General features: G+C 54.0%; 1 protein-coding gene across 10 annotated transcripts; it reads left to right on the forward strand.

Annotated features, from left to right (window-relative positions):
• Positions 1 to 47,882: 47,882 nt before the first annotated feature.
• On the forward strand, positions 47,883 to 120,425 carry LRP8 (LDL receptor related protein 8). Of its 10 annotated transcripts, XM_045857589.1 has the most exons (21): positions 47,883 to 48,116; positions 48,939 to 49,058; positions 82,056 to 82,178; positions 89,866 to 89,994; positions 93,117 to 93,497; positions 94,609 to 94,731; positions 95,501 to 95,623; positions 97,531 to 97,569; positions 98,800 to 98,919; positions 98,991 to 99,116; positions 102,349 to 102,523; positions 104,575 to 104,802; positions 105,699 to 105,817; positions 106,064 to 106,203; positions 107,606 to 107,747; positions 108,719 to 108,871; positions 109,770 to 109,994; positions 111,811 to 111,879; positions 115,322 to 115,494; positions 116,507 to 116,683; positions 118,942 to 120,425. In XM_045857589.1, the coding sequence occupies exons 1-21, from the start codon at positions 48,005 to 48,007 to the stop codon at positions 118,978 to 118,980; spliced, it is 3,036 nt and encodes a 1,011-aa protein (XP_045713545.1). In that variant the 5' UTR covers positions 47,883 to 48,004; the 3' UTR covers positions 118,981 to 120,425. The 10 variants fall into 10 exon arrangements, with proteins under 10 accessions (XP_045713545.1, XP_045713578.1, XP_045713552.1 ...); XM_045857622.1 differs by lacking the exon at positions 116,507 to 116,683 and having other exon boundaries at positions 47,884 to 48,116; XM_045857596.1 differs by lacking the exon at positions 97,531 to 97,569 and having other exon boundaries at positions 47,884 to 48,116.
• The last annotated feature ends 1,471 nt before the right edge of the window (positions 120,426 to 121,896 follow it).

Raw genomic sequence — 121,896 nt, forward strand, 5'->3', positions numbered from 1 at the left:
GTAATTTTGAATGTTTGAATCTTGGATATCTTTTTACAAATTTATCTTTAAGTGTTTCATATTTTTCTTGTCTGAATTTTTTATTTATTGATTTGAGAGAGAGAGAGATCTGTTGTTCCACTCATTTATGCGCTTGCTGATTCTTGCCTGTGCGCTGACAGGAGATGGAACCCGCCATCTTGGCGTGTCGGGGTGACGCTCGGACCAGCAAAGCTGCCTGGCTCGGGCTTGTAGTTTGGATGCTATGGTATTGATATTATGTTTTAAATTTCAATTTCCAACTGTTTATAGTATATAGAAATATAACTGATTCTTGTATATTGACCTTGTATACTGAAACTTGCTAAACTCCTTTATTTCTAGTAAGTTTTTTGTAAGAGGTGTAAGACTGTCTGCATAAATGATGTGGTCATCTGTGATAAAGAACTCCTCCTTTTTTTTTCCTTTCCAATCTGTAAGCATTCTATTTTTTTTCTTCCTTTATTGCACTGGCTAGAGCCTCCAGCATACAAGATGAGTAGAAGTAGTAGCGAGGACATCCTTACCTTGTGCCTGATCTTAGAAAGTGTTGGACTTTCCTTAGAAGCATTTTAGTATATTAGCTACGGATTCTTTTGTAGATTCCTTATATCAGATTGAGAAAGTTCCCTTCTATCCTTAGTTTTCTTTGAGCAATTTTTATCATGAATAGAGACTACATTTTGTCAAAACTTTTTTCTTTCATTAAGATGATCATCTGTTATTTTTTTAGTCTGTTAATATGGTAAATTACACCGGTTGGTTCTTAAATATTAACATAACTCTACATTCCTAGGATAAGCTCTACTTAGTCATGACATGTTATCCTTTTTCCTTGCTGCTGAATTCCGTCTGGGAGGATTTTGTTAAGAATTTTACATCCACATCCGGTAAGGAGCACCAGTGATTTCCTATCTGGTGTGAGCTCTGGGCATTGTGTCCCCTGCTCCTTTGGGGCGTCTCTTTCCCCAGCCTCACTACTCTCCTCACCACACTGCCCGATGAGTTCTCAGCCGAGGACGAGGAAGCAGGTCTCCAGAGCCTTCCCTCTGGACGGCCGCCTCTTCTCTGGCACTGCGCCTACAAACTCCAGCTCAGTGGATTTTCACTCTGTCACCTCAGCTCAGGGAACAGGCTCCACCTGGGACCACTCCCTGCCCAGCAGCCTGAAAACTCCCTCCAGGCGGGAGACTGGGGCGATGCAAGGCTCCTTCCTCAGGGGTGTCTCCCCTCCCAGGGTCGCAGTTCCCTGCTGCCTTGTGTTCAGCGTCTGAAACCCACCGTTTCATATATTTTGTCCAGTGTTTTAGTTGTTTCAGCTGGGAGGGGGAATCTGGCCCCTGCTACTCCATCTCGGATGGAAGCAAAGTTCCAGTTTGTTTGTTCTTGATGTGAGAGATTGAGTCAGTTTTTAGGTAGTCGGGATCTTCTGTTTTTCTCACTCAACATGTTAGCCAAAGTGTTTTCGTAGGACTGTACATTTTCCACAGATGTCCTGGTGAGGGATTCAAAAGATCCAGTCAAGGGCGCTGGCCTTGCCCTTCAGTCTGGACAGCCCCCATCCCAGGCAAGTTAAACAGGTGCAGCCCTCCCCACGTCGAGAGCTCTGCCTCCCCTGCTCAGACCTCGCCCACCGCATCCACTCACTTCCGCAAAGAGAGACGTTCTGTGCCACCGGCTTCGACGAGTTGGTGATTGAGGGCTGCAAAAGAAGTGAGTTTCAATTTAAACTTTTTTTTTTCTTGAATGGAGCAGGTGTCTGGAAGTCACAGTTACAGGAATGAAAGGATCACATTATTCACAAGTTTTCTGTAATTAAACTCAACCACTTTCTGAATGGAGCCATGTGTCCAAAATAATAACTATAGCTCCCACTTGGGGAGCTTTTGCTGTCTGTGTGCCAGGCACCCTCTTGGGCACCAGACTCAGTCTGGGTTTGCTCCAGATACCACTAAACCCCAGGAAGGCCTCTCCTGAGACCTCGGTCTGTTGTTAGCTGAACCCCTGCTCCACCCAAGCTTCCTCTTCTCTGGTGCTGGCAGAGATCTGGGGGAGGAGAAAAACGGAGCTTGTTACAAGAGGATTGAGCAGATAAAGTTAGCAACAACATAATACTCATTACGACCACTTATTAAGACTCAGTGCTAAGTGCTTGGTCCTCACAAAAACCCTGTGAGGGACAGACTGGGACATCACAGCTCAGAGAGGTAAATTAACTTGCTCAAGGTCACACAGTGAGTTAGTGGTGTTACTAGGAATCTAACCTGGACACTAACTCCAGAAACATTTCCTTTAACCACCAGGATTTCTCTAGCTAATAGAAGCCCCCTCCCCCCAATTCCCACCCACCCCTTCTCTCCTCGGGAAGCACAGTGGAGCTTGGGTGGGTGGGACAGTTTGGGAAGTACTGAGCCCCGAAGGAAACCACAGCCCTGGCAACTGCTCACGGAGGGGCCTGTGCACGTGTAAAGCGAAGGGCCCACAGCAGCCATGCTTCCTCCCGGGAAGCAGCAGAGTAGGCTCCCTGCCAGCTCAGGTCTCTCCGGCCCACATGCCTATCCCCTGTCCCCAAGTCCCAGCGCCCTTTCCCTGCCTCCAGCTCAGAAAGAACCAGAAAACTCTTTGGCGAAGTCCATCACTGTCCTGCCCAGCAGCACTCCCAGCTGGTGAGCTGCAGTGTTCTTCTCTGGAATGCTCCGGGTGTTAGTGATCCACCCTCACTGGCCAGGAAAGCAAGTCTGGGGTGGGGGGAGGGTGATCGGTCTAAAGACAGTGAAGGAAACAGGACTTGAAGTGAGGTCTGCGGAGGATTCCGTCATACTCCGCTGAAATGTGACCCACTGGTGGTGAACCCTGTGTCCCTTATCTCATTTGTGAATCCATAAGTACTTATTGAGCGAGCGGCGAGCAGAAGGCGCTCGTCTCTCCCAGGGGGCGAGTGGAGCATCAGACAGATAACGGATATTACGCTCTTAATCCAAGGCAGCCCTGACCACGCGAATTGATTCTGAAAGCTCCCTCTAAACCCTCCTGCGGATTAATTAGGGCAGGTACTCGGCAGGGTCCTCGGTTAAGGACGACAGAAATGGACGTAAACAACTCGAGCAGAAAAGGCTTGTTGCCAGGATATTGGTTCGAGCCAAGGGCGGCCAGGCCACCGAGGGCCCCGCCACAGCCATGCCACCTGGCATCCTGGTACCGCCCTGGGGGCGGGGGGGGGGCCGGGAAGACCCGCCCCCACCTGCAGGACTCCGACGTCACCCCCTTCGGAAAGAACAGCCACAGCGAACCTTCACTGAGCACGTGCCAAATGCCTCACCTGCACTAACTAATTTTCTAGGTGGGGAAACTGAGGCACGGAAAGGCAAAACAAGGTGCCCGAGACGAACAGTCAGTAAATGTGAGAGTCAGGGTTCCCTGTGGCCGGCTTGTTCGGACCCACATTCCTCATCTCCTTGGCGCCATGGTCTCCGGCGGTCCTTCCAGCTTCATGTCCCGCCGCCGTCAGGTCCCAGGGTGGTTCCCAGGAAGTCCACGTGTCAGCTCTCAGGGAGAGGAGACCAACTGTTCTGCCTCAGTTTCCAAAGTGGGAGGCATGGCCCTGCATCTCGGCTCTCTTGAGATTCCAGCACATGTGGAAGGGGATTTGGATGCTGGGTAACCCTCAAATGTTAAAGGCCCTACAGGCCGGAGATGATTCTTAATGAGGGCTGTCTGCCATGTGTAGCCCTCGAAATCCTAGACCCCAAGATGGGAATCTAGATACACAGATTTTGGAACCCTTAGCAAACAGGTTTGGTCCTGGGTCCCAAGGTAAAATGGGTAGCTCATGGCATGGTCTGGTGGTCCTCCATGGGGACAGTGGGGCTGGGGTCCCCCTGATGCCCATGGACCAAAGTCCCACTTTCCCCAGGGTGGTGTCAGCCTCCCTCACCCATCTCCCTGAGAGACGGCGGTAGCTCCTGGAGTCACATCTCAGGGAAAGGAAGGCTGCTGTCTTTGTTTGGCATTTCTCAACGTCAGCAGCAGAGAAGCAAAATCAGCCCAAAGGACTGTTTAATTGCAATATAGAAAAATCATGATTTTTCAAGGGAAAAAGGAGAGCTCTCCACCCCTCTGGTTTCCAGCGCAATACCGTATCTGCTGATTCAGTCCCATTCAAGCCCAAACGAGCACATTTATCATCACAAAAAGTGCCATTTAAGCGAACGCTCTCCGCAGGCCTGCATTTCACCTCAAACGTGTTCGCAAGCCCAGTTAATCCTGGTGCAAGCTGTGAACCCCAGCAGGGCAGGCGTGGAGGGGAGATGCTGAGGTGGCACCCTGGAAAATGCCACCTCGCTCCTCTCGCTTCTCTGGTCCCCGCCCCCGGGGGCAGAAGGACAGTCACAGGAGCCCTGGACTGAGTCAAAAGTCCTGGTGCGTATACCAGCTCAGACCTGGGCACGTCCCCTCCCCTCTCTGGGGCTGTTTCCTCTCTGGGGCTGTTTCCTCTCCGTAAAATCAGAAGCCAGGCCAGATCAGGGGTGGCAAGTCTGTGAAATTTGCACCCCCATTCTCCCCTCCCTTGCCCACGCAGACTTCTCTAATTACTCAAGGCTTTCTTTGCTGCGCTCAGGTTCGGTCTCAGAATCCCTCTCAACACAGCACTTTAGGCAACTGGAGAGGAAGTGTGTCACCACCCCTGGGCTAGAACAGTCTCCTGCGTCCCTTCAGGTCATGCACTTGAACTTCAAGAGCCTCAGCAACAACCCACAGACTCTCGCTATGTGCTCTTTGTGGGTCAGAAGCATGCTGAGTGCTCGGCCCATGTGAATACCCACGGAATCCACTCAACGACCTGTTGCCGACAGCCCCACTTTATGGAGGAGGCAGAGGCACTGGGTGTGCAGAGGAGCTGGAATTCCGACCCAGGTCATCAGATCCCAGACCCACAGTGCAGAACCCCTCACTGTGATGTAGGTCGGTCAACAAAGGATCTACCTTTGGATAGAGGCAGGGACCCCACCTGGGTCCCCTTTATGTCCCCAGCACTCTGCACTCAATCAATGTTTGTTGACTAAGCAAATGAATGAGTGAATGAATGAATGAATGAAGTGAAAACTAGGAAAATACTAGAAACAACACAATAATAATTATGATAATGATGGCTGCCATTTCTTAAGTTCCTACTGTGAGCCTGATGTGACCCCAACGCCCCACTTGAGAGAAGACCAACCAATATTGTTGAAAGGGAGGATAGTAACAGCTGTTCCATCTAATGCCCCCATACCTCTCTGGGGTGAGAAGCACACGGCCGGTTTCATTGAAAGAACAGACCGAGTTTCCTCCCTCAGCAATGAGAAGAGCAAGGCTCTGCGCCCATGTCTGACTTAAATACCGCCCTTCGGACTTGACCTAAGTGCAAGGGGAGGACCTGAGGAGGGAGCAGCTAGGAGGGGTGTGCCCTGGTTAACCTGCCCAGGGAAGCCCCTCACGCTGCTGGAAAAGAGAAGGGTAAGAGGCCAGCCTGGGGCAGCCTCTGGGTCTCTTCCACCCGTGTCCAGTGCCTTCTCTGCCTGGCTGCTCAGGGACCAGAGGGCCAGCCTCTGGGCGGCACTAGGAGTGTATCGATGCCCTCGATGTCCCCTCCCTCCGCTCCTGCTTCATCACCAAGAGCCGCCAGAGAAGGAAACGGCTTGATCAAGCTCAGGCAGAGGCTTGTAAATCTCTTTGACCGTGGCCACAGACAGAAATCTGTTTATACACACTCTGAAACAACAGTCCCACAAAACGGTGCTTACCCTTTCAAACTGCAAAATATTGTGATAGCTTCCTATTCCACTCTATCAAAGGGAAATGCCAGTGGTGATGCGCCAAGCTGATTCCACGGCCCGTGAGCGGGTTGTGTGGTTTGAAACATATCACTTCTACGTCATGCGTTAATGGTAGCTGATTTACCTGAGTGCTCACTGCCAGCGGTGCAGCCGGGGGCTCAGTGGGCTTGCGCAGCAGCCCAATTAGGTGGGTCAGGACTCTCCCTGCTTTTCAGATGAAGGGACTGAGACTCAGAGAGTATGAGTAACTCAGCCGTGCGTTCCCGATGTACTGGTCTACGACTGCAGAACAAGCAACCCCAGAATCTCAGAGGAACAAAACAATAAGCCCATATTTGTTACTCGCAGTTTGTGGGTTGCCCGGAGTGGCTGCGCTCCACAGGTCTCTTCCTCGTGCTGGGACAGTGGGCAGCCGGGACCTGCTCTTTTCCTCTCAGTGGCAGGGGCCTGTGAGCCCCTCCCAGAGCACATTGCAAGCCCTTGCTCGCATCACATCTGCCAGCCCCCGAGTCATGGGTAAGCCCTGCTGCGCTTTTGGTTAAAACTTTGGGCTCATCAGAAGAGGAGCGAGACAGACCGGGGCGTATCGGCACAGTGGCAATGCGCACCCTATACGGGCTGCATTCGTGTCCGCTATGGAGTCAGACGCAGCACTTGAAAACCGTCCATTTACATACTTGATGGCGAGACTTTTACTCCTTGATTCTGTGCTTCCAGGGATTCATTACTGTAAGAAGAAAAGAAGGGGGGGGGGTGGAAGGGAGGAAGGAAGGAAGAAAGGAAGAAGGGAGGAAGGGAGGAAGGAAGGAAGAAAAGAAGGAAAGGAAAGAACCCAGAGGGTGGGCATGTGGACAAATAGCCTCACATATCTGACCTGAAATTTCTTCGCTTTTAAAATGATGACACAGATGAACATGCTTTAACATGCTGCTGAGTGACAAAATTAGGTTACAGCAAAGCATATAGAATAGTACTGTCTCATTTTTGCAGTTTTGTATTCATATTTAATATATATGCATGTGTGTGTGTGTATTTAGGTGCACAAAGAGATGTCTGCAAAAGTTTCACCTAAATCTTACCAGTGGCTACCTCACAGTGGTGGGATTTGGAGTAATTTTTTTGTTTGTTTTTTTCTGTGTATTTCTCTGTTCTGCATATGTGTTTTATCAGGAGAACCTATGCAGATCATCAGAGAAAGCAACAAAGGCAACCATATTTTGCAAAACAAACCCTGAATCACCAGTGCCCTGTGCTATAGGTGGCCCCCACCCCTGGCTGGCCCTCTGCTGGAGCCCAGGCCTGCTTATCTCCCACACAGGGTGCATGCCCACGCACACGCCCTCCACACTCTGGTCTTGTCCTTGTTTCTCCTGCTCACCACTCGGAACACTTGGGACCTCTCATCTTCCACGTTCCATTTCTCTTCCTTGCTCCCATGACCTCAACCACAGGGAGCTAATCTTCACGAACACTCTGTGAGTTTGGAATTCTTTCATTCAGTTTTCCATATATTCAATCATCTATTCATTCATTTACCAAACATTCACTGGTGCCCACTCTGTACCCAGCCCTGTGCTGGATGCCAGGGACCAAGAAATAAAGCAGATGCCAGCCGTCAAAGTACCCCTAGTCTAGCATGTGGCAGGTAGCAGCTGACAGTGACAGATAAAGTGCTAACAGGAGTGCAGAGGGAAACTTTTATTTTCCTGGTCTAACCCTCAAGTTTACAAAGAGAGAAAAGGGATTGCCTCCATTGTTCGGAGAAGCCCGACAGAGGCTGCAGTGTCAGGCCTGTGGGCCCCTACAGGCCCCTGTTAGTATCAGGAGTGATAAATCCATGGCCTGCGTGAGTAGCATCACTCCACCCAGCCTGTGACCCTGCGGACCACTACTGGTCAAAGAGGCGCCTTTCCCCTTGAACTTGGGCGTGTCTGCTCTCCATTCCAGGTAGTCTCACCAGGAAAGTGGCATTGGCATGTGTGTTGTCAAGTCCAGTCCAAGATGGGGAAGTGGAGACTAGGGCCCAGAGGTGCTGGAAGTCATTTAACAAGTTCATCTCCTGACTGCTTGCTCTTCTTAGTGACAGAGGAAGCCGACCCGGGGCAGGGGGGTGCTGTCAGAGTCTGCTGGGTGCCGCTCCACCCTGCCCCCCCGCACTGCTAACAGGCGAGCTCCCCACTTTCTACAGCCTTGGCCCCGTGGCAGGCAAGGAGGAGAAGTGATCCTCGGCTGAAAACTCCAGCAGGCGAAGTGGCGGGGTGGCTTTTTGGTGGGCCTGTATATTGCCAAGTGGATTAGGGAAGATAAATAAACCAGAAAACGCCAGGCCCACACACGGTAATGCGCAAGCCTGGACGTATTTCATTTCTAATCATGCTGGAGCAGAGCAAGAATTACGGACAAATGCATAAACCTAAGCAACCGTGCCTGATAACTTACACTCCTCACTGACATTTTTAATGCGCCGTGGCTGCCTCTCTCCAACCTGGGAAACACTAAATCTGGCCACTTGAAGAACCACTTCATGCTACCATATGTCAAGAGTCTTTCTCAAGACTCGGCTTGGTTACCGCAGATGCTCCCACACACAATGGGAGCCCAGGGCACCCACCCTGCAGCCCTGCTGTGGGGACTAGACCAGAGAGCAAGTCTGGCAGAGGCGTACGTGACGTGGCCCACACCTTACACACCAAGCACACAGACCCGTGGCACAGCGTGCCCCTTCTCTCCAGAGCCCCGCCCCATGTTACGCATCACAGCGAGTTGGGAGCATAGGCTTCGGGGTCACATGGACCTGGATTCAAGTCCTAACCTCAACACCTATGAATGGTACGACCTTAGAGGAGACGCTTCATCTCTGTCAGACTCGATGCCCTCGTTTGTAAATGGGGTAATGAGACCTACTTTCATGGGGCTGTTCCGGGGGGTCCGTGTGGGTAATCGTTGTCTGACCCTTAGCACAGTTCATGGTGCCCAGTTAATTCTTCAAGCACCACAGTTATTAACACGGTTATTGTCCAGACACAGAATGATGGGCTCGCCCCGCCCCCTGGGTCCTGGCTGAGATGCCCTCCAGGCCAGGCTCACAGAGCCCTCGTCTGGACACGGGATGACTCTGTACATATTGGATGCGTGGGTGGATGGATGGATGGGTGGATGGATGAACAGGCTCTATTTCTGGCACAGAGAACATCAAATGGGTTTGAGAAAGCCCAAGTTTGGCTTCCCTGGTGTCAGTTTCAAAGGTGACATTTTCTGCTTCCCTTGGTAACCCATCACTCATCCACTGTTAGAGAATCTCCCCGAACTCTCCCCAGCCCTATCCAGATCTCAGTAGGACTACATAGATTCCACCCTCCCCACCCCCATCTTCTGCCTCATCAAGTCCCAAATCCTCAGCACTTAACTGAGACCACTGCGGTCAGTCCGTCCACCCACGCCCTGAGCTGGGGGTCTGTGGAGAGTGGGAATGGCTCTGGGAGTTCCAGGAGCCCTGCTCTTGGCTCAGCAGTTAGCATCTCGGGGCACATGCCCCCCTGGCAAGTGTGACTGAGATGGTCCCTTTCAAAGTCTGCAGAACTGTTCAAGGTCTTTGGTCTCTGCTTATCTGGGCCCGTGGGCACCATTCTTCCCCAGCTTTAATCAAAAGTGCAGAGTGCCCTGCTTGGCAGCCTACCACGTCAGCTCAGCGGGATGGCCAAGGCGGTGCGGGGCGGGGCATTCCTTTTACCTCCTGCTGTTAGTTGATGCGTTGTAAATTGCTTTTTATGAACTGAGGCAGGGGGCAGTCCAGGGGGAGCCACTGCCTCCTGACAAGTTACATCCGTAAGGTGCAGTCTTCATCCTGCGCTGGCAGGACTGGGGCCGCCTGGCACGGAGCGCTGGCAGCAGCTGTGGGCTGCGGTACCGCAGCCCAGGCCACGTGCCTCAGCTGGCGGGCTCCACGGGGGGCAGAGACACAGGTGGAGGTGGGCGAGGCACCCTGAGGGACCAGCGCCAGCTGCCCACTGCGTTTGCAGAGCTTTGGCTTCCTCTACTTTAAAATGAGCGCAGTGGCCACTCCCACTTCACTCCATTATTCTGAGGATAGAACAAACAGCAGTCGTTAGAATCGTAACAATTCTTGCGATTGCACAGCTTACTACAGTTAACAAAGGCCCTTTCCTTGCCAGGAATATGATTCAGTAAATATTCCCCCCTCGTTTGTGAACTGCTGCCTGAAATTTGACCATGAGACTCAAGTGCCTTTATTCTAAATCTTTGTTGCTCCCCTCCTGTCCCTTCCCAGAATGGAATGTCCTGGAGTAGAAGCAGCAGCTGCCTGCCCCCAGATCTGGCACTCTCCTCTACACCCTGCTGGCCTCCTATCTTTGAGTGAGCAGGTTGAGGGAGGAGCAGGACCCTGCTGGGGCAGGGCAGGCTGGGGCTTCCCTGTGTAAGTCTGTTGTGTGGGGGAGGGAGATGGACCAGGACAAGGAGCCTAGGATGCCACAGAGGAAGTACCCTCTACCCTGGAAAGGAGGAAGGGAAGGAAAATGTCACCCATAGTGCTGGCTGTTCCCAGATGTGTGCTGGGTGTTTTACATGGCACTATGTGATACTCCCAACAACCACTGCCAGGTAGATACGTACTAATACCACTGTTTTACAGGGCACACGTCCCAGCCACAAGGCTAGCAGGTGGCCAGGCCAGGTATTCAGATCTGCTCTGTTTGAGGAGGGGGTGGGCAGGTGAGAGGACAGAAGACAATTAGGTGAGTCTTGTCTACATGGACGGACAGACAGGTGAGCAGGGGACGGAAGGGTGGGGGATGGTGAAGGGACGGAACCTGGAGGGTGTGGGTTAAGGCACAAGTTAACAGCGGAAGACTGAGTCAGGCTTCATCCTTCCAGCTCCGTGTTCTCTGGGACTTCTCCAGTCGGGGCTCCCCGGGCCTCTGGTCAGGGGCAGGGGGGCCTTTACCTGGGCACAGTGTCCAGGAAGCTGGGTAGGCCTCCAGGGAGGAGTGAGGGCGAGAACAAGAGCAGTAGAGGAGATCAACTTCCTCCCCCTCTTCCTGCCCGGTCCCGAGAGGTGTGAGGGCACAGGCTGAGGGACCATCTGGCAGAAAAGCCAGAAAGCCACAGAGGGAAGTCCCAGCTGGGTGGAAGTTGTTTTAGAGAGGCTCTGAGCTTCTAGAACAGTCGCACCATTGCTCCTGCTGAAACAGAGGAAGCCCCCCCTCCCCGCCCCCGGGGGCAGGGGAAGGGTCCCCTGGGAGTCGTGCAGTGCCCGGCACAGAACTGTTTCCACCCCGGGTGCCAACAGCACCTCCTCACCAAAGGCTCAGCCTCCTGCATTACTCACCAGGCCCTGGGCACGCCCCCAGAGCCACACGACCCAGGTCCACTCCTCCCCGGTTCCTTTCACCCTGCGAGCCTTGCACACCAAGTGCTTCTCTCTTTGTGTGGCTCTGTTTCATTTTTAAATAGACTGGTTTCCTTCCTCACCTCCTACGCCATCGGCAGGGACAGCTTTTCCTCCAGGTCACCCGGGCCAGAAGCCTTGGGATCATCCTGGGAGAGTCTCTGTCTCTCCCACTCACATTCGGTCTGTCAGGTCTGTGGGCTCCCCCTTCAGGTCCCAGTGTCTTCCACACCCCACCCTGGCCTGAGCCCCCACCTATAGGCTCGGAGACTCACAGCGGCTGCCCATTGGTCTCCCTGCTTCTCCCCTGCAGTCCCTCCTCAGCTCAGTGTTGAGAATGAGCCTGATCAAGTCCAGGTCAGAGTACAGCCCCCCTGGGCTCAGAACCCTGCACCGCTCCCCAGCTCCCCGCTCCCCTGACCAGGTCCCATCCAGTCCCTGGTTCCACCACTCGTTCTCACCTCACTGCCTCCTGTCTGTTTCTGTTGCCCGCCCCCCCCCCCCCCCCCGGCTGAATATCCCCACCTCAGGGTCTTTGCCCTGCTGTTCCCTCTGCCTGGAACCCCCACCGCCCTTTTCAGTCCTGCAGCCTGTCTCCCCTAGCGCAGCAGACCCAGTCTCCTCCACTTCCTCTTCTTCTTCCCCAAACGCCCTTAGTACTTCTCACAGCTGCATTAATTCCCTATTTATTGTATGTATTGTTCATTGTTCTTTCGGTTAGGCAGGACAGAGGTCGCGATTTTTGTCTGTCTCATTCATCCATGCATCTCAAAGCTAGAACAGTGCTTGGTACATTGCAGGCCCTCAAATACTTGTTGAGTGAGCAAAATAAAAGTCCTTAGGAATGCTCTCACTGGATAAGTGGTCTACTGTGCCATAAAAAAATTGGAGAACAGAAAAGAAAGATGAAAATTTTAAATGCTCATGGTTTTGCCACTTAAACACAGCTCATCATTGATGTTTTGGGACAGTATCTTCTGGTCTCTTTTGTTAAAATGTGTATAGCAAGAACCACGAATTGTTTGTCCCACGCCATTTCCAGATATCATCCTATTCTTTTTCACAAGTCATGTGGTAGATAGTGTACTGGTTTTTCATATGAAGAAACAGAAGCCCAGAGAGATGAGGAACTTGCCCAAGTTTAAACAATCATCTTCACGGCTGTGTTAACTGGATGTGCCGTTTTTCTCTCCTGCTCCTTTGACTTCACTATGTCACGACCGCATCCCCAGTCACTAGAACTATCTGCACACGTGATTTGTGATGGCTACAGGATATTCTGCCCAGAGGCTATGTTTAGAATTGCAGATAGTTCTAATTTTTATTATTATAAATAATAAATGAATACTCTTAAACATAAAGCTTTTCCCACATTTTTTAACATTATTATTTCCTTCATCTAGACTTCAAGGAAAACCCAGGGGGTAAAGTGGTACAAACTTTGAAAGAGTCTCCTGAAGACCGTTACCAAACGCCGTGTCGACGCCTGCGATGGAACGGCTCCGAGTGTGCGAGTGTGTGTGGGGGGGGGCTCATCTCGGGTGTTCTCCTGGGGTGTCTGTGTCCGACGTGCGGGCCAGCGCAGCTCACATTTCCCCGGGGTGAGGCGCTCGTTCATTATTGAAGCCCCCGCCCTCGGCGTGGCCGTGGCCGAGGGCTTTGGCCGCCACGTTAATATTGCAGGCAGGACACCTGAGGCCCTAAATATTTGATCAGAGTGTGTGCCAGGCTGTCAGCGAGCCATATTCAGAGCAAACGAGACCTTCCTCCCCTTCCGCAGTACCCAGAGTGGCGTGAGGCCTGGCCACCGTCAGATGACGTGGGCGGTTGTCTGTGGAGAGCAAATACCCGTGGGGAAGACAGGCTGAAACACAGCGGCACGCACTATACAGCCTCTTCGGCACACACTCATTCTGTCTCCCATCTGACTGCCTGCTGCAGCATCCCGCCATCTGGGGGTGGGGAGGGAAAGGCAGGGCTTAGGACACCCAGCCCGATGCCCAGTGCACAGTAGGGCCCCGTGCATGTTTGTCTGTGAGTGGATGACTTGTACTTGAAAACTGAGAATGTTCATTCAGTTCATTTGCTCACCACTTATTAAGCACCTACTGAGTGCTAGGCTCCAAGCTATGCACTTTGCAATAATTATTTTAATTGCACGTAGAACAGGGCTAGCATGTAGTATTTTTAAAGGGTTAGCTATTGTAATCATAATAAATAAATGCTATTATTATTTATTATCTCCATTCTTTGTGGCAGGTATGATCATTATTTCCATTTTACAGATGAGAAGACAGAGGCTGGGAGGCTCAGCTAAGGAGTCAGGAGGCTGACTACAGACCTCGATCATTCATCCAGACCTACACCTGGACATGGATGCCAGGGCCCTGGCCCAGGCTCAGGGGCTGCCTGGGACTCCATGGTCATCTATCCAGGCTCTTCCAGCCCTGGCTCAAGCCCCAGGTCTCTAACACCTGCTCCTTGCCGAGCCCCAGCTACAGGGAGAGAGGAACAGGCACACTCCTGGGGCCAGCGGATCTGCCTCACCTGACAGGCATGGCCCTGAGGAGAGCAGACCCTGGTTTCCACAGTGGAAGCCCCACCTCAAGCTGGTGTAGAGCCTCTCACTCATTACGGAGCTTATAAGGCCCTGGAGAAGCACAGGAATGAGCTGTGGGGTGGCTGGGGGTGACAGTCAGTGCAGAGGATGGTGATGAGGGGGCCCGAGGCAGACCCTAGGGACACGTTTGGCCATGTGACACTGATACAGAGCTGGCACCTTGAGATGAGGCCATCTGGAGCAGCCAGGTCCCGGTCCCCAGTGCAGAGTGAAGATCCGCCCGCACCAGCCCAGGGGTGGGGCCGGGCCTCCCCGATCTGTCTAAGAGTCACCCCTTCTGGCCGTGGGCAGAGTTCTGACAGACGTGTCCTGCCCCCCAAGCTCTCCCAGCTCTGTGACAGCATGTCCTCTCACCTCCCAAGGATATTACTTAGTACTTCTAGGAATGCATCCTTGGAAAATATTCAGAGGTGTGTCTATCTAGTCACGATGGTGCTCATCATGGTGCTGATGGCAATGACGCTGCATCCATACAATGGGCCCCTCCCACCCACAACTACTGACACTCTCCCCCCTCCTTTACTCATTCATCCATCAGACGTGCTAAGAGCTGGGGACTCCCTGCCACTCCTCTACCTTCAACCCTCCAACGACTTCCCTTCGCACTTAGAACAAAAATCAAACTCCTTGCCTGGCTTACGAGGCCCCGAAAAGTCCACCTGGCCCCTCTGTCTGGCGTCTTTCTGTTTCTCCATTAACGCCTGCTGTTCCTTTGTCTCAAACTCCCTTCCTCACATCTTCCCGCCATCTTTCCCTCTCAGCTCAGCCTCCCCTTCTGGGCAGGCCTGGCAGCTGAGGTGGCCTGTCCCCCTGAGTAACTCTACCTCATCTCCCTGTTCTAGTTACTCATTAAGTTATCTTACTAAGTAATTTACTTGTTTATTGTCCACCCCATGGGAACAGGAGCTTTCCTTGGTCACTGCCGTACCCAGAGTGTGCACCCTCACGCCCGGCATTGCTGAAGGAGGAGGAGAGACCCATCAGGTTCTCTGTGCCGTCTCTGAGCCGGTTTGGGGGTCCAGCTCAGAGTGCCTAGTCAGCAGACTGGTGGAGGGGGAAGGACACGCATGTACCCAGTTGCACTGTGCCCCTGGCCCGTGGGGTCTCTTTATCTCTTCATCTGTTGAGAGGAATAGGACCCGAGTGACTTCACCCATTTTGCTGACGAGCCTCAGAAGAGACTGACTCCCTGGTTCAGAGGGCCCCCCACCCCACCCTTCTGCACTGTCCCCCACCCCCTTCCTCCACAACCAAGTGCTGGCTCCCCGACGTCGGAGGAGCCTGCCTGCCCTGCTTGTCATTCCGCCCCAGCTTCCTTCACTCTCGCGCTTCCCACCGCGCCAGCAGTTGGTTTGTGATAACGTCCAAATAAATTATTTAAGTGACTTTCCAAGAGGCGGAGATGAACCTGCAGGCTGATAACCAACCTAGTGGGGGCTGGAGGGGAGGTCCAGGCCCGCCCCTCCGGTGCCCGCTGAGCGCGTTGGCTACGGTTTCCTGCGGGCCCCCTGCAGGTGGGTGGGCGTTCACTACACCGGGCAGTGCGGGCTGTGAGGACAGTGAGGGCAGTGCTGGGAGGAGCACACCACCCTCCTCACTCTCCGGCTCACAGAACTGCAGGCACACACGGGGCAGGGAAAACAGGGCGAGGTCACAGGCTAAGAGAACCAGAGGGAATGTCCCCCACCCCAACCAGAAGCCCCCCTCGGAGGGGAAAAGGCTCCTGATAGCAGCAGGGCCGGCTCCTGAGGAGTTGGGGGGAGGGGGTCCTGTGGAGTGAAGTGGAGTGGAATGCAGAGGGGTGGGGTGGGGGATCCCCATGGGACAAGGTGGAGGGAGGGGCGGGGTGGGGGTTGGGGGGAGCCTCTGTGGAGAGTGGAGGACTTCCTACAGGGATGTGGTTGTTGCCTGAAGAAACACCTCTGAACTGGGGGCAGACTGGGACCCAGGTGTGTCTGTGGAATGCCACCAGTCCTTCCCTGTGACCAGGCAGGAGTGAGGTCCAGCCACAGTTCGTGGTCTTTGCAATCTTAGGAAGTCGTGTGCCCTTGCTGGGCCTCAGCTTCCCGGCCTCAGAGGGCATCGCGGTCCTTGCCCCGCCCATTTGCAGGGCAGGGCACTATAATGACAGCTCATTCTTACCCAGTGCTTCCTGGGGGCTCTGCTGCCCTGAAACCACGCCCGGATCCTCATTTAGTCCCCAGGACAGCTCTGTGAGGGAGGTACTATTAGCCCACTTTACAGACAGGACACAGATGTACCAGGGGTTAAATAACTTGCCCAAAGACACAACCAGATGTGGCTAACAGTGGCTAAGGCTGGCTTCAGAGTCGACGCTCTTAATCTTCACAGCTGTGTGATGGGAGAGGGGGACGATTTGCTTTCAGGTTCTTGGGGTGTCAAAGCCGGCCCTGGCTACACCCTAAGGCCCAGGCACTGGAAAGACTTGCCGAGGCCCCAGAGCCTGGTGGTGAACGCTGCTCCCTCAACGTGGGCCAGAAGGAGGCTGAGCCTGAGGACTCCGGCTGCTGGGCTGGGAGGGGGTGGGACTACCAGAGGAGGAGGCCTGGGAGGAGGGTGCACATGCGGACAACAGGCTGCCCGCAGGCAGCATCTGCCCTGCCTCCATCTCCAGTCCAGGCACCGATCTGCGTCACTGTCACTGGGGCCGCCTCCTGCCCTCTGCCAGAGCCCTCCCCTGTAAAGAGCAGCTGCTGGCTGGGAGGGATGCTGGCAGCTGATGCCACGTGAGAGGTCAAGGTGTCAGGGCCACCGGGCTCCTGGTTGGAAGGGGGAAAAGAAAGAAGCAACACTCCCACAAAACCTCTGCTGGGCAGGGCCCCAGAAAGCACTGCCTCAGTTCATCTTTGCAACCGTCTGTAGTGTGCACTTGTTAGGACAGCCCACCTGGCAGAACAGAAACTGAGGGCTGGAGAGCGTGGGAAGGACACGGACAACTGAAAGCAAAGGGGACAGCTGAGCGTGGAGGGTGTGCCGGCTTTGGGCTCAACGCTGCCGGAGATGCAAGTTGTGTCCAGGCTGCCGTTCAGAGCCAGCACGCACTGAGCGCCTGTACTGTGCCCAGCAACATGCTGGGGCCATTAGCTCCACTTTCCAGAGAAGTGTGCCGGCCCCGGGGTCACACCTCTGGCTGTGTCAGCGCTAACTTGAAGCTCTGCCCCTGGAAGTTTTAGTCAATTGGGGGAAACAGATTCATACCAGACCCACGGCAGCTCTGATGGAGAAATACACTGATTCCCTTAGGAGACAGAGAAGGGAGGGGAAATGCCAACTAAAGGTATCTCATGATGAAGGAGAAGAAAGTGTCTGACCAGGACTCCTGTGGCTGTGGGAAGTGGCTTGCCCTCTCTGAGTCTTGGCTTCGCCCTGCATAAAGAACTGCCTCCTGGAGTCATCGTAGATGGCAGCTGTGGGCCCAGAGCTTTTCATTTAACCCTTCTAACCTAGGAGGTGGGAGCCGCTGATCCCCTTGTTTCACAGAAGGGCAAACCAGTGCCTGATCCTGAAAAGGATGTAAAAGCCCAGACACTGTGACCCACTACGGGGTAACTTAGATGGGCCACTGTAGGCTCCAGGGGTGGCTGAAGCTCTGTTGGACCAGGGGCGTTGGGCCTCCCCCGGCTCTTCAGGGTCACCAGGCTGGCTGTTGTGTGACCCATGGAATCTGTGGATGGCGCCAGGCTCTATGAAAACAGCCAAGGGAGGTCTTGGGCCACCCCCTTATTCCCAGATGAGGGGAGATCTTGAAAGAGAGGTGGGCTTTCTGTGGAGGGGTCAGCTGCGGGAGGGGCAGGGAGGGGCACTGTCCTGCAGCCTGTAGGGGACTGGAGTCCCTCCAGAATGGCACCCAAGTCCTCATGACGGGGGAACTCGAGAGTTAACAAATTTTACCTTTGCTACTAGTGCATGTAGAAAGCTGTTGTTCCAGAACTAGAATGAATGACTGGACCCACCCTGACTCCAGGAGGCCCACAAGCAATTCGACCTTTGTGCCCCGGAGGACGGCAAGCAGGCAGATGGTATCTGAGCCACGTGCTCCAGGGGGAGGACGTCCAGAGGCAGACGAAGAACCGCTGGGATGCTAGGGAAATCGCTGGACTTTTATCTGGCTAACATTTTTTCTTGAATTCCAAACCCCTTACCTACCCGTTCCTTCTCCTTATAGGAAAGGTCAGTGAGGGATGAGATGTCAAGATAATATTTTAGTGTACGTAACCTGCTGTCTACTCAGACCACCAGCCATGCGAATAAAGTGCCTGTAAAGGTTCGATCCCTGTCTCTGCTTACAGGTTTTGGTAGTGACGGGCAGCAGTAACGTGGACTTGTCCAGTTTCCCTCAGAGGCATGCAGGCTCCTGAACCACGCAAACTGAGTGTTTGCAGGGAGAACTGGGAACCCTCGGTACTGTTAGCACATTCCACAGGGTCAATCAGATCAGCTCCCAAGAGGCCCAGGAACGGGAAGACAGAGTGAGGAGGGAAAGCGGATGAGGAAAGGCCTCCACTCTGAACCCCCCTGGTCTTCCCCTCCACCCCACTCCAATGTTTCACATCTCCTTGCTGTTCATATGGGGAAACCGCGACCCAGCGGGGGAAAGGGTCTTGTCCAGAGTCACATAGTGTCAGGGATAAGTCCTGACCCAGTCCTGCCTTTCTTCCAATGTTTCCCCAGCTCCTTTGGTGACAGTCTCATCCCCACCCCATGTAGGACTGGTACGTAACTGGCAGGACCCAGTGCAAAGTGGAAATGTACCCCCTCTCTCATTGAAACATTATTAAGAATTCCAAGATGGTGACTGCAGAGCACCAAACCCCGCTGACTGCGGGGCCCTGAGTGAGTGTGCAGACTCCGGGAAGCTGGCCAGCCCAACCCCACACCCGGCTCAGTGCCACTCGGTGCTGTCACTCCTCTTCCCCTTCACCTGGTGACATCCCCACCCTGTCATCCCTAGGTCCCAGCCCCCAGCTGCCCGGGGAAGGAGGGAAACCTTCCTGGGTGGTGGGGGTCAGGGGCTCTCCCAGACGCAGCGCCCCACTCCAGGCTCGCCCACGCTCGCTCAGGACCCACGACCAGGCCTGAGAGTGGGATGGCCCCACCAAATAAGGGACATAAACATTAGAAAGAAAGAGACAAAAGACAAAAGTGTTATTATTTGAAAAACCCAAAGAAAATAGAGTGATTATTACAAATATTTGGTAAGATAACTGGGTACAAAATTAAAATATAAAAATTAATAACTTTCTTATACATGAACAATGAGTTATAAAAGATAACTAAAGAAAAATTCCATCTAAAATATTTTTTTAAAGATTTTATTTATTTACTTTTAGAGAGGGAAGGGAGAGAGAGAGAGAGAGAGAAACATCAATGTGCGGTTGCTGGGGGTTATGGCCTGCAACCCAGGAATGTACCCTGGCTGGGAATCGAACCTGGGACACTTTGGTTCCCAGCCCGTGCTCCATCCACTGAGCTACGCCAGCCAGGGCTTCCATCTAAAATATTTTAAAAGCAAAATATAAAAGATAAAATATCTAGCAACATTTTGAATAATAAAAATGCAAGATATATGAAAAAAATTAAATATAACTGAACACCTTAAAAAAAACCACAAAGGAGCTGAATAGAAAATCCAGAGCTGGACCTCACTTTTATGGTCATCTGAACTGAATGGCATCTCAACCCTGGCACCGGAACAACTCCCTGCAGAAGACGGTTCTGGTTCTAACGGAGGTGTTGGGACAATGAGATGTCCAAGCGAGAAAACGTTGAACTCCGTCCTTATCTCACTCTCAACACAAGCATTTATTTGATACGGAACATAGAGCCAAGTGGAGATGCCCAAGTTGTAAAGCTTCTAGAAGAAAACGGGAGAATATTTTGGGGACTTTAGAGGTAAGCAAAGATTTCTTGGGCAGAACATAAAATAGCCATCAAAAATTGATGTTAGACTTGGAAACTAAACGTTTCTGCCATCAAAAGGTGCAGGAAAAGTCACGGATTGTTGGGAACCACCTGCAAAATGTGCCTCGGCGTCCGGAGCGCGTGAAGGACCCCTGCCACTCAACAACAAAAAGCCAACGACTCGACTCTCAAGATGAGCAGAAGATTTTAAACAGACACCTCTCAAAGGAGATGCAAGTGGCCAAAAATCAAATGAAGTGTCCCACGCTATACGTTTTTGTGGAAAACCACAAGATACAATTACACACCCATCCAAATAGTTAACATCTTTAAAAATTGACGGCACCCATTATTAGCAAGGTTGTGGACCAACTGGAATTCTTACATATTGTTGGTGGGAATGTAAAGTGGTACAACTACCTCTGGAAAACAGTGTCCGATAGCTTCTTATAATACTAACCACACACCTGACTTTCGACCAAGCAAACCCCACCCAGGAAAGGTGGGAAATATATGTATGCAAAGATCTGCATTAGAATCTTCATAGCAGTTCTATTCATGTTAGACCCAATGGGACGCAGCCCGGAATCCACTGACAGGAGACTGGCTAAACAAACTGGAATGTTCGCGTCATGGAATATTGTGCAGCAATAAAAGGGAACAAACTGTTGATACACACACCTTGGATGAACTTCAAAAACATTAAGCTGAGTAAAAGAAGACTGGCACAAACAGGTACATACTGTCTGATCCCATTTCTACAGAATTTTAGAGCTAGCAAAACAAATCTATGGTGGAAAAGCTTAAAGTTTTTGCCTCTGGGATGGTGGGGGTGGCGACTCCCTGGGAAGGAGCATGAGAGAGTCTTCTGGGATGATGGAAATTTCTGTCTTGGTTTGAGTGGTGGTTACACATGTACACAATGGTAACATTTACTGAACTGAACACTTGAAATCTGTGTATTTTACTACAAGTAAATAACAGCAACAACAAAAAGAATAGCTGTGAAGATGATAAAAAGAATAAAGAATTAGACACAAAAACATATGAGATTATAATTTGAAAAAGGTGTCGTTTGCCCTGGCTGGTGTGGCTCAGTGGGTTGAGTGCCGGCCTGGGGACCAAAGGGTCACTAGTTCGATTCCCAGTCAGGGCACATGCCTGGGTTGCAGGCCAGGTCCCCAGTTGGGGGTGCGCAAGAGGCAACCACACATTGATGTTTCTCTCCCTCTCTTCCTCCTTTCCTTCCCCTCTCTCTAAAAATAAATTAAAGAACAAAAAAAGAATTATCAGACGCTCTTTTAAAAAATAGAAAAGAAAAAAAGGTGTTGTTCAAATGAGTTGAGTTACTTGGAAAAAAAGTAGGTTGGAACCACATGTCATTGCTTACACCAACATTAACTTTGGATTAATTTTACCTTTAATCAAAAATATAAAGGTAAATAAAAAACATGAAAGCACTGATGCAAACAGGGATAATTTTTTGTGAGTCTTACTCTGGGAAGGGAAAGACTTTCTCAAAATGATTCACACCCAGAAAGTATTTCTCAATATAATTCACGCCTGTTCACATGGATGAAAATATGAATATAACCACTAAAATTGAACATGTCTGATTGAAAAAATCACAAATAAAATCTTAAAAAGTGAAGAAACTATCTCATAGACATGAGAGACCACATGTTAATTTTTAATGAAGATTGATACCCCAAAATAAAAATGGACACAGGACAGGGCAGATGGCTCACAGAAAGTACACACAAGTGGTTTCTAAACATTTGAAACAGTGTCCATGCTCAGTCACAGTAAGAGAAATGCCAATATAAAGACACCGAGTTGCCATTTCCCCCATCAGATGGCGCAGACCAAAATTTTTGAGAATATCCTGTGTTGGTGAGAGTGCAGGGTACAAGTTCTCTCATGCATTGTTGATGGGCATATACATTGTTACAGTCCTTGGGAAGACAGCCCGGAGGTACCTACCCAGTAGAAAACGGCCCCTGCCCTGTGACCCAGGAGTGAATTCAGCAGATGCACTTCCACACGTCCAGAAAGATGAATGACGGAGATACACAGGCAGCCTTGTTTGCAGTGGCAAATAATGGCCATCAAGAGGAGGCTGGTCAAATAAATGACCGCGCCTGGACACAATAAAATTCTGTGCAACTGCCTGAAGTGCACCGAACGGACTGATGTGGCCCCTCACATGTGGACTCCGGAGCCAGTGTGCCTGGGTCCTGCCCCTAGCTCCTGCCGCTTACCGTCTGTGTGACCTTGGGCCAGCTGCCTAACCTAACCTCTCCAAGCCTCAGTTTTCCTATTTCTAAAGTGGGATTGGTGGTAGTAGTAATAAAGCCCCTACCTTTAAAAATGCTGAGGAGTATGTAAGTTTTAAAAAAATTCGTCTTAAGACATTTAGGCCAGTGCCTGGCACGTGGTAAGTCCTACATATGTATAGACTATAATTATTACTGACCTGAAGCAGTCTCCAAAATATATTAAGGACAAAAACATGCAATTCCAGTTGCATGAAACCTGGGGTGCAGGAGAACCTTACCTATTTACACTTGCACATACCTAAAATATCTCTAGAAGGAGGCCCAGAGCGATCGCATCTGAGGAGTGATCGGGAGTGGGAAACAGTTCTCACTGAGTAACTTATACTTTTAAATGGTTTTTACAAAGTATATATATATTGTCTATTTTACTGTATGATAATTTTAAAACTAAAAATTAAAAAAGAAGTCCTTTTGGAGGATAGGAGGCCAGTGAGGAGGTGATTTTGTCTGGGGAGAAAAGAAATTCTTAGAGCCTGAGGGAAGGAACAAGAGCGGTTGCTCATTCCTGCACCCGACGCAGCTGCTGAGTCCCTGTGGGGCGACCAGCCCTGCTGGTTTGCCGGCCGTGGCCCCAGGCACAGCACAGGAGACACCCACCCCAGGAAGCCCCTCAATCCTGGGCAAACTGAACCAGCTGGCCACTTTAGTTGATTGGGCTGCCAGGCCTCGGCTGGCCTGGGCCAGGATGGCTGGGCCTCTCTCCCTGGCACCTCCCACCCTCCTGCTAGCTGGCCCAGGGTGTGCTCACACAGCAGTGACGGGGTCTGAGAGCGAGCAGAAGCAGGCATGACATCTCCAGGCCGAGGCCCAGAACTGGCCCAGCCCATCGTCACTTCTATCTACCACATTCCATTGATCAAAGCAAGTCCTACCGCCAGGCCAGGTTAATGGGGTAGGAGACAGCCTCCCCTCCTGATGGGTGGAGGTGTAGGATCATACTGTAGGGGCATGGATAGGAGGGCCAAGGGTGGAGACTGGGGCCAGTTCTGTAATTAATCTGTCACGGAAGGGAAGTCCTGACTCGGGTGTAGCAATAAGCCCAGCTGATGTGTAAATGCCTACTGTTTTAAACCAACTGCTGGGTTTTGGAGTTTGTTACACAGCAAAATCAACGGATGCACCCTCTGCAGCCCATGGGGTGTGTCTTAGGGGCGGCAGGAAGTTCCGTGTGGCTGGAGTACGGTGGGGCTATCAGGAGGTAGGGGAGAGAGAGGAACGGCCAGGTCTAATGTTTCCTCACCTCCTGAACTGGCAGGATGAGGACAACAGGAGAGGGGCCGTTATTCCTTTTTACTGGTGAGAAAGACTGGGCCCAGAGAGGGCGGGCCCGTGCCCAAGGCCACACAGCCGATCAGCGTGGGCAGGGATTAGAACCAGGATTTTCCAGGAAAGCCAAGGGAGGAAGGGGGGCTTGAAGGTACGTTTGCAATCTCCCTACTCAAGACCCAGAGGCTGTCAGGTACTCAAAAAGAACAGGGAGGGTTGGCCTGACGGGGAAGGGGCACTGAAATTACGAAAACTCCCCTTGGCACCTACACTCATGGACTGAGCTTATTTATTCTTTCCATTTGAATGATTGTGTTTTTCCTTCAAAAATTCCCTGGAGCTCCCTGCATATCATTAGTAGCAAATGGATCTGCAGGTGTTAATTAGGCTGGGAAATTATAGACAGCCAGAAGCCTTGACCAGGATCCCCTGCCTCCTGGGGAGGCGCCCCAGGCCAGGAAATCAGGCCAGTTCCTGGAAAGGATCTCCCCGCTCACGTCCTGGCCAAACAGGCCCTTTAAATCCACTGAGCTGTCACCAACTTGTGTGTCTTTGGACTAGCTGCTCCCCTCTCTGGGCCTCTCCTTGTGGCTTGCACCATGAGGGGGTGGGCCAGGTGAGGAACAGTGTGGTGTGAGCAAACTGGCGGTAACCCTGGGCTGTGCAGAGGACAGTACAGCCCCCTACGTGGCTGTGAGGAGCCCGCTGGGCCTGTGGAGCAAGGAGGAGCGGGCAGGGGCTCTGTCCTCTCTTGGAAAGGGTAGGCGACAGGTGTTCTGGTTTGAAGCCTGCTCACTGTGCCTGTTGACAGTGGCCTGCACTGATTCCCTTCAGCTTCTTAGCCTCCTGGAAGGAGGGTTTGCTCCCCCAGTGTCAGATGGGGAAGTGACTGCCCTGCGTGATGCAGGAGGTGTGAGCAGGTGTGGTGCTCGGCAGTCTGACTTCGGCCTTCAGCCTTCTCCCACAGTCACTGGAGGTCTGCAGCAGTCCTCCCAGCCCCATCTGCCCGGGGTCGGACTGGTGTTCTCCGTGCGTCCCTCCCCTGGCCCTCTGGCTTCTGGTTGGTTCAGCCAGTGGGAAGCAGCGCTTGGAGGGCGAGAGGAGAGAGAGGCTGGGGGTTTGTGACCTGGCTCCCCTCTGTGAGGTCAGGTTGCATTCCCCCAGGGAAGGCCACAACTCCTGCCAGGTGGCCCTCTCCCAGCACCTCTGCCCTCAGGGGACTCCCTCAGGGGCTGCCTGGCTAGCCCTTCAGCTGCAACTGCTCCGGCTGTTGCTAGTCTCAGGGTGTTTCACCGTCCCTTAACCTGTCATTAGACACAACTCTGAGAGGGACCCTGGCACAGACACCCACCCACAGGCTACTCCCACCCCCAAAGAGCTCTGTGCTGTCGCCCACAATGTCTCCTCCCCTCTCCTTGTCCCCCGACACTCTCTCCTGTGAACGCAGTGGACCGGGCTGCAGGAAAGCCGGCCACTCAAACTGGTCCCCGGCAAAGCGGTGTTTCCCATCCATCGGCGCCTGCAAATGGGTCTCTACTTTTTAAAATTTTAGAACAGTTTTGGATTTATAGAAATATTATGAAAGTAATTCAGACATCAACTCACTTCTCAAACTTTATTTTAAAAGGACAGTTTTCATTATCCCTGCATATGAGAAACCAGCACGATGTGCCTCGGATAGACTTTAATCTTAAAAGTGAACAGTGAAAACAACACAATGTTATTGAATTTTAAAAATTGAAATAAGAAATTACCAGCCCACTAGAATTACTAATAAATCTGACTGATTTATTAAAATATGTTCTGTGCAGAATTGGCTGGTGTGTGTGTGTGTGTGCATGCGTGTGTGTTCGCAGGCAGAAGAGGGCTCGGGACGGGGAGCCCTTCCCACGGCGGGGTCACTGCCGCACCCGGTGGCTTTCCGCCGCCTCCCAAGCTCTGAGACCCAGCTGAGAGTTCTCTAGCCACAGCACAGCCGGTGTCTGTGGAGCACCCGCCTCTGGGGGGCGCCGTTCTGGTCACTTAATCTGTTAGCTCCTCAGAGCTCCGGGGCAACCCTAGGAGGTAGTAGGTACTGTTATCATCTCATTTTTTTGATGGAGAAACTGAGGCAGGGGAGGAAGCTGACCAAAGGCCGCAGCTCAGAGTCGCGCAGAAGCAGTCGGGTCCCACGCCTGCACTTGTAACCACTGTATTCTGCTGCAGAGAAAACAGGACTCTCTGTGGAAGGGAATTCAGGGGAGAACTAACTTTGTGCCTGAAGTTCTTTAATTACACAGAAAAGGTGAAAGGACTAGAAAAAGAACACCCTATCTCCTCCAAGATTCAACAGTTGTTAACCTTCTCACTCTACGTGTATGTATTCTTATTTTGAACTGATATAAACAAAGCCTTCCTCCATGTGTCCTTGGCTATAATACCAGGTCTGATGCACTTGTTATTTTTCCAAATACATTTAAAAATAAATACATTACTGTAAAAGTAAGGAGACGCTTGTCTGTGTATCTCCTAAAATCACCGTGTGCACCCTCACTGGTATGACTGCTACATACTGGGGAAATCAGGCCCTGAAGTGAGAGGTCTCCATGGATCTCTGTGGTTCTTTCCAGCAAGGATGCCACCTAGACCCACCAGCACCCTCTGGTGGCAGGGCTGGGGGCTGTGCGGAAAAGATACTATGGGCTCTGGGTAGGGATGGCAGAGGCATCCTGGGGTCAGTCACCCAGACTGAGGAGGCCATGGTGCGGGGACGACATGGCTTTGTACTCGTTGTTCCCTGTGCTGCCCTGTAACTGGAGGCACCCTCCCTCCCTTTAATTGGCTATCTGCTCAGACGTCCCTCAGAGAGGTCTTGCTGACCACCCAACTACAGAGCCCCCCAGACCACTTCACCTGCTCCATTTTTCATCAGAGCATTTCCAACCGTGACATTATTTTCTGCACTTGTTTTTGACTACCTAAGGGCGGGGGCACATCTCTATTCAGGGCCACAGCCACGTGGTGCCTAGCACAGAGCCGGGCACTACTAGCACACGCTGGGTAAAGCACTGTTGGGCGAGCCCTGGGTGGATGGCTCCGCGTCCGGAACGTCGACCCGCAGACCACAAGGCTGCAGGTTGGGGTGGACGCACACGGCAGGCAGCCGACGCTTCTCACGTTGACGGTTTTCTCTCTCGCTCCCTTCCTCTCTCTCTCAAATCAAAGAACATACCCTCGGGGGAGGATTTTAATGAATTAAAATGATTTATGACTTTAAAGATTGTTGAATATGCAGATGAATGAATGAATCAGTGGTGTGGGGCTCGGATTCAGACTCCAGGCCTGCTGCCACCTGGGCCCTCGCTAGGGGCCACCCAGTCTCTGTTTGCACGCACTCTGTGACGGGGATCTCAGCTCCTGCGTTCTGGAAAGGGGTCACGTTTGGGGAGTTTCTTTCTATGCTTTTCCATAAATATGATATTTTATGTCCCTCCTGAAACTTATGATTATTTCAAACGGTAATGTAACTCCCTGAGGAAATGAGAGGGGGTTTGTGCCCGATACAGGGTGCCTGCCAGGGACTCAGCAAGAGTAAGGACCCTTGCTTTCTCTGAACCCCCCTTATACATATTTCTGAGCAAGAGCCCAGTTGCCCATCAGGCTCTGGGCCCCGGGGATCTTCACCCCTCACCCCCCTCCGGTTTGCTCCTCTGCCCATACGTTGCTGTTGGGGAGGAGCTGGGAGCATCCTCATCTTGTCCGGGAAGACTCGTGGACAGAGTCCTGAGCTGGATGAGGGAGGGGAAAGTGTTCCAGCTGAGATGCCCCGGTGCTGGGTTCTCTGCCATGGACCCACTGTGCCACCGTGGGCCTTGCCTTCCACACCTGTGAAATGGGGCTGGTGAACTTGTTCTGAGCCCAAGGATGAGAAACTGTACTAGGTCAGATTTCCAAACCCCATGGGCCTCTGCAAATAGCAACTGAACCGCCCGGTCTCCAGAGGCCTGCGGCACAAGTCAGCAGCACAGAAACACCTCCAGGCCCAGTTCGCCTAAGCACAGGCAGAATTACGGAGGAGAAACAATGCGAGGGGCCCTGCAGCATCCTCATTCAGAGCTGTCAGCATGATGCATTAGACAAAGCAAGTTCATAAATTAGTCAGAGCGGGCTGTGGCAACTTGGCCTCAAACCGTGCTCCTTGGCCACTTTGGCTGGGGGCTGGCAGGGCTGCTCCTCGGAAGGCCCAGCCCACTGTCCACCACGCCCACCTCCTCTCCCCGCAGGCCGCAGGAGTCTGGGCACCAGGCCTTTGCTTAGGTCATGCTCCTACCTGATGTGCTTCCAACAATTGGCTCAGCCCCACATTTCCTGATCCAGAAGAACTGGGTCTGGTGGGAGTTGAGGGACCTCTGGGGATGAGGCGCCTGGACCAGTAGCCTGAGTTCAAGACCAGTCTTTGGGAAAGGACTGCCCCGTGCCTGGAATCCAAAAGGTGAAGAGTGAATGAACTCACAGGCTCCATCAAGAAACCCCCTATTGGGACTCTCACTCCCTCCATAGTAACCACCCATCCTTCAAGGTCAGCGTCAGGACACTTCATCCAGGAAGCCCTCCTGGAATGGCCCAGATTCAGCCCCTGACTCTCAGGCACATGTGTTCTCCCAAGGTGGGAAGGTCCTGGGCTGGGCACGGCAAGATCTTTCCTGGCCACCCTGTGTAAAATCCCAGCATCCTCCCTGCCTTAGCACCTCCAGTCCCAGTCCCTGCTTTATTCTTAAGCACAGTCCTTATTGCCATCTGATGTACTTTAAATTTGTTCACGTGCTTATTTACTGGCTCTCCCACTGATGTAAGCTCCATGAGGGGAGCGCATGTCCTTTTCATTTGCTTTTATATCTCTGTGCTTAGGAAGTGCCTGTGCACAGTAGCCTCAAATATTAATTAAACAAAGAATGAACAAAAGAAAGGGTACACAGCATATGCAGAAGCTCAGAGGTGTGAATGGGCGTGGGAGAAGATGCTGCTGAACGTAGGACTCCTACAGGGAGAGCCTTGAGGAGTAAGGGTGGGGAAGGACTAGCAGTAAGGCCCAAACTGAGAAGGGTCTTGAATGTGACTGAGGGTTAGAGGGCGGTGGGGGCCATGGGAGGCAGCGTGTGAGATGGTCGAGCAGTAAGGTCTCATCTAGGTTTTAAAAGGCCCTTCTGGCTAGGTGGGAGGACTGCAGAGGGGAAGAGTGGGAGCAGAGAGAACAGTGAGGAGGCTGTGCGATTAGGCAGGCAAGGGAGGTGGGGCACCTGGCCCAGAGTGGGCAGTGCGGTGTTGCGGGGCCGAGACTGGTGGTGGAATCAGGAGGGTGAGCAGGAGTCTTGGGCTGGGCTGGGGACTGACCAGCTCTGGGGAGTGGGTGGGGTGAACAGCCTCTTAGACGGGCTCCTCCTGGCCAGCCCCTGGTCCTGGTCTGCCTGACAAGCCTTGCCCCAAAGGGTACCCCACGAGGTACAGGGAGCTGGAGGTTCTGGCTGCCGCTGGCTCTCAGGACTCCGGGGATGCCTGGAGTCTTCTGTTAATGTCAGGAAACCCAAGTCAGTGCTGCCCTCCTAGAGTCTGCCACGTTGAGTGTGGGACAGACAAATGGACTCAGCTGCCACCAAGTGCCAGCCTCCTGGAGTATTTGGGTGTGCAGCCCACTGGCAGAAGGGAACTGTCACTGACTGAGCACCTACTATGTGCCAGGCATGGGATGGATTTTTCATATGCGTTTCATCTTTACAAACAGCAAGGCAGGTATCATTATTGCCCCCAATTTATAGACAGGGAAACGGAGACTCAGAGGGGCTAAGTAATTTGTTGGGGTCACACAGTGGCAGAGCTCCTCATAGCCGCTCCACCATGCTGCCTTCTGAAAGGAAGCCAGGCAACAAGCACCCAAAAAGGCATTTATGATCATCCCAGTAGCTCAGCCAGGGGCTGCCTGGGGAGGGAGGAGCAGCCTGTCCCAGGAAGTGCAGCTGAGGCCAGGTGAAGATTGTCAGCACGTCTTCGGAGGTTGAGGGACGCAGGAAGTGAGCTGTGTTTTGGGTTCCCTGACAGCAGGGCATTTCACGGTGTGGGAAGGCCGGAGCTGAGGAGCAGCTTTGTCCTGCCCTGGACCCCCAAAGACCCCCTTCCCAGGAGCAGAGTCCCCATCCTCAGGCTGAGCCTGATACTCTGCAGAGCCAAGAGCCTGCCTCGTTTGCTCTCTCTTTATCTCAGTCCTAGAACCGCCAACCCTGCAACGCAGGCCCAGAGGGTAACTGGGACTGGCCCAGGTCACATCAGTGACATCGGAGGATTGGAACACAGTGTGCAGTGGCGTCCAAGGGCTTTGACTGTTGTCTATGCAGCTGGGCTTAGCCCTGCCCTGGCCACCATGGCTGCCTGGCTGCTGGACACCCACCTGCCAGTCCAAGTCTCTCGGGGAACCAGGACGCTGGAATCCCTAGGACTCCTGGCACCGTCCCTGCACACCCCTGCACAGCATGCCAGCCAGAAGTTGCGTGGGGCCGTAGCATCTTATCCTTGATGTGACTGGAGAGCGGCCTGTCCTTCCCCACTGCCTGGTGTTCTGTTATCAAAGCACATCCCTTTGAGTCTCTTTGGTGACGCTCAGGAGGCTGACCCCGCTGGAGAGCTAATGACCGAAGTCCACTGGTTCGGCATGTTTTGGACCTGGTGAAGGGGGAGTAGACTCCAGAGTCTTGGGTCTGAATCCTGGCCATGCCCCCAGTTTTGTGGCCTGGGGCAGCGTCCCTCATAGCTCTGGGCCTTGGTTCCCAGGGGGTTCGGTACTCTTTGGCCGGGGCACAGCCTGGGCAGTGGTTTGTTTTTAAATCAAATAGTGGCTAACATTGAAAAGATAAAAGAGCATGACATTTCACATAAAAATCCATATTTTTCAGCTTTTCTTGAAAAATCAGAAGATCTGGCCTCTCTGGGTCCCTACCCCTGCCAGGGAAAATCTACTGGATTGAATCACGTTCTCCAGTCCCTACAGGCAGTGTGGCCCTTTGAAGCTGCTGGGTGTTCTGTCCCTGAGCCCCCAAGCTGGGAGCAGCCAGCCTCTTGCCCCAGGGTCCCCAGAACCCCTGGCCCAGGTCTGGTCGCTGGGTGAGTGCTGCCTGGGCTGATGAATGAATGAGTGAATGAACAAATGAATGAATGAACATAGCAAAAATGATAATAATAATGCCCCCTCACTGCCACCCACTTTCCCTGAAGAGCACAAGGAAGTCCTGGCATTTTGTAAAGTCCGAAGTTCTGAGAATAATAATAACAACAAATCTGTATATAGCACTTACCAAGTGCCCCGCCCCATTCAAAAAGATTTTCTTCTATTATTTCATTTCTTCCTCACAGTGGCTGTGTGAGGTGAGATCTTCTCCGTCCTGGGAGGAAAAGATAATGAGGAACAGTAGGCCACTTACAGGGCTGGGGGGAAGGTTAACTTAAGAAAGCAGGGAAGGGCCTGGAAAAGAGCCTCAGTAAGCCCTAGCCATCCACATACACATCAGGCACTTTCACCAGCTGTGAGCTAACGTGGAGAACAAGTGAGCCCACCAAGCTGGAAGAGGTTGCGTCTTGCCCAAGGTCACAGGGCAAGTGACTTGGAGATGATCTATGAGCAGAGAGGGTTCTAGAGATGGGGAACAGGTGACTTCCCGCAGTGGGCAGCAGCTGCAGAGTGGGTTCTGAGGAGGGGACTGAGCTCAGGAAAGTGTCTCTGGGCAGGGGCGATGGGAGACCAGGAAAGCAGAGGACGGGGCCACAGCAGTGTAATTCTGGTCCTGGTTTGAGCTTCGGCGCTTTGGGCTTCTCTGCCCTTCCCGCCCAGGTTGGCCGCTGGTGCCTGGAGGCTGCTACCCTGCAGCCAGCACTCAGTGCCCTCCCTCCATCCCTACCAACCCACCCAGCAGACCCTCTCAGGCCAGCTCTCCGCCTGACAGATGGGGCAGCCACAGCCCAGAGGAGGGACAGCAGGGAGGCTGGAGGTGCCTGGGTTTCAGATGAGACCCCTTACTTACACTTGTCCTGGTCCTGCCAGCTCCAATTCCCCGTTTTCTCATCTTTTACGACCCATCCAGAGTGTTTGCCCTGCTCCAGGCACTGGGCTGAGAACCTTGCAGCCACCCCATTTACTCAGCTCCACTTCTTTCCCAAGATCACGCAGGGGGAGATGGCCTGGGAGTCAGAATCCAGTCTCAGGTCTGGGTGAGCCCGAAGCCTGCATTCTTGAAATGAAGAAAATAACGTGGACCCTTTCTGGGATAATAAAAACAAAATAGTAGTTAAAGCTTCCGGATCTGTTGAGTGCTGTGCCAGGTGCTGTTCTGAGTACGTCACCTTACTGAGTTGTTCAACCTGCACACCAACACTAGCAGCAGGCGTCGGTACCGCCGGTATCATCCCCTGTCATAGACCAGGAAACGGAGGCACCGAGAGGTTAGGTGACAGGCCCCAGGTCACACACTAGTGAGTGGTGGATTGGAATCTGGGTTTTTGGCTCTCGAGTTCTTGCCAGAAGGACTCACTGCCCTGTGAACACAGAGCGTTGTGCGTGCCGGCCACATGCTGGACCCTAAGCCCACGTGGGCTCTTCTCCATCCTCACTGTGTCTGTGGCAGAGCCAGCCGTGAGGGTGCAGTTCCCAGGGATTCCTGTTCCAAACTGCCACCTCCCCATCACCCAGCCCCACCCCGGGTCTGGTCGGGGGCAAAGGGCAGAACCACCAGGGTAGAGAATTAGCAGGTGGAGAACAACTCAGGGGCTACACCACCCATCTCGCTCAAAATCTGAGGCAGGGCTGGCCAGCTGATACCGAGAGCTGATATGGGGAAGGAGCAGGTGTTTTCCTCCTGTTCTGTGTCCCCGCTCGAAGCTGTATCCCCACTCAGGGCTCCCTTCCTCTCAGGTCCCTGAGCCCCGGCCTGGGACCTCACAGCAGCCCCGTGGGGGCCATGGCCACGGTCCTTGCCTTCTGCCTTCCTATATCTGGTTCCTCTAAGTCTCCATAAATAGGACGCTTTTACAACATCATTCCAACATGCTTTTCCCAACTTCTGGGCCTTTGCTGGGACTATTCCCTCTGCCTGAAGTCTCTCCCGCACCCCCCTGGAAAAGCTCTCTTTTCCCCGAGAGTACAATTTGTCCCACCTTCCTCCATTGCTGCCTCAGCCCCTGCCACACCCCCTTCACACATTATTGGGATGGTGTGTGTGTCTGTCTCAACCCTGGCCTGTGCCCCTAAGAGTTTTACCCAAACTCACAACCCCCTCCAAACACACAGCAGCCGACGCAGAAGTGAGCCACTGGGCGAAAACGTGCCCCTGCTCCCTTCCTGTGGTGGCTGTGAGGCTGGGAGCTCCTGGCCCGGCTGGGATGCCTGACCTCATTGTCCTTCAGTGCTCCTCCAAAGGCTGTCAATAAAATCGTTTGATTCCCCCCGACGTACATACCACTACTCTCTCCTGCACAAGGGCACTTGCACACACATATGACCCCCTAACCAAGACACCCATGTGCATGCTTATGCTCAGTCAAGTGTGCAACATCTGTGAATTTACATACTCACACACACCCCATACATCCCAGCACACAGAGGCACAGCTGCCCGCACAGAATCTCATATGTGCAGACACAGTCAGCCTTCTATGCTCCTGCCCACACACAAACATGCAATCGTGCAGAAACATGCCACACCCCCAGCAGTGGGACACACACAAGTGCTCGTCAATCCCCGGAGTAGGCTGGCTGCTTGGACCTGAGACAGGGAGGGCGTCTCCTAGTCTTCCCCCACCTCCCATGGGAGCTCATGCCTGGAGGGGCAGATGAATGATGAGTCTATGGCTCCTGGTGGAGGGCTCTGGGCAGCGGGGGCGCTGGGCTGATTGCTGGCTCCCGACTCCCTCTTGCCACTTGTGCTTTCAGACTCCCTTGGGCCCAGCAAGCCCCTGCCGGTCCAGTGGGACCCTGGGCTCCTGAAATCCCTCACCCAGAGGAGCTGGGTGTCTCAGGCTATTCTGGGCACAGTTGGACAACAGCTGGTGTGGGCATGAAGGCTTTACGAGATTAGGGCAGGGAAAGCTGAAGACTAAGAAACCTCCATGCCTGGCGGATTGCCTTTAAGGATTCAGCGAGACCACCAGGAGCAGCACGACTCAGGTTTGGAGGAAGGATGAAACTGCTCCTGGGCCCGGGGTTCCCCCCACCTCTCCCCAGGACCCCGAGGAGCACTTGTCCTGGGACTGCTGGAGTGAAAAATCCCACCCTTGTCTGGACCTCAGCCTCCCTGGCTACTGACTCAAGTGGAGATTTTCAAATTTGGGGGGGTGCACTCGGGCAGAATGCTGCCAGCCGTGGGGCTCTGGGCTGCCCCCCAACCTTCAGCAGAAGCACTCAGTGTGAGTCCAGGCTCCCCAGCCTTATTTCTTCTGCATGTCTCACCCGACTTGCAGAAGTGACAAAGGCTGTTAGCTGGGGTCTTTGGAAGGTGTGGACAGAAGTGACGTAAACTGTCCCCAGGGCCAGCTTTAAAATCCCCAGCATGACACTCTGCTCTTTTCTTTGCCTCCCACAGTGACAATGTCCTGAAGTCACACTACAGAGTGGCACTGTGAGATGGAAGGAACGTGAATCCCTGAGTTGTCATGTAGAAGAGAGATGCTCAGGAGAGCCACTGACCTATTTTGTGTTTATGGGAGCGAGAAATAAACTTTTATCACACTACCCAACTGGGATTTCAGGGTTTATTTGTTACCTCAGCAGCGCCCGGGCTGGCACAGCTAATATAGCCCCTTTGATGGATTGCATATCATGAGGTTTCACATAGATTTTTATTGAAGAAAGAACGCTATGACTGAAAGCCCACATCCCAGATGCCCTCTCTCGAGATCTCCCAGCCCTGCAGTGCTGAGGCGCCCCGATCAGACAGCAGTGGGAGCCAGGAGTCTTGAGCTTGGTCTTATGTCCTGGCTGCGTGACCTTGGGCAGTCTTCACACGTTCTTGAGTCTCAGTGTCCTCGCCTATAAAGAAGAGGCAGCGATGCTTCACCTACATCAAAGAGCTGCGAACTGTAAAGGGGGGAGACTGTGCTTCAGAAATACACTGTCATTACATCGTTGTGCACTTCCTACCCATGGCACCTACCCCAGGCAAGTACAGATGAGAAGCTTCAAGTGGGGTGCCTGAAAGGCATGAAATACCATTCATTCATTCATTCATTCATTCATTCACCAAGCAAATACCTATTGTCACTGCTCTGTTGCACAAGGTCCAGCTCCAGGGTGTACATACTGATGGGGGCCCATCCTCCCCGGTGACGGGTCCTGAGCCACAAAGATAGTCAACGAAGTCAAACCTGCTCTTCTCAGCCATCGTACCCTCTGTCCTGCAGGAGAAGGGGTAGTGTCTTCCCCAATAACAATGATGGCCCACTCTCACTGAGTGCTTACTATGTTCCAGGCCCTTTATGTTTTAATAAATCTTCAGTGAGGTAGGTTATTTTATATATATCCTTTACTCAGAAAATATATTTATATATCTCCTTTATTCATAGTGGGAAACTGAGGCACAGAGGGACTGAGCCACTTGTCCAAGGTTGCACATGAAGGGCACCTGGCAAGGCTGGGATTTGAACCCAGGAAGTCCTACACCATCTCCTGCACATGCAGCCGCAGAGTTATTGGGATCTGTGGTGTATGTGAAGGTGTGTGGGTGGGGGGCAAGGGGTGCAGGATGGGGGAGGGGAGGCTGACAGGAGAGTGGGCTTCCAAGATTAAGCAGAATAGTGAAATTCTGCTAGAAGGCCGCTTTGTGTCTTTCTGTCTCTTGGAGTGTGTCTCCCCAGTTTCCTTCTTAACCTCATTTGATATGACTTTCATCTTTGCCTTGCTTTAATTCTTTAGTGCCTCCTTACTACCCTCAGGATACAGCCCAAGATCCTAGGCTTGGCATTCAAGTCCCTCAGGAGGCGCCCTTCTTGGTCTTGCTTCCTGCTGCTGTGCTGCCGCGTGCTGTGCTCTGCTTAGACGGAACTGACCGAGAGCTCTCTCTGAGCCCAGCTGGCTCCTTCCCTCCCTACGGCTCTCTACGTGCTGTTCTCTCTGACTGAGGCACTCTCCCTTCTTTTCCCACCCAGCTCCAGGCAGCCTTCCCTGGTCCTCGGCTGGGCTGTGTTCTCTCCCCTGCAGTGCCACAGCCTGGTCTGCGTCACTGTTCTGCCCTTCTGGGTTGTCATGGTCTCTGTCTGCACCTGACCCTTGACAACTCCTCAAGAGTGGGGCACAGATCAGGTCCCTAACTTTACCAACACAAAGCCTGGCATAGAGGGGACATCAGTGAACCTGTATGGGTCTGGATTATAGGCAAGGTTTCAGGGACCCCAAGAGGATGGCGCCATACAGAATGACAGGTAGAGAAGAGGGCAGGGTGGGACCTAGGGCAGGGTGGGGTGTGAAGGCTAGGAAATAAGGAGGTCAGAATGGCCAGGTGTTCATCTGCGGCCCCAAGAACAGATACCCAGGCTAGTGCAGAAGAATGGCAGGGCCAAACTGCAAACGTCCTATTTGACCACAGCCAGGCCACAGCCCTGGCATTAAAAATGAGATATCATGCCTGGCTGGCATGTCTCAGTGGACTGAGTGCTGGCCTGTGAACCAAAGGGTCACCTGTTTGATTCCCAGTCAGGGTACATGCCTGGGTTGTGGACCAGGTCCCCAGTGCGGGGCACATGAGAGGCAACCACATATTGATGTTCCTTTTCCTCTCTTTCATCCTCCCTTCTCACCTCTCTAAAAATAAATAAACAAATCTTTTTTAAAAAGTTAAATTCTGAAGATATTTTTTTAAAATAACATATATTATGTAATAATAAATTACATTCAAAACATATGTATTTTATAAGAAATAAAAAGACAAGTAATATAATTTATTATTCAAATCAGGAGCTTTCTGAGAAAGAAAGGGGTTGCAATGAATAATTGTGTTGAGACAACAGGTAAAAATCAGAAGTGTCCCAGGAGCCCTGGAAGTCTGGCCAGCCATCCAGGATATGAAGCATAACAACAGGCACCTTTGAACCCAACTTAAACTTGAGAGTGTGACTAACGCTGTGGGCTTCTTCCTCATCTCACTCCCCACCTTCCCTACAACAGCACCCACTGTTTCAGATTTTGTGTGAATCATTTCCTCAGTAAGAAAAAACGCAAACTTGTATCACATGTGTATGAAAACCTAAACACTATTACTTATTTTGCTTGTTTTTGATACTTATAAAGGTTGGATTATATTGTATGTAGCCTCCTGCAGCGCGTTTTTCTCACTCAGGATTATATTTCTAAGATTCATTCTCACAGTTGGCTGCAGCTGTATTGATTCATTTCCACTGCTATATAGGATTTCATTATATGGAGAGAGCTTAATTTATTAATTCATTTTTCTACTAAGGACATTAGCTTCATTTCCGGATTTTTGCTATTATAAATGGCATTACCATAAACATACTTGTATAGGTCTCCTGGTGCTTTTATGCAAGAGTTTCTCTAGCATTTATACTTGGTAATGAAATCATAAGTTTCAGAGTGACTAACAATTTCCACTGCTTTAGGAGCATAGAAGTATTCCTGTTGCTTGTCATCCTCATCAATACTTGTCACTGTCAGATTCCCTTTCTGTGAAGAATTTCATTGTGGTGTTAATGCACATTTTCTAGGTTACTGTGAGGTTGAGCCTCTTCTCTTTAGGTTTATTTTCCATTCACATTTCCTCTGCTATGGAATACTTGTTTATATCCTTTGCTATTTTAATAGAGTTTTTTGTCTTCTTCTTGATTTGTAAGAGTTCTTTACATATTCTGGGTAGTAATGCTTTCTTCATTATGTGGGCTGTAATAGAATTTCCCAATTTGTGGCTAATCTTTTCAACAATCGGGGGAAAAAAAGAACTTACAGGAAGCAGAGACTATGCACGGTGATAAACACTTGAACAAAAACAATGAGAAAACATTATTAACATCCTTAAAGAAATGAGAAAAGATTATATCCATGAAAAAAGGACAAAATACTATAAAAAAGGAAAAGTCAGCAAACAAACACGGAGTTCTTGGGAATATGATGAGAGAAAAAAGAAAACTGTAGAGGGTTGAAGAAATTTTCCAGAATAGAGAACAAAAAGAGATGGAACAAAAAAAATAGAAGACCAATCCAGGAGAGTCAGTGTTGAAATTATTAAGGAGATCCAGAAAGGGAAAAACAGGGGGGAAATGGAGCTGAGGACAAATGGAGGCAAAGTGGTGGTGTTCTAGAAAATTCTCTCCAAACTGAAGATGAGTGTCAGAGTCAGAGGAGCCGGTGCCTGCCCATCACAATGAAGGAAAATAGGTTTACTCTAAGACACACTCAGGACACAGGAGCCCCAAACCTTCCAGAGAGAAAGGACAGCATGCCTAGAGAAGACTGGGAAACAGAACGGCACTGGACATCTCAACAGAAACTAGAAAATAATGGAGCAAGCCTTCAAAATTCAGAAAAAAATATTTCCAACTTAGAATTCTATACCTAGTAAAAATACCAATTAAATATGAAGCACTTTTAGAAATGCAAGGTCCCCCAAAATTTACCTCACATATCTACTTTTAGAAAGTTATGGTGGATGTGCCCCCAAACAAGGTAGTAAGTATAGAAAGGAAAACATGGGATCTAGGAAGCAAAATATTCAACAAAGAAGAAAAGTGCAGAGAAGCTTGCAGATAATGGTAAAGGGAGATCCCACAATGAGAGCTGGACAGCTGGCCTTACCGTCAACCAGACCAGGATGGAGCAGTCAGAAACCAGCAGGGAATTCTAGACAAGGGAACCAATAGAATACTTAATATGAGTGTTTATATTAAGAGAAGATATACTCAAATGAAAGTTTGAAAACAAGGGATAAATATAAAGAAACCTAAGCAAAATATATAACAAAAAATCAATTCCAGGAAAAGCATAAAGTCATGCACAAACAATATTAATCACAGCATACTGTGAATAGCATTTGTTTTGCTCTGATCACATGAAAATCCTTTCAAGAATTCTGGTCAAGATGGAGGCATAGATAGACACACTTTGCTCCTTGCACAACCACAAGAAGAATTACAACTAACCTCAAAACAAAAAACACCCCAGAACTGCCAGAAGATCGAACTGTATGGAAGTCTGACAACCAAAGATTTAAAGAAGCCACATTCATCCAGATGGGTAGGAGGGGTGGAGCCAGGGAGCCAGGCAGAGAGGACGTGGTGCAGCACAGAGAGGAGGTGGTGGCAGCAGAACAGGAAGTTCCGCATTCACATGTGGTGGATAAAAATCGGGAGGGATACCTTAGGAGCAAGTGGTCCCAGCCCCAGGCCGGACTGCTCAGCTCAGGGTTCCAGTGCCAGGAAGATAAAGTCTCATAACTTCTGGCTGAAAAAACCAGTGGGGCTTGGGGCAGTGGAAGAAACTGCCAGTTTCTTAGGAGAGTCCATTTAAAGGGCCCTCACAGTCCTACAACATACACAAACCCACCCCCTCTAGGAACCACCACCAAGGCAGCAGCTAGGAGGGCACCCATTGCATACAGGAAGTGGGTGAAGTGACTGGAAATGGTGCAAGTGCCAGGCAAACCTCCAAAGGCCAGACAGTGGCATTGTCCCCTCTCTGACCCCTCCCCACCACAGCACCACAAAGAGGTAAAGCAGCTTGCCCCATCCTGGTGAACACCTAAGGCTCTGTCCCTTACAACTTAACTGGTACAATAAAACAGGGAGTCAAAACAGCGCTACCTAATATACAGAAACAAACACAGGGAGGCTACCAAGTGGGGGAGACAAAGAAATATGGCCCAAATGAAAGAACAGAACAAAACCCCAGGAAAAGAACTAAGCAAAACAGAGATAGCCAACTTATCAGAGACAGAGTTTAAACACTGGTGATAAGAGAAATCACTGAGAATGGAAAAAACATAAAGGAAGAAATGAAGTCTACACTAAGTGAAGTAAAGAAAAATCCACATGGAACCAACAGTGAAGGGAAGGAAGCCAGGATTCAAATAAACAATTTGGAACATAAGGAAGAAATAAACATTCAACCAGAACACAATGAAGAAATAAGAATTCAAAAACTGAGGAGAATATAAGAAGATTCTGGGACATCTCCAAAACTACCAACATCCAATTATAGGGGTACCAGAAGAAGAGGGAGAGCAAGAATTGAAAATTCATTTGAAAAAATAATGAAAGAAAGCTTCCCTAATTTGGTGAATGGAATAGACATACAAATCCAGGAAGCACAGAGAGTCCCAAACAAGTTGGACCCAAAGAGAAACACACCAAGGCACGTCATCATCAAATTACCCAAGATTAAAGATAAACAGAGAATCTTAAAAGCAGCAAGAGAAAAGCAGAGAGTTACCTACAAAGGAGTTCTCATAAGACTCAGCTGATTTCTCAAAAGCAACTTTGCAGGCAAGAAAGGACTGGCAAGAAGTATTCAAAGTGATGAGAAGCAGGGACCTACATCCAAGATTACTCTATCCAGCAAAGCTATCATTTAGAATGGAAGGGCAGATAAAGTGCTTCCCAGACAAGGTAAAGCTAAATGAGTTTATCATCACCAACCCATTATTACATGAAATGCTAAAGGGACTTATTTAAGAAAAAGAAGAAGATAAAAACTATGAACATTAAAATACAACAAACTCACAACTATCAATAACTGCATCTAAAAAACAAAAACAAATGAAGCAAATAACTAGAACAGGAACAGAATCATAGACATGGAGATCATTTGGAGGGTTATTGCTGGGAGGGGGAAGGGGGTAAATGGGGCAAAAGATACAGGGATTAAGAAAAGTAATTGGTAGGTACAAAATAGACAGGAATGTGTTAAGAACAGTATAGGAAATGAAGAAGCCAAGAACTTACATGCACGCACAACCCATGGACATGAACTAAGGTGGGGGGATTGCTGGAGGGCAGAGGGGTACAGGACGGGGGAAGGGCAAATGTAGAAAAATTGGGACAACTGTAATAGCATTATCAATAAAGTATACTTTTAAAAAGTCCTTTCAAGATATGACACCAAAGTACAGACAACAAAAGAAAAAAAGATAAATTGGTCTACATCAAAAATAAAAACTGCATATCAAAGAACACAATCAACAGAGTGAATGGCTACCCACAGAATGGGAAAGAATATTTTCAAATCATATATATGATAAAAGGTTAATACCCAGAATATATAAAGAATTCCTACAACTCAATAACAACAAAAATCCAAAACAACTCAATTAAAAAATGGGCAAAGGACTTAAACAAATATTTCTCCGAAGAAGATATACAATGGCCAAGAAGCACATGAAATGATGCTCAACATCACTAATCAAGGAGATGCAAATCAAAACTACAATGAGATACAACCTCATACCCATTAGAATAGCTTCAATCAAAAATGTAACAGAACAGAAAATAACAAGTGTTAGCAAGGATGTGGAGAATATGGAACCCTTGTGCCCTGTTAGTGGTGATGTAAAATGGTGCAATTACTATGGAAAATAGTATGGCCCTTTCTCAAAAAATTAAAAATAGAATTATCATGTGACCTAACAATTGCACTTCACCTAGCAATTGCACCTAACAATTGGATATATACCCAAAAGAACTGAGAGTAGGGACTGGAAGAGATTGTTCTACATTCGTATTCATAGCAACATTATTCACAACAGCCAAGAGATGGAAGCAACCCCAGTGCCCACTGATGGGTGAGGGGTAAACAGCATGTGGATGTACATTTGGTGGAAAAACATTCACCCTTAAGGAGGAAGGAATTCTGCCATGTGCTACCATGTGGGTGAACATTGAAGACATTATGTTAAGTGAGTGAGCCAGTTACAATAGGGTAAATACTATATAATTCCACTTACATTTACCTGAACTAGTCAAATTCAGAGGCAGAAAGTAGAATGTGGCTGCCAGGGCGTGGGGAGAGAGGAGAATGGGAGTTACTGCTTAATGGGTATGATTTCAGCTTTGTAAGACGAAAGGAGTTCGGTGGATGGATAGTGGTGAAGGGAGTACAACAGTGTGATGTACTTAATGCCACCGATCCACACACTTAAAAATGATTAAGATGGTAATTTTTATGTTATGTGTATTTCACCACCATTAAAAATAAAAAAGACATTTTAAAATCACAAAATCGCAACCATATTGGAAAGATGGGCAACAGTTAACACACAGAAAGTTGAGTTTGTGGGTATCTACGCGTGTGCATTTGGGGGTGCTGGGGTGTGTGAGAGAGCTCAAAAGATAGCGCCTGAACACAGAAGAGCAAGAGCTGGGAGTGTGTTGTTTAACCACAAGGAGGGGAACCCTGAAAGAATCAGCTGAAAGGGTTGTTAAGTGTTTGCCTCTGAGGAGAAGGGAATGGAGGTGGGGAATGAAGGACTCAAGTTTTCCACAACCAGCCTTGCAGAACTATTTGATTTTTTAAACTACGCAAAGTAAAGCTTTGATAAGAAAATGTAAAATAAAAGCAAAACCAAAACAAAAGCAAACGGAAAATTGCTGAGCCTCCCCTTGAAGGCCCTGGGATGCGGGCGGTGGGCACCCCAGGCCTGGTGGCCTCCATGTCACCTGGAGGGACTTGTCACCGTGGGCAGGGGGGTCAGGGCTCCTGCCTCCATCCTTTCCCCCAGATTAAACAGGAGACACAGAGCTGGAGACCCTGAGAGAAGCGAAACACATTTGGATGGACAGAGGAACATTGTTTATTTGAATAAGCACACATTTATTTTAATGTGTATTGGAAGAATATAATTAGCATATCAAACATGATTTCATGGAGATTATTGCTTAGGATAAAGCTAAGTTTATTAAGTAAAAGGGTTTAAAGGAAAATATTAGGATGATGGTAGAGGAGGTAAGTAGAAATGGGGATAAGAAAATAGTATGTCAGTTTCAAGGGTAGATACTGACTTAGTCCAGTCCCTCATATTAGGGACAGGGACCCAAGCCAGGAGGGGGAAAGACACCTGCCCAGTGTCCTGTAGTGAGGCAGTGAAGGGGGCAGATGTGACCCAGCTCTGCTGAGAGCACATGGCCGGCGGGTAGGAATCCAAGGCCGGTTTTGTCCTGCTCTGCCTCTGGTCGGCTCTGAAACCCTGAAACGCGTTCACCCTCTCAGTTCCTGGGGGTCTCCCTCTGCATGATGAGGGTGCTCTGTGGCCAATAGCAATAATGTTCATGATCATTACAGACAATCCTTATGGAGTGCTTACTGTGTAGCAGAAAAAACAATCCTGACACACTAAGTAAACACTCACATAGGGTGTGCTACGCACAGGCAGCGCTCCTGAGCACTTCATATGCAGTAATGCATCTCATTCTCACTGACCCTCTGAGACAGGACGGCAGCTGGGCGCTGAGGCAACCATGGTGGTTTCTGCCTCCTGGCTGTCATACCCCTGTACAGTCCCTCTCCACATGGAACAGGGCAGACCTATGTAACCAGTAGGGCATTGCAGAAATGATGGAGTGTGACTCCTAGTTGTAAAAGACATGGTCACTTCCACCTCTCTCCCTGCCCCATCAGTCACTGTGGGGGAAGCTGGCTGCCATGTCGTGGGGACACTCAGGAAGTCTTATGGAGCTGAAAAACCGAGTTGTCCTCCTGCCAACAGCCAACACGCCAGCCATGTGAGCAAGCCAACCCTGGCCTCCAGCCCCAGTTAAACCTTCAGAAGTTTACAGCCCAGTCGGTGTTGTGACCCAGCTAAGTTGCTCCCAAATTCCTGACCCACAGACACTGTGAGAGATGATAAATATACACTGTTGTTTTAAAGAGTGAAGTTATTAAATAACGTTGTCACCCATGTTTTATAGATGAGGAAATTGAGGCCCAGAGCGTTCAAATGACTTGTCTCAAGTCATACAGTTACAAGTAACTAAAATCCCAGCAGTTTTGGTCTGTATAAAGTTTATGTAATGAATTAGAATTCTTCTCTCACAGCAAAGAAGACGAGGAGGAGAGAGTGGGAGGGTGAGACATACAGAGAGACAGTGACAAAGAGAAATTGGCAGCTGGTTCAGAGTACAGCATGAAGGACTTGGGCTAGACTTCTGCAAAGTGAAAGTAGTGAATGGTGGGAGAGCTCCACTGCCCTTGAAGCTTAGCCGTGATTGGCTCAGGACCTCAGTCTCTGACCCTGCCTGGGCATGTGACATACCCTTGGGTACCTGGGGGTGGGGTTCTGCTGCCTCTGAGCAGCCCGTCCTCTGGGGTTCTTATCACACTGTGTTGTCACAGTGTGTCCTCAGACCAGCGATCTGAAGGGCTGTGACGGGGTCTTGTTAATCTGTGCTGCTTGCCTAGTGCAAGGTCGGAAGGGGTAGGCTGGGGGAGGTGTATGCGGAAGCCCCTGGGGCCCTGGCCCTGGCCCTGGCCCTGGCCTTGGCAAGAATTCATATGGTCACACTTCCCTTTAACAAGTCATCACTGGGGACAAGACAAGAATCAGGATGACCCGGTTTCTGGCTTGAGGGGCACCCCATTGGATGGGGGGGTTCTGTGGCCACACCTCGGTGTGGTTAAAGAGATTGGGATACAGTGTTGTGGGAGCCCAGGGGAAGGGGCATGACCTCTCAGGAGGCTGCAAGTCTTCCCAGAGGCGGACACCTTTGAACTGAGGCCCGAAGGATGACTAGAAGTCAGCCAGTGCAAGAGTGTTCTAGGCAGAGGGCAGTCTGGCAGAGGCCTGAAGCTTCCATCCTCTGGGGACAGGACAAGGGAGCAGGGTGTGCATGGGGTGGGCTATGGGGCCTCTGGTGGCTCTGGGGCAGGATGTGGAGGCTTACTTAGGTGGGGCAGGTGTCATGCTGACAGCAGGTAGAATGTCACCTGTTCCTGTTTCATGGGGAATTCATTGTACTTGGGTTGGGTGAGGGTTTCCTTTGGAAACCCAGGAATGGGCAAGGCCCGTATGCTGGTGTTAGCCCAGGAGGGAGAGAGAGGACAGGTGCGGACAAGATGTCCCCTGCGGAAGCAGAAGCTGAACACGGACCTCAGTGTCCGTTTGGTGTCTGGTGTGCGCCACGGGCTGGGCTTCTTCGTTTGCCCCTCACTGGAATTAAACAACTTATGTGCCCTTAGAAATTCCCATTTCTGCCATGTAGGTTTGAATGCTGGCTTTGCCATTTACTGGCCGTGTGACCTCCCCACTCCTCAGTGAGCTATTTGTGAAACGCGGAGAACATCACCCCTGCCTCATGGGGCTGTGGTAGGGACTGAGCGGGATGACGCACGTAAAGCCCTTAGGTAGTGCCTGACCACCAGCAAGCGTACAGTGAGTATTCACTATTGTTTTTCAAGTATTTAAACATCGTTGATCTAATACGTGTTGTATGTCCAGCCTTGTATTTGTCCTCTGAATCTAAAGATGATAAGACATAATCATCCTGGGGGCACAGAAACCTTCAGTAAAAGTGGGAACACACCTTGGTAAAATGTGGCCTGTGCCAGAGACCCAGAAATTCGGGAGAGCTGGTTCCTGACCTCAGCTCAAGACTGACTAAGGAGAGAAAAATGTGGCCCAGATTGGGTGGGGGCTGAGCGGAGCCCAGAGAACCTCTGCCCAGGGGACAAGGAGTTGCCCATTCTGGCAACTGGACGTATGTGTGACAAGACCCCTTTAGGCGGGAGGTCAAGGAATGCCTGGGCTCGATCTATGTTCTTTGAGTGTTGAGAAGTCATCAGGGTGTTTTTGAACGGGGCTTTATGTTTGAATAATAGCAATATAACAGTTACTGTGCACCTACTGTATACAGCATGCTGTTCATACATAATCTCATGTAACAATATAATGTTCACAAAACCCTGTGAGGTGAATATTGTCGCCATTCCCACTTTACAGGGGGAGAACCTGAGCTGCTGCAGTTAAGCGAGTTGCCCAAGGTGACAGAGCGAGGAAGGGGAGGAACAGACTCACGCCCAGGCCGTCTAACACGGAGCCCGTGCTCTCAGTCTCTCTGTCTTGCGGCCTCTGAACTTCAGTCGACATAATTCTCTTAAAACTAGAATGAACTTTGCAGATACCCCAACTCCCCCATTTCGCAGATGGGAAATTGAGGTTCAGAGATGGGCGCTAACTTTCCTAAGACCACTGAGTGAAAAGGGAGGGGCTGAGCTGGGGAGGTCAATCTGGTCTGCAGGAGGGCCTCCGGCCTGGGCTCCACAGTCCCGGGCGTCGCGCTGTCACCACAGGCATCGCTGTGCTTAGAAGAAAATCCAGACTTCACTGGGGCCTGTACAGCCCTCGGGTGATCGGGGCCTTGCCGGCTCCACTGACCCCACCTGGTCACCACCCTCTCTCGTTACCAGGCTCCAGCTCACCTCAAGGCCTCTGCACTGCTGTTCCCTCTGACAGGAATGCCTTTCTACCTGATTTTCGCCTGATGGGAGCTGTCTTGGTCTGTTTGGATGGCTTATGAACAACAGAAATTTATTATAATTCTCATAGGTCTGGAGGCTAGAAAGTCCAAGAGGAAGGTGCCTGCAGATTTGGCGTCCAGCGAGAGCCTGCTTCCTTGTTTGGAGGAAACCTTCTCACTGCATCCTCACGTGGAAGGGGCCACGATCTCTCTGGGGTCTCTCTTACAAAAGCACTAATCCCATTCACGTCCTAGTTTCCTCCCACAGGCCCCACCTCCAAATACCCTCACACTGAGAATTAGGTTCCACCGTATACATTTTGGGAGGACACAAACATTCCATCTACGACAGGCTCCTTCTTGTCATTCAGTGAAATGTCACCTCCTCAGAGAGGCCTTCCCTAGTCACCTCTCTAAATTTACCTACCATCACTGGCACATAACCATGATTTATTTTTTCCATAGCAGTTATGTTCATTTGAATTTTTTGTTTGTCTTCTTGCTTTCATGTCTGCTTCTCCCAACTAAAGTGTCAGCTACAGGAGAACAAGGAAAGACCTCATCTATTTCTACACTTTGTCTCAGGCCTCAGACAACGCCTGCCGTACAGTAGGTGTTGCATAAGTTTTTGTTGAAAGTAAGCCTGTATTTCATTGTATGTCTGTTGACAGTCAATCTTCCACCAGTCAGGGACCTCACGGGGGCTGGTACCATGCCTGGTTGACCTTGGCACCACTTCTAGGCCCAAGACAGGGCTGGCACTGAGTAGGGCTGGCACCGAGTATGGCTGCAATGTGTTTATTGTATGACTGTATGAGTAAGGGTAGAAGGGTCAATGGCAGGAGTGCCTGCTAGGCTCTCCACGGGGTGGCCACAGCCATTGCCAAGGGGCTACCCGATACGGGCACTATCAATAATAGGGCTCAAAAGCCTGCTGATGAAACAGTGGCTTCCAAGCCTGGGACTAACAGCTCCTGAAGCCCCTTATTCTGCCCCTCTGCAATGAAAATAAGAGAGTAAGAGGGGAGGGGATGGTGGGCCTACAGTGGGCTTAGGCACCTGTGAGTCTCTCTTCTAGTGGCCAGTGCCCTCCAACCTCATTGTCCAAAGAAGGTTATGTGGGTTGGGCCTTGCTAACCAGCAGTCACCAAAACTCTAGCCCTGGGTCTGCTCTCTGCACTCTGGCAGGGTGTGGTGGGCTGTGACTTTCCAGAGGAGGGGCCTTCTCATTCATGCAGAGGCCAGCAGCAGTGGCAGGGGCCCTGGGTGTGCGTCCCCTATGGGAAGAAATGACACATCCCTTCTGTGGGGCCCCACAGTCTCTGCCCTTCTCCATCACAGCAAGGATGGTGTTGTCCCTTCTGATTGTCTGCCTTCTGTCCCACCCCCTGGAGAATGTAGAGTGAAGATGAGTAAATAAAGTCTGTGCATCAGGCCTAAGCCACTGCCCCACATCTTTGTCCACGGTCACATGTGTAGCATACACAGATGTATATGGACACATTAACCAGCTACATGACTGTCTAATATCCGGTTGGAGCCAGTGGGGGCTGCAGAGATCCAGTCCCGCTCCCCTACCTTCTTCCTGATCCTGCACATCCTGGTACCCAAACTCCTATCCACCACCACCTCAGACCCGTGTGCACACTGCACAGACCCGTGCACCCAGGAACATCATTCCCCTTCCTCCTAGGTCCACTCCTAGGCTTCCCTCAGCCTCCCATCACAGTCTGTCACCTCCTCCAGGAAGCCTGTGCTGCCTCGCCTGGCTCACCTAGCGTCTGCAGCGCCCAGCACCACGGCCGGATTAGGGTCACGAGAGTCTGCTGAGAGAGGACTTGACCAGGGACGGGAGGGAGGAGGAGAGGTGGCAGCAAGAAAGGAGCCTGGGGCGGAGGCAGCAGCGGGAGGGGGCGCGCGCCGACGGCCGCAGCCCAGGGCCGGGGCCGCGCGCCCAGCCTGAGCCCGCCCCGCCGCCGAGCGTCACGGAACCTGCTTGAAATGCAGCGGAGGAGCCGGGGCGGGCGGCGGCGGCGGCAGCGGCGGGGGCAGCGGCAGCCCCGGAGCCGCGGCAAGGACTCGGCGGGCTGACGCGCAGCGGCGGCGGCGGCAGCGACACCGAGTGCGTAGGGCGCGGCGGCCGGAGCCGGGGGCCCGCCATGGGCCGCCCCGAGCGGGGCGCGCTCCGGCCGCTGGCGCTGCTGCTGCTGCTGCTGCTGCTCCGACCCCAGCATCTTGCGGCGGCAGCGGATCCACTGCACGGTAGCCAAGGTGCGTGCGGCCGGTCCCCGGCTGGGCTACGCGCTGCCGTAGCCGCCAACAAAGCGCGGCCCGGAGGCCAAGAGCTGGATTGCACTGCCCCCCACCCCCAGCCGGGTGCTGGCAGAGGCACCCGGTGGGATAGGTACCTTCGGACCCATCTATCCTTTCATCTCCGCCCCCCCCCCCGCGCCCCCGCGGCTCCCTGTGTTGTGGGCTCTGCCCTCCTGCACCTGCTTTTGGGGGATGGGGGCGGTGGGGCCGGGCTGGTCGGGAACTTTGCTGGGGTGGGGGGGTGGTCATAGATGGTTTCAGATGGGCTGTGTGATTCTGGTCGTTGACACGCGCGCTCCGTGGCGGCGGCGAGGGGAGCCAGGCGACTTCCCCGCCTGACAATGCGTTTCCGGGGACCCCCTTAGCGCTGCCGAGACAGAGAGGCTGCGTGCAAGAGGAGGGATGTGCCCGCAACGCCCAGAGAGTGCTTGTGTCACGGCGTATTTCGGGGCTCCCTGTATCACGGGGCTCTCCTGGGGCTGTGTTTGCGTGGATTTCTGACTATGGGCCGAGTGTGCGGGGGAGTGTGACTGAATGGGGGGTATGCCACTAAGTCGTGTGACACCGACTGTGTGTGCCTGGCCTTATCGTGCCACGGAACTGCCCTCCATCCCAGGAACCGTCCTCCCCTCCATCGGATCAAGGGTGCTCGATGTCCCCGGGGTCGCTGCATCACCCCTTTTCCTTTACCTTAGGAGACCCCTGCCCGCTGCCAGGACTGCTTGGTCTGCGGATCCGGCTAACGCCCCCTTCCCCCCCTCCCCTCCCCCCCCCGCACAGGGCTGGTCAAGGAATGCGAAGAGAACCAGTTCCGGTGCCAGAACGGGCGCTGCATCCCCTCTGTGTGGAGATGCGATGAGGACGATGACTGCTTGGACAACAGCGACGAGAACGACTGCCGTAAGTGGCCAGCGGGGGAGGGAGGGAACGGTAGGAGGCGCCATGCTTAGCGCGCACGTGGCGGCATCTACCACCGGGCCGCCTGCGTGGACCTCACCCCGACCCCCGAAGCCTTCCGGAGACCGTCTCCATCGAGAGTGGGTGGGTTTTAGCATTAACGTGGGAGCTGGACTGCAGGCGGGTCCTAATGGGTCCGGGGACTAAGCCCGGGGCGTTGTGGCTCAGGAGGAGGGCTCACCCCACCCGGTTGCTGGGCGGGAACTGGGGATGGGGACGCGACTGTTCCTGCACTCGTCTAGTTTCCTGTGATCCAGCCCTCCCGGACTGCAGCCTATGCTGCACTAAATGCGCGGGGATAACAAAGTTCCACTCACCCCCGGACCTCGCTGCACTACTTTTCCTGCTCGGGTTTTTTTTTTTTTTTTCTTTTTTTTTGTGAATGAATGGGCTCCCCGGGGCCCCTGATTGGCTAGACCAGGACCACCCCATCGGCCCCCGTGGCCGGAGCGGCCAATCCCGGTGCGGGCGCGTGTGCAGTTTTCGGGCGCAGTGGGCACAGGGGCCTTGCCCTGGTCCCACCCCGGCCACACCCCTGCGCGCATCCTGCCGGTAGTAGGTGCTGGCGGGGCGCGGGAACTGACGCCGGGAGTTTTTCTGCCTAGTCACGGTGAAGCCTTTTTGTGCCACCCTAGTTAGCCGACCTGGATCTCCAGCCGGACCCACTGGGGCGTGAGTCCTGGGGCAGACCAGGAAGGAGGGAACCAGGAGGAGGAGTTCGTTTCCTGAAACTGACCGAGGATCCCGAGGCAGCGTGTGATCCCCCGGCAGTGTGTTGGTTGCAGGCAGTCTTTTCTGAGTGTGGTGTTTTCCATCCTGGAGCGACTGCTTTGGAAGTACTTAGTGGGGTGCGCGCGGGGATGTCTGTGGGACCGGAAGTGAGTTAGCAGACAGTTGCCACGGTGGAGTGTAGTTCCAGGAACAGAACAGCAGGACTTTTAGAAACATAGATTCAGACGGTCATTCATTCTCCGTTTGTTTTAGGGTGCCTGCTGTGTGCAGACACTGGGGCACTTGGAGGACAGGCCCACCCCAAGCCAGAGAGAACAGGGTCTGCTGCGGGAGGGGTGTAATGAGAAAGTCAAACCCATAGCTTGACACAGTGGCAGGTGTTGGGGTGGGGTAGAGGAACACCTGGAATGACACTGACTTGAGTCAAGTTTTTCTGTTTTGTTTTTTATTTATTTTTATTTTCAAACTATTTTATTTTATATTTAAGATTTTACTTATTTTTTAGACATGGGGAAGGGAGGGAGAAAGACATCCATGTGTGGTTGCCTCTCGTGTGCCCGGCACTGCGGACCTGGCCCACAACCCAGGCATGTGCCCTGACTGGGAATTGAAATGGCCACCCTTTGGTTCTCAGGCCCGAGCCCAATCCACTGAGCCACACCAGCCAGGGCTGTTTTGTTTTTTAAACTGGGATTGCCAGTCAGCCTCCGAGTTCACTTTCTCAGAGTAGGCTCTGTGACTGGGGCACATCTTTTCCTATTCCCTGTTTCCTCACCTGACCACTTGGGCTAACGATTCCTGCTTTGGTTTAGAGGACCAGTTCTAGTAACATAATCAGAAGTAATGAGACTAGCACGGGCTGTTGTTAGCTAGGTGTCCACTACTGTGGTTGTACTTATATAAACTCCCTTCATCTTTGGGGTACTACTATACTACTGTTCTACAGACTAAACCAGCTGAGGCCCTGAGAGATGAAGTTACTTGCCCCACAGCTATTGAGTTGCTAAGTAGAAGCTTGAATTTAAGCATCTGACTCCTGGGTTCTGAGCCTAATCATGATGACCATTCGCCAGCGCTATTGAAGTTACGAATATGGCTGAGCTGAGGTAAAATATTATAAATGAGACTGAGTCTCATCACAGGAAGTTGTTCTGGTGATTCCCTTATAGCAGGAGTGCTGAGGATGTGGCAGGGAAATAAAAATTGCGTTTCTGGGCTAGTTTTAACTTATCTCCCTGATTCTTTATAATAGCTGTCTTTCGAGAGTGGCTGTGAAGAGCATTTTTCTCATCATCCTGTTTGTAGATAAGGGTTCTGGCTCAGAAAAGTTGGGTGATTTGCCCAAGGTCACACAGCAAAGAATGACAGAACTTGGTCAGGATGCCCACCTCCCTCCCAGTGCAGGGGCACTGTTTGGGGCAGTGGGGAGTGTGGCATGGAAGGACCTAAACTGGTGATCCACAAATGTTGACCCTGTTGCTCTTTATCTCTGTGTGAAGCTCTGGGGGAGATGAAGGTGTGAAGCAGGGGGAGGCTGGGTGACCCCAGCTGGGACTGTGGGGGCTCTGACTGCCAGTCTGGGTTTCTGTTTTTGCTTCTCTGAGATGGGGTGGAATCATAGGCAGAGAGTAAATAAAAACAAATGACATTGACAGCTTGGAGTGGGAGGGGTGGGGGCTCTGCTGTGAGGACCACGTGTCAGCTCCACACACTGTCTTCTCTGAGCTTGTTTCCTCCCGATCTGCCAAATGGGGGCAGCTGTTCCCCCATCATAGGCTGTACTCATAGGGAGTCTTCGCACAGGGCTGGCACAGAGAAGGGAATGGACGAGTGTCCACGCCTCCGTGGTCTTTAGAAAGGGGCCTCTGGGAGCCACAGAGAGAAATCTTGAAGAGAGAGGGTGGGGACTTTGGGTGGCTATGTTGGGCCAGTTGTTCGAAAATGATCTTTCTTCACGCCTTCCTTCCTCATCTGGAGAATTCCCCCCAGTTGTGGGCCACCTGCCCAAACCGCATTGCTTTGAACTCTCCTCCCTTCAAGGCTGTTGGCTTCTCCCTGAGCAGCCTTCCTACCTTATATCTGACTCCTTTCTCTGGCATTCCAACCCTCCGACTCCCTGAGAGCTGCCCCACCTCTGTACCTTTCCACCTGCAAAATGGGGGTTGCAGTGTGTAAGGGAAGTCTGTGTGAGGCAAACTGAGTTCCGGGTCCCAGGGAGGCCACGACGTAGCCTGTGGGTACCAAGAGCTGATGGAGGCTGGAGGGAGGGACCTTGCATGTTGAGCTAGCACAGGAAGGCTTCCTAGAGGAGACAGCTAGACCAGGCCTTGAGAGATGGTAACTAGTACCAGTCCCTCAGGGCTTACCATTTAAAAATAGGTAGTATAGTCCCCATATTATAGCGGAGGAAACTGGGGCTCAGAGAGGTGAAATGACTACCCCAAAGTCACAGAACCCCCCCAGAGCTGGGGCCAGCACTCAAACTAAGGCCTAAATCCTGATACTCAGCCACAGCAGGTGGGACCTGGTGCTCTGGAGATATGGGACAAAACTGGCAGGATGGGGAGAGGAAAGGCTCATGGGGCTTCGGTTTCCAGCTCAAAGGGCCTTCAAAGTGGAGGAAGGCCAGGCCCAAGGAAGCCCCAGGGTAGCCCAGCCAGGGGAAGTTGGGTGGGTCCCTGGCTGTGGACCTGGGTCACGTAGGCCAGCTGGTCCCTTGGCCTCACTTTCCTGTTGCTCCTCAGCATCTGGGCCAGGGATGGGGCTCTGGTCTCTGGCCAGCCCTTCGCTCCCAGAGTGACAACAATGAACGCCTGCTGTGCACCAGGCGTTGTGCTGAGATTCCACGGGCGTCACCTCATGCTTCTCGATTCTAGGAAATGGGCAGCTCTGTGAAGTAACTGCATTATTCCCATTTTACAAAAGCACGGAGGAGTTAAGTAACCAGCCCAAGGGTATATGATCTTTAAGTGAAATTGCTGGGGAGTGAATGCAGGCACCGAGCTCTGGAACCTGTGCTGTCTCAAGCACTAGCTGGTGACCTTGGATCTGTTTTCCCATCTTGAGATAACATCAAACCCTCCCCTGTCCCTCAACTCTGGAAAGACTCTGTGTTTCTCTTTGTGGATGGGCTGAGGGCCTGGGCATGTGGTGGACTGGTTCTGTGCTCAGATCCCTCTACCTTGTCCTGGCTTCTTTGGGCTGCCTTGTTCTCCCAGCCCCCATCACCCCTCCATCCCAGGCTTAATAAAGAGTGGCTGCCGTGAGGTCTCCCATGGCTGAGAGTTCATTAGCTGGGCAAGGCCAGGCTGCGGGAACACTGAGGCCTGCTGGGAAGCAGCCTTGTAAATAATTAAAGCTCTGTCACAGCTCCCAGCTGGGCTGCGGCCTGCGTCTGCCCCTCGGTGTGCCGCCTAGCCACGGCCCATTCTCACAGCCCTGACACCAGCTCTACCTCCTTTCTGGATGGAGTCGTCAGCAGATAGTGCCATTCCTCCCTGAACCTCGATTTTCTCATCTGGCCGGGCCACTCCGTCCTTCCGAGACTCTGTGGCCGGCTCTCGTTGCCCACTCCCCTGTGGCCCGTTCCTGTCTCTTCCTGTGACCGTAGGACACCACATGTAGCTTTTGTCTCACTCACTTTCCTACTGCTTCTCACCTCCGGGTCTTTGCACATGCCATTCTGTCCGTCTGCGATGCTCTTTCTGCTCCCTCGCCTGGCTACCTTCTTGTCATCTTAGAAAATTTCACTCAGGTGTCACCTCCTCAAGGAAGCCCTCCTTGCTACCCTCTCTCTCCAGGCTGAGATACAGGAGTTGAGAGAGGGACTTAGTGACCTGTGTTGAAATCACAGCTCAGTGGGGCCTTGAATCAGACACTCCTGGTTTTCTATGCTGCTGTCACCTCTGGCTGCATGGACTTGGGAGTGATAATAGTCCGTCCCTCCCAGAGATGGTGTGAGGATTAAATGAGATAAAGTGTCTGGTAGACAGTAGATGTTCCGTGAATTGCGATGAGTATGACTGTTCTTGGAGGGAGGATTTTCAAGGAAGTCTCTGGTACCTGAGAGCCCCTGCTGCCCAGATGGGGCTCAGCCAGTGGGTTGTCCAGCCACAGTGGAGGTTGCCCCAAGGCAAACTCCCTGGGAAGCGAGAAAGGTGCCCTGGGAGGGACTGAGGAGAGAAATGGGTCAAACAGGGCCCTAGGAGGGGCAGAGGATGGCTTCCCTCAGGCCTCTGCTGGTCCCAAGGCTGGCTTTTGCCCGTCTGGCCTGTGTTCCTTTCTTCCTGGCTGTGCCTGGGAAGGGGGAAGTCCCACAGCCCCCAGGGCTCTGCCCAGCAGGCCCCACGTTTCCCTCTCTTTTAGGCCCAGGTCTGTGCCCCCGGGGCTGGCCCTGGCAGGCCTTGGGAGTGTTTGCTGAAGGCTCCCCCACAGGCCTTCCCACAGGCCCTCCTGGGACTTGGCTTTCTCACGACTGCTGAGGAGGATCCTAAGTGCAGAAAGCCTTGGGGCTGGTTGGCCCCCTTCTCCCAGTTGCCTGGAGGTGACTGATTTGACACTTTTCCCTCCTTGGGGAATGTCAGCGCAGGTGAAGCCAGAGACATGCTTCCAGGGAGAGGGCGAAGATAGGGAGAACCCAGAGGGCTGGTGGAGCAGGAGTGTGTGGACTTGTCTGTGCCGACAAGGGATGTAACCAGGTGGGAGCTTTCCTGGCGGCCCCAGGGCGAGAAGTCATAACACCCAGGCCGCCCCCTGGAAACCAGTCCTGGGCCAGTGGGAGGGTGTGGGGCTGAGTTCTGGGGGCTGCATAGCTGGGCCCTGGGGCCCCAGTTCTAAGCAGCACTGATAACTCCTGCCCACAGGTGCCTTACATCCAGATCACTCAGTGTTTGAAGGCCTGGTACAGATGCCGCCTCCCCAGGTGGCCTTCCCTGACTGCTTGTCCTCTAGCCTCCTAGTCCTTGTTCCCCCCAAACACGCCCTGTTGTTCCCTCAGTCTCAGACCCTTCCCCACATTGTCTGCTCCACAAACCTTGTGCTGGGCATGAGGGATTCCAAAATAAAACAACTAGTGGCAGAGAATGGCTACTTCCCCCACGCCTGGCACAACGCTGGGCAATGCACGTTTGTTAGCTTTGCTCCTGACAACCCTGTGAGGGTGTTTTATTTATTATTATTCGCACTTTAAAGACGATGAAACTGAGGCTCAGATAGGAGAAGTCACTTGGCCAATGTCATGACTCTTAAGTGGTGGAGCCAGAAGTTGACCCAAATCCGTCTGCTCTGGGGACAGGCTCTTCCTCTCCAAGTGCTCTATCTGCTCTGTTGGGATCAGAGCCCGGGGCCCAGAGGGCGGAGAGGAAGTGGGAAGGTGACCACAGGGGCCAGTTGTGCCTCCCTGGGCTACAGGTTTCCAGCCTGGGGGACAGGGTTGGGAGGGATCCTGTCTCTGGAGGCCACGCAGAGCCCCAGTGTATAGCCCCCCAGTGTGTGACTCTCTGCCACTCCTAAAGGTCTGTCTTGGGCATTGCCTGTCAGGTGGGGATTACTTGTCCAGGCTGCATGGATGGGAAACTGGAGACCCTCTGCTGGGACTGTCCTTCCTGGTTCCCACCCATCCCTCAAAATTGGCTCATTGCCACCTCCGGGAGGCTTTCTTCCTCTTCCTGGTGTCATCCAGCCTCCCCTGTGCCTGGATGCCCACGGCTTTGTGCACCCTGTCGCAGTCTATCACGGGAGTGCCCTGTGCCTCGGGAGTGTCTGTGAGCCAGCACAGGGCCCGGCCTAGAGGCGGCAGTGGGGGACAGCATGTGAATGAGTCAATGGACCGAGGAAATGTCATTCACTTTTGAGGGTGAGAAGCTGGCGTTGGTCAGATGTGAGGAGCTTCCGAGAAGGTTCCAAGGGGCCCTTGAGGCTGGAGAAGGGAGCTGAGTGACCTTAGGACCGTAGTCAGGCCCCCTCTAGTGAGCTGGGTCACCTGAAGCCTGGAGAGCATGAGTGACTTGTTGGCAGTCACGCAGGGCCTCCTTGCCTGCAGGCTTCTCCACACTCGCCCTGCAAACTCAGGAGCTTGTCTGGCCCCAGGCTTCACAAGGTGAAGCAAAGATCCTGGTGGCTGGAAATTGGCTCCAGGTGTCAACAGAGACCCAGCTTTAGAACTAGTGTCCTCAGTTCCTGGGCAGGACTTGAGTCAGAGCAGTGTTCTCCCACCTCCTGCCTGCGGTGGCACCCATCCGCCACCCCCGCCCGCTCTCTTCTCTGCTGGGTCAGGGAACGAGGCATTCCCAGGCTAAGGGCTGGGCACAGGCTTCTGCACACAAAAAGGGCTTTGGGGGACTCAGGTGCACCACCGCCCTTGTCTGGACCCTACCTGTCCGCCCTGGGATTGCTGAGAACTCATCTAAAACAATTATGTAATAAGATTTAATGAGCATGTTTGCTGTTAGGGGCTTTCTCATATAGGACCTCCTCAGCCAGGGCCAGGAGAGAGCCAAAGTTCACTTGTCCCAGGTGGCCCGGCCGGTCACAGCAGGACTGGGCGGTGCCTGTCTGGCTGTCCAGTCTGATGCCGGTGAATAGCAGCGTGAGTGGCACATGGACTGAGCTGTGGCCTCTCTCCCTTTCCACTTCGGGTGCCCGTCTTGGCCAGCCCCTTCCGGTGGGTACACTGGCTCCCTCCTGAGCAGCTCTGACCCCTGCGTGTCCTCAAGCGTTTTTAATCACCAGTGGTGCTCACCCTGGCTCCTCTCTCATGTTATATGTCACAGACCCCAGGAATGGCCCCTCAGCTGGAGAGGCTCCGAGGGGGCCCCAACTCGGAGCTCCCCATCCACTGCACCTGAACGGACCTCTGTGTCCCTAGCAGGGCCTAGCCCAGGTGCCCACAAGCTGGCCACTTTGAGGGGGTGGAACCCAGGGTACTGTTAAGTCCCTCAGAATGCCCACTGGTCACCCAGCAAACCAGAGCCACAGGGCTTCCAGGTCCACAGAGTTCCCGTGACCCCTCCCGGCCTCCACACGCCTGCCCCTTGGAATTTGGCAGGACAGGTAGCCCAGAGCCTCTCTGGGGTCTGGGAGTCCGTGGGTGTGGTCGTGTGGCCACCTGAGTTGTCACAAGGCTCTTCGAGCCAGTTACCCTGGAGACCGCTTCAGCTTCTAGCCCTCTCGGCCTGTTAGGCCGCAGCACGGGCCGTCTCCACGGGGCAGGGGGTGCGGGGTCCCTCGTTGCCCGGCTTCCTGAGGCGGAAATTGAGGCTCGCAGGGAGGGACGGGGTGCGCCCAGGGCGGCACAGCGGAGTGTGGGTGGTGCTGATGCTGAGACTCGCTGCAGTTGGTTTTATTTATTTGTTTCCCCAGTAGAAGTAACTTTTCTGATTATGTGAGTTGTTTCCTATGCATAATAATAATTGAAACGCACACCCGGACGATACAGAAAAGCAGGAAGAGGGTGGTAACCATCACCCTGGGTCGCGCCACCGGGGCAGCGGCGTGTCTGCCCCGTGTTCCTGTGCGCGTCAGCCTGTGTGTGTGCACGCGCGTTTTTTTAAACAAAATCGAGGCTGTGCTGTGCCGCCTCCTTTCTCTCCGCATCGTGCCTGCCTCTCCATGTGGACCACCGTTGTCGTCTGCCGACAGACGCATGTTTAGGGGACTCTGCGTCTTTCCCGTGTGTTTGTCCCATCCTTTCCTTAAGACAGACTCTCACCACAGGGACTGCAGAGTGTGTGTGTTTTCATGAGAAAGCCACGTCGCTCCCTGCTGAGGAGACTGGGCCCTTCTCACATGGCCACCTAACGCTCCACAGCTCTTCCCATCCCTCACAGGACTTCCTTCTTCCCTGAGCCCAGGGCCACTTTGTCCCAGGTTCACAGGGCAGATAAAGTTACCAGACCTGATTCACACAAGGCAAAGCAGAGAGAAAAGACGATTGTGTTCTGGCCCCAAGGACACCCCACTCCCACTGAAGAAAACAAAAGGGAACAAAATTCATCTTCATCCTTCGGAGGATATTTGTAGAACCCATCTCCTCCACAGCGTTATATTTGTTCTGCTTCCACCCCCAGCTTGCTGTGTGACCCTGGGTCAGTGGTTCTCCCTCTCTAAACTTCATTTCCCCTTTATCCTTGCTCTATCTACACTGCAGCCAGCGCTCTGAGCAGTCCTGGCCTGGGGGTGGCAGACCTGTGGCCCTCAAGCTCCTCAATGCCTGGCGAGGATTGGTAGGAGCTTGGCTGGTGTGGTGGGCGGATTCTGGGCAGGCAGATAGGGAGAGCAGCTGGACTTCTTAGGGTCCACTTCCAGAACTCAGCTGGTACGCCCAGGTTCCTCGGCCACTTTCCCTTCTTCTGCCTTCCTCCTGTGCCCGTGATTGAGTTAGAGGCTGTGGAGTGAGGGAGAAAGATGGAGTCAGGCCCTCCAGACCCGTGGCCCACCAGCTGGGGGACCCTGGTGTGGGTCCTAGGTTCTGAGCCTTAGATCCTTGGTCTGTGAAGTGGGGTCATGAGCCCAGCTCGCGGAGGTGCTTGGCTGACGTCAAGCATTCTGCCCAGAGCTAGTCCTGAAAATGAGCATCCCCGTTCTCCTGCCAAGCCTGTGGCCCCTACACAGGGAGCGGCCAGCGAGGAAGGACCGGCAGCAGCTTTCCTCCTCCTTCAAGGGCACAACGAGAGGGCAGCTGCTAAAATAGCAGCAGGAGAGATGTAGGTCGACTGGCCAGTTGGGAGGACTGGGCTGCCTGGGAGAACAGCAGCTTCTCCCGTTGGGAGGGACTGCAGGAACCATCTGCACAGGGGCCCCGGGGTGGCTGCTTCCCGGGTGGCCTGCGGGAGCTGGTTAAGCAGAGGGAGCCGAGGAGAACTGGTTAACCAGCCAGGCCTGACAGGGGTAGTTATTCCAGGAGTGGCCTTGGTTCACCAGTGGCTCCACATTGACCTCAGAGGGCTGGCAGCTGATAAGAGGCAGGAAGGCTCCATCAGGCCCAGGTTAAGCTGCTTGAGTGAAGAGCTGGAGACCAAGGCTGGGCTTTCCTGGTGGCCTGAAGCCAGGGACATTCAGGTCAGCGCTGCTCTCTCCCTCTCCACTTCCTGGACCCCGAGCTGCCATCTGCTGCCAGCGTCCCCTCGGAGCCCTCTCCCAGCCGTGTGCCCCAGCACGCCTGCCTGCACGGGCCCTGGGCGTGCGTGCTGGAGGAGAGCGTGTACCGAGATGGACGTAACAGTTAGAATACCCGGGGCTGCGGGGCCAAGGTGACGTTCTTCCTCCTCCCATACTGGCCTAGGAGGCCCGGCCAAGCCAAAGCCAAAGCCTCCCACTGGCTGTTTGTGGTGGGCAATTATTTGTAGTTGGCAAGAAGCCAGCAACCTCTGTTCCCAGCCGGCCCCCGCCCCGGAGGCCTCTTCCCACCAAGCCTCAGCGAGAGCCTTCCGTCTAGCCTCCACCTGCCTAGAGGGCTGAGGTCGATACGAACACCATGGCCCAGAAGGCAAGGCCTAGGAGGAGTCCCTGCCTGCCCCTCGTGGGGCCTCAATTCACACGGAGCCAGGCATCTCCAGGCCCCTTTTGGCCCCATTCTCTGGGATTCTTTCGTTTTTCCCTGAGAGCCAGGGTGTTTGCAGGAGTCCACCACAGCCAGGCCCCAGGTGGGGGGCTGGGGCCACTAAGGAGGCCTGGAGCAGGGAGCAGGGACTGTGCAATCGAACCCCTCACTGGGAGACACGGCCGAAATTTGCCCATGGAGCTGGAACCAACGGTTTATTAGCTGAACCTGCAGTCACTGAGGGGTTTCCGCCTGTTTATTTTTTCGCTGAATCTGACCAGGCCAATTTTTTAATACCTGTGAGCCGGCAGAGCAGACTTTATATCACCTGTGTGTGTCTCACTCTTTTGCCCCCTTCCCACATACAGGCCACAGCTGTCTCCTTCTCCTTGGAGCGGAGGGAGCAGGGGCAAATGTGGCCACCCAGTGTCAGCCAGACCTAGGTTTCCACTGCAGTTCCCCCCGTGTACTTCAGGAAGTTGGGGAGCCTGAGGCTAGTCCCTTGAACCTGGACCCCAGACCTAGGTGATAAGTACAGTAACAGCCGGTCCACATAAAGGACCCGGAACCTTGTTGGGTCGCACAGGCCAGTCAGCTCTTCCTACGCCAGGACTGGGCCATGCCAGCGCACAGAGGTCTGCTGGCCTGTGTGGTTGCAGCCTGTCCCTGTGCCGTCCTGTCTCGTCCCCCAGGCCCCTCACCCTCCCACTCCTTTGTGGCCTTTGACCCCTCCCACACTTGTAGACTCAGTGCTGAGCTCTCCGCCCCCTCACCCCTTATCTGTGTCCTTTAACTGAACCCTGTTGCCACTCCCACCCACCCCCGGGCTCTCAGCCCCACCAGGAACCGGGTAGCCTCACCTTGTCGCTGACTTGCTGAGTAACCTGAGCCAGCCTCTGCCCCTCTCTGGTCTTCAGCTTCCCTGACCTGTACGAGGAAGGAGCTAGGACTGGACCAGGAGTTTGAGTCACTTTGGGCGGCTTTTGAAATTCAGCTTCCTGAGGCCTGGCTCTGAACCTCCGTTTGCTGTGCAGCCAGCAGGGAGCCATATGGAGAAGAACCGCCCTCCTCCCCAGGTCCCCTGCCTCAGACTGCTCCTGCACACGTCGCCTCATGCATGAGGGGCCTCCCTGTGACACAGGGAACAGCCAGGCCTCTGACCAGGCTGCCGGGGTCCAGTCCGTGCCTCGCTATTTCCTAGCTGTGGCACCTGGGCAGGTTGCTTCACTTCTCTGAGCTCTTGCCTCGTCTGTAAGTGATCCACCAATACCTAACCCTCAAGGTGGCTGGAGGATTATGTGAGTTAATTTATGAAAAGCACTCAGAGCAGTGCCTGGCCCGTGACCAGTGCTCAGGTCAAGGTTAGCTGAGCTTATCTGACCCTCCTTCAACCTTCCTTTCCTGTCTGTACTTCAGGAATTCCCTCCCATGCCAGCCGCCTTCTCTGCTAGGTAGAACAGGAGGGGTTCCTTTGTCTCCTCTTCTTCCCTGAGTCCCCAGGCCGTAACTTACTGTCCTAGTTTAATTAGGAAGAGTCCTTCCAGGGACCTCATTAGGAAATGAGCCCAGAGCCTCAGGGACCTCTGGGAGGGGTGGGTGCAGGAGGAGGCTGCATTGTGCCTGACCCTGCCCAGCCCTTGGTCTCATGCCCCAAATACGCCCAGGAAGGTAAAGGAACTCTCTCCTTCAGAGGGGCGGATACAGGTCTGTGGTGTGCAGCGTGGGTAGCCCGTGCCTCCGTCCTCTGTCCCCTGCCCGGCTCCGGCCTTGCCCCCCCGGATGGGGGTGGGGACAGTTGAGAGAGGAGGCTTCTCTGGCTCTGTGCACAGAACCTGCCCACACGCACTGGAGGGAGGGGGGCGAGTAGGAACCTCTTCTGTCCCTGGCACCAGTCCTCATTGTGGACATCACCTGGGCCTCACCTGTAACAGCTACCAAGTCCTTGGTTTCCTCTCCTGCCACCTGTCAGTCCAGGTCCTGGCCCTGTCCCTCTGTGGCCTCCCAGGCCCGTGGCAGTAGCAATGACCACAGCTGCGTGGCAGCCGAGTGCTCTTCAATGTGCAGCTTTGTCCTGCCCTTGCTCAGCGTCCACTCAGACGGTCAAGTCTGCTTGACTGGCACTCGGGGCCCTTCAGGGCCTGACCTCACCATCCACTTGTCCCCCGACCTCACGGTTCCCTGTTCCAGCCGTGCCTGGAACGAGGAGACGTGTCCCAGAAACATCACCCTCTCGCGTGGGGTCCTGTCTGCCTGAGGCGCTTGCTCTGCTTGTCTGACCCTGCCTGGCCTCAAGTGTCGCCATTTCTAGGGACCTTCCCCGACAGGGGGGTCAGGGCCCCCTCTGGGCTTCGGCCCCATGTTTCCCTCCATCTCCATCCTTGCCAGTCCGCACCAGGATGATCTGGTTGAGTATGGGGTTCACACCAGACCGTGGGCCTTGAGGGGACCCTCCCAAAGCCCGTGAGGGAGCGGGGACAAGCGGATGGTGAGGTCAGGTCCTGAAGGGCCCCGAGTCTGGTGCCTCCCACCCACCTTGCACTGCGTTTCCGCTCCCTGCGGTGTGTGTCCGGACATGGGTGTTTCTGTGAGTTCCACAGAAGCATCTGGTGTGCTTTGAGTCCGAGCTCCGAGTTTTGCTGAAGGCCTGTTCTGTGCCGGTACCCAGCCAGGACCCAGGGATGGAACAGTAGGCCCTGTCTTCGGGATGGCGGCCACCTAACTCACTGTGTGACCTTGGGCAACTGGACTACCTTCTCTGAGCCTCAAGCTTCCTTGGCTATGGAAAGGCTGGAGAACCCAAGACCCCTCCCATTTTCCTGGGCACATCTGTGCTGGGGTTGGGGTGAGACACGGTCCTACAGGGCCCCAAGACGGCAGCTGGGCCAGAATTTCCTCTCCATCTGGCCACTGGGGCCTTGGGCCAAGTTCACAGGGTAGGGAGTGAGCAGGAGTTTGACTCTCCTGTCTGTGAAATGCTCACCACTGCATCTGCCCGGCACGTTGGTGTTGCCCGGTGCCTGCCCCCACGTAGGGCAACCAGCCCGTCCTGGTGTGCTCAGAACTGTCCCTGCTTTCAAACTCAAAGTCTTGTGTCAAACTGGGCATTACAGGCGGTCTGCCTGCACCCATGACCCCTGGTTGCTGCCCCCTCCCCAGGTCTGCAGCGGGGCTTCCCCATTATTGGTGGGCTCTGCTGCCAGTTGGTCAGGAGCTACTTAAAGAAAAAACTAAAAAGCTGATTTCTTCCTCATGTTTTGGGGGACCCAAGGAGACACAGAGCCCCTTGGAAGGAAGGTCTGGAGGAGCCAGGGCCGAGCATCATGCTCGGGGTGCTGGGTGTCATCCTGGCCCTTTCTCGAGCACAGCGTTGGGACTGCTCTCCGGGCTCAGCTCCCAGCTCTGCCCTGCGCGCCGCACACCGATGTGGGGAGGTGGTTACCGTGGCGGCCCTGCCTGCGTCCTTGCTGCCGTTTGTATCCTTCGAGACATGTTTCTGTCTGTCTTGCACCATTCTGGCCTCTCTGCTTCCAAGAGAAGGGCAGGCTGGGCCTTCATGCCCCCTCAAATGGAAAGGAGCTGGGGACACCGATCATTTGCCTGCACAAGGCTCTGTGATTCACAGAACCCTTTCCACACACTGTCTCCAGGCTCCTCGTAGCCCTTGGGAGGCGGGCCTGACAGGATTTACTGCTCGGCTGTACAGATGGGGACATTGAGCCCACAGTTCCACAGGGCTCCGACCCCTTAATGGGCTGGGAGAAAGAAGGTGAGGGAAGAAGACAGATGGGTGGCTTGCTGTGGCTGTGGTATGTGAAGGTTACAAGTAAGTGGGGGTCCCTGGCTGGCTGGTCCTCTTGCCCTCCCCACTGCCACTTTGTCAATGTCTTCATCAGCAGGAAAGATGCAAATAGACAGACGGGAAAGAAGACACAGAGAGGAGAGGGGAGAGAGGGGACACAGGGTGGGGGGAGAGCGCCAGGGAGGCAGAGGGGAGGGGGAGGTGTCCAAACAGAGTCGCTACTTACTCTTGTGGTTCTCACAGTCTGTCTGCACCGATTCCTGACAGATGGAGGGTAGGGGAGATCTGGTGCCAAGAGACTGTCACCGCAGGCGGGCAGAGTTGGGGGGAGGGTGCTTTGTGACCAGGGTTTGTATGGGAGGGGGCAGCAGCTGGTGGTCTGGCTGCTGGGCTCCTTGGAGCCTGCTCCCCGGGAACCATGGCCAGGGGCGGGGGGGATGGATGCTGTGGGGCAGGAAAGTGGGCAAGGGGTGAGCCCACCACCTGCCTGGGACTGGCTGTGCCCTTGCAGAGACAGCCACCCCTCCCTCTTCCACACCCCGCTGCCATCAGGCTCCTCCCTCCAGGGCCACCTCCCACCCATCCCTCACTGGGTATGGGGGTAGGCAGGGGCTCTGGGGGCTGGCACTGATCTGTGGTCGAGGTGGACCAGGGCAGGGAGCGCGTGGACGCTGCGAGGCGGCACCGGGAAGCCCTCGGGGTCACGGGGGAGGCCCAGAGCAGGGTGGGACCCAGCCTCCCGTCTGCTGGGCCAGCGCTCGGCCCCTCTCCGAGCTGCCCCGCGTGTTTCCCAAGCCTCCTTCATGGCAAAGAGCCTCTTCTTTCTTCTCCAGGCTCTGACCCATTTGCGAGGGGTAGGCCGGCCTGACCCGGGGTCTGTTTGGCACCTTCAGCATCTCTTGCCTTTCTAGAGTGTGGGCTTCTCCAGGCAGGATTGGGTCTCATGCTGTCTTTCCCAGCCCCCCAGCGCCTAATACAGGGCTCAGCACAGAGGAGGGGCCGGTGAATGCTCATTGAATGAATAGATGGATCCCTTGCTTCTACACCTCCTGGGATGGAGGCTTCACTTTTTCTAAGGAAGCTCTATTTTTCCAAAATAAAGTTCCTTCTGATTCTGTCCTGAGAGGTCCCATCGGTCCCAGGCCTGTCACCAGGGCCACACAAAAACCCTAGGCTGATTCTGCTGCCTTTTAGTGGACCTGTAGAGACTAGAGACACCGGCGAGCCACCCGTCTCCTCGGGGCACTGACAGGGCCGGGCCTCCGCACGGCTCCCTGGTCATCAGTGACCGCAGCTGTGTTCATTGAGCCCTCACTCAATGCCGGGGGGTGTCTCCTTTGACCCCCACATTGGCCCCAGAGGTAGGTACTGCTTTTGTCCCCCATCTCACAGACGGGAGGAATGAGGCACCGGTCACGAGCAGACCCCTCAAGCCTGTGTGGCTAGTGTCTGAGTCAGGAGGTGGAGGGTTGCCAGGAGGGCCAGGGAGGTCCCCGGGAGCCGGGCGTTGTGGCCGGGCCAGGGCACCTGGGGCTGAGGGCGCCGACAAGCAGTCCCGCTCTGGAGCTGGACCCGCCCCAGCCCCTGCGGCCTTCGTCTCCTCAAGGTTCCCAAGCAGATCCTCGGCTCCAAGACTCCAGCTGGGCAGTCCCTTGGGTGAGACCTGGGGGCCAGGGGCCCAGAGCCCCTCCTGCATCCTGGAGACCAGGGTGCGGGTGCTCCCGTGGTGCCCAAGGACCTCAACACAGCCCGTCCCATTCAGTGACCCAGCGCGTGTGCAGGGTGCGGCCGGGGCCGGGTGTGTTGAGATGGGTGGGTGAGCACTGGGCCTTCCTCCTGCTGCTGCTTAAAGTTGGCTCTGATCAGAGGTTTCTTCCCATTAATATTAATAACGGCAACCATTAATGATGAATTACGGTATGCCTGCCCCATGCCAGGGCCGGGCTGAGCACCCTGGAGAAAGCTGAGAGGTGGTACCAAGCCTGAGAGCAGGGGTGGACCTTCCGTTACATTTACCTCTTCTCCCGTTGTCTCTGCCCTTGGGGGGCAGCTTAATGAAGTCTCAGCGGTTGAAAAACAGGCACCTGGGCCTCTCTAGTGGGATATCCGTGGCCAAAGAGCATGCTTCTCCCCTTCCTCCTTCTCAGATGGATTCACAAACATTATGTGCCCCCCTGGCATGGCCCCCACTGCCTGGCCTTTGCCCTCCCATTGGCTCTAGGGATCCTTCCAGAGGCTCTGCAGTGACAGTAGTGGGTGGCCGTGGGCCCCTCACCCCCGCTGACTATGTGGCCTTGAGCAAGTCACCTCCACTTTCAGTGCCTTGGTTTCTCATCTGTACCACGGGGTCATGACAGTCCCTACCCCAGAGAGCCACTGGGAGGGTTAAACAGGGTGATGGGCACAGGGACAGCACTCACCACAGTTTGCTCTGATGCTTGTGATGGGGGGAGGAAGTGGAGATCTCAGAGTACCTCTGCTCTCTGCTCATGGCCTCACGACCCCTCTGACAGCCCTGGGAGGGGGGTTGTCCTGTCCCCATTGCTGACATTGAGGCTCAGAGGGGTCCCTTCAGCATGAGAGCGGCAGATTCAAACCCTGGTCTCTCAGACCCTGAGGCCCGTGCGTCTGGCACTGCGCTGGCAAGGATGGAGAGCTCAACCTGGAAGCGCCTTTGGAATTGGAGTTGCAGAGGCTCCAGGCTTCCTGTGCTGATCTCCTGCTCGCCTCTGGTCCCCACATCCCAGATCCCAAATCCCTCCTAATCCTGCAAGAGAGGCAGCCCCCGTGGTCACGTCTGTCAGCAGCTCTGAGAGCCCTCCCTGGGCCTCTCACCTCCCACGCGAGTGGGAAAGTGGCAGGCGAGGACCTGGGCTTCAAAGATGGGGGATTTCCCAACCACGGCTGAGATCTGTCACAACATTAATGTTAATTAAGCCTTGTTAACTCAGCCCTCTGCTTACGCAGAGCTCCTGACAGCAAATTACTCATAAGTGAGGCAGTAAATTTATTGCTGCGTTTTCCCAAATACTCATCAGCAAAGAAAGCACCCCTGGGAAAGGCAGGGGGAAAGCCTGGAGGACAAGTGCTGCCCACCTGAACCACCATGCCCTCGTGGCCCAGAGAACATGCCAGGGCTCCCCTGGGACCTGGGTGAGAATGGATCCTGGTCCAGTCAGAGCAGCTACCTGGAGAGGTAGTGAGCTGCCCCTCACTGGAGGTGTGTAAGCAGAAGGTGCAGGGAGCACTGCAAGTCCCTCTGGACTAGCCTGTCTTTCCAACTCATCCATCCCACACAGCAGACTGCAGTGGCTCTATGCTTTGTTCCCCCCCACCCCCCACCCATAGTGCCTTGAAGTCACACAGTAGGGCTCATGGAAGGTGAGTTTGGATCTGGCTGTGAGCCCAGAACTGTCGTGCAGGCTGGCAGTAGCACTGGTGGCCTTGCAGGGACTGAGCTCCCTGTCTGCTGAGATGTACAGGCCAAGCCAGACATCCCTACCAGGATGCCTCGAAGGGTTTCTCTCTCCCTGAGGTCATGGGGCACCCTTGGAATCAGGGTCAGGTCCTTGTTTCAAGTTCAGCCTTCCTTGCTAGGCCACACGTCAACCCTCCAGGTGAGTGCTCAGCCTCTCCCAGGTGCAAGGGGAGTCCTTCTCCCTTCCTTGCCCCCTCCCCCTTCCCTCTGGGATCTGCTTTCCTGCTAGCCTCAGGCTGGATCATGCCCGGGACATTTGGAACAAACCCATGCCCTGGGTTCCTCAAATTTTTTTTAAATTAATTAGAGCATTAAGTGATGGCCCTCTGGGAGAATCCCACCATCTGGCTGTCACAGGAGAAGCAGGGAAATCTACAGTTATTTGTCTGCAGTGTGTGAGAATCCTGTGAAGCCACCTGTGTCTGTGTGGGTGCGTGGTTGTGGGTGTGTGGCTGTGTGCTGCGGTATGTGCACAGTGTGGCATGTGTGTCCAGGTATGCTCAGTATATGGTGCACATCTGAGTGTGCAAATTGTGTGCCCACCTGCACATATGTGCGCTGTGTGCCTGGGTCCGAGGATCTGGAGGTCTGCCCGAGCACGCTCCTGAGCCTAGGTCTGGCATTTTGGTGCAGCGAGTTAGGCTGGGCCACGTGCAGAGAGAGGGCTGCCTCTCACCCCTCCTGGCAGGGGTGGCAGTCACAAACGAACAGGCCACACAGCAGTGCGGCAGGGGTGAGTTTAGCAAGAGCGTGACTGGCCTGCAAGGAGCAGGATTCTTGCCTCTGTCTGACGGATGTGGAGACCCAGGCCCTCCCGAGTGCAGAGCCAGGGTGTGCAGGGGCCAGGTCTTGGGCCTGGGGCTCAAGCTCTAGGACTGTCTGTGTTCTTGCTGCTCCAGTGGGCTGTCACCCTGGCCATGCTTCATGTCTTTGCCACATTTTTGCTGTCGGATTTTCATGGAGACTCAGAGAGGTTCTTCAGAGGGTACCACCCCCCTTTCTCAGGGTTGCTCACAGAGGGCAAGGTCAAGACTTGCAAGATCCTTCCCGTTTCCTGGAGGAGGCTGGGCCGCTGGCCAGGTCAGGGCTGTGGTGTCAAGGCAGAACCCTGGGCGGATGAATGGTCCTGAGCCCGTCCTGTCCCTTCCTGAACCCCAGTTGGCTGTCAGGACTAAATGAGGAGGTGTATGAAAAGGGCTCCGTAAACCTCAAGATGCAGTGGACAGATGAGGGCCCGGCCCAGAGGCGGCTGGCACAGCACGATCGGGCCCACGTGTCCCCAAGGTTCCTTGAGGAACAGGCCGTATGTGGGTGCCAGACAGAGCCTAGCAGACTGTGAACCTTTCCCAGAAGCCCCTGCCTGGGGGCCGGCACTGTCCTCCTGCCCCAGTCTCTCACTCTGGCTCTTGGTGATGAACCAGAGGGAGAACCGGGCTCAGAGGGCCGAGGGACCCACCCCTTGTCCTACGGGTGACTCGCTTGCCGAAGGCCCCACAGCAGCTCAGGGGCACAGCTGGAACCAGCGGCACCAGGTCTGTCTTCCGTGGCACCGCTGTGTTTTGGGAAAGGGGGAAAGAGGACACAGACGTGGCTCCTGTACGTAAAGGGAGGGACATGGGAGTCCGACCAGCTGCAGAGACCGTGGATCCCCTGGAGCCCCCGTCATTAACCACGAATGAAGGATTTTGAAAGCAGTGTTTTGATGACTATTGTTTTTACAGTGTACGTAGAATGAAGGGTGGAGAAGAGGGTTTGTGTCCTGGGCTGTAAATTCTGTGTAGACAGGAAAGGCCCAGCGCGCAATGGCGCATCCACCCATTTGTCCGTCCGCCCGTTCGTTCAGCGCACACTCCCTGAGCGTTCCCGCAGTGCCCACCACGCAGACCTCCTCTCTCTCCCGTGAGCTGCTGGCCTGGCGGGCAAGGGGAGTTGAATGACAGCCACACAGAGCAATGAGGTGTAGCCAGAAGAGGCCTCAGATCCCCCATGGAATTGGGGCAGGGAGGTCCTCCACTCCTCGCTCCCAAAGTACGAGGAAGATGGGCTTCCCTGGTACGTGGGCCTCCCAGCCTCGCACGGCTCAGCCTTGGACCGGCTCACCGTTCACCCACAGATGGTCAGCGGCTCCCCTCCAGCTTCACTCCCCCTCCCCTCCCCCACACAGCCCTCCTGGGCTCAGGCCCACATGAGAGTGGAGGAGAGACCCCCGTGCAGACTCTGGTTCTCTGTGGGGCTCAGGAGAGACCAGGGGTAGAGGTGGCAGGGAATGCGGTGGCTGCATCTCCTTGTGATTTCCGCTCACCAACTGTAGGCCCTGGGGGTGGGGGCGGGGGGCCAGCCTGGCTCTGCCAAGGTTTAGAATCATTGTCGGTTAAGCTGGGGATGCCAGTTCTGAAACAGCCTGTCCTGCGAGCCCAGCTGGCTGCCAGGCAGCAGCTCCACCTGGACCTTTTTCTTGGAGGAGCAGTCCTTCTACTCCATGAATGGAGAAGCCACATTAGGAAGAACCAGGTGGCCAGGCGTCCTGACACCTTTGACAATCGTAACGGAAACTTCCTGAGGACGTGTGTGCAAAGCCCCGGGGGTGGGAGAGCAGCTGAGGGGGGTCGGGAGGACCTTCTATCACCGAGTGTTGTCCAAGTAGCAGTTATGTGGCCCCGACATGTGTTCTCTCACCACCGACTGACTACGTGGCAGGTCGGCATTCGCCAGCGCAGCCTTAGATGAAGAAAACGCAGGCTCCGAGGGGGCAGGTAACCAACCTGAGGCTGCAGTGCCAGTAAAGTGCAAAGCCGGGGTGGAGCCCCGGCTCCTTAACCTGCTCCTGGTGGGAGGAGGGCCACAGCGAGCAACAGACTAGCATCTTCTAAACCTCTGAGCTAGGAGACTGTGTCCACTTGAAGAAAAGGGCGAGGTGGGTGGGATCGTCACGGGGCAGCAGGCGGGCTACAGAGCAAGCTGTTTCAGAAGTGGCTTCTCTGTCCTCCGGCAGTAGTGGGACCTAACTTGTTGGGGTGTAACCATGCTGGCTCGCAACCTCAGGGCGATGGGCACCCTGTCTGAGGGGCTCCGAGAAGTGGCAGGGGTGGCTGGGGTCTGGGCCAGGACACCAGCAGGAAGTGAGGAGCTGCTGGCACCTGCCCCACTCCCGCCCTCTGCTCACCTCCCACAGCCACATCTGTCTCCTTGCCCCCAGCTCTGGCCTGGAGCCTCATAGCCGTCCTGCTGGGCCCCTGGCCGGAGGCACTGGGCTGTGGCCTCAGCCATTAACTCTGCCCACGCTGCGTGCTCATGGGTGGGTGTTCTCCTCCAGAACCCTGAGCCCCAGCCTTGCAGGATATGGCCACCTCTTAAGGTCTCACCTAATGTCAAGCTTGCTAGCACCCAGTAGGGCACCCAGCACACAGTAGGCCCCCTACCTGATTCTTTTGTCTTCCAGTAGCAGAGACCTGAGACTTCCCAGTTAGAAGAGGGGACATCAGAAGCTCCACCCTCCCAGGCTCCCTCCTAGGACACAGGACTTGAGGGTGTGAGCTGGGAAAGAGGAGGCCCTGATGGCCCTGGCACTGAGCCCTCCCTGAAGGGGACCTGGGGACCTCCTCTGTCCTGAGCACTTGCTGAGCAGTGTGGTGACAACTCGAGGGCCTGGCCGTCCTCCCTGCCTCGGGCATAGCCGTCTCCCAAGAACAGGGAAGTTTCCCTCATTCGGTCATCAGGGTCCCAGGGCAAACACATGGCCTCATCCAGATGAGCCCAGGCCGCAGCCACAATCTCTTTTGGGGTTTTCCTCTTTATTTCCAGCAATTTTGAGAAGCCTGAAGTAATTGGTATTCCAAACAGGTCACTGGAACTGCCACCTCCTCAGTATTATACCTTAATTTCCTTTATCGCATGGCAAGTTGGAGTTAATCGCCCCTCTCCATCCTTTTTCCCACCGAAAACTGTTACGAGCCTGTCTGCTGGGTAAAGTCATTTTGTGGCAGCTCTTGGCTCCTTGCCACGTCCCTAGGAATCTTTCCGATCAGAGCCAAAGAACAAGGAGGGGTGAAAAATCCATTTGTACGAAGTGGGGATCTCCTGTTGAGAACTTATTTCCCTCCCTGTTCAAGAGGAAGGAACGAGTCCAGCCTCCAGCCGGCACAGCTGACTGGGTCCCCTGTCGCTGAGTGCATTCAGAAGGCGGAGTGGCCATATGTCAGCGGTGGGAACAGCGGATTCCTGCACCGGCGGGGGAAGGAGCAGGCCTCTCCTGGTGCCTGGATTATGGAGTCTGTGCCTCGAAGCCTCTAGGGCCTGTTTTCTCTCTGTGAGTTTACAGTTCTGTCTGTGATTTCAAAGTTGGAAAGATTCTGTGAAGTGATGGTCCTAACATTGGGATGTTTAGGTTTAAGAACTTTTAAATTGTGTGTTTTGAGTCTAAGGTCCTCTCCTGGAGTTGGAGGTTCTGTTCTGTGATTCCAAGGCTATTTTACGGTTCCTTGAGCCTCTTAAGCTGCAGTTCTGCTCTCTGACCAGGATTTGGGAGGGAGTGTGATCGCTTTTCTGAGGCCGCCTTGGGAGCATGGCCTCAGGCCTGCCCAGGCCTTCGCTCTCTCACAGGCCTGCTTCTCTCCCTTTATGAAAGGCCAGATTCAGACCTGATGGCCCCCAGGGCCAGACTCCCAGGGGTGTTCTGCCTGCAGCTGTTGGCACCTTCTGAGCCTCCCCCACCCCCAAAGTGCCCCACTGCACTGGCCTCCCCCCAGTGTCAGTTCCAGCAGGAGGCAAGCCTGTTCTGCTCCAAAGTCCCAGCAGGAAAGCCAGTGTGGGGTGAAGGTAAAAAGCGAACCGGATCATCGCCAAGAGCTCCATTGCCTGTGTGTGCGGTACTGTTCCCCACATAATTTCAACATCTATAGTATCTTTTATTTTTATTATTATTTTGTAATCCTCACCCAGGGATATGTTTGTTGATTTTAGAGGGGTGGGGAAGAGAAGAGAAACATCAAACCTGCAACCTAGGTATGTGCCCTGCCCAGGAATCAAACCCTCAGCCTTTTGGTGTACAGAGCGATGATGCTTCAGCCAACTGAGCCACCCAGCCAGGGCAGTAATGTTCTTTATTTCTTACCCCTCAGGGGTGTAGTGATTGATTGTTGGCCCCATTTTGTGGGCGAGGAAAGAGGGAGGCTCTGAGAGGTTAGCTGACCTGTAGTCATACTGGTTGGTGGTGGGGACCTTGAGTCACACAGCCTCAGGCTACCGAGTTGACCCAGACCCTGCATCAGTGGGAGGAGGGGGCGCAGGACCCTGGGGCTGTCTCTCAGGAATCTGCTGCCTGGCAGGGTCCTGGCGCACACACATGCACTTTCCCAGTGGAACCAACCCCCAGGACATTAAAGGACTTTGGAAAATAGACCCCGTTTCCTTCCAAGTGCACGTAGAAGCCAAAAAAGGGAACCACTTTCTCTATCTGCTTTTAGAATTTTCCTTCTTTCTTCTGGATCAAATGAGATTTTTCAAGGCGGGCTTCCCCAGCCCCTGCTGCTGCCGGCCAAGGTCACCCCTTCTTTGAGGTTCAACTTAAAGGCTCCCAGCTCCGTGCCACCCCCTCAGCTGCCCTCACTCACAGAGAGAGGAGGGGATGGTGAGGGTTTGGAGACCCCTGGGCTCAGCAGCCTTGTTTTCAGGCTGGGGCGCCGAGGCCCGGAGAGGGGGCACGACAGTCTGAGGTCACACAGTGAGCTCACCACCCTCGATTCTAATCAAGGCCGTCTGACCTGGATCTGGGGTGTGGCTGTTAAAGCTGAATTCCTGGCTCCTCAGCTGGGAAGGTCCAGCTCTCATTTTTTTTTCCTTTTCTTGTAGAGCGGTAGGGATGAGATGACCTGGGTTCTGGTTCTGCCTTGAGCTCTATGAGCTTGGGACAGTCCGTTGCCTTTCAAGGGCTTTGCCTCCTCATCTCTCAAAGAGGGTGATGCCCCCACTCTCACCCACCTCCTGGAGCTGCTGTGAATGGCCAGGCCGAGGGCCTGGGGTCTGGGGTCTGTAATCCGTCACTCAGCACTGCATCCACCTGGGACCCCAGTTCTGCAGGTTTCCTTTTGGCCCAACCAGTCTCTGTCCCCCAAACACCCCACAATTTGCCACTTCTGAGCCACTGCTCCTGTGTGGCCCCTGCTGTCGGCACCCTTGTCCCCATGGAGCACCTACCCTGAGCCACGCATGTGCTGTGATGTCCTTGTCGCCCAGTGGCATGCCTGCTGCCTCTGCTGGAAGTGGTGCTGGCAATGCAGGCTCCCCGCGCTCAGCCTTGCCCGCACACCTGGAGTGCCTTCCGTCTGTCCTTCCACTCTCAACCTGAGGAGGCACCCAAGGCAGGCTTGTGAATGGTACACGTGGAAAACCTGACTCCTTTTCCCTCCCCTATCTAGATGGGGAGACTGAGGCACTGGGAGTGTAAGGGACTTGTCCAAGGTCACTGGGGAAGGCAAGGGTAGCCTGGAATAATGCCCAGGACTCCGAGGCCCATACCACTCAGAGGCTCTTCCACCTCCCCCCAGACCTAGCCTGGGTTTGTGGAACTCCCCCGAGGATCCCTCTGAAGGGCTTCCCCGCAGCCCAGAGCGCAGCTGCAACAGGGGAAGGTCTGCAGCTCCTGAGGCCTCGTGGTGGTAGCTGAGCTGTGTGTCCCCGCTCTCTGAGCTGTTAGGGTGACTTGTGAGCCAGCGCTAGTCTGGTGGAGGGCTCCCGGGCCCACAGGCTATATCTGTCAATGGGAGACGAGTGTGGTCGGTCCAGCAGGGCTGCAGATCTCCACCTGGCCTCCGGCGGGTGGGCACAGCCTGGAGGCGCTTGCTGCACTGCTGCCCAGGTCTGACCTGCCAAAACTATGGCGGCAGAGCAAGCACCTTGTGGAGAATTGATCTGGCTGATGTTCCGGGCTGCAGACCCGGCAGGGGAGTGCCACACCTTTCGGCCTTGTTGGAGGTGGAGGGCGCTGTCAGACACCATCAACAGTTGATGCCGGAGCTGGCCCGGGAGGAGTGAAAGGAGGTTTTTTCCAGGTGGAGACGGAAGAAGTCTCCTGCCTGGTGGAACTGCCCAAGTAAAGCACCCAGGGGAAAGCCTGCAGTTTGTCCATGACCGTAGAAAGGATGTGGGAGCCGGTGGGAGCCAGGGACGGGCCAAAGCAGGTACAGGCAGCGGGGCAGCTTGACGTGTTCCCGAGTGCTTGCTAAGACACTGGGTCATATTCTGAGGGAGTTGGGAACTCGGCAGAATAAGGAAAGATGGCTTTCTGATTCTGGAGAGGCCTTTAGCGGGACGGTGGCTACTGACTGTGGATTTACAGCCCCCACCGGGGGCCGAAGGCGTGAACTGGGAGGGCCTGGGTACCGAGCCAGGGTTCCTTTCCTCTGTCAGCCTCGCCCTGGACCCTCTGGTGGGTAATACCACACCTCAAAAGGAAGCGAACTTAGAGGTCACCTAGTCCCATCCAGTTACGTCACAGAGGAAGAGAACAAGACACACAGGAGACAGAGGACTTACTCAGGTCACACGGTGGAGCCAGGGCCCCAGGCCAGGGGCGGGAGAGCCCAATGCTAATCCCATTCACAGTGAAATAATCTTAACTTTTCCCCACACAAATGCCAGCAGCCTCCCTGGCACAGGCCTGAACAGCTCACAAAGTGACGTCCTAACCTCCAGGTCTCCTGCTGGGCACACCGCGGGCCCAGACTTTCTGGCTGGCCCGTGAGGAGCTGGGGGTGGTGGAGAGCACGTACCAGCCTCCCGGGCAAGAAGCCCAGGACCAGCACAGTGGGGGTGCCCCTGAGAGACCCACCCAGTCCCAGAAGATGGATTTCCCAATAATAGGGTGTCATGTCCATTTATCAACAGGATGGCCCAGTGGGGCTCCCCCCGGAAACGCTCCTTCGTTCCAGCCTAATTGGTGAGACCGTTTTCATTTTCCACTTAGCCAGGGCTGCTTCCCAGCAACGTTCAGCTACTGCCTCCTGGCCAGAGGGTGCTGCTTTGCCATTCTGCAGTGGCCAGTGCCCTGACTGTCCATGGGGTGAGAGGAGGGACCCCAGACAGCGGGGGCATCTCTCCGTCATCACTCCCTCATGCCTCCTGGCTGTAGGGTAGGAATGACTGGCCTGTCTCCTGCTCCCTCAGCAAACCCTATCCAGGCTGTTGACTGAGGCAGTATCTGCTGTGCGTGAGTTCTCAGGCCCCTCTGGCCTGGCCTCCTCACTCCTGGCTGTAGAGTTCTGCCCCAGGAGCCCTGCTTTCCCACTTGAAGTCCATGGGGGAAAGGTAGCAGAATCCAGAGAGACCTGTCTGGTGTCACGCAGCGTGCTGGTGGCTGACCTGGGCTAGAATAAGACCTGGAGCCTTTTCCTCCACTGCAGAAGAGGAGGCAGAAGAGCTACCACTCTTCCCACTGGAGGAGACCAGGGCCTGGAAGGTGGGGGTTCTTGGCAGGCTCTCAGGTCCGTCCGAGGGAGGCAGAGCTGTGGACCCCCCAGCTCAGGTGACCTTCCTGGGGTTAGATAGGAAGGTCCCCTGGTCAGTGGAGGCCGAGTCCCCACTGAGGCCAGCAAGTGCTCCTGCCTGAATGCAGTGTGTGTCTGGGAGGCAGGCAGGACCCTGGCTGGAGGCCATAGGGAGTTTTCCCGCCATACCTCCTGTCCTCTGGAAGCTTTCACTCTGAGGATACCATGCATTTCCCTCTAGCTCTTCCCTTAGGACCTAAAATCCTAATGCCAGGTGGGTGGCCCAGACCCAGGTGGGCAGTCCGAGACTAACAACTGGGCAGGGCTGAGGGTATCTTCTCTGTGTGCTGCCTGCCCCTCCAAGCAGCACCCCTGCACGGTGCCTGGTCCTTTCACAGGCGCCAGCCAGGGACTCCTGCTGGTTCCATCCACCTCTCCCCCACCCCCATCCCCCCACCCCTCACAGCTGTCACTGGCTTGTACCTCCTGCATCCACAAATCACTGGGACAGGAAGAACCCTTTGTTGTCTGTACCTCGGAGATGCTCATCCTCCCTGAGCTGACAGCAAGTCCCACATACCCCAGTGAGGGCTTGGACCTCCCTTGGTGACAGCAGGGCTGGGTTCGGGCAGCGTCCGAGAGCAGCTGGGACACGCCGGGGCCTGAAGAAGGGCCTCGGCCGTGGAAAGCCCCTGGTGACCTTTCTGGTGGGGCCTTAGGCAGCACCATGGACCACAAGCCACCTGTGTCTTAGTTCCAGAGTGGCATCTGGTGGTGGCAGGGTGGGTGGGGGGGTGGCCTTGAAGGTTTGCTCACGTGAGGAAACTGAGGCCCAAAGTGGGAAGAGGTCACACGATCTGTCAGACGAGTGGGGCCGCAGGTGTTCTTTGAGTACCCGCTTGGTGTTGGGTCGTGTGTGAGGGCGTGTGAGGGGAACACCGACAGGAAGGAGGGGATGAGAAGCACTGTTGCGGGGCCGGGTGGACGCCCAGGCTGAGGACCTCACCTGGTTCAAAAGCGAAGATGCTCTTGCGAGTGGTCCTCTCACACTCACCCCTCCGTTCCTCATTTCCTCCAGCACGTCCCATGTCCACCCTCCCTCACCCCCAGCACCTGCCGCTGCCTCATTCGCTCTTTCTCCCTCGGTGGGATGAGAGGATGGGAGAGGAAGCGAACTCAGATGTCACCTGCTGATGGATGGTGGTGGCTTGAGCCCTGGAAACCCTCGGGGGCCCCACAAAACCGAGCGTGGAGCCCTGCCCACCACACTCTGTGGGAACTGTCTGCCTCTCTGGCACCAGCGAGAGCCTTGAGTCTGACTGTCGGCAGGCGGACTCAGAGACGCAGTCCCATGCAGGGTTGGAATGGGGGCAGCAGCGGGGTGGAGCACCCACAGTGCACTGACGGGTCTGACTCGGCAGTGACTATCCCGGAGTCCCGCCGCAGGGCCCAGGGTGAGCAGATCAGAGAGCCACAGTCTTAGAGTTAGGGTTAGAAAGTGAGACCCTCCAACCCAAGGCAGCTGTTCTAAATGTTGTATTCGCCCCCCGGGATCTTTAAACCCAGGGCTCTTAGGAACATCAGGCGTCTGGGGAGGCGGCGGGTGGCAGGCTGTGGGCTGGGCTTCGTGGCCCCACCAGGCCTGTTGGGGGGTGATGGGGAAACAGCTGATGGGGTTCCAGCAGCGCAGCTTCCCCTTTATGTTGGAGTTTCACTTGGGAAAAGGGTTCCTCTGCTTAAAAATAAAGAGTGAGTTTTCCAGGCCCGGGCTGTGCTGCGGCCCGTGCCAAGCCCCACTGCGGCCTAAGAGGACCGCTGGCGCTGGCCCCGGCGGTGAGTGAGTGGGCACGGGGTGGGGGCGGGTTCCTGGGAGGGGGTACAGGTTGCTCTGGGCCACCAGCTCCTCCCCCTCTCACTCCTGCTGTGTTGTTGCCGAAGCCAGAGAACACTCGGGGTCTGTCGTCCGTTGACTGGGGTGACAGTTTAATAGTAGCTTCCTGGGCTGCCATTTAAATCTGCCTGCCAGGTTAGTAGGCCAGAGGCAGGCTGGCACGCCCCCTGCCCCCACCCCGGATCTTCGAGCTGCTGACAGCGGTTGTCTTGGCAACCCCAGGGCCTGGCAAGCTCTGCAGAAGGGTAACCATGGGGGGAGCAGCCCTTTCATCTCCCCGATTCGGGTACAAGTGGCCCAGCTGTCTCAAGGCTGGGCCGCAGGGCCGGAGCCAGGCCACCCGGAGCCAGGCTACCCTGTGGCTGGTCCGGGCAGGGAGAGGCAGCAGGGGCAGATGAGTCCCTTCTATGCCCCGACCTCCAAGGTGGGGCTTCGCATCTTTGCTCCCTCAAACCCTCCCCTGCCCAGGGAGGGGAGCAACACACCCAGCTGGCCTGGCAACAACTCGGAGCCAGAACCCACCTGGCCTACGGGTCTCCGCCCTCACAGGGTGCTCCCTGAGGCCCGCAGCCTGCCTGCAGGGCCTGAGGGCAGCCAGGGCCGGCATCCCCGACGTCCCGCTCAGCTCCCTGTCCTGTGGGGCCGGTGTCAGGCCCCCTCTCCCACCCTGGGCCCTCCCCTGGACACGTCCCTGCTCCGAGGACTGGGGTGTCCCCGGCAGTGTCCCCTCAGCTTCACTCTGGGCCGAGTGCTCTGTGAACACCATCTCCTGGTTTTCACTGCTTGGTGGAGACGGCCAGAAAATTGGGAGCAGCCTCTGCCGTGTGACCACGGCCAGTCCTCCCCTCTCTGGGCCTCCTCGTTGCTCTAGAATGAGGGGCTTGCATGACAGCGGTGCTTCCCCATGTGTGGTTCATTGGGCCACTTGTTTCTTGGGAAATACACACGTGGCAACCAGAAAAGAAGTTCCTTGGCTAAACAAGTTCGTGAAGTGCTGGAGGAAACAAAGTCAGTTCAATACCTTTATTGTAGGCTTTCTCAGAGCCTTTAGCAAGCCAGTGGGCACTGTGCCTCGACAAGGGGGAAAGTAAGTGTCTTGTCCCCAACCTTGGGGTGGATGGCCACCCGTTCTCTGGCCTGCCCTCTGCCTTCCTCTTCCTCCTCTAGGAAGTCCTGAAGGAAGCCCTCTCAGCCTAGAGCCTTGGGTTCTGTTGGCTGCTCAAAAGCAGCCCTGTGCTTAGCAGGGGCTGGCCATGTCTCTGCGTGAGCTCAGGAAAAGCGGGGCCCTTGCACCCGGCCTCTGAGGAGTAGCTTCGTGCTCAGCGGGGCGAGTTGGCCTCTGGCCTAGTGGAGCTCCCAGGCCCCCAACCCTGCACGGCCGTCTGCTCCGAGTCCCGGGCCCTTCATCGCTCTCCTCACTCCCACACCTTGGCTGACTCCTCTTCCTTGAATACAGTCCCCTCCTCCAGGAAGCCTTCCTCGACCCCTAGGCTGGGTCAGGTGGCCCTCCCCCAGCTTCCTGGCCACACTCTGGCCCTGGAGTGAGGATCCCCGGGTTTGGGTGCAGCCCTCCCACGAGTGCATTCTGTGACTCACTCGGGGCAGCCACTTCTCTCTGGTTTTCTGGCTGACGTGGGGGAGGGCCACACAGCGGCCTTCGAGGCTGCGCCGTGATGGAGCACTGGGGCTGCCAAGAGGGAGCCACGCCAAGCCGTTCCACCTGGCAGCCCGGACTGATCTTTGTTTTGAAGCCCCCCATCTGCACCGGGGCTGTGGGATGCGCGTGGGTGGGGAACGACAGAGCGAAGGATGAGCACTCTCTCAGGGAAGGATGCCCTGGGGGGCAGGGAGGCTGGGAGGTGCTGAGTGATCATGATAATTTTGCCAGATCATAGGCTGTGGGTGTGGAGAGGGGCTGAAGACCCAGTGAGAGCCACACGTCCATTTCCATATGAGGAGGCAGCCTGGTGTGACAGATGGGCCTGGGGTCACACACACAGCAGCTGGGGCTGCTGACCTCACGCACCTCAAACTCATACCTTTACGCTTTCCAGTTTAGGCCCTGGCTCCATCCTTAGCCCACTGCCTCCTCGCAACAGTGCTGCGTGGCAAAGCAGGGATATTACCTCTGAGTGCAGGTGAGGAAAATGAGCTCAGAGAACTTATATAACTTGCCACAGGTCACACAGCCCACCGGTGGCAGAGCAGAGTTCTCCGGCCACTTTCCTTGGCCAGTGGTCTTATTATAAATAGCCACTCCCACTTCCTTTGTCCTGGATCTCCCATTCTCCCTCACTCTGCCCTGGTATCAGCCCCTCCACACTGCCCTCTGGAATCCCAAGTCCTTTGTGGCAGCTCATCTGTTGCTATGGCACCAGATTATGATGTCGCAGACCCTGGATGACTGTGTACTGTTCCTGGGCTGTGGAGTACAGGGACTCACAGAGGTGGGCATTGTCCAAGAGGTGACTGGCATGGAGGGACATGCATCCCTGGAAACAGGGAGCCACGGCCTCCAGCCCAGCTGGGGAATCACCCTGGGAGCTGGAGCCAAGGCTGCCGGGGCCAGGAGAGCGGGGGCTGGCATGGCTTGCTCCGACAGCCTCAAAACACTGCCCAGCCCTCATCACTTGGCAGTGCTGATGCAGCCTCTTGATGAGGGGCTGTCGGGCTCAGTTCACTGGGATGCTCGCTCGGATCCCTCGGGAGAAGCTTTTTGCCTGGTGCCCTGTGTCAGTGCTGCATGGGGAAGCCACTGTCCCCACTTGCCCGGAGAGGGAGGGAACTTTCCCAGAGACTCAGTCTCAGCTCCAACTGCAAATCCTTCCTCGTGGTTACACTTCAGACAGGCCCGTCAAGGTAGTTTAGTCTAGTCCCCAGCCTGAAAGTGGCATGCTGCCTGCCTCAGTTTCCCCAGGGCAGTCCATTAGAGTGCAGGTTGTCATAAGCCCAGGTGTATTCTACTGCCCACTGTGGCCACATCCGGGGGACGCCTCGTGCAGGCCCCTCCGGGCTGTGGCTGATCTGCCCCGGGCTCCTGGCCCTGGTTGCGCTGTGTTTGCCTCTCTGGAGCCCGACTTGTAGCCTGGCCATCTGTGGTGGCGGAGGAGCTTAGTGGAGGGAGCCTAAGCTTTGGCCGCTGCTGCCTGGATTGAAATCCCACCTCCGCCGCCTCCCACCCTCACCCCTTTGATCCTCAGTTTCCTCTCGTGTGAAACGGGATTCACAGCAGCTACCGGCATCGACTATGAGGTCAAATTGTTACCCTGCCTTCACCCATACGTGACTTTGGGTGTGTAACTCAGCACCCCTAGATTTTCCCGGGTGTCCAGTGGGACAGAGGGGCCCTTTGTTGTGAGGTTTCTCGGTAGAGTACCCGGCACAGACTGGCACCCAGGGTACACTCAGAGAGTGCTACAACAGGAAAAACGCTGAGCTTGTGGTGGAGAAAACACACTGCTGTCCAGGTTAGGAAATGCCCCAAGAGCTGTGGTTCACAACTAGACTGCTTTCAGATGGTTATGGGCCATGATTTACCAAAAAGCAGTGTTGGTGTCTGTTACCTCCCACGACCCCTCGGTGCAGGCCTCAGGAAGGGCCGCTCAGCACCCTGGCCTGGGAGTCAGGAAAGCCGGTTCTGATCCCGGCCTTGCTGTTTCCCTGGGCTGGCCGCTTTCCCTCCCTCTCTGAGCCCCCGGCTCCCCATCTGTAGGTGGGTCCTCATTCCTATGGTTTCTTGTAACCCTGCACACACGAAGGTGTTCTTCTAAGGAAACTGGGAAGAAAACTCATCTTAGAATGCAGATCTAGTGCAAAGATTCCATTGAAAAGGAATGCAGAAATGGAATGGATTTAGTAGATCCAGTATCTGTCCCCAAGTCCTGCCAGGCTGCTGGGGCAGCGGGGTGGGGGAGGTGGCAGTCACGTGGTTCCAGAGGCAGCCAGGGGGCCTGTGGGAGGATGAACAAAATCCCAGGCTGGCCACTGGGAAGGGGCATCTGGGGAGAAGGGGAGCCCGGCTCTGGAGTGTGTGAGCAGAGGCTGGGCAGCTACGTGTCCAGTGGGTTCGCTGTGCCCACGGAGAGCTACCCCGATTTAGGTCCTGTGCTGAATGTGACATAGTCCCTACACTGGGGCAGCACCAGGCCAGTGGAGGGACAGGGAGGACAGCAAACCACGACTCTGCGTTCTTGTCCCCATTCTGCTACGCGTTATGAGATCTCAGCCTGCTACATACAGCCCCGGAGACCAGAGGGTACCCCGTTTCCTTTGCTTCTGATTAAGACTTCCAGCCATAAAAACAGCAATGGCTGCTGCTCACTGAGCATCTGCTGTGTGCCAACAGCTCTCTTGCGTGTTCTTCACCCGTTACAGCTTCGAGTTACTCCCCCGCAGAGCCTTTGTTTCCTTCTTCCCATTATACAGAGAAGGAAATAGAGGCTCAGCGGTTAAGTAACAACCCCAAAGTCAGACAGAAAGGGGCTGAGCTGGGACTCAGACGCCCCCCTCCACCGCCGTGGGCAAGCCTCCTCCTCTAGACCAGAAGCACCCTGGGGGGGCAGAAACTAATTTGGGTGTCTCGCCCAGTAGATAGAGTCTCTTCCCACCACTCCTTATTAATCTTGCCGGAAAGCAATCATTCGCCTTTATGATTTATTGCCACCAGATTCTGGTGCTTATGGTCAGGGCCTCAACTTTGAGCTGGTTAGGGGCAGCATGACAGGCAGGGAAAGGGACTGAGAAATGGCAGAAGGGAAGGCTCCCTGGAGGTGGTGACAGTGGGATTGGACTTCGGGGGAGGAGAGAGGTGTGGTAGGGTCCGTTCCCTTGGTGGGGGGATCCTGTTACCCCTGTTGGACCTGGTGTTCAGTAAAAGCCTTTCTCCCCTGTCCTCTCCTCTCAGTCAATGGGGCACCCCGGGCCCTGGGGAGCAGGGAAGGCCATGTGGTTTAGCACATTTTGGTCGCCCCACGGTCAGCTGCCCTCCAGGCCCCCCCTCATACCCATCTTCTTGCCCCGCAGCCAAGAAGACCTGCACGGACAGCGACTTCACCTGTGACAACGGCCACTGCATCCCCGAGCGGTGGAAGTGTGATGGCGAGGAGGAGTGTTCCGACGGCTCCGACGAGTTCGAGGCCACTTGCAGTGAGTCCTGTTCCTCGGGCTGGGGCTGGGGGCCTGGCCCCGTCCCCGGGTTCCTGGTCAGTCTTCCCTGTCGGGAGGCTGGGAGGCCCCAGTGAGGCGATCTGTCGAACACAGCCCCAGACGCACTCTGTGCTCCGTTGTCGGGGGCTCCTGGCAAACAACAGGTGGATCCGGCAGCTGGGGTCCCGTGGCCTGCGCCAGGGCTCTCTTTATCCCCTTGCACGCGGGGCCTGCTCCTGTCCTGCCGGGAGCTGGGGGCCGCCCCTCCAAGCCTTCTGCCCAGAAGTAGCCGTAGCACATCCTCTGGGCCTCCCCTCGGCCTTCCCCACAAAAGGACTCTAATCATCATTCTTTTCTTTTTAAAAAGATTTTATTATTTATTTTAGAGAGGGGAAGGGAGGGAGAAAGAGAGGGAGAGAAACATCAATGTGGGGTTGCCTCTCGTGCTCCCCCTACCTGGGACCTGGTCTGCAACCCAGGCATGTGCCCTGACTGGGATTTGAACCAGGGACCCTTTGATTTGCAGGCCAGCACTCAATCCACTGAGCCACACCAGCGAGGGCTTGTGATTCTAATAGCACTAATGAGACCTGGTGCTTGTGAAGCCTGTGCTGTGGGGCAGGCACTGGGCCAAGCTCTCTGTACACGGTAATTCATGTATCCTCACCGCAGCCGCATTAGCAGGTCCTGTCACTTTCTGAATTTTTCGAAGGAGGGCACCGAGGCTCCAAGAGGTTGAGTGATTGGCCCAAGGCTCCCCAGCCAGGACTTGGAGGCCCCAGTTCTTCCCCGGCCTCCAGGGCAGACTGGGTGGCAGCAAGGCAGCCAGGGGTGCGGTAGAAGGCCCGAGCTGAGCCCCAGGCCTACCTCCCACAGTCCGGGCTTTGTCTCTCTGGGATTTCTTTTCCAGGCCCTAATCCTCAAAGCAAACTTACACCAGGCAGGTCGTTCTGTGACATTTGTTAAATTAAAAAGGAGATGAGAAGGGGGTGGGGAAGGACCCAGTGGTCCTGGAGGCAGAGTTTCAGCAGAGTGAGCCTGAGACAAAAGGCTGGGGTGGGGGGTGGTGATGCAGCACATGGAGGATGGTGGGGCTGGGGGAAACCTGCCTGGGTCCTCATTAGGGGTCACAGTTGCCCCAGAGACAGGGGCAGGGACAGTGGAGGCCGATGTCCCATCTAGTCCCATCTAGGGCTGCAGCTAATGATAACTGGGTTTCCTTGTCTCCTAGCAACAGAGCTACCAGTCTCCCAGTGAGGGAGGGAGGGAGGGAGGGAGGGAGGGTAAGAGCGACCCCAGCCTGAGATGGCCCCTCACTTCCAGGCACTGCAGCCCCCTTGCCCCAGGCCCCATCCTCTGCTTACCCCACCGGGTAGCCAAACCCAGTGCTGCCCTGGAGGTGCATGTATTCTCCAGAGCTTCAAAAGGAACAAAGCCCAGCCACACCCACTGTGACTCTCATCCTCCTGACAACCTTGGACGAGGGACTGATTGATCCCCATTTAGAGAGAAGAAAACAGGCTGGGACAGGTTCACCCACTTGCCTCGGGCTACCCAGCTAACTAGGGACACTGTCATGTGTGCTTGGGGAGGGGGGCTGTGGCCACAGGGGCTCTTCCTCCATCGCACTCCTCAGCCGGCCCGCCGGCCCTCGCTCCAGCAGTTACCGTGGACATTGGGGGGAGAAGGGGAGGAGAGGGAGCCTGGTCACTGTTGTTATCCCGTCCTCTTGATGCCTGAGAGCTTTGCTCCCCCGCCCCACACGTCCCTTTGTGTTTGATGTCCCTTTTCATTTTCCTCCTCCCCTCTTCCCCGCACCAGGCTGACCCCCTTTGCTGCCTGCCCCACTCCCTCATCCTGCCCTGCCCCATGTTTCCTTGTCTTTGTCCCTTTCTCGCGTTCAGCACTTGCTGCCTTCCCATCCTCGGCCGTGTGAGGCCCTCTGGTCTCACCCCTCCTGCCTCCCAGGTCTGCTTGGGACCCAGCTCTGAGACATTGCTGTTTGCCAGCCGAGCAACTGGAGGCCTAGAGAGTCTGAGGGCCTTGCTTCTGAGACACACAGGTTGTTCCTGGCTAGTCTGCCTTTCGTGACAACAGGCTCCACAGGCCTCCTGAGGCTTGAGGGAGCACCCCATGGGAGCACAGCGAAGGCTGCACCCCGGGACTCGGGAGGCCCCACTCTCTGGGCTCTCCCAGTGGTTTGCTATGAGGTCCTGCCTACTTTTCTGCCCCTCTCTGGGCCCTGGTTTCTAACATTCTGGAATTCTAAAGACCACGATTCTAAGATTCCTAGACTCTTGGGATTCTGGGGCCCTCTTCCTTGCCTGTGCCCAGCTGGGACACAAGGCCCAGGATCCCACTTCCCACGCAGAGCTGCGGGTCAGAGGCCTGCAGGCCTATGGGTGGGGAGGGCTGCCTGGAGGAGGCTGGCCAGGGTGGGAGCTCCAGGGTCAGGCAGAACTGGGGGCAGCAGGACCTGGTAAGCTGGCTTGCTCACAAGCAAGCTGACTGAATGGGAACCCCGCAGCCAACCCCACTGCCCATTTAATTGGTGTTGTCATAGCAACCTCACAGCCTACCAGGTTTCGGGGGACTGTGCCAGCTCCCAGGATTGAGCCCTCCCTCCCCAAAGAAAGATTATAGGCAGTAGTAAAGTGTGGTGGGGTGTGGTGTTTGATGTATTTGGGTTCGGGCCCCCTAACCGGTGAGGCAAATTGCCCAACCCCTCTGGCCCTCAGCTTGTTCATCTTTAAAATGGGGGTGATGGTGCCTGCCTTGCAGGCTCCGTGAGGACTGAGCACGCAGAGCATCAGTGCTGGAGTCATCGGCAGTGTCGGTTTTATTGCTACATTCTGACGTCAGGCCCTTCCCCTCACGTACGGTGGCTTTAAATCGGGGACAGTAGAAGTGTGGGGGGTTGCATCACGAGGGAAAGGGATCTAGGAGCAGCTCCCTGTTCTCCTGCTCCTCCGCCATGTCACCTGCCCCTAGCTGGCTGGGGTTTCTCCCAGCTCTCTCTCCTTCCGGTTCTGGATTCTGCGTCTATCAAATGTAGCCAGGAGTCAATGCAGTAGGAAAGCCTGGGACATTTGCCTAATGAAAGGAATGTTTCAGCTCTGATCATAGTTCACCTGATTGGGGCTGCTGACCCACCTTCAGGCATCTGTCGGGAGGGGAGGCAGTGGGGAGAGTGGTTCAGGGTGAATGAGTTACAACCATGGGTGCTGCTTATTGAAAGGGGGGTTTTATTCGTGAATCTTAGAACTTTTCTACCTGGAAGAGGACCTCACTGATGAACTAAGTGCGCCTTCCTCCATAAGGCATGGAAGCCCAGAGATTTTCTGTGATCACCAGCAGGCAAGGGGCCAACCCAGCTCCCAACACTGTTTCTGACCCCGTGTGGAGGAGCTGGTGCAACTGCCCCTTCCACATGCTGGACAGTCTCATGCCCTGCTTTCTGGGGCAGCAGCGGCTGGACGCCGACCGTTCGCACTGCCTGAGCCCTGGTCCCCTTAGAGCTGGCAGTGCCCCTTCGGAGGTCGTCTGCCCCTAAGCCTCACGTGACCGGCACTGCAGACACGCTCGCTCAATAAGCAGCCATGAAGCACTTTCATTCTTTTATTCAACAGACATTCCACTTTTTATTAATTCGTGAACTTATGAATTAGAGAAAGTACCCATGGGTTTGGGTTTCTGGGGCAGGATGCTCTGGGGATCTGCCAATGCCTACAGCCGCTCCAGCGAGCCAAACCCTTGCCGGCTCTGCAGGATTCCTGGCATCTGAACCAGTGGGCTCCTCACTCCTGCCTCTCAGAACCTGGTCACACGTGGACAGCAGGCAGAAGGCCTCCCTCAGGCATCTGCCCTCGGAGAAAAAGACAGAGAGGGGCAGAGACGGAGACAGATGGAGAGAGACAGACACACACATTCGGGCTGGGGGCTGCTCCTGGAGGGCCACGTGGGCCCTGACGGTGCGCATCCCCAGGAGTGAGACCAGGGCCCTCCTGGCCCTTTGCATTTGCATTTGTGAAATTAAACGAGGGCAACTGTTGTTTCCTGAGCTCTGAGTTTGTTCCAGGCTCTGAGAGTAGGAATCTTCAGATGTTCCCCCATTTAAACCACCCGCTGACTCCAGAAGATTATGTCGCCCCGTTGTCAGATGAGGAAAGCCAGAGTGCAAAAAGGCTAAGTGGCTTGTGAAGGAGCTTCGTGTTAGTAAGGAAGGTTTGGACCCAGGTCCGTCTGACTCAAAACCCACACTCTACCTCCTGCATTGTGCTGCCCAGGGCCTTCGGCGTCGGTCGTCCTGAAAGTAACGCATGAGACGGCCAGGCGCCCTGCTGCAGACCCTGCCTGCCTGAGCAGAGGCCCCATGAGCTCCTTCTCATGGAGGGGTCCATGCTCATTAGGGGTCCTTCTGCCAGGACCCCTCTCAATCCCAGGGACACCGGGGAGACCGACAGGGGGCAGGGGTGGGGACCCATGGGGCCTGCTTTTCTCTTGTGTTGGTGAAGTGCAAAAAGTCAAGCAGTGAATTTGGAGTCAAGACCTGGCATGGAGGTCCAGCTCTGCCTCTCACTGCAAGATGTTGAGCAAATGACTCGCCCTATCCAGGGTTTGTTCTTCTCATTCATAAAATGAAAGCAATGATCGTACCCACTTCCTAGGGTACCCACTTCCTAGAGATAATGCACTTCCCAGGGCTGGGCAGTGAGGGGCCTGGCCCAGGAGCCTGGAGAGCAAGGCTCAAGTCCTCACTGTGGGGAGGAGCTTACATCATAACTGAGACAGGGCGGTTCCAGGAGAGACTGGCGGCTGGAACAGCCAGCATCCAGTGGCCTCAGCAGGCCCTTCCCCTCACTGGCCTCTGTCTCCTGTCCTCTAATGGCTGCTCCTTGGTGTGACCTCCAAGGCCTCTCAAGTCCTGGCGTTCCAAGACAGTCCCTTTGCTCTTTGAGGGCAGGAGGGCTGGAGTCAGGCACTGCTGAATCCTTGAGAGCCTGTAGTTAGAGCTGTCTATTTAGGGATACAGCAAATGTCTTATTAGTTATAAAGAAAGGAAGCAGACGGATTGTTTAATCATTGTCCTTGCTGAAAGGTTATGCAATTAACTGTATAAATATTCATTAAAAGTTCAAGCGGCTGCGTGCTGCACCACGTGGGGTCTGCAGGACCAAGCCCCCATAGGTGGTGTGGATGGTCAAGGACACTTCAGTCACCTGGGCTTTGAGGCCGAGTTTGGAGCTGGTTCGGAGCCACTTCTCCACCCACAGGAACCTGGGGGGCTTGATGGAAAGGGTGGGGCTCTAATCAGAGGAACCTGGACTCTGCCTCTCGCTGCTGTGCCTCTTGGGGCCATTCCAGTACATGGTCTCTCTGAGCCTCAGTTTCCTTGGCTGCAGCATGGATGAGGGACCACCCCCCTGCTTCACTCGTGGGCAACACTGACACGACAGTCGTTATGAACCGGTGCCCTTGGAGCTTTTGCTTACAGCCTCAGGGCCTGTTCACCTGGCGGGGTGAGGGTGAGAGCAAGGTGGGGAACCAGCAGGTGCTCGGGCGGGGCAGCCTGACACCCTGGAGGTGATTGGTGAATGTAACTCACTCCCAACTCCCCTGTGAGATCGTTTCCTGATGCCTGGCTCAGGGATACCCGGTCCCTTGTCCCTCCATCCCAGTGCTCTCTCGGGGGCTTGCAAACACGTAGAACATCGCTATCACTTCTCTAGGAGTGGATTTCAGAGAGACGAAGTATCCCATATGTTTTGGACTTGCAGAATGATAACCTGGGTGTTCTCAAAGCAGGTGCATGGGAATCACTGGGGTGGAGGGAGTTGCTAAAATGGAGATTTCTGGGCTCTGCACTCGAAGTCTGCATTCAGTCTGCTATGAGCTGGGGCCAGGGACCCGCATTTCTACCAGCTCCACACCCTCACCCCTTGGTCAGGACATGGGAAATGCCAGTCAGCTTCAGCTCCCTTGTGTTCTGGTGGGCCCTGAAGGGGATGTGCTTCCTGAGGGCCTGCAGCATGCTGGTGACAGAGGGGCTCTGGGAGAGAGATCCCCACTTCCAGATGCCCAGGCCCCTCAACACCCTTCATTGCAGCCCCAAGGCCTCCCCAGGCTCAACCCAACAGTTGTCTGTTAAAGGAAATTTACGTAAAATGAACCCTCTGAACCCTGTATTCCCAACAGGTTGCCTTCTGTTTCATGAAATGCGTTCCTAGGGAAAACTCTGGGGTCCATACTGGGGTCTAAGGAACTCCTCTCTCACGGCACAGTAGTGTTTGGAGACCTGGACTCAGACTCCTGTCCCCACCCATCTTGTCTCTGCCCTTTTCCCCGTCCCTTAGGGCCTGTCCTCCCAGCTACGGAAGAGAGTGAACTGGTCTGAGATCAGAAAGAGCTGAGGGTCAGGCGACAGTCACCCACCACCATCAGGTGCGGTGGACTCTGCCCAGGCTCTGGCCTCGGATGCAGCTGACTCTGAGTCCTCACTCCGTTCTCACCCGGCCGCTGTGTGACTTCCCGCCGGGTCTGCGCACAGCAGTGCTCTGTAGATGCCTACTGAGACAGTGCAGCAGTCCTCATCCGGTACGCTGTGGGCTAAGTGTCACTCGTGCCCACTGGGCTGGGAGTTCTAAGTCCTTCCAGACATTAACTTAGGCATCATAACAATCCTATGAGGTAAGGAATAGTTTTACCCCCACTCTATTGGCACAGAGATAAGGATTGTTAGCTAAGCTAGACAGCCAGTGACTGACTGAGCTAGGATTTGAACCCAGGCAGCAAAGCTCCAGAGCCCATGCCCTCGGGCTCCGTGCTGGAGGCCATAAGATAATCCTCACCCTGCCGAGTCATCGTGAAGACTGAGACTGTGCCCGGCACGTCCCAGAGACCATTGTGTTCAGGCCTCTTGTACACCCTGAAAGGCAGTCAGGAGCCAACCACCAAGGTCTCGGATGCCTCTGCCTTGGCTGGGTCTGTCACATGGGTCACCCTGAGTTGCTCCGGGAGAGCGCCGTCTGCAGCCCTGATCAGGGTCCTCATTCTTTCTTCCGAATTGCGAATCAGCCCTGGGGCTTCAGGCCCCTGATTGAGTGAGTCTCTGATCGCGGCTGCAGTAATTATAGCTGTGAGTCCCACGGGGCCCTGCCACTCCGAGGCTGCTGCGCAGCCGGCTCGCACCATCGCCAGGAGAGGGACTTGGGGAGGGGTGGGTCGTGCCGGGGGAGCTTCTGAGGCCATGTCGAACCCTTCAAATGTACGTGTTCGGATCCTGGAGTCACTGATCCGGAAGGCAAACCGAGGCCCTCATGGGCACATCTCACTCAGGGACACACAGCTGGGAAATGACAGACATGCATGCAAGGCATGGCAACTTCATGTTGCCGGAGCTTAAAGGGGAGGTTTAAAGGGGTGGGGGTGGGGCTGGTGTGGCAGGCAGGGGTTGACCGGATCTAAGAGGCTTGAGTGCCAGGGACGAAGGGGGCAGGAAGGGGAATTAGACAGGGCAGCGGTGGAGTCGGTTAGAGAGTCCAGAAAGTCTTAGGGGCAGACAGGCTTCTCAGATGAAGAAACTTGACACAGGGAACAGGAAGGCTTTGATGGATTCCCAGGGCCTCAGGCCAGGTGGCTGGGGCCAGGCAGTAGGACTGGTTGGCACCATGCCCTGTGTCCTCCACAGCAAAACAGGTGTGTCCTGCAGAGAAGCTGAGCTGTGGACCCACCAGCCACAAGTGTGTGCCCGCCTCGTGGCGCTGTGACGGGGAGAAGGACTGCGAGAGCGGAGCGGACGAGGCTGGCTGTGCCACCTGTGAGTCAGGGTCAGACCCCCAGGGTCTGCCCAGCATGGTCAGGCAGCCGGGGGTCGGGGAGGGGGGAGGGGGGTGGGGCTTGGTCAGTGGAGAGGAAAGGGTGGTGATCAGGACACTAGGAATGGCCAGGCACTTTGGAGACATTTTCTTCTTTCATCCTCACAACCACTTCACAGGCAGCCATTATCATTCCCATCTTGTGGGTGAGGAAACTGAGGCTCAGACAAGCGAGGAAAAGTGCCTAAGCCTGAGTGAAGGCACTGAGATTCAAATTCAAGTCTGGACAGCAAAGCAAATGAGTTTTTGCCATGCCTGACATTTGCTCATCCATTCCATATGTCTCCACTGATCTCTGAGCAAGGGCAAGGAGAACAGACGGGGCCATAGCAAGACCTGGGGGTGGCCTGGACCGGGGTACTGGCAGTGTCAGGGGCAGGCGGGGGGATGGGAGTGGGAAGAAGATGGCAGATTCCTGAGGTGTGAAGGACTGTTGCTGAAATCTCAGAGTTGAGGGCAAATGGCACAGAGTGGAGAAGACATTCCCAGCGGCCGTGGCAGGGACAGATGGAGGTGGTCACTGGGACAGTTCCACATCACTGAGCTTCAAGCACAGGATTATCTCCATCCCAGAGAGCAGGCCAGCAGGTCCTAGGCCAGTGGGGAGCGTGGCTGAGCCACACTCGTCTTAATTTGACGGACACCTACTGTGTGCAAGGCCTGAGCCAGGCTCTGGAAAGGCCTACACAGTCCTCCCCCTGGGAACTCATAATTAATGGGGGAGAAAGACTGGCTGTTGATAACTAGGCTGTGAGGCTGGGCTGAGATACAGGCGGTCACCCCGGAGCTATCCAGGCACTTGCCCATCACTGCCTTCCTCCCCACTTCCACCAACTTCTGTATTTGCATGTTACCCATCACCCCTCCTGGCCCAGGGAAAATGCCATCTCCTCTGGAGGCTTCTGAGTCACAGCACTCTTAAGATTCTAAGGCTGGAGTTTGGATGTGTCTGAAGCCAGAAGCAGCTGGGTGTGCGGAAAGACCCTGGCTGGGGCCAGCCGATTCCAAGCCCCAGGGATGGCATCAGCTCTTTTCTTCAGCTGGATAATTTTGTGGGGCCTCAGCACCAATGAGAATGCTCTCCCCTCCTCACCCCCATAACAGGTGTTTCCTCGGTCGTGAAGGCCATCGGCCACTATTGCAGGGGGTGGGAACAGTGCCAACCAGGGCATGTGGCAGCAGGAACGTTCCCTGTTAACTATAGCAGACAGGGGTGTTAGGAGGTTTCCGTGGGCTTTTCCGCGACAGGTCCCAGCCACCTGGGCAAAGCACAAACAGTGCTCCCCTCCTCCATGCTCAGAGTTAATGACGTTTGTGCATGCTGTGAGTGGGGTCTCTGGGCACAGGCCTGAGAATATAGATCTCAAAGTTGCTGTCAGCTTCAGAACCTTACAGAGAATGCAGCAGAAAGAAGCACGTCCTTTCACAACTCTGAACACAGTGAGTCCTCTCTTTCTGGACATGTATTGCTGAGTCTGGTCAGGGAGGAGGGGAGCTAATCGAGGCATCAGCATAGTCTTGAGGGGCAGACATCACAGGGTTGTGTGCCTTTCCCACCAATGCCTCAACATCCCAAAAGCCCAGAAGGGGAAAAACGCAGCTGTCATAAACTTGACAGACCTGTCGGTAACACATGGCATGAGCTGCCTACATTGTGAAACTGAAGACATCATTCTTTTTTCTGTTCAATAACATGAAAAAAATGACATTTTTTTCCATCAGAAAATAAAAACACAGACTCTTGGCGCCCCCACGTGGAGAAGGCTGGTGCTGTCACCTCCACGTTACCTTGGGCCACAGCCTTGCCCCCACCTTAGCCCCTGGGCATGTTCTTGGCCTCTGTGTAAGGAACCAAGGGAGGGGGGAGGTAAGGAGGGAGCTGCTCTGGAAATAGTTCGTACTCCAGGAGAAAACCAGGAAGCTGGGAGGAGTCAGAATAGGAAGGAAGAGCCCCAAACCTGACTTGTTTCCCTTGTTAGCCTGGACTGTGTGACCCTGGGAAAATTGCTCCCCTCTCTGGGCCTCAGGTTCCCATCTGTAAACTGGAAGTTGGGCTGGTGATCTCCAAGGCCCACAGGAAAGGGAAGCCCAGGACACCAGGCAGGGTCAGTGACCTGTGCCGTTAACTACTGCACATCCCTAAATCAGTCCTCATGCCCAGCCGAGTCCAGCACTCATTCACAATCCACCCACCCACTGAAAAGAGCTCTATGCCAGGCCCTCCGAACAACGCTGGGTTGATCTCAGAGCCAGTCCCTATGCAATGTAATCTGGTCACTGGGCAGATGGAGGAGGATACCAGATCCAAATACCTGAGCATGGTGTGAAAGGCACCCCACAGGAGAGTAGAGGTGGAGGGAGGCTTCTCAAGCTGGTGAGCATGCAGTGTGTGACGAAAGAGGACTTTGGACCCTTGACAGACGAGAGAGCTCATCAGTATAAAGTGTAGACAGTGGTGGGCAAGAGTTGTGGACCCGGCAGATGGAATAGCTTGAGCCAAGGCCCAGAGGTGGAAACGTGTGCAAATGGTCTAGTGTGACTGAAACCAGGGTGTGTGCAAGAATGAAGTAGGTAAAGGGACAGGGCAGCAGCTCTATGCCAGGGGGCTTGGATGCCAGTCCACAGGACTGACATAGATGGTAGGTGCCAGCAAATGGGAGGATGGGGAGGAGCCTGAGCCTCGCTGTTCAGGAACAGCCCCAGGCCTCCTTCCCCGGAAGAGTCAGTGTCCTGTTACATTTCATTCCCTACGAACATCACCAAGTCCTTTGAGACAGGCGGTGCTCTGCTGCTTTAGACTCCTAGTGCCACGCTCCCCCTGGCAGCAGGACAGGAATCCCCACTCCCAGTGAGGCTGGGGAGGCTCAGGGAGGGCGAGTATGTTGCCCAAGGTCACCCCCTATGACCCTAGCAGGACTGGACTGGATGCCCTGTTTGCTGTTCCCGATGGCATGTCTACCAGTCAGCCCCCCAGAGGTGAGGGTCCGGGCCCCTGAAGCGGACCTGCGGGTCGGGTCGCTGGGAATGGGGTCCGGCGGGCCGACCGGCTCTCTGTCCCGCGCAGTGTGCGCCCCTCACGAGTTCCAGTGCAGCAACCGCTCGTGCCTGGCCGCTGTGTTCGTGTGCGATGGCGACGACGACTGTGGCGACGGCAGCGACGAGCGCGGCTGCTCCGGGCCGGCCTGCGGGCCCCGCGAGTTCCGCTGCGGCGGCGAGGGTGGCGCCTGCATCCCCGAACGCTGGGTCTGCGACCGCCAGTTCGACTGCGAGGACCGCTCGGACGAGGCGGCCGAGCTCTGCGGCCGCGCCGGTCCCGGGGCCACGTCCACGCCCGCCGCCTGCGCTGCCGCCCAGTTCCCCTGCCGCAGCGGCGAGTGTGTGCACCTGGGCTGGCGCTGCGACGGCGACCACGACTGCAAGGACAAGTCGGATGAGGCCGACTGCCGTAAGCCCCGCCCCTCCATAACGTCTGCCCCGCGGCGGAGGCGCCGGGCGTCTGCCAGGCGTGTCTGGTGCCTGGCTCTCCTTTCCTGCCCGTGTAACCCTGTTTCACTGTGGCGGAGACCAAGCTCGGTGAAAGCGAAGTGGCTACTCAGCTGCAGAGCTGAGGCCTAAGTACAAGGTCAAGGGTCTTTGGCTGTACCTGTGTCCCTGGATGATGCCCTCGCTGTCATACCTCCCACCCCACCCCCTGTGCTTTTCAGCCCCAGTCACCCACTAGCTCCATCTCAGGGAGACCTTGGTACACCCAGGAACATGTGCCACCCTCCTACCGCAGAGCCTGCTCATCCTTCAAGGCCCCTCCCAGAATCCTCCGACCTTCCCAGCTGGGCTGGGTCTGTCCCCCTGGGCTCCCGCAGGTCCCAAAGCTGCCCTCTCTTAACAGCCCTGTTATGCTACCCTCTGTATTCCTCAACCCATCTCTGCACCCTTGATCTCCTAGAGCAGCGGTCCCCAACCTTTTTTGGCACCAGGGACTGGTTTCATGGAAGACAATTTTTCCGAGGAGGTTGTGGGGGTGGGGGGTGGACAACAGGCAGAGTTCAGGCGGTAGTGCGGCCCTGCAGCCGTTTCTCAACAGGCCAGGGACCTGGACTGTGACGGGGGTGGGAATCTCTGTCCTAGAGGATGGGGAAGCTCTTAGCAGTCTCTGCGTTCCCAAGCCTGGCAAGCAGGGCACATAGTGTGTGTTTAGGAAGCGTTTGCTAAAGGGATGAAGACATTAAAAGATGAGCATTGAGACTAAAAAGGCCACGTGTCCTCTCTGGAGGGGTAGCCCTGGGGAGACGCAGTGGACGGAAAAACAGGAGACCTGAGTTTTAGTCCTGGCTCTGCCAGCCAGAGTGCTGTGTGACCCTAGGTGAGGCTTTCCCCCTCTCTGAGCTTCAGTCTCCCCTATCTGTATACTGGACGTGCCTCGGTCAGGTGTCCTTCAGGAACTCCCAAGCTCAGCCACTGCTCCTGTTCTTTCCAGGGGTGGATGTGGGGTGGGGGGCAGGAGAACTGTTCCAAGGCCATGTTGGGTCTGACCCTCTCTACTTGGCTCCTCCTTGCAGCACTGGGGACCTGTCGTGGGGATGAATTCCGGTGTGGGGATGGGACCTGTGTCCCTTCAATCAAGCGCTGCAACGAGGAACAGGACTGTCCGGATGGGAGTGATGAAGCTGGCTGCCTAAAGGGTGCGTGTGGTCAGAGGCCAAGGGGCAGCATCCTCCACGAGAAGCCCGACCTCTCCCCAAACTCGGGCAGAGAGAGCAGAGTTGGAAGCTGCCTGCCCCTGGTCCCTGTGGGGCACCATTCCCCAGAGCATCACTTGCCCCAGGACACCCGTATCCCCTCCCTGGGGCCCTAGTGGCACCAGAACTGGGTTTTTAAGGACTTTACAAAGGCTGGAAGAAGCCTCGGGGACATAAAAGGGCACTGCAGGAAGTCCCACCCCCAGCATTTGTCCACGCCCAAGGCTCCAAGTTCCCAGACTAGGCAGAGCTGAGTCATCTTTCCCAGGGAGCCCCCTTAATTTGCAGATGGCTCTTCCAGTCATCACCCCTGCAGGAGCAGGGACCCTGACCTACTGGTCTTCTGGGGAAATGTGCAGTGAGGCTGCGTCCCCTCTCCAGGGCCCCGGCACATAGGTCTCCCTCAGGAGGTGGTCGGTCCAGCCCCCAGGGTCTCTGTTGAGCTGCCGCTTTTCCCTCCCAGGGCCCTGGTACTACCATATCAGATGCAGACCCCCAGCCCTGCCCAGCTGGCTGATCTTGGGCATCCTGGTCATCCCTGGGTCCCGTCCTCCTGGGAGCAGAGCTCCTACCAGCCTTGCAGACGCTGTCTGTCCTGGGCCACCGTCTGGAGACGCTGGGGCTGGAGCTCCGCTCACCTTCCATGGGCCCGCCCAGCCCTCCCTGCTGATTGTCTCACGGGCGCTGTCCACTCTCTTGTCTGGCCCGACAGAACCGACATGTGAGGGCCCCCGCAGATTTCAGTGTAAGAGTGGAGAGTGCGTGGACGGCGGGAAAGTGTGTGATTCTCAGAGGGACTGCCGGGACTGGTCGGATGAGCCTCTGAAAGAGTGTGGTACAGTACCTGTCTGCATCCTCCTGCTGGACTAACCCTCCCTCCCTGCCTCCTCCCGGCAGCCAAGCCCGGGCCCTCGCCTGCCCCTCGGCACACCTTCTGCCCTGACCCTCTCTCTCTGGACTCTCATGCTGTCCTGGGGCCTCTGACAGAGCTCTCTGCCTTTGGGCCTCTTGTCCCGAATATCTACAAACAAGGCCTTTCCTTTCCAGCCCATATGTTCAAAAATGATGCTTCGTATCACAAACCCAGCCTCTGCTCCTTTCACATCAGACCTCTGAGCGTGTGCTCACTCTGGAACCTTCTCTCTTACTCAGTGTTTCTGCCCTGCTGACCTAGCCAGGACCCTGGACCCCCCTACAGGAGGGAGAGGTGGGAATAGCAGGCAGGTGGCCCATTGAGGTACGTGCCAAGGCCACCTGGCTCAGGTGAGAGGAGGACAGGATCGGCCACAGAGGGTAGTGTCATCCTGAGCCCCGAGGAGCTTGGACTTCTTGGGACCCAGACTTATAGGTCGGACGTGAGTAAGGAGCGGGAGACGGTCGTCCTGGCGGCTGGAGCTGGCAGGGCGGGTTCCTGGCTGAGAAGAACAGGAGAATCTGGGCCATAGGTGGGGTGGGCCTCCCAGAGAACATGCAGAAAATGCAGTGTGGGCTCTAGGAACATTCATGTCTGAGGTCGGGGGTTTAGACAGGGAATTCCTGGGAGGACAGAGCCCAGGCCAAGCCCTCCTTCCCTCCCTCCCTCCTTTCCTGGCAGACGTGTTTTCACCCTGCACCTCCCCTCCAGGGCACTCAGAGGAGCTTCAGGCTCTGGAACGCCATAAGAATGGCATGTTTCTGCCCCGAGGGCTTGGAGGATTTTTAAATTGATTTTGAAAGGAGGAGTAGCTGGGTGAAGGCCACTCCACCTGCACTTGAGCTTGCAGATTCACACCCCAAGGCGCTTCGGAGAGAAGCCCTAGAAGAAGGAACCTGTGGAAAAGAGGATAGGGAAGCAGGAGCAACTGAGCCCAGCCCCACCCCACCCCGCCCAGACTTGGAGTCAGCAGGGACTACTAACCCATTCGACTCTCTTCTCTCTCATCTTTCGCACGACTCCCCCAAGAGAAGTGTGTGCGCATGTGTCTGTGTCTGTGCTGGCGAGAGGCCAGTGTCTGCATCCGGGGCTCCTTCTCTGAGTCAGGCAAGGGAATCACGTCACATGTCTCCGTGTGTGCTCCCACGTCCACGTGAATGTCTGTGGAGCCCACGGGCCTGTCCGTGCCTCTGCACGTAAGCTGGTGTGTGTGTGCATGCAGACGTGCGCATGTGCTGGGAAAGTGATGCTGCCCCTTCCTTCCGTGGGGGACCACCTGCTCCTCTCCTCCCCTGCAGGTCCCCCAGAAGAATCACCTCCAGGCTAGATAGAACTGGGAAGGCCCAGAGATTCCCCTTCATCCCCCACCCCGGTGCTGCCCTTGTAGGGGAGGGTTGACGGGGAGAGACAGGTCCAGACCCACCACTCATTCTCTCCCTGACCACCTCAGCCCTGGAGGACTCTGTGCTCTCCCTTGTCCCCATCCCGAGCCGTCCTACACCTGCCATTGCATCAGTGCTCAGAAAATACCAGTGCTGAGTTGCTGTACTTGCAAAGGCAGAGGGAGGAAGTGAGTGGATGCATGAATAAGGCAGGGAGTGAGGGGTAAACAGATGAATGGACAGAGCTGAGGGCATGACATGGATGGGGGAAGTCAGGGAGGGCTTGGAGTGACACAAGGACCTCTGGAGGTGATGCCCCACAGAGAGCACCCCAGAGGTACCATGGCTCGGCCCGTGCCAAGGGGCTGGGCCTTCCGGGGCTGGGCCTGGTTGAGTCATCTCCAGGCCTCCCCAAGTTATAAGATTGCTTTGGTCTTCTTCTTTCAGTTATGCCAACATCCCGGGGAAACAGGAGGAGGCCCAGGGGTAAAAGGGAACATTCCCTAAGCATGGCTCAGGCTGGAGGTGGGGCACCCACCGCTGTGCATGGCCTGGGGTAGGCAGCTCAGACCAGCTGTTTGCATGGCCATGGCTGGCTCAGCGCAGCTCTGCTTGGCTTGGCTGGAGTGGTAGTGCATGAGCCCGGAGGGCAGAGGGGTGGTGCAGCACCTTCCCTTGGCTTGCAGAATTAACGTTCTGTGATTCTAAAGCTCAGAAGATGCTGTGAAAACTTGGTGAGCCTTGGTCCTGGCCTCTCTGGCCTCCACTGGGACCCTGCCAGAAGGTGATGAGGGAGCAGATGACGGGGGAACCAGATGACATCCTAGAATCCCTCGTCCTTTGCCAGCAGTTGGTGATCCGGGACCAGGCCTGGGACTAAGTATAGGAATAGAAAGGTTCTGAGGAAAAGTGAAAAAATCCGTCATAGATAATGGGAGGAGAGAATCAATTTAGCGACAGCTCAGTGCAGGAAAAGGCCTGGAAGTCTTAGGTAACCACCAGCTCAGTCGGGGGAAGACTGTTTGGACTCCCGTGTGGTGGCCGGGCTCAGGGCTCTGTCCAGAGTGGGACAGGGGCAAATGGGGTATGTCCAGAAACAGGTACTGATGGGTAGGGGGTCAGAAGTCAGTGCTTCAGGAGGTTCTGAAGGAGCCATTAGACCCTGGTGGACCCCACGCAGCAGAGCTGAGAGGGGAGCAGAAACTGCAGGGAGGCTGACCCTGTGAGGAGGAGCTTTTTTCCAGGTGGAGCCAGCGCCTAGGGAGGGAAGTGGGCTTCCAAGGCCGGAGATGCTGGCGCAGGGGCGTCTCAGAAGGGATTGCCAGGAAAGCTCGCAGGTTAGACGTGGTACAAACAGGATCATTCAACTCTGAGGTCATGAGGAAGGAGGAGCTGGGAGAAACTTGTTTGTGAAAGGAAAAACCTTAAGCAGCCAAGCTGCCTCCAGCCTGGCAGTGGATAGAGCCCTGGCCCAGGAGGCAAAGGACCTGAGTTCTGGTTCCACTCTGTCCTTGTCTGTGTGTCTGTCCTTGAGCAAGGACCTGTCCCTCTTTGACCCACCTCTCGCCCAGTCACCTGGTTAATGAGGCTGAGGCTCATCAAAGCCACAGAGCATCCCGGCTCTATGGGAGTCCCGCCACCCTGAGTCTCTGCTTCAGCTCTGGCTCCCACCCCAGGCTGGGCTCTGGGACCCTCAGGAGCCCGTGTCCCTTCCAGGGTTGAATGAGTGTCTGCACAACAATGGCGGCTGCTCCCACATCTGCACTGACCTCAAGATCGGCTTTGAGTGCACCTGCCCCGCGGGCTACCGGCTCCTGGACCAGAAGACCTGTGGCGGTGAGACCCGCCCCTCTCGCCCCTAGGCAGAAGCAGACCCTCCTGCCAGTTCTGACTTCTCCTCCCCACAGACGTTGACGAGTGCGAGGACCCCGATGCCTGCAGCCAAATCTGTGTCAATTACAAGGGCTACTTTAAGTGCGAGTGCCACCCTGGCTACGAGATGGACACACTGACCAAGAACTGCAAGGCTGTCGGTATGGACACCCCACAGTGTTGGAGGGGGGGAAGCTCAGGGTGCACAGAAAACAGTGTGCTTCCATGTACATGAGGAGTGGCTGTGCACACGCAGTGCTCAGAGTGGACATCACACCCCACGCACACTGCGCTGCACTCTGCCACCTGCGTGGACCCTGTGTGGAGCCACCGGTCCCGCCCACGGAAACCGCGCTCTCACAGCACACAACATGTAGACAGGCTGGACCACGCAGACCACACACAGCACAGGCAGCCCACACAACGAGCCTGGCACCTGCAGACCTAACCTGGGCCAGTTCAGCCAACTGAATTCACTCCCTTTGCCCTGGACACCTGTAGTTGCTGTGGGCGTGGATGCAGCAGCAGGCAGAACAGACACAAATCCTTGTCTGCCCTCATGGGACTTATATCCCAGTGGGTGAGACGGACAAGAAAGCAGATAAATAAATAAAATACAGTGCATGACAGATGGTAATAAGGGTTAAGGAGAAATACAAGGCCGGGAAGGAAAGGGGGAAGTCCAGGAGGGCAGTGGGTTACAGTTTTAGACAGAGTGGTCGGGGAAGCCCTCCCCTTTATGGGAAGGTGACACCTGAGAGGAAGCAGTGGACCCTGTGTTCATCCACAGGATCGGCAACAGGCTTAGGAACGGAAGTGCTAAGGCCCAAAGGTAGGAGCGCACCTGGTTTCCAATAACAGTGAGAAGCCAGTGCAGCCGGAGCCAGGAGAAAAGAAGATAAGTCAGAGAGGTGACTCGGGGCAGATGGCAAAGGTCTTCCAGACCGCTGGGAGGGCTGACTCTCGATCCCGCTCTGAACCGGGGGGAGCCATCGAGGGTTTTGAGTAGAGGAGGGACGTGGGCTGTCCTACATTTTAACTGGCTCCACGGCTGCTGCGTTGAGAGCAGGCTGCAGGGAGCAAGGGAGGAAGCAGCGAAGCCACATAAGAGGTTTTGGCAGTGACCCAGAAGAGGCACTGGTGCCTCGGGGACACGAGAGGTGGAAGGGCTGGATGGCTTTTGAAAGTCAGGACTTACTTTGGAGCAACAGGGTTTACTTATAGGTTAAATGTGGCTTGTGAGAGAAAAGATAGAGCCAAAGATAATGATTCCAGGGTTTTTTGCCAAGCAGCTGGAAGAACAGGATTGCTGTTTCTGGAGCTGGGAGAGATGGTGAGAAAAGCAGGTTTGGGGACTATTAGGTTGATTTGGACATGTTACGTTTAAGAAAACCAGACATCTAGTAGACAGGCGGGTTCACCAGCTTGGAGTTCAGATGGACAAATGCAGTGCACACTGTATGTCGATTATAACACTACAGCAGCCGCAGTAACTGACATGTAGCCTACAAACCCCCAAAACACCACCCGAACTGCACAATATACAATACATACATAAGCACATCGCATGGAACATGCAGTATGTTCTTACGCCCACGTGAGACACATACAACATGGACTATATACGTGTAGTGGAGACAACACACAACTGCCCATGTAGACACGAAACCCCCACAGGTGAACATCTGAAGTGCAGCTAGGTGCTCTTCCCCGGGCGCTTGCCCGGCCTGTCTTTCAGGTGTGCATCTCCTAAACTCCAAGGGTCCTCACAAGACTCGCAGCCAGGGAGCAGTGGGCAGCCTCAGCTCGTGCCGGGCTAGCCCCTGGCCCTGTCTCCAAGGCTCCATTTTCTCTGACTCCCCAGTAAGCTGACCAAAGCCCCACCTGGGCTCTCTCCTGTTGCTCCTTGTATCCTAGACCCTCCTTATTTTACTGTCCCCAGCTTTAACAAATACACTCTCCAAATAAACAAAAGTGCAGCTAAACAAAAACTAGAATCACACACATTGGCTTCCTGCCACAGTCACAGCTCTCAGGTATACCGCCTGAAGGTGTCCTGTAGCCCATCTCCTGCCTTCAGGAAGGTACGGTGTCATCGCCCTCATTTTGGGAAGAGGAAAACCACACAGCTTGTCGGTGGCATAGCTGGGCCTCGAAGCCAGCTTCCCCCTTTCTCCTTCCAGCACTCGGCCCCCCATTTTTCTGTGCTCTCTGTTTGTACCATGCCTTCCCTGTCACCCCAGCCCTGCCTTTGAAATAGTCTCCACCGTTACACACAGGTCACACACCCGGCCCCACATGGCTCGGTGCTGGTCCCACCCAGCCTCTGGGGAACACGTTAGCCCGGCACAGATGCACAGTGACAGGAACCAGGTGGCCTGCAGACGTGCCAGCTGGAAACAAGGAGAGGGGGCACGGACAGCTCCAGGAACGGGCCTTGCCACCTGGACAGTGCGGGTGCCGGGAGTGGCCTGCCGCAGCTGAAAACAGGCTGGGTCTCACAGTCTGTGTCAAGCACCAGGCCCGGACAGGCCTGTGGCTCAGTGCCCCCCCGTAGGCAGTGTAGCCAGGATGTCTAGGTCACTGGCGGTCTTCCTAAAATCTAATCTTAAGTCTTTGCATGGGTTTAGTGTGTACATGGGCAGTTGTGTGTTGTCCCCAGTGCACACATGTAATCTGTGTCATATGTGACACGCATCCCACCCCTGCTATTGCTGCAGAATCAAGTGCAAACTCTTCACCCAGCTCACAGGACCCGTACGGTGAGGCCCCTGCCAGCCTCTGCTCTGTCCCCAAACACACGCTGCACAGACTAAAGACTCACTTCCCTTGAGTCTCAGCCCCGCCGTGGTGTCTCCTCCACACTGGAGCCTCAGCCTTCTCTCGGAAACACCTCGTGCTCATCTTGCCCCTTCTCGAACTGTTGCCGTGGAGCCCTGAGCAGGGGAGGTGGCAGCTGCTCGGGACAAAGGCCTTCTAGGTAGAGGGGACGACTTGAGCAAAGGCCCCGAGGCAGCAGAGGTCTGCCACGGCTAGGTAACGACAGGTACCCTGGTGGCTGGAATCCTCAGAGGGTGAATGCTGAGGCTGACGGGGAGCCTGGGGTCACACTGCCTTCGGTGCAGACCTGAGGAGGAGATGGGGAGTCCTAAAAGATCATGGGGGTAGTTTGTGTAGTAAAAAAATGAAAAATCCTTTGGTTGTGCGTGGTGCTTGTGCACCGTGCTTTTTGTAGCCTTTATTCCACCCGCTCTTCTGACCTGTGAGGTAGGGATCCTCACTTCTGTTCTACAGGAAAATGAGGCGTCACCCGGCAAACCAGTGGCAGGGCGGTGGTCTCCACACCCCCGCCCCTGCACTGACCCTCTCCCTCTCAACCTCCCTGCATGGCAGCTGGCAGAAGCCCGTCCCTGATCTTCACCAACCGGCATGAAGTGCGGAGGATAGACCTGGTGAAGCGGGACTACTCGCGCCTCATCCCCATGCTCAAGAATGTCGTGGCGCTGGACGTCGAAGTTGCCACCAATCGCATCTACTGGTGTGACCTCTCTTACCGCAAGATCTACAGGTGAGCGGCGGCAGGTGCCTGTCACCCAGGCCTTGGAGGGGGGACGGTGGAAGAGGAAGAGAGGAAGAGTGGCCTCTCAGCCTCTTCTGCCCCTGGAATTCCCTGGAACAGAGTTGGGGCTTAGGAAGGGACGCAGAGTCACAGTGGCTGTGGACCTGCCGGGACTTCAGCCGAGGGGCTGGTCTAGGCTGCGGGCTCTGCTGGGAAAGCAGCTTTGAGCTCCACACACCTGACCTCTGGCGGCCTACTGGGGCCGCGCAAGACACAGGAAACGTGCAGTCAGGGCAGAAAGGAAGAAGTCCCGGCTTTGGAGAAGACTTCCAAACCAGCTCACGTGTCTGTGAGTTGGGTCCTGAGGACTCACAGTTGACTCAGACTGCCTAGAGGATTCCACTCATAATACAGTGACGTCCTTGTGAGGACAATGAGGGGGAAGTACAGAGGAGGCCTCTGACCCAACCTGAGGGGCCAGGGAAGTCTTTTGGGGTGAAACAGCCCCTGTCCAGCCCTTCACTGGGTCTGTGACACCACAGTCGGGGGACTGTGGCTCTCAGGAAGTCTCCTCACGCCCACAGCCCTCCCTAAGTTTTTCTCAGTACCCCAGCCTGCCCCCTTGGGCAGCCATGGTCTTTCTGTGTCCTGCTATCCACCCACTTAGCAGACCTGCCAGTGACCAGGCCCTGGGGAGACTGTTGGAAGAATGACGGAATGGATGAGTGGGTGGGTGGACAGACAGACAGATGGATAGATGGATAGGAAAAAACAAATATACCACGTGCTACTCACTGAAAACTCAGTGTCTCGCCCCCCACCCCTGACACACAGAGCTGTACTCAGCTCACAGTGACCCACAGGAACCACTCGAGCAGTACCTGCCCCACAGTCGTCACTGAAGGAGGCAGGGTCGCATGACAGACCAGATGTGGGAAGTCCAAACGAACTCCCACGTTCTTTTGGGGGGTTTTAGGTTCTGGCTTGGGAGGGAGGTTTTGTGAACAGTGGTGCTGTTCTCCGAGGTGGGAGCTGTGGAGGAGAAACAGCAGTGGGTTGGGTGGTCCAGCTGCTGGCTGCAGGGAGGGGAGGGGAGGGGAGGAGTTTTGGATGCATTGAGTTTAAGGTGTCCGTGGGACACTGAGGGGAGCCGGTTGGCTTTACAGCCTGGAGCTTAAGAGAGTTGTCGGGACGGGAGAGTCAGAGTGATAGATGGCAGTGGCCACTGTGGAACTAACTGCCCAGAGAGAGGTCATGGGGAGAAAGAAAACCTTGGGAAAAACAGCATTTGGGAGACAGCAAGTCCTGTTAATGTTGCCCCGAGTGTCTACTGTACTTTCAGCCCATTCTCTCCACCCCACTGGCGTAGCCTCCCTGCAGACCCTCGTTACCTCTCACCTGAGTGCAGTGAACAGCCTCCCCACCGGTCTCCCTGCCTTCAGTCCCTCCCCTTCCAATCCGTCTCACAGTCCACAGGTGCCACAGCTACCTAACGTGCCTGTCTGACCGTGTCCTCTTCCTCTTTAGTCACCTGCGCCAGGGCAAACCCCAGCTCCTCAGCAGGGCCTGCAGAGTGCAGGCGACATGGCCCCTTCCCATACTCTCTCCCAGCCTCCCAGCCCACCGCCCTGTGGCGTACCTCACCTCCCTCAGTGTCCCACACCTCCGGCGTTTGCACACACTGTCCTCTGCTTTCTGTTCTTTGCGTGCCCAGTGCACCAGTCCTTCTGCAACCCTGCAGGGTGATGTCATCCCCGTTTCTCTGCTGCTAGAGCCCCAAATACTTTCCATGCTCACATTATACTGTAATCATCTGGCTATAAATTTCTATCCCCCATTAAACTGAGCTCCGCTGGGCCAGAGGCTGTGGCCGATTCAAGCCTATATGCCTACCCCGGTGGCCTGGGGATGTGTTGAATAGAAATGAGCCAATTCAGAGCCAAGTCCTCTAAAATCCATCGCCATGGCCAAGAGGGAAGAGAGGAGAAGGGTGCACAGGAAGCTCCACAGGGACACGTGGGCAGGACACTTGCCCCATGGCCAGCTCTGGTTGCTCCTAGCGCCTACATGGACAAGGCCAGCGACCCGGCGGAGCAGGAGGTCCTCATCGACGAGCAGCTGCACTCTCCGGAGGGCCTGGCGGTGGACTGGGTCCACCAGCACATCTACTGGACGGACTCGGGCAACAAGACCATCTCCGTGGCCACCGTCGATGGCAGCCGCCGCTGCACTCTTTTCAGCCATGACCTCAGTGAACCCCGGGCCATCGCCGTTGACCCCCTGCGAGGGTGAGTGCTTTTACCCAGAACTTCCCTCTACCCCACTGGCAGACATGTGAGGACTTTTATGGCAGTCCTCACATGTCTGCCATAAAAGTTGTCTTAGGGCTTTGGGAGGCCCCAAGCCCCGCAGCCCATTAACCCCCAGCCAAGGGTTCTTGGGGCTTCAGTCGCCAGGGTTCTCCCAGGCTCTGCCACTCACTCATCCTCCCAGAGAAGGAGAGCGTCTCAGAGCACAGCCTGGCAGAGCGCCTGGGGCAGGAGGTCCGTGCTGAGGCTGCTCACACACTTCCGAACACAGGGGCCCATTTCCTCTCCTGTGGCCTGTTTCCTCTGGGACAGTTCTGCCCATTAGAAAGTACTTTTTTATTGTTGTTTGTTTGTTTTCTCATATTCCCAAATCTGCCTCCCTTTGACTTCCTCCATAGTCCTAATGTAAGTACATGAGGTGAAAGCATTCAGCCCAGTGCCTGGCACGTAGTAAGTACTCAACGAATGTTTAGCAAAAAGGAAGAGGAGCCCCAGACAGTTGTAGCTGTGTGACCCTGGCACCGGGGTCACTTCCTTCTCTGTCGACTGGAAAAGTAGGAAGAGGGTGACAAGGGCCTTTCCCACCCTGGCCTGCTGGGGCTCCAGCCGGAGCTGCTGGAAGTGGGAGAAGGGCTCCCAGACCCGCCAGCGGAGGCCACTGGACACAGGGAATACAGACTGCCCAAGACTCAGATGAGGGGAAGGCTGAAGCGCCTGCTGACTCTAAGGTTTGATGGCTCCACTGGGTTTCAGAGGACTTCGCAGCCCCTGCTAAGCATAATCTTCAACATTCAGTGGCTCCGTGAGCCCCTGTGATCCAGACCCCCCCGTCATGTGCTTGACAGGAAGCCCTGGTGGGTCCTTCTCTCTTTCAGGTTCATGTACTGGTCTGACTGGGGGTACCAGGCCAAGATCGAGAAGTCTGGGCTCAATGGTGTGGACCGGCAGACACTGGTGTCAGACAGTATCGAGTGGCCCAATGGAATCACCCTGGGTGAGCCCTCTGCCTCCCTGAGCCTGGGGGCTGTTCCGGCACCTGGTCCTGACCGCCGTCCTGAGCCCCCGGGTCTTGTGTCTGCATCCCCCTTGTAGCGCCAGCGCCCATATTTGCTGGTGGCCACCCCTGCATGGCCTCCATCTGAGGCCCGGCCCAGAGATGTGGGCAGGGGGAGGTACAGAGGAGCAGAGATCCAGGCTGTGGTCCCAGCCCGGGTCCCCTGTCCCCTTCATCCTCTCCAAGACTTGCTGAACCAGCGTTTGTACTGGGTGGACTCCAAACTGCACCAGCTGTCCAGCATCGACTTCAGCGGAGGCAACAGGAAGATGCTGATTTCCTCCCCGGACTTTCTGAGCCACCCTTTTGGGATAGCTGTGTTTGAGGTGAGCCCCGAGAGGGGAGGCATGGCCCCATCAGGAAGGCGGAGCCCAGAAAAGGTTTATTCAGATAGAATAACACCCCCAAGAGTTTTCCAAATGGAAACGAAGGGACGGGGAGGCCAGCTGATGGGTTGGTGCGCACCGTGTGTGCTGCCTCCGCGCAGAGGCTCTGCGGCCGTCGTTCGCCTGGCAGCCTTCCGGCGCGCCCTTCCCAGACCGTTCTCCCAGAGCGCTGCTCAGAGGTAAGCTGCTGGACTGTGTCCATTTCCCCTCGGAATGCCCAGCACCCCACTCGTAGACAGCAGGTACCCAGTAAAGGGAGGGAGGATGAAAGGATCTCCATTTCCTTAGAATCATTTATTGTTGGGAATGGCCTGAGAGATGCTATTCAACTGAGCACACTTTTACTGACACTTCCTGGACCCTGGGGTCGTAGAAGGGAACCAGACATTATCCCAGTTTTTGAGAAGATCCCAGGAGGGTGAGAATGAAGACCCTCCCGTGTTCTGACCCTAACAACCTTTCTCCTTGGGAAATGAGGAAGCAAGAACCAACCAAGGTCTCAGACACCTGCCTCTTCCCCCAAACTAACGGCCACCAAGGGGAGGGAAGGCAAAGGGACAGTGGTCTGTGGCAGACACTGGCAATGTTTGCTAAGATCGATATCACACAGCAATGCTCTGAATTTATGGGCAAAGCCCCACCTGCAAGTTCAGCCCCCACTTCAAATGACAGGTGTATTCAGACGTGTGTATATGCTTATGCATATGTGTGGCATGTACATGTAAAGTTTGTGTGTGTGTTTGTGTGTACACATGAATGCATTTAAGAGTCCATTCCTGTACATGCTGGTGCTTGTGCATGTAAATACGTATACCAATACTGGGACAAGTGCTTATTTAGGGACAAGTGTGCCTTTGTGTGTACGTGAGCATGTGGCAGTGTGTCCAGATCATGCATGAGGCTGCACAGCTGTACCTGTCAATGTGAATGTGTCCCCAGATGAACACCCAGGCTTATATGGACTCGCCACTGGATGCAGGGAATAGTCCTCAGTAGCTCCCAAATCCCCACCAGTCTTGGTCCGGGGCACCAGTTATGGTAACAAGTGTTAGAGACCCAAACTTAGGTTTGTGCTGGGCTCCAGGAAGCAGGCCTAGTCAGGCATTAATGAGCAGCCTCCAGGCCAAAGCACAAAATCACCAAAGAGCTCTCAGAGAGAGGAGGGACCCAGAGCACGTGGCACAGATCAGAGGCCGAGAGCCCCACTGTGAGCCTGTGTGTGAGGGCGAACAGGGGGAGATGGCAGGGCCGCTCTCCTGGCTGTGGTTTGGGCCCACGCCCTCAGACCGAGGCCGTGGAGTTAAGGCTCCAGGCCGCCCATCCTCTGCATCTGTACCCGCAGGACAAGGTGTTCTGGACGGACCTGGAGAACGAGGCCATTTTCAGTGCAAATCGGCTCAATGGCCTGGAAATCTCCATCCTAGCTGAGAACCTCAATAACCCACATGACATTGTCGTCTTCCATGAGCTGAAGCAGCCGAGAGGTGAGCCTTCCTGGCCTCAGGCCCCCTGCCTGTGTCCTCTCCCTCCGAGAGGCAGGCTGGCTCACGTCCGTGGGGCAGTGTCTCAGCGCCCCCAGGAACAACGGCAGCGGCCCCCTCCTCGGCAGAGTGCTCTGCTGTCATGTATTTCATCTCCTTTTGCCTCAAGCAAGCTCTTGGTGAAATAGTCCTGGGTATAAAAAATATATATATAAATGCCCTATTTTTGCCAGTCCCACGGAGTGTGGGTCGGTATCATTGTTCTCATTTGACTGTTGAGGAGACTGTGGTTCGGAGAGGTGAAGTAGTGCTAGCAGGTGGCAGAACTGAGCTCTGATTTGGTTTCCAGAGCTGCTCCTGCCATGAGGAGCACACTGCTTCTCATCTAGTATTTGTGTCCATCTGAGAGTAGCGTAAACTAATATATCCTGTGACCAAAGAGTGAGTCAGTTTGTCGGTTAGGAATAGAAGCCAGGAACCTACACTACTTGGTTGTCCCCCCTTCTAGCACCAGGGTGCACTGAGTCTGACTGTCACTGAGGGGGCGCTGCCAGGGTGAAGGTGGGAAAACACAGGGGGGTGAGGAGACGGGGCTGCTGCCTTTCTCTAAATCTAGAAATGTAAATAGGAAAGAGAAGTGGTGGGTGGCATAGGGGAAAAACATGGATTTTGGAGTCTAAAGCACCTCAATTTAAATTGTCTCCAAAATTATTAGCAGTACAGTTTTGATAAGTTTTTTCTCCTTGTGAGCCTGGGCCTCTTTTATCTGTCAGTCTGGGGCATACTGCCTACCTTCAAGAGGTGATATCAGGATTGAGTGAAAGTAGGGATAAAGCACCAGGTACAGTGCTAGAAGGTGCCCGATAAAAGCAGTAGAAAGCTTTTTGGGAGGGGCGTCATCCTCTGGAGGAGGGCAGACCTGGCCGGTCCCATCTGCGCCCCATCTTTCTCTCTGTCCCCCTCCCTCCCATTAGCTGCCGACGCCTGCGAGCTGACCGCCCAGCCCAATGGAGGCTGCGAGTACCTGTGCCTTCCTGCTCCTCAGATCTCCGGGCACTCTCCCAAGTACACGTGTGCCTGTCCTGACACCATGTGGCTGGGCCCGGACATGAAGAGGTGCTACCAAGGTGAGCGGCCCCGCCGGCGCGGGGGGAGGCCCCTGGCCACGCCGGACCCCATCCTGCTGAAACCCTCCCTTGGCTTCTCGGACACTGTGCGCTCCTGGTCTCCCTCCGTCTGCCTTGGCTTCCGGTTGCCTTTGCATGCTCCTCTTCTCTTGCGTCCTTGAATGCTGGTGTCCCCCAGGGTCCTTCCAGGGCTTTCCTCTTCTCACTCCCCCCAACAATGCACATATGCAGGCAACATTTTTCATTCATGTTCAGGGACTCTCTGGAACCCCCTGAAGACTTCAAATTAAGAGCCCTTGACCCCACAGCTTTATTTGCCATGTACGCGCACATGAGGGTGCATACGAGCTCCCCACTTTCTTGCCCAGAACTTAACACACTGCGCAGAAGCCCTTTTGTGACGTGACTGGCACTAATAGTTAGCACTTCAACCACATAAATTTATATTTTTCTCCAGTCTTGATGCAGGGCCAAGGCCTTTGCTTTGAGTCTAAGTCTGCTGTGTCATTTATGATTTCCAGATCCAATTGTTTAAAATGAAACAAGACTTTAAACCTAATGGTATAACAGTATGTGTGTAAAATCCTTCTAGATGTGTATGACTTCCCCTCCTCCCAGGCTTTTACAGTGGTCTTGTCCAGATCTGGTTCTACAGCATTGCTTTAATCATTCACCCTGATCAGATGAGCATGCGGTGTAATCACAGACACGGCACCTGGGACACAGCTAAAGAAAAGACCATAGCTCCTTTGGGAGGACTCGGGAAGGCTTTTCAGAGGTGGCCTTTGAGCTGAGCCATGAGGATAAGTTCCTAAATAGAATCCATAGAGGCAATAATTCAGGCACCAAAGCAATAGAATTCTCTGTCCAAGTGACCTCCATGGTATTTCCCCTCCAGCACCTCAATCTACCTCAACCACGACGTTAGCCTCTACCATGACGAGGACAGTGTCCGACTCCGCAAGAGCCCCGGGGACCCCCGCCCACAGCCCCACGGACCAGAACCACAGCACCGAGAAACCAAGCCTGGCAGCTGCCGTCCCAAGCTCTGTTAACGCCCCCAGGGCTTCCAGCATTGGCCCCTCCACCCCAAGCCCTGCAACCAGCAACCACTCCCAGCACTGTAAGGAAATGAGTTCTGCCTTCTTTCATGACACAGGGAGCCAGCAGGGGGGACTGTGTGGGGAGGAATGTTGGTATCTCTGAGGAGGAAGCAAAGGGAGGTGGGGGGCCCACCTGCAATATAAGAGTCTTAGTGCCCCTAATTTACAGAGGGTCTTGAAGGAAGCTACCTTCTTACCTCTGAGCCTCAGTTTCCCCACCTACAAAGTGGGATAATAATAACCCTTCTCCTGCCTGCTTCACGAGATACCCACAAGAGTCAAAGGAGACGGGGGAAACAGGAGTGCTCACACACACAGCCTCTGCCGCCCCGGGTGTGTGTCTGTGTGTCACATGCTATGACATGTATACGAGGGAGTGTCCCTTAGATCTGGAAACTTCAGCAGCTCTGCTCTCAGTTCTCAGCACCCTCAGTAGGTTCCTCAGATGATAACATCCATAAATAGTCTGCTTGTGCCTCTTTCCAAACCCTGGGATAAAAGTAATTAAGTTCACCACTTATTAAATCATCAGAAGCAGTAATTATCACTGCCAGGAAAGTTCTGTTTCATTAACCAGCAAATACCTTTTTAATTGAGTTACCTGCCAAGGGGAGTTTATTTAAGAGGCTAAACTTTCCTGTACACGTGTGGCCCAGAAACCCAGCAGCTCTGCAGCCCCTTTCTAACCGGGCCTGTCCTCCCAGTAGAAGCTGGACATGCAGAGTTGAGCACTTCCCCAGAAGCTGGGAGAGGCAGGTGGGACATGTGTGAATTCCAGTTCCTCTCGTCCAGGGCCGAGCCCCTGACCAGGAGTTCCTGCTGGCTTCATCACGCTCTGGGGCGCTTGGGGCCTGAGAGGGAAACCAGGGCATTGCCACAGTAAGCTTTGTAAGCAGTGAAGCTCTTTTCTGCCCTTAATAATTAGTCTCCTGCCCTGACTGGTGTGGTTCAGTGGACTGAGTGCTGGCCTGTGAACCAAAGGGTCACCGGTTTGATTCCCAGTTGAGGCACATGCCTGGGCTGCAGGCCAGGTCCCAGTAGGGCCTGGACGAGAGGCAACCACACACTGGTATTTCTCTCCTCCTCTTTCTCACTCTCTTCCCCTCTCTCTAAAAATAAATAAATAAAATCTTTTTTAAAAAGAAAAAGAATAAGAAAAAGAATAATTAGGCTCCCTTAGAATAACTTGGAGACACAGGTTCACTGAGAGGATGGTATCGGGGCCACTGCCAGGGGCAGCCCTCTCCCCTCTGGGAGCGAAAGTAGATGCTAGTCTCCTTACACCTCAGAGGGCTGTCGTGAGGGTGCATGGGACAAATGCCTCTCAACTACAAAGTGCCCTGCAAACGTTACAGTGAAGATGGTTGTGAGAGTGAAAAAGATAAAACGACAGGCTTTTTAAAGACTACAGTTCACTTTCGAAGCACTTTTCAGTTTAGAATGTGCTTTTATATACCCCGTACCCCACTCCCTGCCCTCTGTGAACTGAGCAAGGCTGTGTCAGGCACTGTGCTGAGTATGCCTTTGACATAAACCATCTCATTTCATCTTTGCAGTATCCCTAGGATATTAGGGATAGGAGGTAGGTAATACTATCCCCAATATAAAGAAATATGTTTATAATATATAATAACTTGCCCAATGTCACACAAGTAGGGAGTAGTAGAGCTGGACTTGAACCCAGGAAGTCTGACCCAGGAGCCTGTACTCTCGACTCCACTACACAATGTTGTGTCCATTTTAGTTACTTCTTAAAATTAAACTGGTAATGCAGACGGACAGATGGACCACCAGAAACAAGAGAGACATCATCCTGCGAATGTTTGTATCTTGCAGATGGGAACGAAGGCGGCAAGATGGGCTCAACAGTCACCGCCGCCGTCGTCGGGGTCCTTGTGCCCATGGGTGAGTGTGGCCCCAGATCGCCGGGCAGAGGGGGGGCCCGCCCAGGCCTGGGGGAAAGCTCTCGAAGGGCAGAGCACTTAGCTCGCTGACCTTAAAATCTGCCCTGGCAGCCTTCCTGCCCACCTCCCAGTCCTGATTTAATTTGGCTTCTTAGCTTGGCACACGGGGCCCTTTAGGACCGGGCTCCAGGCAACCGTCTGCATGCCAGCCACGTAAGGCTGAGCTGCAGGCTTCGTGGAACAGCGGTGGCATCTCCCGCGCTCGCCCCTTCCCCCGGTTCCCAGCAGTGTCTGGCGCCTGGGAGGAAGTCAAATGTTTGTTGAATTAATGAGTAGAGCCTCCTACCATTGCTTCAGCCATGCCATCCTGCGTTCTTTCTGCCCGGTCTTCCACAGACATTTATCAGGCCACTACCATGTACCAGACTCTGTGATAAGGGGAGGGGAGGTGGCTAAAAATGGGTGACATGGTTCCTGTCCTCCAAGTTTATAGTCTTGTTGGAGAGACAAACTTAACACAGATATTTGGGTTATGGCACGGTAAGCCTTAAAATTAAGCCACACGTGGTTCAGTGGAAGTGCCGAGGAAGCATTTGACTTAGATTTGGGAGAGAATAAAAGCAGGCAGGAAGGTTTCCTGGTGGAAATTACAATATACTCGAGCTGAATCAGCCCAGTGAGGAAAGATCAAGAGCAACCCACGCAGTGAAGACAGCGGGAGCCAGGCCAGGGATGGGGAGTGGCGGCGGGGTTGGAGGGTAGGGGCTGGGGGGACTAGGAGATCGCCTGGCCAGAATGTGACATTGAGTTAAATCTCACAGAAATGCCAGGGGCTGATTCATCCTCCCCACCCCAATGTCCACATGGTCTCCTGCATCCTGTCTCACACCTGTGTCCTCTCTGGGTGGGATCTTTGGGTTGTGATTGTCCATTCATAGATTTACCTCCTTTACTGGCCCATGAGTAGTATCTCAAGGTCAAAGACTTTGCCCACTTATCCTGGAAATCCCCGATGTGGTGGTGAGTTAGTGAGTGAATTTTTTTAAAATTCTACACCATGCAAGGGACTGTGCCAAGTGCCAAGGATCCAGGAAAGAAAAAAAAACTTAAAGAGCTTTCAGTCCTTAATCAGACTTAGTCATACAAAAGTGATTACGCAGGGGTATTAATACACATTATGTGCTGTAATAGAGGCATGGTACTCAGGAGGAGAGGGAGTGGTAAATACTCCTGGAGAAGATGGCATTTGAATCAGCCTTGAAAGGCTTCAACAGTCAAGACGATGGTGAGGCTATTCCGGCCTTGCGTTGAGTGGAGTGAGTGGGAATTACTCTGAGTGCCGTTTAGTGGGAGAGAAAACCACCCCCTTCCTGGCATCCTCTGCTCTGTCAAAGGGAGAAACGTGGGTGTGCTGTTTCCTTGATAATGATCCACTCTGACATAGTCAATATTTTACATTTCTGTAATCTGAGGAAAGAAAGACAAGTATTCAATTCTTTCCCTGCTTTTTCCCCCCTGCCTCATAAGCTTACTAGTTATTTGTATTTCATCCTGAATGAACTGCCTGTTCACAGTCTTTTTTTTCTATCAGTTCTTTGTCTCACTCTCACTTATAGAAATGTTTGTACATAGTGAACATGAAACACGCTACAAACCTTTTTTCCCATAATGCCGCTTGAAATTTGTTTATGGTATCCTTTGCTGTACATAAATTAAAAATTTTAAAGTATCAGATATATTAATCTTTTGTGTTACAATTTTTGGGTCTTGCTTAGGAAGGTTTGCCTCACTCTACATTGTTAAAATAGCTCCCTACATACTTGTCTGCTGCTTTAAACATTTTTTTAGTATTTAAATACGAGTGCATTTCATGCATTTGGAATTTATTTGAGAGTATGGTGCAAGGTAGAGGTTTAACTATTTTTTTTCTGTGTGCCTGTCTCGTTTTCCCTGGACCATTGCCGAAGAGTTCGTCCTTTCCTTCTGATTTGAATTGTCATCTTTGTTGTAACCTGCGTGCTCACTCATGCTCTGATCTGCCTCTCTGCCAGGCACCCGTCTGCTCCGGGACACTGAGAGTGCAGCTTCGTGCCGTGTTCTAATATCTGATAGGACGTGGTTATTCTTGGAGCATTTTCCCCCACCATTTTTATTCAGTTTCTCTTCAAGATGAACTTTAGTGTCATCTTGTTAATCTATAAAAATTATGATGTCAACTTATTCTTCAGATATATGAATTGATGTGGAGAGGATTTGCCTTTTTACAACATTGAACTTCCCATCGAGGAATATGACATATCTCTCCATTTTATCTGAGCCTTCTTTTATGTCCTTCAGTGGGATTTTGCAGATCACACAGGACATGCACATACCTTATTGGGTTGTCCCAGGTTTGTTCTATAGTTTTTGATAGGCTATGATGGAATGTGTTCTTCTTCCATTCCATTTTCTGATTAGTTATTGCTGAATAATATGAAAACCATTGATTTTTATGTGATTCTTGATTAACTAAAATTATCTCTAAAAGTTTTTCATCTGCTTTTCTAAGATTTCCCAGACATACAATATCTGTTCAGAGTAACAGTTTTGTTTTTCCCTTTCCCATATATGCACCTTTCAGTCCTTTATCTGGTCTTATTGAATCGCGCAGTCTCCAGAACAATAACCAGCAACAGCAATAACCAGCATCAGCAATAACCAGCATCCTTTACTTGTTCCTATCTTTAATAGGTATTAATTGTTACCACCTTACAAAGTAGAAACCCCCTCTGTCGCACCCTGGATAGCTGTCATCCAGCCTCCATGTAAATGCTCAGGGTGATTGCTTACTGTCTTAGGAAGGTACTTGCTTCATTTTTGCCCAGGTCTGTTTGAGAACTCCCTCCTTTAAGCATTAACATATGCATTTATGCTAACTCAGAGCCTATGCTTCCCTCCTCTGTCTTCTTCTTGCAGAGCCCCTCCAATTTGGGGAGAGAATGGTTTTCTTAGAGAAATCCGGGGAAACAGCAGCATTAGGGCTAAGGTGTGGTGAACAAATTCACTCATTCACTCAGCACATGTTACTGAGCACCTACTGAGTGCAAGGCCCTGGGCATAGAGAGAGAGAGAGAGAGAAGACACAGTCCCCGCCCTCAAAGAGCTCAGGCTAGTTGGGGCACACATATGTAAAGGACGGCACCTTGGTCTGGGAACACGTGAGGGAGCAACTGGCTCCACCCTGAGAACTTGAGCAAGGTTTCACATTTGAGCTGGATGTGCAAGATGAGTAATTAATGAAGGACAAGACAGGAAAAGGGCTTCCAAGTAGCAGAAAAAGAACATGCAGCAACCGAGCCTAAGGAACAAGAACAGTAAAATTAGAGAGGTGGCAAGAGACGCATTGATGTCTGAGCAACAGGCTGGAGCCTGCTGGCAGTCCAGTAACGTGTCTCTTCCTGCAGCGGTGATAGCCCTCCTGTGCATGAGTGGCTACCTGATCTGGAGAAACTGGAAGCGGAAGAACACCAAAAGCATGAACTTTGACAACCCAGTGTACAGGAAAACGACAGAAGAAGAGGATGAAGATGAGCTCCACATAGGGAGGACTACTCAGATTGGCCATGTCTATCCTGCAGTAAGCATTTCTTGCTGGAAGAGTTCCTCCCTCCCTCCCTCCCTTCCCTCTTCCCTCCCTCCCTCTCTCCCTCCCTCCCTCCCTCCCTCCCTTCCTTCTTTCCTTCCTTCCTTCCTTCCTTGGTTCCTTGAAGCATTTATCAAGAACCTACCATGTGCCAGGCACTGTAGAGGCCCTGGGGACACAGAAATATTGGGGCAGGTAGTTGAGTTAGGAGGGTATCGGGACCATCTTTTCACCTAGAGGTTCTTCCTGGAAATAAAGACACTCAATGTCTTTCTTTCTCCCGAGTAAGTTTTCAGAACCTTTGACCTGGAAGGGTAACTGTGGCCATTCAATTCAAATATATTCATTTCAACAAGTGCTGTATGCTGGTTATGAGCCAAGCACCACATTAGGTGCTAAGTGTTTCGAAGTAAAGAAGGAATACACTTGCTCCCAAGGAGCTGGCGGGAGTTAGGGATAGTCACTTCCTATTGTACGACTGTGTGCCAAGTGCCATGGTGGAAGCTCAGGCGTCCTCTCTTCCAGGAAGCCTTCCCTGGCGTTCTTTGTTTTCCCACAGCCTCTTTCCAACACAGCACCTGTCACACTCTGGTCACCTTGTCTTTTTCCTCTTTGGCCTTCCCACCAGACCGTGAGCTCCTTGAGGCAGGACTGTCCGATTAATCTGTATCCCTGATGCCCAGCACAGCATAGGTGGCTCCCAGCAAATATCTGAACAAACCAACAGGGGAGCTGTTAATTCTGTTTGGGAAATTTGGCAGGAAATGCCTCACAGATGAGGTGACAGATAAGCTGCATCCTTGAAAGAGTCATAGCAGTTTTCCATGTAGAGAAGGAAGACAGTGGCGTTCCAGAAAGAAGCATATGCAAAAGCCGAGATGCACAACAGAGCACGGCTTGTGGGGGAGCAGGAACTGCGAAGTGGCTGCAGCAGGCGTCGTGGTTGTGTAGCAGAGGCAGGGGGCTGCGTGTAACCACCGAGGTCATCCAGTCCATCCCCCGTCAGGCAATCAGCAGCTTTGATCGCCCACTGTGGGCAGAGCCCTGTCTTGGGGAGACCAGAGAACTGGAAGACCCAGCCCCTGCCCTCAAGGAGCTTTTTGTCTTGCCGGGAGAACCAAGGTCACAGCTGCACCAACTCCCGAAGAACCCTCTTTCCGAACGGCCTGTCGTCAAGTGCAAGGTAGGGCAGTGCCGCTCTGAGTCCGAGGGGCTGATGAGTAAGGGTGTGACCCAGGCAGGTACGGCCAATCCTAGAAGGCTTTCTGGTTCTGGAAGGCCGCGACCTGTAAGCTGGGTCCTGGGGCAAAGAGAAAAGGTGGGCTAGTTGCAGATGAAGAAAATGGCATGTGGAAGACATGATTGAGCGTGAGCAGGGCAGGCAGAGTTGCTGCTGAAGCAAATTGTACATGGAGGGAGACGTGGCAAGTGAAGTTGAGCAAGTGAGGGGGGCTGACAGGGGGCCTCGAGGATCCTCAGCCCGGGCCAATCCAAGCAAACAGCTGCCTAAGTAATTCCTAAAGATCAGAGAGGGCGCAGTGGAGGAAATGTTGAGCTTGGAGTACAGAGATGACTCCCAGTTTCACTGTTCCATAGCCCTGTGATCTTAGTCACGTCTCTGCTCACCTTTATTTGTAAAATCGGAACAATAACCCCCTTCTGTCTGCCTCCTAAGTTTATGAAGTTCAAGGGAGATGGCACACGTGAGAGTGCTCTGTGAGCTATAAAGTACTCTGCACGTGGGAAGTGGCATTGTTTCCAGAGAAGGAAGTGACCACTCAGGAGGAGCCATTCCTAGTGAATCTGCAGTAGAGCTGAGGAACAAGCTCCTGCCAGTGGCAGAGAAACAGGGTAGGAGAGCGAGGAAATCAACATTTAGTAAGAATGTACTGTGTATCAGACATCACTCCGTGTTTTACGTACATTTGCTTGTTTAGTCTTTACAGTAACCTGATGAAGTTGGTGTTATTAGCCTCGTTTTGCAGATGAGGAAAACAGACTCAGAAATTAAATGACACCTAGGATCACAACTAGAAAGTGGCAGAACCGGGATTTAAACTCAGTCTGTATATTCACAAAAACCCATGCTCTTTCCACTGTATCATGGGGTAAATGATACTCTGGAAACCTCAAAAACCTTTTCTTCCCCCTTTCCCTTCCTTGGGCAGCTTCATCAGCACTTCTGGGACCTGCCCTTGACCTAGAGATCTGTCTTAGAGAGAGTAGGAGGGTGACTAGACTAGGAAAAAGACTCTCAAATATCTGTGCCAGTGGAGGCAGGCCATGGCACTCCCGTGGAACAACAAATAACTGAAAGGTGATTTGAAGGCAGTGGAGTTGCCTTCTATTGTATGTGTACTGTCCGGAGATGGAGGACGCTAGTGTGGTTGTGTTTCATCCCGGTTCAGGGGATCTGGAATGCTCTGGACCCTGTGTGTGTTTGGTGCTATATTTAGCACTCCTCATACATTATCTCATTTGATTTCCCAACAACCCTAGAAAGTAGGTCCTATTATTATTCCCGTCTGATAGATGGTGGAACCGAGGCTCAGAGGGATGAAGTGGTTAGCCCAAATTCACATAGCTATGAGGAGATGCTAAAGCACAGGTCTGTCCAAAGGAGGGTATCCAGGAAATGGGCGAGTGGGAAATAGGATTACAACAGGACCAGCTGGGGAAAGCCTGGAGAAGAAAATACTCCGAAGGAAGGGAACTCACTCTGCAGATTTCAAGTGCATCAGTGGAGAAGTCTCTGAGTCTAAGAGATAGAATCAGGGAACATCAGGAGATATAAAGAAACAGATTTCATGTCACTTTGGGAGAACACTTAAGTCCACTGTCCACAATGAAAGAGACTGGCTCAGGGATTAGTGGTTTCACCATTTGTCACAGAGGGAGGCCTAACATCTAATGACTTGAAAGTCGAGAGTAAAGGAAAGAGGTATGGAATTTCATTGACCTGCATCACCTTCCAATTCTGCACAGTCAGTTGGGAGGCTGCAGCAGATTACCTTCCTAACTGTGACTAGCATGCTAGAAGCAAGCAGTTAATAACCTAGGGTTAAACACATACCAGAACTAACCCACTGAAGTTGAGCAAACCTAAAATCCTATAAGGGCTGTGAAAGTTTAGATCTCTGCAGCCCTCCTTTGCAAAAACACACAACAGAATGATGGAAAAAGCCAAAGCTCTGGATTCACACAGATCTGGGTTTAAATTTTAGTTCACCCACTTGCTACGTGATCCAGGACCAATGTTTAAGCTCACTGAGTCTCAGTATTTTCCATCTGTAAAATAAATATGACAAACCTGCCTCTTAGGGTAGTTTGAAGGTTGTAAGAGTTAATGCCTGTAAAGTAATAGAATGCCTGGTGCCTTATGCATACTCGATAAATAACTCCCGTGGGTCTAATGAGGATGTCTTTGCTGTGTCTCCCCAGCGAGTGGCGCTGAGCCTGGAAGACGACGGACTGCCCTGAGGACAGGACCGCTCCCCGCGTGCCTCCCAGGATTCAGTTCCATGCACTACGCTCTCCGGATGTTGTGTGCCTGAGTGGACGGGTGTATGGGTCTGTGTGTGCGCGTGTGTGCGTGTGAGATTTATTTTCTAATTTATGTTGCAGAAAGGTAACCACAAAGTTATGATGAACTGCAAACATCCAAAGGATGTGAGAGTTTTTATATGTATAATGTTTTATACACTTTTTACCTGGTTGCACTACCCATGAGGAACTCATGGAACGGCTACTGCTGAGTGACTAACGTGACATACAGAACCAAACGGGGCCGACGGGACAGCAGCTCACTCATCATTTAAAAACTATGTCTACAGAGAGAGTATTTGATTTGGGGGATTTTTTAGGTTTTGGAGTTTTGGGGGGTTTTTTGTACATAAAAATGATTATGCTTTGTGGCTATCCATCAACATAAAAAAAAAAAAACACTTCAACTCCCTCCCCAATTTAGATTATTTATTAACCAACTTCAAAAATAAGATTAGTTCTATAAATGAGTTAGAGAAGTGAGAGTATTTATTTTGGGTGTGACTGGCCCACCACACAGACTGTGTGTGTCTGTGTTGTGTGTATGTGTGTGTGTGTGTGCAAGAGAAGAATCTAGAGCAGCGGCACACCTGTGGCTGTGGTTCACGTACAGATAGATAGATATATGTTAAAGAGGGTATCTGTAGAGTTCAGAGAAGCCTTCGGAAATTTGACTCAGAAGACAGATACCAAGGAGCGTGCAAACATGTAGTGGAAGTGGCAGAATCTTTCCACCTCGTGCTATTCTTGGGATCCCAGTCAGTCAGGAAAAGCCCTTCAGCTCACCCGTGGCTCTGTGACTCCTACCTGCGCTCTCTCCTGTGTGGGCAAGGCCAGCGTGCAGACTTTACACAGCAAGGTTCTCGTGAGTTCAGGTGAGAACATGCCTGAACCTCGGCTACTCCTTGTTTGAAAGTTCAGCATTTCAAGTTAAGTTCATTTTCCTTCAGGACACTTGGGTTGAATTCATTAAGTTTCCGCTGAAGCACCCAGAGGGCACTTTCCCTGCTTACAGGGAACTAACTGGAGATGTTTCCAGATCAGCCCAAGTTTGCTCTAGGAAGTGGCTGAGGCACAGAGCCTCTGAGAGAGGCTACGGATGAGGACAGAGATGGCGGGATGGGCTTTGGTACATCTCCACCTCTCCCTTCCTCTCACTCCCCACCGTCTCCCTCAGATGGGGAGGTGAAGCACGTAGGTTAGTTGCCATGGTGTGTTCATGTGGAAGAAACTAATTTGGGGCTCCAGTCAGGAAAGTGGACAAGCCTAGCATCCTGTTTGAGGGGACATGGCAAATGCAATACTACAGTACACTGGATTCCACTGTGTTCACGCAGGGATTGGCTTTACTGCTTTGTAAATAAAAGGAAAAACTCTAGGCATATGTACAGATTTTTTTTTCCCCACTATGGATACTTTCTTTGCTTTTCCTGGGCCTTGGGGGAGGCGGGGAGAAGTGCTCTTTTTCTCTCCGTGGGGTCTACCATTGAAAACATGACCCTACAGTCCCAGAAGGAAATCAGTCCCTTCTGGCTCTCTCATCCCAAGGTCTTTTCTTCACTCTGCTGTTCTGCCACTTCACGCCCACTGGACAACCGGGGACAAGATGTGACACAGGAGTGTTTAGCTTAAGTAGGAGCAGAGAACATGTATCTAACCTTAACGTACCTGGAACTTGACACATTTAAGCAAATTCCTCTCCCCTACTTCCCAGTTGCCCCCAGTGCAGTGAAACTTGGATGTCTCACCAGCTCAGTGCCCTCTGAATTTCAAGGCAGACACTCTGGAGCCCTATCACACTGTGCCTGAGACCGTTCTCTGCGTCGCTCATGGTCTCCTCAGTTCTGAGAAAACAACCATATTCTGGAGCCTGAGCACTATGCTTTGCATAAACAAGCAGTTTCCTCATGGTATGTATGTGTTGGTAGTCCTGAAAGCTCCACCAAGGGGGTAAATGCAATTGACCTAGAACGATCGTTACCAAATAGAATTTTAAAAAGAGGTGGCCAACTCCTATGGAGCTTAATCACTTACTGCTATGCTTTCAAGAATGGAAAGTAAAATAATTTTTGACTGAAGAAAAATGAAGAAGTTGAAGTTTACACAAAACAAGCAACTTTTTCTGTAACGTGCCTCCAGAAAAATAGAATTTCCTGGGGAAATGATAACAGTGACTAATGCCAAATATCTAAACTTTCAGTTGGGTCCTGGCCTTCACAGAAAAAATAATGAATGGGGTCAGGATGATTCAGCTTGAGAGCTCAAAATGATCATGAAACACAACTTTGTCAGAGACACCCATGTTTTCTGAATACGCTGCAAGTGCAATTTGAAAGAGGCAGCTATGGGAGCAGCCTATAAAGAACAAAACTGTGGAATACTCATGCGTCACATGGCAATAAAATAGGTGAAATCTGAGGAGTCAGGTTCGCCCTCTAGTCCTGAAGGTTTTTAAACCTCATTCCAAGGTTTAGTCGCATTTCCGTTGCCTTTTGCTCCTGCGCCATCACGTACCAACAGTCAGGAGCGGGTGAGAGAGCCATTGGACTATAAAGCTGGAAGGAAGCTTAGAGATGATGCCGGGAGGGCAGGAAATTTATCAGATAATTTTTCTCTATTTCAAAGAAATTGGGCCAGGTCCTTTTCCTCCCTTTTCTTCTCCAGTTGACTACTTGGCCCTGTCTGAACATTGCACCAAACCCACTACCTATCTTTCCAATGGAATTATGAAGGCACTGGCAGAAATGGCCTTTGAGATACAGGGAAGACTAAAATTTCATTTATTTACTTTCGATAGCGTGATAACTTATAAAACAGGTTGAGATAACCTGTAACCTCAGAATGAGATCAGAT

This window comes from Phyllostomus hastatus, unplaced genomic scaffold (assembly GCF_019186645.2).
Source record: "Phyllostomus hastatus isolate PE091 unplaced genomic scaffold, TTU_PhHast_1.1 phas_contig_147, whole genome shotgun sequence".
NCBI lineage: Eukaryota > Metazoa > Chordata > Mammalia > Chiroptera > Phyllostomidae > Phyllostomus > Phyllostomus hastatus.

Bases quoted from the DNA above. Each gene is read 5' to 3' on its own strand.
- LRP8 (XM_045857589.1), top strand. From the start codon at position 48,005: ATGGGCCGCCCCGAGCGGGGCGCGCTCCGGCCGCTGGCGCTGCTGCTG. The intron at 108,872-109,769 runs GTGAGCGGCCCC...TTTCCCCTCCAG, and splicing joins CATGAAGAGGTGCTACCAAG to CACCTCAATCTACCTCAACC. The intron at 111,880-115,321 runs GTGAGTGTGGCC...CTCTTCCTGCAG, and splicing joins CGGGGTCCTTGTGCCCATGG to CGGTGATAGCCCTCCTGTGC.